Source organism: Pleurodeles waltl, chromosome 5 (genome assembly GCF_031143425.1).
Source record: "Pleurodeles waltl isolate 20211129_DDA chromosome 5, aPleWal1.hap1.20221129, whole genome shotgun sequence".
In the NCBI taxonomy this organism is placed as follows: Eukaryota; Metazoa; Chordata; class Amphibia; order Caudata; family Salamandridae; genus Pleurodeles; species Pleurodeles waltl.
In genome coordinates this window covers 1,344,405,757-1,344,549,935 of record NC_090444.1, presented here as the reverse complement: position 1 = coordinate 1,344,549,935, position 144,179 = coordinate 1,344,405,757, and the positions used below count along the sequence as shown (strand labels likewise).

The following is a 144,179-nucleotide window of genomic DNA, read 5'->3' as shown; positions in this document are numbered from 1 at the left end:
ACTGACATATTCTGTTTTTGAAAGCAATGAAATTTCAGAATCACAGTCCGTAGGTAATTGAATAGTGTCTCTGGTATAGCGAGGGTGTAGAGCAGTATCCATAGGAAACATGAGGAAGCCTAAGCGTGACCAGGCACAAGGCCCTCCGGTTAGATTGGCTGGAATATAAGTAAAAGAAAGATTACCACAAGAAAAGAGCCAACCTTTAGGCCACTTAACATTTTGAATGTGGCTGGCAGCAGGCACCACATTCTGGCAGAACATTGAATTATTTACATTCAAACAGGTCAGGTCATTCTGTGAGTGGCACAATGTTCGTTGTGCAGCAGTTAAGTTTTTGTCTCTTTTCTCCAATTTGAGCTGAGCACATTTACCTATTTTCATAGGATCACAGGTCAATGAATAGCACACATCCCCATTTGAGATGTTAAACGTGAGTATAGATGTCATGTTCCTCCACAACCGCCTGCCCACCTCTGGGCAATGACGGCAGTACTCATACAGTGACAGATTGGGAGCGAACGTCACTCACATCCACCATTCCATCCTGGTTTGTATTGTTAAAGATGTGCAATAATATAGCAGCAGGAGTGGGCACTGCCACTAGACAAGTGGTAATCAGATCTTGAACGCTTTTCATGTTACTCATACAGAAATGAGATATATTCAGCACTTCCTGCGCCAGATGAATCCAAACATTGTTCGGTTGATGTAGTAACGTCGGCATCTGCGGCTGACGGTTGAATTTTTGGGCTATGAGCCCCTCCCGCTCCCCGGTGGAGTCTCCCGAACGGGCTCCATACACCACACTCATGGCACAGGCACTCCACAGGATGATCTGAAAAGAACAAAGGACAAAACATGTATTATCATTCTCGCAAATAGCATTTGTCAGCGGGAACATGTTCCCATTTGTCTTGGCCAGGTCGCATAACTACCAGGACATTGTCTGGTCCAGTGGCGATGACATCAGCGGGTTGAGGAGGGTTATTTGGGGATTCAATCCACACTTTGGACCCTGGGTTCTTGTCAGTAGATCCGAACCCTCCTTTGCCTCTTACAGTGAGAAGAGCTGGGGCGCTCCCCTTCTTAACAACACCTCCATAAACCGGCATGATGACAATTTGGGCAACGCAATCACCAGGTTGCACCACTAGGTCTGCGTCACCACTGTTCAAGAGAATGACTTTTAACTTGCCTTGGTAGTCTGCATCTATCACGCCTCCTAAAACTTGGATGCCTCTCAGGGCAAGCCCAGATCGAGGGGCGATCAGACCGTAATGCTCAGGGGGAATCTGAATTCCCACCCCAGTTTCAATCAGAGTGATGTCTCTAGGCTTCAATCGATGCATGTGTAAAGCATGCAAGTCAAGTCCTGCAGATTCTGGTGTAGCTCGATATGGGGCCAAAGCTCCTGGAGCTGTTTCCCAATACACAATGGTATTGCTTGCTGTAAACAGATTAATCTGTAAAGCAGGCGTGAGCATTCTCATGAGAGGTGTCTCGGCATTTGTAAGGGGTCGGTTGTTCAAAATTTGCAAAGCATCGTACAAATTATCCCTCCACCCCTTCAGCGTCCCATCAGACAGTTTACGCAATTGCTCTTTCAACAACCCATTCATTCTCTCAATCAGTCCCGCTGCTTTTGGGTAGTGAGGTATGTGAAAAATCCACTCAATATTGTGTTGTGCACAATAGTCCTGCACTAGTCTGCCCTTGAAGTGGCTGGCGTTATCACTTTGAATATGGAGCGGCACTCCATAGTACAGAATCAATAGATCTAATGTTTTCAGGGTGCTCTGCTGAGTTGCGCGCTTGCAGGGAAAGGCTATGAGATAACCAGAGTAAGTGTCTACCACGGTGCAGGCATACGGACACCCTCTGCTCACTGGCATTGGTCCAATGTAATCAATCTGCCATATCTGTCCTGGCAATTTACCTCTGCCTAGCTGGCCTTTCACCACCTGTGGGACCGGTCTGCGCTGTACATGCTGACAAATGGGACATTCAATGATTGCTGTTTTAATTAAATCTAGGGGAAGATGCATCCCTCTAATCTCGGCCCACCTGTGAGTAGCCTTTACTCCAAGATGTCCGCATTTCTGGTGTGCCCATTTAGCCATTCCCACCAAATCAGAATTCTGCGCCTCCACTTCAGCCTCTTGAATCTTGGCTCGATCGTCTGCAAGACAATTGAACCATCGGTCTTATGAATCAGTTGGACAATGAGCGTCCACATGATAGACAGTCACGGTGCTTTGAGGTAACATTTCCCAGATCTCCTGCCATAACTCCTTCCCCCATACCCCTTTGTTATGGATTTTGTACTGATGTGCATGCCACGTGGGAAGCCAAGTAGCTAACCCATTGGCGGTAGACCAGGAATCTGTATAAATGTGACATTTTCCGGGTAGCTCTTGTTTTAAAGCCTGATACACGGCATAAAGCTCTGCAAACTGGCTACTTATTCCCTGTCCTGTAGTTGTCAAAAGCTTCTTTGTAACAGGTAATCTAAATGTGGGGGTGAATTAAGAGTGATAAGGCGCTCCTGCCTCCATAGATAAAGCTACAAATCGTATTATTGTGCACAGTGCCAAATACTGGGGTTGCACCCTCCAATCTCCCCTAAAAAAGGTAAACCAATGTTACCTATAATCTACTAAACGGTATTCGCACACATGCAATAATTCAAAGAAATTATACACAGGTCAGTGAATATTCATAATGATTAATTACATGAAACTATACACACTCCGAAAAAATTAGTACCTCAACATTTGGCATAATCAAAAGAAGTTCCATCAAAACCGATGCTATAAATGTAAAGTTCATAAAAATTAATTTCCGTCCAATTGTCCTGATTTGCACAATGAATTGTTATTGCTTCCCAGTTGCACAATTTGAATTCCAAATGTTCATAAATATCCAAAATTAATGTAATCCTTTCAAAGAATATTCATAAATGAATGTCCATCCCATCGTCCCGTTGTCAACACGTGTTTCATCCCGGGAGTGCCCATGGATTTCATCAGGACCTCCTACAACAATATTTACATATATACTCTTGTAGTATATCTTGTAATTATAAAATGCTTACATATGTGTCAAAATAGGTGCGCTGTGAGAACCCAACATATTACAAAATAGATTTTATCAGACCCCATAATATGTGTCCTTAGTGATTGTAACAAACCTAGGTAAGCATACTATTATCTGTGACTCAAATCACTCCTGTGAACAAGCATGTTTCTAAGTGATATTCAAGGGTGAACATTTCCCTCCTACTACTCAAGCAGTGCCAAAGAACATTCATGTGAACTCAGTCCATGCTGCAATCCTACCTTTCAAAATAGCTCCACTTGTCAGACACCACCTGTGGGACCGGTCTGTGCTGTACATGCTGACAAATGGGACATTCAATGATTGCTGTTTTAATTAAATCTAGGGGAAGATGCATCCCTCTAATCTCGGCCCACCTGTGAGTAGCCTTTTCTCCAAGATGTCCGCATTTCTGGTGTGCCCATTTAGCCATTCCCACCAAATCAGAATTCTGCGCCTCCACTTCAGCCTCTTGAATCTTGGCTCGATCGTCTGCAAGACAATTGAACCATCGGTCTAATGAATCAGTTGGACAGTGAGCGTCCACATGATAGACAGTCACGGTGCTTTGAGGTAACATTTCCCAGATCTCCTGCCATAACTCCTTCCCCCATACCTCTTTGTTATGGATTTTGTACTGATGTGCATGCCACGTGGGAAGCCAAGTAGCTAACCCATTGGCGGTAGACCAGGAATCTGTATAAATGTGACATTTTCCGGGTAGCTCTTGTTTTATAGCCTGATACACGGCATAAAGCTCTGCAAACTGGCTACTTCTTCCTTGTCCTGTAGTTGGCAAAAGCTTCTTTGTAACAGGATTATAGGACACTGCCTTCCAGTGCCTTTTCGCTCCAACATATTTTGCTGAGCCATCTGTGAACCACACATGTTTTTTGTCATCTGCAGACAAGTCTGCGAACGGCTGGCCCCACCCTACTGGGGATTCACTCACTGAAGGTACATCGTGCAATATTTCGGAATTCTCCACTGGAGCCTGCGCTACCTGCTCATGCAAAACGGCCGTTCCTTTTGGACCGCTCGTGCCCTGTCCTGGACATACCATTTCCATTTTATAATGCTGGCTTCCTGCGCATGTCCAATTCTATGAGTCCTAGGGGAACTCATCACCCACTGCATGATGGGAATTTCAGGCCTTAAAATCACATTGTGTCCCAGTGTAATTTGCTCAGTATCAACCAGGGCCCAATAGCAGGCCAGCAGCTGCTTCTCAAAGGGAGTATACCGCTCTCCTGCCTCGGGTAACTTCTTTGTCCAAAATCCCAGGGGCACCCTCTTTCTTCCTTGTTTTTGCCATAAACTCCAAATAGCATGCTGCCCCTGGACTGTCACATTCAACTCGATGTCTCCCTCCCGAATCGGCCACAAATCCAAAGCATGCTGAATGGCGTCTTTCGCAAATTCAAACGTGCGCTGCTCCTGCTCTCCCCATTCAAACGCATTCTTCTTTCATGTAACTCTGTACAATGGGGCCAAAATCTGAGACAAATGGGGTATATGCTGTCTCCAATACCCGAATAGTCCAATAGAACTCTGGGCTTCCTTCCGATTTCGCGGCACTGCAAATTCCTTAATCTTTTGTTTAACTTTTGGCAACACTTCTCTGTGTCCCTGATTCCACTGAATGCCCAAAAATTTCACGCTCTGAGACGGTCCCTGCACTTTCTCGGGGTTAATCTCCCACCCTTTATTCTGCAAATGTTCCACCACCCTGTCTAGCTGAATCTGCACCTGTTCTTGTGTCTCTCCCTGCATCATCACGTCATCTATGTAGTGTGAAATTTGCACTCCGGGAACCACTGGTACTTCATCCAAATGGTCTGCCACCAGCCGGTGACAGATAGTGGGGCTGTGTAAATACCCCATGGGCAATCTACAGAAGGTGTACTGGCGCCCCGCCCACTGGAATGCCAGCTGAGGCTGGCTCTCAGTAGCTATTGGTATCGTAAAGAACGCATTGGCAATGTCAATGGTGGCATGCCAAGTCCCACTGTGTTTCTGTATGTTCTCAATCAAGGTAATGGTGTCTGGGACCGCTGCAGTCAGAGGAGGTGTATATTTATTCAATTGGCGATAATCAATGCAAATCCTCCAACTGTTATCACTTTTACGAACAGGCCAGAGGGCATTATTCCACGCAGTGGTGATGGGAATTATTACCCCGGCCTCCAGTAAGTCATGTATAGTCTGGCTAATCTCCTCATGTCCTCCCGGTATTCTGTACTGTTTCATTTGAATCACCTTAGTAGCTTGGGGAAGTGTTACTGGAGGAATCTTCAACAGCCCCACCCTTGCGGCGGCTATTGATATAAATCTTTTGGAACCATCTTCCAAATGTAGGGTCATCCCTTTCAAAATGTCAATTCCAATAATGTACTCGGGAATGGGCACAATCAAGACAGTGTATTCTCTCTTTGGAAGTGTCCCTATTTTCATGGGAACCACTATCTGCACTGCCAGGGTTTCTTTTCCGCCTAATCCCTTAATGGTGAAGTACTGTCCCCTGAATTTTCTTGGGTTTCCATGAATCAAAGAGGCCTCCGCTCCGGTGTCAACAAGGGCTCGAACTTTTTGAACATTTCCACGTTTCCAATAAATTTCCACTTTGACATGAGGTCTGTTATCTTTGCGAGCCCATCCCTGCACCGGAGTTTGACCTGTTTCCTAATCTATTTTCACTCTGCGCACATCAGAGTCTGCCCAAGTCAGATCTGGATAAAGTCTGCGGTAATTCTCAGGGAACTCCTCCTCCCTGTCTCTACCTCGCAACCTCTCTGAGCTTACCAGCTCCCTCTCCCACTCTCTTCCTCGAGTTTTCTCAGAACCTGTCAGTTCCCGGTCTCTCTCCCTGCTCCGGGTTCCCTCTGAGCTTCGGTGCTCTTGCTCCCAATCTCCATCCTCTGGGGATCTCTCTCTACTGTGGGGCTCTCTCCCTCTCTCTCCCTTTTTACTCTCACGCTCCTCCCATCCTGCCTTTCTCTGATTCACCACTTTGTTATCCTTCTTGTTCCCTTTCCTGCTCCCCTCCTTTTTATCCAAACCGCGTTTGCGGTACATCTCCCACATTTCCTTGATGGTTATCCCATCAATGTCATCCCTGACCACCCCATCTTTCAACAAGGCTAGAAACATATCCCGCCTTGACACCCTGTTGTTATCAGTACGATTCTCAGACCGTGAATTCCTCTCTGGCTTAGCCCACTCTCCTAAATCACTTAATTCACGCACAGCTTCTACCACCTGAGACAATGGGTTACCAGTCTGATTGATTAACAAAGTCATGATGACATGCTTATATGCAGGAGGAGCGGCCCTAATCAACCGATTTCGCACAGACACATTTAAAATTCCATTCATCAAATTATGTGCATTACCCAGAAAGATAGCTGTTTTCATCCCTTCTTCCTTCAATCTCTGTACTGCATCTCTCAAAGTATACCAAGGTTTATCGTTAAGCGGCCAGTCTGACTCTATCGGATACTTCTGAGCACACCCTTGCGCCGCTAACTCCAACAAATTGGTCATGGGACCATTCCCTGGATAAGTTCTAAACTCATTTTGGATAACCGGGTCCGTACTTAACATACAAAGCCTCGGGGCGTCGCCGTGATCCAATTGGACCCCCTAACCCCCCCATATCATGCACTCGCACCATCCACGTAAGCAATGTTTCCCCAGACCTCTGTCGAAATCTGTCTATCACATCACTTAGTTCTTGCTGTGTATAATCCTCCAGGGCATCCAGCATCACCCCTCCAGGGTTAGCTGGGCTATGCTGTAACTTTCGCCGATATATGGGCTGCGCACGGACAACATTCCTGCGCGCTGTCTTTTCCTGACTAACATCTTGACATTTATCCCCCCCGGACTCATCTGAAAAATCAGACGTATCCCAGATGTTTCCATCCCAAAATTCAGGGTCAAAGGCTAATCCTGCCTGAGAGATAGCTAAATGTACCTTCTTTTGATTAACTTTCCCTCTTCGTTTCTTGTGTTTATATTGAGCAACGCTAACGGCCGTTCTCTCTGCAACCAGCTGGTACATTTCAAGCTTACCACTTAACAATTTATTTTGACAAGTTAACATGGTAGAGGAATTTCGGGCTTCTACTAACTCCTTCTCCAGCTGCTCGTGATCTTTTTGTAACTGTAAACATTTTTCATACAACTTTCGGTACGCAGAAAGCAAGATCCAGCCTCGCCTCCCCAACGCACAAATCTCCCTTCCCTTGTCAATTGACACTTTTTGTAAACATGTAAAAACATCTTCAGGTTCTGCATTTAACATACACGCATTCCAATTTTCACACAAACCAGCACAACGTGACCATTCCTGAGCTAAAAGTTTATACGGGGCAGTTTCCCACCCCGGTATTTCTATGTCCGGATTTGCTACATGAGAACTTGCTTTTGAGCTCGCTTTGATCTTATTAAGCATTTTCCTTCTTTTTTTTTTTTCGAATCCTGCAAACGACTACGCCAATTTGTGTTGCTTTACTCTTCAGAATATCAGAACTATGCACTTCAGGATAGTTTAAGGCACAATGTAAAGCAATCACTCTCAGACACCTTAGTGAGTAGAATAATCAAGTTTATTTAAGGGGCAAGTTCTCATATGGCAAAACTAACCACACTAATATATATATATCAGGAGAATAACATGAGAATAATGGTGAGAATATAAGCACTTTGTAATATCATGAAGAATAGCATGAAAATAACTGCAAGAATAAGTGCATATAACACACGCACACACAATATACTTCAATGCTTAATGGCATGAAAATAACTGCAAGAATAGGTGCATATAACACACGCACACACAATATACTTCAATGCTTATAAATTGAAAGGCTTCACCGAAAAGAGATTCTGCATCCCTCCGCCGCACACCAAGCCGGGGAACCCAAATCGACTGGCACAGGGAGTCTCCTTCGGGACAATCAGTCCTCCTGGCGTTGCGTCCAACCCAGAAGAGAGTTCCTAAACCAGTCCATCCAGGCTCCTGACCTTTATAGTATTTACTAACGCCCAGGAGTCTTTTCTAGAAAAAGACCCCCTCCTTTACAAATTGTGCAATCAGCGGTACCTTGTTCACCCTTCAAGACGTCTCCTCAGAACGGGCCAGGTTCCCAGGAGAGGGCTCCAAGGTGAAGCTTGCATTCCTCCTTGAGTACAGGCGCATCCCCCTGTTGTCCTAACTGATAGCTCGTGGAATGTAAATAGCGCCCTTCGTATCAGGCAGATGGAGCGAGGTTGAGCAGAAAAACACCCCACCCTGCAGCTTGCCGAAGCTTGTGGAAAAACACAGAACAGTGCCTTACGCACAGAACCAGACTCGACAAAATGGAGTCGTGAACCAAAATGGAAGCGAAGGCCAATGGAAGCAGAGGCCAATGGTCCACACCCTGCACCACTGTTTATCTTGCACGTAGTGCATGTAGCAATACAGATGGAGTCGATGCCCATGCGCAATGGAACCGAAGAGGAGGAATCACTCGATCCCGTGGCTCGAAAACACTTCTTCGGACACTCAGAGTCCAACACTAGATGGCAGAAGTATATGCACAGCATGTGTATCTGCAGCTACACATGCCATCGAACATTATTTTACATATATATGCAGCCCATTTTCCTTAAAGGATTTATTTTTTTATTCACATGAGATTGCGCAAGCACCACCCAACAGCTGTGCAGACGAAACCTAAACAGTAGCAGAGGAGGGTAATAAGACAGTGTCTGTTTGGCAAAACATCTAATTCACTTGTGTTCGAAAGGCCTAATGCCAAAGACAAATATGAGACTTTTTAGGACTGAGCCTGTGACAGCATGCGCTAGTGCATCTGTCTCGCTTGAGAGATGCTGTTGTTAATAAAGGCTTGGAGCCTGCCAGCTGTCCACCATTTGCTGGCATCCCTGACACTCTTCTTTACAACCTCATAATTTGTTACTGTAGGCCTGCCATCATTTCCATTCCTTTTTGTGGAGCAGAGACCAAGTATTGATTGATTCAACTTAATCAATGGCCGTCCTCTGCTCCGTGTGTGAATGAGGTATTATTTTCTTCTTTTTAAGTTTAAGTGCCATGCAAACAGAAGGTGTGTGACTAGCAAAAACATCCCTAGCAGATCAAACAAAATTGCAGTATTTTATTTTCTATAGTTAACTTTGCTATTTTGCCAAATCTCCTTTTCTCACTTTGCACTCATGTTTTCTTTTATTTTTGCTTGTGGATGCTGGGCTAAAAAAAGTGGATTATCTTGTTTGAAATATTGCAAAGAGACATTGTTTTTTATGTGTAATTTCTGAAATTATGCTTTAACACATAATTGTGCAGTACACCCCAACCCACCCCACTCCAATCCACCCCACCACACACTAATCCACCCATTCAATCCAATCCGCCTCAGAACATTCCAATTCACTCACCCCAGTCCAATCCACCACACTCCAATTCTCACAACCCACCTTCATTCCTTTCTTCCCCACTCAAATTCACCACACTCCAATCCAAAACAATCTGCTCCACTTCAATCTTCCACACTCCAATCTGCCAGACTCCAATCCAAAACAATCTGCCAGACTCCAATCCAAAACGAACTGCCCCACTCCAATCCAAAATGAACTGCCCCACTCCAATCCAAAATGAACTGCCCCACTCCAATCCAAAATGAACTGCCCCACTCCAATCCACTGCAACCTGCCCCACTCCAATCTGCCCCATTCCAATCCAAAACAATCTGTCCCACTCCAATCCAAAACAAGTCCGCCTCACTTCTGTCTCCTCCACTCCAATTCAAAACAGTCACGCCCCACTACAATCCAAAACAATTACCCCCCTCCACTCTTCCCCATTCCAGTCCAAAAGAGTCTGCCTTAATCCAATCTGCTTCACTTCAATCCAATCCACCTCAGCCGAATCCACCCACCCCATCCCAATCCACCTCACTCCAATCCACTCTACCCCACCTCAACCGAGCCCAATCCACCTCACCCCTAACCAATCCACCCCACTCCCTCCCCCACCACCACCACCACAATCCACCTCCAATCTACCCCACTCCAACCTGAAACAATCTACTCCAATCCAAAACATCCTGCCCCAATCCAATACAACACAATCTGCCCTAATCCAGGACAACACAATCTGCCCCAATCCAATACAACACAATCTGCCCCAATCCAATCCAATACAATCTGCTCCAATCCAATACAATATGCCCCAATCCAATCCAATCCAATCCAATCCAATATGCCTCAATCCAATACAATATGCCCCAATCCAACACAATATGCCCCAATCCAACCCACTACAATCCATCCCATTCAGATCTTCCCCGTTACAATCCAAATAATCTGCCTTACTCCAAATCCAATCCTCCTTAGCCGAATCCACCAACGCCATCCCAATTCCCTCCACTCCAATCCACCCTCACTCCACTCCACTCCAGTCCACCGCATACCAATCCAATCCACCCCATACCAATCCACTCTACCCCACCTCACCCCAGCCCAATCCACCCCAAACCAATCCACCCCACTCCCCTAATCCGCCTCCAATCTGCCCCACTCCAACCTGAAGCAATCCACTCCAATCCAAAACAATGTGCCACACTCCAATCCAAAACAATGTGCCACACTCCAATCCAAAACAATGTGCCACACTCCAATCCAAAACAATGTGCCACACTCCAATCCAAAACAATGTGCCACACTTAATCCATTTCGCGCCACTCCACTCCAATCCACCCCAGCTCAATGCAATCCACCCCACTCCATCTAACTCACTCCACTAAATCTAACCCACTCAATCTAACAAACTCTACCCCAACCGAATCCACCCATCTTCTCCAATCCACCCCAGTACCTCAATCCATTCCATCTTATTCCATCCCAATCTACAATGTTCCATTCCCTGACGCTCCACTGCACAACACACTCTCCCACTGAACTCTACTCCCCTCTACTCAACTCTATGACACTCTAAATTACTCAACTCAATAACACTCTACTCCAACAAATACAGTCTATAGCACTGGTATACAACATTGCACAAAAACACTGCCAAAGCCAATAGCTTTTGTATAGGCGAGACTTACTGGCTTTGCCAATGCTGGTTTCTTGTAACTTTGTGAGGCCCAATCTGCCGAGCTCTTTAACCCCTTCGCTGCCAGGCCTTTTTTTGCCTATTTGGGGCAGTTCGCGCTTAGGCCCTCATAACTTTTTGTCCACATAAGCTAACCAAGCCAAATTTGCGTCCTTTTTTTCCAACATCCTAGGGATTCTAAAGGTACCCAGACTTTGTGGGTTCTCCTGAAGGAGGCCAAGAAATTGGCCAAAATACAGTGAAAAATTCGTTTTTTTCAAAAAAATTGGAAAAAGGGGCTGCAGAAGAAGGCTTGTGGTTTTTCCCCTGAAAATGGCATCAACAAAGGGTCTGCGGTGCTAAACTCAGCAGCTTCCCAGCTTTCAGGAACAGGCAGACTTGAATCCGAAAACCCAATTTTTCAACACAATTTTGGCATTTTACTGGGGCATACCCCATTTGTGCAATTTTTTGTGCTTTCAGCCTCCTTCCAGTCAGTGACAGGAATGGTCATGAAACCAATGCTGGATCCCAGAAACCTAAACATTTCTGAAAAGTAGACAAAATTCTGAATTCATCAAGGGGTCATTTGTGTAGATCCTACAAGGGTTTCCTACAGAAAATAACAGCTGAAAAAGAAAAATATTGAAATTGAGGTGAAAAAAACATCAATTTTTCTCTACTTTTTACTCTGTAACTTTTCCCTGCAATGTCAGATTATCGAAAGCAATATACCGTTACGTCTGCTGGACTCCTCTGGTTGCGGGGATATATAGGGTTTGTAGGTTCATCAAGAACCCGAGGAACCCAGAGCCAATAAATGAGCTGCACCCTGCAGTGCGTTTTCATTCTATACCGGGTATACAGTAATTCATTTGCTGAAATATAAGGAGTAAAAAATAGCTATCAAGAAAACCTTTGCATTTCCAAAAAGGGCACAAGATAAGGTGTTGAGGAGCAGTGGTTATTTGCACATCTCTGAATTCCGGGGTGACCATAGTAGCACGTGAATTACATGGAATTTCTCAAATAGATGTCTTTTTTACACACACCCCTATATTTGGAAGGAATAAATGTAGAGAAAGACAAGGGGCAATAACACTTGTTTTGCTATTCTATGTTCCCCCAAGTCTCACGATAAAAATGATACCTCACTTGTGTGGCTAGGCCTAGCGGCCGCGACAGGATATGCCCCAAAACACAACGTGGACACATCACAGAAAACAGAGCTGTTTTTAGCAAAGTGACTACCTGTAGATTTTGGCCTCTAGCTCAGCCGCCACCTAGGGAAACCTACCAAACCTGTGCATTTCTGAAAACTAGAGACCTAGGGGAATCCAAGGAGGGGTGACTTGTGTGGCTCGGACCAGGTTCTGTTACCCAGAATCCTTTGCAAACCTCAAAATTTGGCTAAAAAAACACATGTTCCTCACATTTCTGTGGCAGAAAGTTCTGGAATCTGAGAGGAGTGACAAATTTCCTTCCACCCAGCATTCCCCCACGTCTCCCGATAAAAATTATACCTCACTTGTGTGGGTAGGCCTAGCGCCCGCGACAGGATATGCCCCAAAACACAACCTGGACACATCACAGAAAACAGAGCTGTTTTTAGCAAAGTGACTACCTGTAGATTTTGGCCTCTAGCTCAGCCGCCACCTAGGGAAACCTACCAAACCTGTGCATTTCTGAAAACTAGAGACCTAGGGGAATCCAAGGAGGGGTAACTTGTGTGGCTCGGACCAGGTTCGGTTACCCAGAATCCTTTGCAAACCTCAAAATTTGGCTAAAAAAACACATGTTCCTCACATTTCTGTGGCAGAAAGTTCTGGAATCTGAGAGGAGCCACAAATTTCCTTCCACCTAGCGTTCCCCCACGTCTCCCGATAAAAAGGATACCTCACTTGTGTGGGTAGGCCTAGCGCCCGCGACAGGATATGCCCCAAAACACAACGTGGACATATCACAGAAAACAGAGCTGTTTTTAGCAAAGTGACAACCTGTAGATTTTGGCCTCTAGCTCAGCCGCCACCTAGGGAAACCTACCAAACCTGTGCATTTCTGAAAACTAGAGACCAAGGGGGATCCAAGGAGGGGTGATTTGCGGGGCTCGGACCAGGTTCTGTTACCCAGAATCCTTTGCAAACCTCCAAATTTGGCTAAAAAAACACATGTTCCTCACATTTCTGTGGCAGAAAGTTCTGGAATCTGAGAGGAGCCACAAATTTCCTTCCACCCAGCGTTCCCCCACGTCTCCCGATAAAAATGATACCTCACTTGTGTGGGTAGGCCTAGCGCCCGCGACAGGATATGCCCCAAAACACAACATGGACATATCACAGAAAACAGAGCTGTTTTTAGCAAAGTGACTACCTGTAGATTTTGGCCTCTAGCTCAGCCGCCACCTAGGGAAACCTACCAAACCTGTGCATTTCTGAAAACTAGAGACCTAGGGGAATCCAAGGAGGGGTGACTTGTGTGGCTCGGACCAGGTTCTGTTACCCAGAATCCTTTGCAAACCTCAAAATTTGGCTAAAAAAACACATGTTCCTCACATTTCTGTGGCAGAAAGTTCTGGAATCTGAGAGGAGCCACAAATTTCCTTCCACCCAGCGTTCCCCCACGTCTCCCGATAAAAATGATACCTCACTTGTGTGGGTAGGCCTAGCGCCCGCGACAGGATATGCCCCAAAACACAACGTGGACATATCACAGAAAACAGAGCTGTTTTTAGCAAAGTGACTACCTGTAGATTTTGGCCTCTAGCTCAGCCGACACCTAGGGAAACCTACCAAACCTGTGCATTTCTGAAAACTAGAGACCTAGGGGAATCCAAGGAGGGGTGACTTGTGTGGCTCGGACCAGGTTCTGTTACCCAGAATCCTTTGCAAACCTCAAAATTTGGCTAAAAAAACACATGTTCCTCACATTTCTGTGGCAGAAAGTTCTGGAATCTGAGAGGAGACACAAATTTCCTTCCACCCAGCGTTCCCCCACGTCTCCCGATAAAAATGATACCTCACTTGTGTGGGTAGGCCTAGCGCCCGCGACAGGATATGCCCCAAAACACAACGTGGACATATCACCGAAAACAGAGCTGTTTTTAGCAAAGTGACTACCTGTAGATTTTGGCCTCTAGCTCAGCCGCCACCTAGGGAAACCTACCAAACCTGTGCATTTCTGAAAACTAGAGAACTAGGGGAATCCAAGGAGGGGTGACTTGTGTGGCTCGGACCAGGTTCTGTTACCCAGAATCCTTTGCAAACCTCAAAATTTGGCTAAAAAAACACATGTTCCTCACATTTCTGTGGCAGAAAGTTCTGGAATCTGAGAGGAGCCACAAATTTCCTTCCACCCAGCGTTCCCCCACGTCTCCCGATAAAAATGATACCTCACTTGTGTGGGTAGGCCTAGCGCCCGCGACAGGATATGCCCCAAAACACAACGTGGACACATCACAGAAAACAGAGCTGTTTTTAGCAAAGTGACTACCTGTAGATTTTGGCCTTTAGCTCAGCCGCTACCTAGGGAAACCTACCAAACCTGTGCATTTCTGAAAACTAGAGAACTAGGGGAATCCAAGGAGGGGTGACTTGTGTGGCTCGGACCAGGTTCTGTTACCCAGAATCCTTTGCAAACCTCAAAATTTGGCTAAAAAAACACATGTTCCTCACATTTCTGTGGCAGAAAGTTCTGGAATCTGAGAGGAGTCACAAATTTCCTTCCACCCAGCGTTCCCCCATGTCTCCCGATAAAAATGATACCTCACTTGTGTGGGTAGGCCTAGCGCCCGCGACAGGATATGCCCCAAAACACAACGTGGACATATCACAGAAAACAGAGCTGTTTTTAGCAAAGTGACTACCTGTAGATTTTGGCCTCTAGCTCAGCCGCCACCTAGGGAAACCTACCAAACCTGTGCATTACTGAAAACTAGAGACCTAGGGGAATCCAAGGAGGGGTGACTTGTGTGGCTCGGACCAGGTTCTGTTACCCAGAATCCTTTGCAAACCTCAAAATTTGGCTAAAAAAACACATGTTCCTCACATTTCTGTGGCAGAAAGTTCTGGAATCTGAGAGGAGCCACAAATTTCCTTCCACCCAGCGTTCCCCCATGTCTCCCGATAAAAATGATACCTCACTTGTGTGGGTAGGCCTAGCGCCCGCGACAGGATATGCCCCAAAACACAACGTGGACATATCACAGAAAACAGAGCTGTTTTTAGCAAAGTGACTACCTGTAGATTTTGGCCTCTAGCTCAGCCGCCACCTAGGGAAACCTACCAAACCTGTGCATTTCTGAAAACTAGAGACCTAGGGGAATCCAAGGAGGGGTGACTTGTGTGGCTCGGACCAGGTTCTGTTACCCAGAATCCTTTGCAAACCTCAAAATTTGGCTAAAAAAACACATGTTCCTCACATTTCTGTGGCAGAAAGTTCTGGAATCTGAGAGGAGCCCCAAATTTCCTTCCACCCAGCGTTCCCCCACGTCTCCCGATAAAAATTATACCTCACTTGTGTGGGTAGGCCTAGCGCCCGCGACAGGATATGCCCCAAAACACAACGTGGACATATCACAGAAAACAGAGCTGTTTTTAGCAAAGTGACTACCTGTAGATTTTGGCCTCTAGCTCCGCCGACACCTAGGGAAACCTACCAAACCTGTGCATTTCTGAAAACTAGAGACCTAGGGGAATCCAAGGAGGGGTGACATGCGGGGCTCGGACCAGGTTCTGTTACCCAGAATCCTTTGCAAACCTCAAAATTTGGCCAAAAAAACACTTTTTCCTCTCATTTCTGTGGCAGAAAGTTCTGGAATCTGAGAGGAGCCACAAATTTCCTTCCACCCAGCATTCCCCCAAGTCTCCCGATAAAAATGATACCTCACTTGTGTGGGTGGGCCAGGTGCCTGCAACAGAATAAGGCCCAAAACCTGAAGAGATAGAAGGGATAGGTATTTTTGCAATATATCATTTTGATGTGTGCACATACGTCCGTGATGTGCCAAACACTAAAATAGTGAAAAGAAACACTTAGGTTATGTGAAGAAGACCCCTCACCCACCAACCAAGTTGGTGGCATGCTTCATCATCGGGGTCCCACCCGAGGCACCTAGCGTGTCACAGGTGTGCTGCGACGCCCGATTACAGCGGAGCAGGTTTTGTAATTTTTTACAACACATACTGGTTGGATTTAGCACGAGGGTGAGTGATGGTTCAGTGGATCAAATTTTATTAACAAGAGATTTAACAAAAATGAAATGCACTGCTAATAACTGAAAGGCAAAAAAGTGAACCAATGACTCACAGCTCGTGAGCTGTAAAGCCGCGACAAGGCACCAACCGCTTTACAGTCCATTCACACACCTTTCATACATGACACGCACAAGACCATTCACACCGCCAGCCACGGGCCCAGCACATTACAACACTCACATCGACAGACCGCGCCACTCAAGGGCCCATCACTTACATACGCCACATGCCTGATACAAGAATCACACCAGCTGATGAGCGCCACCCCACGCACACCGCCAGCCAAGCGCCACCCCACGCACACCGCCAGCCAAGCGCCACCCCACGCACACCGCCAGCCAAGCGCCACCCCACGCACACCGCCAGCCAAGCGCCACCCCACGCACACCGCAATCACTTTTTTTTATTTATAAACAACAAATAAACTACTAATTATAAAATAGGCACAAAACTACAAACACAAAACCTCAAACTAAATACACGACAGATGCCAACCGTGAAACATATGAAAATATAAAACAGACAGCTTACGCTCACGGTATTTCCCAAAAGTTTTTCCTTGTGTGGTAACTTCTAAAACAGCTGGGCACACACAGCCCAGGCTTTGAAGGGCATTCGGGGCAGTACATCCGGCTCTCCCTCCAGATTGATCTCCGGGCACATACTCTACATTTCTTTGTGGGCATGTCTTTTTTGGGAGTGGGAGGAATGTGATCTGGAAAGTGCCGATCTTTCAATCTAGCCACATCCTCCACCACTTCTACTCTAGGAACTCTTGCCGGTTTCACCACAATAAGGCTTTCTATCACCGACTCCTGAAATTTAACAAAAGTCATCCTTGACTCAGGTGAACAATCCTTGTATACAATAAAGGCATTAAAAGTTGCCAAATGAAATAAATGTAGGGCCAACTTTTTATACCACACATACGACTTACGAAGAGCAGTGTAAGGTTCCAACCTCTGATCTACTCTATCAACACCACCCATGTGCCTATTGTAGTCCAAAATGCACGCAGGTTTGCGCACTTCCGCAACCTGACCCCAAACAGCCACAGGGGAAGTACTCTCATCATGGATGGTCGATAGCATGTACACATCCCTCCTGTCTGAAAATTTCATAGCTAACAGCTCATTATTCCGCAAGGCACTGCACTGTCCCCTCTCAAGTTTTTTACAGACAAGCTCCCTTGGATAGCCTTTGCGGTTAGAACGGATTGTGCCACAAGCAACAGTGTCCACCCTAAACAACTCCTTGAACAACTGCACTCCAGTGTAGAAATTATCTACGTACAAATGGTGACCTTTGTTAAACAGCCGTCTAGCAAGTTCCCACACAATTTTTTCGCTAACTCCAAAAGTGGCCGGACAACCAGGAGGGTCAATACTGGAATCCCTACCAGTGTAGACCCGGAAATTATAAACATATCCTGTACTGCTTTCTGACAGCAGATACAATTTAATCCCATACCGTGCCCTCTTACTAGGGATGTACTGCTTAAAAACTAAACGCCCCTTGAAAAGGACCAAAGACTCGTCCACACTTATCTCTTTGCCTGGAACATAGACCTCTGAAAACCGATCCACAAAATGATCAAGGACAGGCCTAATCTTAAAAAGGCGGTCACAATCAGGGTGATCTCGTGGCAAGGCTAAAGCATTGTCTACAAAATGCAGCATACGAAGAAGAAGCAAATACCTATTACATGTCATAGTTGCAGGAAATATAGCAGTTGCCATCAAAGGACTAATAGACCAATAAGAAGCCAGTGACGGCTTCCTGATCAACCCCATCAAAAAAGACAAACCTAAAAACCTTTTCATCTCTTCCAGATATGTGGGAACCCAATGAGTAGCTCTAGACTGAGGCTTAAGTCTGGCAGCGTTGTCCCGCAAATATTGCTCTGCATACACATTTGTCTGCTCCACAATCTCTTCCAAAAATACATCGTCCATAAACAAGTGAAAGAAATGGACAGGCAGAAAGTTTTCCGTATTAACTCTACACCCTGGGAGACTAGTAAATGCAGGTAACTGTGGCTGCTCCATGTTTGGGGCAATCCAGGTGTCAGGTCTTCTAATGGGAAACCCTTCAGCCCCAGGCTGCTGCACTCTTGGCACATCAATGTCCTCCTCTAACTCAGGCCCTTCATCTGCACTGAGAGTAGCTTCCTCATCAGAAGAATACTCTTGGACAGAAAACTCACTTCCAGAATCTCCTGCTTCCTCCTCTGCCTCAGATGCAGAGTCAGTGTCGTAATCATGGTCTGAAGACGACTCAAAGAGCATGCGAACAACCTGCTGAGCGGTCACTTTGCGGCTAGCCATGATCCTAACAACAAATGGATTGCCAACAACAACTAGCACTAAAATAAGTAATAAACAAAGTGTAGCTTTATCACAAAGAGTTATGTACTACAAAAAACTATACCACTCAGTTGCTTGAAATAGCTACTCACCAAGCAACTACTCTGCACAGACACAGCAATCACCAATGATATCCCACTAAAAAGAAAAAAGAAAAAAGCAAATTAGACATATGACAACACAAACATCACTGTGCTCAAATCTAAGGACAATGTCAAACACACAATACTGCATTTAGTACACCACCTACAAACATGTCATTCATGCATGTCAACAATACTCCTTTGGAGTAAATTGCTTTCACTTACCTAAAACATGCAGCTATGCAAACCACTGGACAACTACTGCCAAAACCGCTAAGATCCACAGCAAAGGAAGCAAAAGCGTTGAACTAGAAGAAAAAGAAGAAATAAATTGTTATAATCACAAATACAAATACTTTGCCTGTTGACAAACACCCCACCACCAAGAACTTAGAAGTTGTCCCTGGTACCTAAGTGGATCCTGCCCCCCCTCGGGGGTAGATGGGCGTAAAAAAAATTAGCCGAAATGGGCAACACCTCTGTGCCCCCTTTTAGGGGGCAACCCTTCCCAAAGGGGGCACCCCCAGCACAAAACAAAAAAATCCCTGCCGTATTGGTGGTTTCTGCCCTCCTTGGGGGCAGATGGGCCTACAAAATTACACACACACCACACAATCCCTGGCGCCTAGTGTGCTTCCACCCCCCCCGGGGCCAGATCGTCCAAAAAAATGACTGGACTGCCATCGGGGGGCCGAAACAGAAAAAAAAAAACTCCCCAGGGGAGAGACCCTTGCCCAAGGGGTTGCCCTCAAAATAAACAACAAAAACAAAATCCCTGGTGTCTAGTGGATTTTGCCCCCCCCCCCCCCCCCGGCGGCAGATCAGCCCAAAAATTGGCAATCTGCCCCCGGGGGGGGGGGGGCAAATACTAAAAAATGTGTCCCCCAGTGGGACGCCCCTGGCCCAAGGGGTCGCCCCCAAAATATACACAAAATATAAAATCCCTGGTGTCTAGTGGTTTTCGCCCCCCCCCCGGGGGCAGATCCGCCGAAAATTCGGCAGATCTGCCCCAGGGGGGGGCGAAATACAAAAAAAAAATGCCCCCGGGGTGGGGCGACCCTTGCCCAAGGGGGTCGTCCCCAAAATAAACATAAAATACTATATCCCTGGTGTCTAGTGGTTTTCGCCCCCCCCTGGGGGCAGATCCGCCGAAAAATCGGCAGATCTGCCCCCAGGGGGGGGGGCGAAATACAATTAAAAAATGCCCCCCGGGGGAGGGCGACCCTTGCCCAAAGGGTCGCCCCCAAAATAATAAATATAATACATTTTCCCTGGTGTCTAGTGGTTTTTGCCCCCCCCCCCCTGGGGGCAGATCCGCTGAAAAATCGGCAGATCTGCCCCCAGGGGGGGGCGAAATACAAAAAAAAAATGCCCCCGGGGGGGGGGGGCGACCCTTGCCCAAGGGGTCGCCCCCAAAATTATGGCAAAATAACACTATCCCTGGTGTCTAGTGGTTTTCGCCCCCCCCTGGGGGCAGATCCGCCGAAAAAACGGCGGATCTGCCCCCAGGGGGGGGCGAAATACTAAAAATAATTGCCCCCGGGGGGGGCGACCCTTGCCCAAGGGGTCGCCCCCAAAATATTGAAAAAAATAAATCCCTGGTGGCTAGTGGAGATTCCTGCTCCACGATCGCGGGCTCTGCCCGCGATCGTGGAGCAGGAATCTAATGAAAACAGGCACCGGGGGAAAGGAAAAACCCTTTCCTTTCCCCCCGTGTCTGTTTCCACCACCCCCGACCCCCAAAAACGAAGAGGACTCACCTTTTGGGTCCTCCTCGGTAGACGCGCTGGAAGCAAATGGCTTCCAGCGCGCCCGGCAACACTAGATGACGTCAGCGCGCTGTGCGCGCGCTGACGTCATCGGATTGCCGTGGGGGGGGGGCGGGGGTGGAAGGAGAAGGTCTTCCCCTTCCATCCCCGCCTGGGGGGGGAGGGGGGTGCACGGGGGACGCGCTAGCGCACCCCCAAGTTCCCCTGTGCCTAGGACGAGATGATCTCGTCAAAGGCACAGGGGAACTGTAGCCTTGGATGAGATCATCTCGTCCAAGGCACAGAAGAGGTTAACCTATAACTGAACTAGCCCAGGGAGATGGGAATTACAGAAAGGTAGTTTATGATGCTTATAGCTCCTTTGAAAGCCAGGAAGGAATCATTGCAATGGACACAGCAACGACCACCTCCCTCCTCCTCTTCAAGTACAGCCTTAGTGTGTCTGACATGCTCTTCTCATTGCCCGGCCTCACCATAACAGTGAATCCTATGCTTCTGAACAGCCCATTAACACTTCAATTTTATGGAAGTTTGTGATGGGGCAAGGGGCATCAATGCCCAAACCAACTTAACAGGTTGCATGGAAAAGTGTCTCTAGCACAAACTCTCAAGCTTCCATGGTTTATCCAAATAAAAATACAAAAAATATATATACATAAACAAAAGCTTAATTGAATGAACTTTTCCCAAACAATCTTCCACCTGATACAAGCTAAGCAAAGTTTCACAAAAGATTGCTATCCTAAAATGTGGGCCACTATCTTGGCTTGCCAGATTCTTTTCTGACCCTGGTGTAAACACATCCCTTACTCAGATTCCTACCAGATGAAATATGAGTGAGATAGACCTTTCCCTAAATCATATGATGGGCTAGTTGGACAGGTATTCTGTACACCCTAGGAAAAGCCTTCCTATCTGTATCTTTTCCAGTGCAGAAAACATCTTTATGCTATCAGCAGCGTTAAATATGGAGCTAGATTCCATAAAATACTGTTCAAACCAATGTATGCAAAATAGCGCACCTAGTTTACCTGGTTTCCAATAATATTTAAAAAGATCGAGTGCTGTGAGAATTTAGTTCTCGTTTTTATCTCAGTAGTATAACTATTTTCATCCTGAAGACTGGCAATTATGAACTTGATTTCACACAATCATTGTATAAATATAGGCAAGTTGCAATTTGTTTCATGTTTTCAGTTATCAAAGTAAATTCCAGCACTGGACTCTTCCACCGTTCAGTTACATGGTTGCAGTGCACTATAATTCACAGTCATACATTCTCCTAGGATTTTAGTGTACTTACTTTATACCTACTTCCTGTAGTACTGGCAGTGTTGCATTATTTTGTAGTCCTTCGCATTTGTACCATTTCTTTTGACCCCAGCATTTCCAGATTAAACAAATAAGTAATTCATTTGACTCAATAGTTAATCATTTATTTGACAGAAGTTATCTTTCATTGCTTCTCTAATGATTAGTTATTTACTTTGTTTATGATTATTGTAAGGCAATACAATGTAAATTGTAAGCGTCCTGGTTAATCCTAATCAGCCAGTTTCTCTTTCTGAGAAAGCTGCTGAACTAGCACACAAGTTGCAGTCTAATAAAGTACCTGACTGCATTTTCTTAGCCATGTATGTTTTATACCAATGCCTCAACAAGAAATGTTACAAGGTCCAACATTTTGTTCTGTTTTCAGAATGCAGAGAGCATTTATTTTCCTTTTGAATCACTAAACTCATACTTTTTTTTTTAATCTATAACCGACAACAGGCGAAACAAGCATTGGAAAAGCCAACAGGTCTCCCCTATAAATGAGCTATTGGCTTTTCAATGCGTTTTTGCCATTTTGCACACCAGTGTGGCTGTTGTTCAGTATGGCTAAACGTTAGTGGTGTGAAGTGTCCTAGAATGGAATGGGGGAGTAGTGTGTCAGGGTGGATTTGTTAGAGTGTTGTAGAGTGAAGCAGGGAGGAGTAGAGTGTCAGAGGGAAAGAGTTTAGTGGCAGAGAGAGTCGTAGAGTGGGGTGGAGCAGGGTAGACTGGGTTTGAGTGGATGGCAGTAGTGGTGTGGATTGGATAGGTGTGTAGTAGAGTGGGGTGGGGTAGAGAGGGTGGATTGGGGTAGAGTACAGTGGAGTTGGATGAACTGGAGTAGAGTGGGTTGAAATGGGGTGAGGTTGATTGGAGAGGAGAGGATTAGATTTGATTGAGGTGGGTGGATTTGAGTGATAGGACTGGAGTGGACTGGATTGTGGTGTGGTGGATTGGAGTGGACTGTATTGGAATACAGTGGATTAAAAGATTGGACTGGAGTTGGGTGGATTGGATTGCAGTGTGGTGGATTAGATTTACTGGATTGGAGTGTGATGGACGGGAGTGGGGTGGGGCAGATTGGAGCAAACTGGATTGGTGTGGGGTGGATTGGAGTACTTGGAGTGGGGTGGATTGAAATGGGGGTGGACTGAGTTGGTGTGTGGTGAGCTGGAGTGGGATAGATTGGATTTGGGTAGGGCAGATTGGAGTGGGGTGGATTGTGGTGAAGGTGGGTTGAGGTGGAGTGGAATGGATTCGGGTGGAGTGGATTAGATTGGAGTGTAGTAGAATTGGGTGGTTTGGATTGGAGTGGGCTGAAATGGGGTGAGGTGGATTGCGGTAGAAAGGATTAGATTGGGTTGAGATGGGTGGATTTGATTGGAGTGAGTAGAATAGGGTGGGTGGATTGGATTGGGGAGAGGTGGACTGGGATGGAGTGGATTTCACTGGAATGTGGTGGGTTAGACTGGGGTGGAGTGGAGTGGATTATAGTTGGGTGGGGTGGATTGGATTAGGATAGAGTGGGGTGGACTGGAGTGAAGTGTGGTGGGGTGGGTTGGGGTAGATTGAAATGGGTTGGGGTGCATTGAATTAGGGTGCGGTGGCCTGGAAGGGAATAGACTGGAGTAGGCTAAACAGGTTGGATTAGGGTGGGTTGGACTGGATTGTGGTGGATTGGGGTGAAGGTGCGGTGGGGTGGACTGTATTGAGGTGGAGTGCACTGGATTGACATGGGGTCAACTGGATTGAGTGGGGTGGCCTGGAGTGGGGTGGGTGGATGAATTGGACTGAGTTGGGTGGACAGAACTGGGATAATATAGGGTGGATTGGATTGGGGTGAGGTGGATTGAACTCAGGTGGAGTGGAGTGGGATGGGCTGTATTGCTATGAGGTGGATTGGATTTCAGTGCTGTAGGTTGAACTGGGGTGGAGTTGGGTGGATTGGGGTGGGTGGAGTGGACTGAAATGGGGTAGGATAGACTGGCATGGGTGGACTCGAGTGGGGTGAACTGGATAGGGATGAGGTGGACTGGGTTGGATTGGAATGGGGTGGGTTGAGTGGGGTGGACTCCATTGAGGTGGAGTGGACTGCACTGAGGTGGGGTGGTCTAAATTGGAGTCGGTGGACTTGATTAAACTGATTAGGGTGGAATGGAATGGGCTGAATTGGACTGAGTGGGGTGGTTTGGACTGAGTTGGTGGATTGGATTGGGGTGGAGTGGACTTGGATGGAGTGGATTGAAGTGAATTGGGGTGGTGTGGTTTGGATTGGCGTGAATTTAACTGGGCTGGATTGGGTAGGTGGGGTGAAATGGGTTGATGTGGGATAGATTGGAATGGGTTGGTGTGGGGCAGGGCAGATTGGATTGTGGGGTGGACTAGAGTGTGATGGATTGTATCTGGGTGGGGTGGAATCAGTTGCAGTATTGAAGTGGGGCTGATTGTTTTGGATTGGAACGTAGCAGATTGGAGTGGGGTAGATTGGAGTGGGGCAGATTATTTTGTATTGAAGTGGGGCATATTGTTTTGGATTAGAGTGGGGCAGATTATTTTGGATTTGAGCGGGGCAGTTTGTTTTGGTTTAGAGTAAGACAGACTGGAGTGAGGCAGATTGGAGTGAGGCAGACTGAAGTGAGGCAGATTGTTTTGGACTGAAGCGGGGCAACTTGTTTTGGATTGGAGTGGTGCCGATTATTTTGAACTGCAGTGCAGCAGATTGTTTGGGATCGGAGTAGAGAAGGTTGTTTTGGATTGGAATGGGGCAGATTGGAGTGTGAATGATTGAATAGGACAGATTGTTTTGAATTGGGGCAGATTAAACTGAGGTGGGTTGGGAGGATTGGTATGGGGTGGGTTAGAGTTGATTGTATTGGGATTGAGTGGTTTGGACTAGAGGGGGGTGGGGCGATTGGTTTGGTGTGGAATGAACTGGGTGGATTTGTGTGGGGTGCATCGGGGAGTACTGCACAATCATGTTAAAGCATCATTTCAGGAATTACACACAATAAAGAAACAATGTTGCTTATCATTATTAAGAACAAGATAATCATCAACTTTAGATATCAGCGCCCACAAGCAACAACAAAAGAAAACATGAGTGCAAAGTATGAAAAGACAACTTTGCAAAATTAATTAAAGTTAGCTATAGATAATAAAACTCAGCAATTTTGTTTGCCATGCTGGACACGTTTTTGCCAGTCACATGCCTTCTGCTTGCAGGGCACTAGAAGTTAAAAATAACAAAACAGTACCTACATCAGGAACACCAGATTGGCACTGATTAAGATGAATTAGTCAGTGCCTAGTCCCTGCTTCACAGAGAGGAATGGAAATGATGCTAGGCCTGCAGTGACAAATTATGAGGCTGTAAAGAAGAGTGCCACACAAGCCAATAAATGGTAAGTAACGGCCTGGCACCAAACACTTCATAGTAGACAAGACTCTCGTAAGCAAGATGCATGCGCTAGCATAAGCACTCACAGGCGTGCCCCTAAAAAGTAAGTAGTCTGAAGCAAATAAAAATAAATATTAGTGAAATAAAATCAAAACAAGGTCATGTATAACAACGCATGGGAGGTCTCCATTTATGCATAACAGTCACAGCAATCCTTAGATTTGCAGTTTGGGATTCTCGTTATTACTAAACATTAACCTGGTCCCCCTCTACACCTGTAGCATAAACCTGCTTTCCTTTGCTTTCATCTGTATGATCAATGACGCAAGAAGTACTGCAGGCCGAGAAGCAGGCAAGATTCTTTGGGAACACAATGTTTATCACTGTATCACTCAACCTTAATTTAAAGGAATTCAAATTTGCGACACTAAGGCCCAAATTATGAACTAGGCAGGATACCCCGCCGTCAATCATCCCGGTGATCAACGGAAGACTGCCAGTGGCGGCGGTCGGCATCCCGCTAAATAATGACGCCTGGAGCCTCAAAGCCATTGATGGTGGTGAGGGCCGCCAGGCGCCATGCTGGCGGTCGGTGGTGAGGGTGGATGCTGCTCCACCCTCACCGCCACGTCAGTTCAGCCATTTCCACGCCTATAATGATGAATTCATAGGCGTGGCGGTGCATGGAGAGATGGAAATGGCGGCGGAGCAGCAGCCAGGGAGCCCGTTCCTTCCCAGAGCAGCGCAACAGAAGAGGTAAGTGCTGTCCGAGATGGAAGGGGGGCGTGTGTGTGTGTGCGAGTGCATGGGGTTGTGCGTGAGTGTATGCGGGGGGGGGTCTGAGTGTATGTATTCGTGTTTGCATATAGGTGAATGTGTGCATGACGACGTGGGGGTTTGGGAGGGACCTCTATGAAGGGGTGGGGGATGGTGAGGGTTGAGCTGGGGGGCCTACATGGGGTTTTGGGGGTGGAGGGGTCAGTTTTCAGGGTACTGGTTCAGAGCTAGGGGTTTGTGTAGTGGCAAGGGGAGGGCCTGGCTTGTAACATTCAGGTGACAGGAAGGGTTATTCCTGTCACCTGTCTGCTTTCCGCAATCCCGGGTGGAAATGGGATAAAAATCCCAACGCCGATCCGGCCTACACCGCTGGGTCGAATGTGCCTACAGTCGGCCCAGTGGTCGAACCTGGCCTGGCGGTGGGTGGTAGTGAACTGTCTGCTTTGCAGCCAGTCAAAGGCATGGCTTCACACTTGTTCAAGTTCACCTTGTAGCCCGAAAGGCAAGAGAATTGAGAAATCAGTGTAGTCAGTGTGTCAAGGGAGAACTTTGGATTAGAGGGTGGCAAGATGTTGCCCACATATAATGATATTTTGGATATACCACCTGGGGTTGTTATACTGTGTTTGTCGTGAGAATTACAGATTTCAATTGACGAGGGCCCTACAGATATGCCCCTTGATTTAGTGAAGGGTGGAAAAGCATGAGCATTACATGTAGCCCTTGCTGTCGGCTCAATGTATTGCTTAGGTACCCAGGCTAGGAAAGTGGGCCCTCTGCCTGCGTGTTTTAATACCTGGAACATGTAGTTCCAATCCACCCTGTCAAATACCTTCTTGGGCAACCAACAGTTTCTCATCCGCATCATTACACACTTGCCAGAGGACATGAGAGCGGGCCCAAAGAGGGGACATGGAAGTGCGATGAGGGACAAACTGGACCTGATCTCAATGCATGAGAGAGGGAAAGACCCTCTTTAGAAGGATGGCCAGTAATTTAGCCAGGATTTTTGTATCATCATTAAGAAGAGACAGTGCAGGGGATCTTTGCTTGATTTAGAAAAGAGTGTAATTATCACACTATCGGGTACCGCTTGCAGGCTGGGTGAAGGATGCAGCTCTGAAAAAACCTGGCAGGGGAGCGATGCCAAAAGGTCCTTATGCATCTTATAGAACTCAGAGGGGTACCTGGTGGGGCCTGGAGACATGCACAGTATTCCCTCTACGACTTCCTTGATCTCTTCCTCAGTGATAGGGAGATCCAGTTGTGACCATTGCAGAGTATGGCATGTTTTGCCAAGACGTGTTCTATGTCAGTAGTAGGACTAATGCTTTCTGAGGTCACGAGGGCTGCATAATGTGAGTGGAAGGTCTTTAAGATGTGCAGCGGTGCATGTGGGATGAGCCATCTGTGTGAGGGATAGCCGGTATGGTACGGGATGCTTCCTACTGGTTGGCCTGTAAGGCTAGAGGGTGTACGGCCTTCTTCTCCTTCGCACAGTGGTGTTGTTTAGAGTATAAAAGTGCTTTCTCTGCTCTGGTGGTGTACAGAGAGTTGAAGTTGTGTTTTGCCCACAAGAGGACTTTCAGTGTTGGTAGAGTGGGTGTGGAGGACTATTGGGACGTGAGTGCATGGAAATCTTGCTGCAGTGTGCAATGCGCTTGGAGGGCCTCACATGTTTTGCAGACCTTGTCCTGCTTTAAGCCTATCCCTGATGGTCACCTTCCAGCTGCTCAGAGGACCCCCGAAGAGGACACCTTCTCATGGTTTTGGTCCAGATACACCTGAAGGTGATCATTGAGGCGCTGATTATCTGTTAGTTTATAGTGAGAGAGGTACAGCTTCCACTGCACTGGTGGATCTGATCAGTCCCAGGTGAAGCCATACATGTTTTGCATCATGGTCTGATTCTGCTGAGGGGATCATAGCTGCAATCAATAAATCAAACATTTATAGAGCTCAACAAATCACCGTGAGGGTCTATGCGCTGGAGCTGTATGCTGGTGCACTGAGGAAAGGTCATTAGAACATCCAGGTCTTTAGTTCTCTTCTGAATTGCTGGAGTGACGGTTTGGTCCTGAGGTGCCGGGGAGGTTGTTCCAAGCCTTGGCTGGCAGGTGCGAGAAGGAGAGTCCTCTACTGTTGGCTCAACGGATCTAAGGGATGTCTGCCAGGCAAAGGGAAGCTGATCTGTGGTGTTTCATTGGTTGATGGAAGGTCAGGTGTTTGTTGATGTATGTCGGTCCTTTGTTGTGTAGGGCTTTGTAAGCGTGGGTCAGCATCTTGAACTGGCATCTCTTCTGAATCAGGAACCAGTGTAGTTTTCTTGAGATGGGGTGTGATGTGGGCCCTTCTGGAGAGGTCAAATATGAGTCTTGCTGCTGAGTTCTGTATTGTCTGGAGTCTCTTCAGGAGGCATGGTGTGATTCCTACGTACAGCATGTTTCTGTAGTCCAGTTTGCTGGTGATGAGGGCCTTCATGATAGTCCTTCTGGGGTCTACTGAGACCCACCTGAAGATCAGAACCTTTCTGAGCCTGTCACTGATTGTCTTGCTTCCGAGGTTGAACATGCAGTGGGGCAAGGGTCCTTGGGTGCTCCCGAGTGTACGGAGTTCATGATGGAGATAATGTCTTGTGTGTGGAGGAGTTCCCAATGAGTGAGGAATTGTTTGGGGTTGGTGTTTGTGCATGTGAGCTGGTTGATGCTATCTGCGGAAGAGGGTTGTCCGAGATCTTGTTGTGGAAGAAGTCTGCAAGGCTGTTGCACAGTTCCTGGGAAGGAGAGATGTTCTCAGTGGATGCAGGATTGGTGAACTCCTTCACAATGGCGAAGAGTCCTTTGCTGTGGTTTGTTGCCGGCTTTGATGTGGCATTCTTCTTAGTTTCTTTCAGGGCATAGAGCCAGTATGTAGTCTCAAAGGAAACCCAGCGTGTCTTCGCCTTCTAGCTTCTCTGGAGCCCATGAAAAATGTCAGTCCTCTCGCTCCACAATCTTTTACTGACAGTACCAAGGACACTGTTCCCAATCTATTGCTTAAGATAGTTAATGGTCTATGCAATCCAAGTGATTCCACTCCAATGAGACAGGCATTGAAAGAGGCCAGGCCGGATGGTCGGCTACCTCTTTCATAGTGGTTCTAAGACTGGATAGTTCTTGTAAGGATAGCTTCCAGGGGTGCGTTATGTCTTTCTGTTTGTCTGCCATTGCTTCAGTGAAAGAAGTTGCCTGGCAGGCTTCAACATTGTAGTTTGTTGGACAGGAGGGGGCTGGCAAGGCGAAAGAACGTGAGGCCGGCAGTGCACACCCAGAACAGCCTCAGAGAGCAGGGTGTGGCAGGCAGGTGCACTTGCGAGCAAACTAGGACTAAGAAAGCCACTCCCAGACCACTGGGATTAGGACAGGCAATGGGCTCCCCTCGGTCTTTGGAGAAGGATGTCTGGAGATGGCATGTAGCTAGGCAGTTGTAGAAGTTGCAAATGACGGTTCCAAGCAGGACTAGAAGGGCAGAGGTGGTAGGGGAGATTCTCTGGGGTGGAGGGCACTGACAGTGTGCGGTGGAGTGCAGTTCTAGACAGGAGGCCGATAAGTGGTCACCATTCTGAAATTCCTGGTATCCGAGTCCGTAGCCCTGGTAGTGAACCGGGACATGTAACAGGTGTCAATAAAAGCTGGCCGCTAGCCTGCTATGGGTCAGTCCCTTGAGCTTGGCACCACAAATAATATCCAGCATTTTTGATGGTGGTCAGATACCTGGTACTTCAGGCTAGTGGCCGCTGGCATGATGCAAAGTAGAAGAGTGTCCATCGATGTCCGTGATGTCTTTTGCCCTGTTCCACCTGTCAAGTCCTAAGTCCCACCACAAAATGCATTGGTGCTAGCTTCTCCTGCACACGCAGTGCCCGACAGGCTGAGTTACCCTGTCCGCTCCATCCAACAATCACTAGTGAGGCAAGGGGGAGGGTGGTGGAGCTAGGCCCTCTATGTAAGAGGGCTCAAGCACAAACAGCTGCTTCCCCAGCAGCCAAGAGGGCTAGGTGTCTCACTGTGTCCCACTTGCTTCCCAGTCCCAGTTGCCTGGCCTGTGGAGTTAGACCCTGGGCATCGTAATCCAGAGGGGGGAATAAAGAGGGGGGATGAAAGAGGAAATAAAAGTGGAGTCCAATCATCAGGTCTAAGCCCTATGGTAAGTTAGGTGGTGGTGCAGGCCATCGTCTCTGCCAGGTTCAGGTTAGGCCGTCAAAGCCTTAACCACCCTCCATTTGCTGGGGCCAGCAAGCTGGAGAAGAGTGGCCCGCCAGGCAGACAGCCGAGCCAGCCTCCGGTGCCTTAGCGGTTTACAGGCAGCACTGATGCAGAGCCCGCTGCCTGAGAAGTTGTGTCTGCAGGCCGGCAGGAAGAAGCGCTTCAGCCAAGCCTTCATTTCATAGACCTCCCCTCCGGTAAACTTGTTTATATATCATTCACATTAGCTGCAAAATCCATCCTCTCTCTACTAAAAATTGAGGTTTTCAGGATACCCTTTAAGCCTTGCAGACAAAGAACAATGTCACAGTGGCTGATTGCTCTTGGGGGACTACAGCACTTAAGTAACAGTGGCTGGTGTTACTTGCTTGTTGTACCTTTAAATCTTCAGCCGCTCATTCCCCTTACTTGGCACAGAATGTAGGTCTGACAAGAAATGAGTAATGGTGGGTGGATAAACTCGTTTTTCTACAATTCACTACAAAATAATAGGTTGGGCATCCTTTTTGAATCACTCTCACACCAAAAGGTTTAATGGTATTAAGAATAAAATGTACAACGTGATCAGTATTATTCAGCAGAACATCAAGAGTGAAGGAATTAGCTCAAGAGGCAGAGGGAGCACCTTCAAAAAAGTTGGGGTTAGAACAGAGAGATGTCAACCACCAGTGCTTGCATTTCTTTTTAAATAGATTTTATAGGTTTTGAGACAGGAGCACGGCCCCTGCAAGGGAAAACATTATAAACATATATGCAAACATAAAATGCAAGTCCCTGCATGTAGAATCCACCCCCAACCTCTCCCCCTGGTAACTAAGTGTGACAATAATGAAATTAGCACGAATCACCCCAACCTATCATATACTCGTATTAACCAAAGAAGGTTCAAACTTAATTTCCAACGTTCATTACATAGGGAGCATACCCTCTACTCAGCCCAGGTCTGCCACACCGTGGCATGCTTCTGCAGGCAACACCATGGTCTGTATACTGCTATTTGCAAACCCATGCAATGAGCCATCTCCTTCCTCCACTCTGCCAAAGAAGAGGGAGTCGTGGCTTTCCATTCCCTCACTATTTCAAGCTGGCAAATATCATCCCCAGGAAGAGCAGCATTATTGTGTACCAGTTACCACCCAGAGTACAGTTATAATGCAGGACGGTGAGTTTGGCGTCCATTGGTATAGTCTGCCCAGGATTCCTTCCAGGCAAGAAGTCGCCAAGTGCCAGAACAAGTCCAAGACAGGACAGCCCCACCCGGTATTTAGGAATCTCCCCTCTGCTGTACTATATTGAGAAGGATAGGGGAAGCAATAACCCCCATTCTCCCTGAGCCTCAGTTCATTCCTCACCGTCATGTTCTTCCAGATCACCTTTGCATGCCCTCCCTCAGGAGAGTCCGCACAGGCTCAAGGTTACGCTCCTTTGCAACTCTAGCATCACGGGACACAAATACACCCAGCTATTTGAAAACCCTAGTGTCAATTTGCAGTTGAGCCACCTAATCTAAGCTCTGCCGGTAGACATTTACCGGGGACACTATAGATTTGGAGATATTGATGTGAAGCATGAAGTCTCTCTGAGAAATGCACACAATTTTTAAGAAACAGGGTCTGCCATGTTCGGGATCGGTTATGAGGAAAAGAACATCAGGGTCCTGCATGTTCGGGGTCAGTTATGAAGAAAAGAACATCACTGGTGTATAACACTATTCTCTGAGGCCCCATATCCACACTTGAACCCGCACACCCAGGCGCCCATTCCCACCCACACAGCCAATGGCTCCATAGCAAGAGCAAATAGCAAAAGGCAAAAAGGACATCACTGCCTAGTACCCTGCTGGATAGTGCTTGCATTTCTGAAATTGATGACAAAGTTAGGTTATGATAGCTGAACCTACTGGATAATCACTTCTGGATAAAGGAAGATGAAAAACAGAGCATCAGAGGGCGTATCACAGAGATACACTTAAAACAACTTGGTACTTAAAAGGAAGGCTATAAGGTGATGCATGACAAAAATGATTTTGTAGAGCCTGCAGTCTATGAAGTTGACACTAAGCAGTCTCAATTATAATAAGCTTGGATAGTCTAAGCATGATTGTAGGACAGCTCAACAATGGCTGTAATGGTTCACAAAGGGTAAATCCTACCTTACAGTAGGAATGTGCAACATATAGCTGGGCACACCACTAAAGAAATCCATAATGATAAGGTACCATAAGAGTCCATTGATGCCTAGATTACTCACAGTTTGAGCTGGATGTTCTAAGGTAGGCCCTAAAGAATTGCTTAACATATGAATGTCAGTTTTGTTCAATCAGTCTTTTCCGGTGTCTGCTCCTCTGCTCTCTACACTGCATGCAGAAGCCAGGAAAGATGCATCTGACAGCAATTCACTATCCGGGCATATGGGCAGTGATGACCAATGATTTACGTTGCAAATTTTTTTCTCTAGTGAGAAGGATGCTGCCTGGTAGTTAGGGGAGGGTTTCCTACTGGTAAATGACCTGATTTAGATAACATTGAATAATTTTTGGAGCATCAATTTTTCCCGCCCGTGATTATTAATTCCGATCAGTTTCTAGTATATTGATCAATTATGGTGCCAGTATGCACCCTTTCATAACACAATGCTAGGACTCAAAACTTTTGTTCTTATTTAACAGGGAGCCATATTATGATGTATGTTTTAATTTAAATTGTCAAATTTATGAAGATGAGGCCTGGTAATCATAGCTTCCCCAGCACAGGCCACAACAGTGACCTCTATATATGGCATTGAATGCAGTTTAAAATCTATGAATGTGGAGTGTGATGTAGAACTTTCTCAGAGGAGACAATTATGCTATACTGGTGAGAGCTAAAAAGTTATATAAAAGTGGACGGGATTGAATAAACTTCACCTGGGAAACAGTATTACATTTTTTTAAATTTATTTTTTAAAGTAAAATCCAGTTACAGGTGAATGTGAGGGGTCAGAATTGAATAGCCATATTAATAACTATTAAAGTGAGAGGTTCCACGCTGTGTTTAATTCTGTATCCGTTGACAAAAAGGTAAAAACCAACAGTCACATTAAACATACAAAACTGCTACCAACCATTGTCAATTCTTAGAAAAACATTACTTTGCAACATTCTTACATTACAATAGCAAACAGCACATTTAAAATAAGTACATGACTTACTGCCTACTAAATTGGCAAGGGAAGAATCCAAGTCGCCTCCCAGGACTTTGCTTGATCCGGATGCATTCATGGACATTGAAATCGGAGACCCTGAAGACTGGGCAGCAGGGACCATTGGCATGAGCAGATCACCTAGACCATCAAACCCTGGAACAAATATAATATTTGTCTCAGAACAATGCATTTAAAGGTGTATTTCATGAAAAAGAAAAACACTTGGGTACTTCTTTGTGTTACCAAATAAGTTAACTTTTTACCCCATATTTATACCATAGCCTCTTAAAGAACTGAATGTTTAAAACACTATGTAATGTTAAGCAATCTTCTTAACTTTATACTGCAGTGTAGCAGTACTCAAATCCTAGGTCCTTGTTAAACACAATTCTCATCAAAAACAGTTCAACATTCTACATCAAGTGGACTTAGTTTAGTTCTAATGAAAGTAACACAAAGTAACAACTTGTTGATCATGATTATCTACAAAAAATAATAATTTGTTAGGTTGACACATGTTGATTATTTCTCTTAAATTATCACCATGGTAATTCCACCCTTGACCAGAATCGCGCTGTACAAAAATGTGGCAGATGTTAAAAATGTGTGCATGTTATCTCTTTATTCTTCACCTAAAGAAGTACTATCAAATAAATTAAGCAATTCAGAATAGGCTCAGCAATAACTTTAAATGTAATGTGCAGAGTATTTCGAGTATTTGGTCATCTATGTTTGCAGTGTGCACCAGAGAACACTGGGAAAGGTGACTGCTCCCCATAAGTGCCATTTCTAAGAGCAACCAAATTACAGAAACCTCACATGATATCTAAAGAATCTCTAGGCATAAACAATAACTATTTCTGCAAGAAAAGGTTCTACTCAGAAATCATAGATTTAGGAAATGTTGGCAAAATGCAACAGCAGTCATATGGTTTCATGATCTGGAGGGCTGGCCCAATCTCGTGGTGAGTCCTATTTGACTTTCAAATCTCCTTCACTGCTCAAATAAGTGGAGTCATCAAGAGTACTGATGCAAAATGATGATACAAGCTGACTAATAGCTCAAAACTGCTATTAGCATAGAAATGATAAACAAAATTCTTTAGTGTCATGAAGCCTAGGCATTTTCTTGCTTTACATTAATTGGGTGATGTCCTGGCTAAAATAATGCAATAGTCCTACCATGAATACATGGTATACAAAAATAGACCAAAAAGCTACAGAGAATCCAAAATCCAGCTTCCACACTCTGCTCAACTGGAAGAGATTAGGAGAGGTGGAATGGAAAAATAAAATAGCAACTCTGGAGATCATACGAAAAAGTAGGGGGCAAGGCCTGGAACACCACCGGAAGCCTAGCCCCCATTAAATGACTAGCCACCTTCCTAGATTCAACGAGTCCAGAAAAACAAAAAGCCGGAATCCAAAATGAAGAACCATGGAAGACAACATGTCAAGATATAAGGATGAAACTTTGGAAACTGCTGATATGACTGCTGCCCAACTAATTACTATTCAAGGAAAGACTAAAACCAACTGCCCTTGTGCACTAGTGTTGCGCCGGGATGAACCAATAAGGATCAACCATCAAAAAGGGTCAGGAAAACAACCAATAGTCCATCAGGGACAATCTCCCTTCCTTCTGTGGAGATTGTACTTGACACACCATCATATATATATTCCCATTCCAATATCACTGGATTGAGATCACTGTAGCATCACGCACTAAGGCGAGTATCATCATACATGCTTGGGGTACATTCCTGTCACTGAACATTATATGCGATACCTAGTGTAATAAAGTGTCTGAAAACTGACATGGAGGCACTCTATAAAACACATGACCAAAGAAGGAGTGTGAGTAAGGAAGGTGACAGATGATCAGGAAACACCTGTTCCATCTTGGTAATCTTGCCCAGAAATTCAGCTAGCAATAGTATACACGTCCAAACTGGCGGCATTGAAAACTTGTGTGGATATACTCCACACATTACATTTACTTAATCACCTATGCACTCAATGTTGACAAAATAACGACAAAACAGTCAAAACCTTGGTTTAGGAATATGTATTGCAGAAAAGTTATAGACTAAATACAGGACTAAAAATTATACAAAACTGCAAGTTTTGGATAAAAAAAAAAAATCACATTGTTACGTTTCAGAAATCTACTGCCTAACTAAGAATATATAAAAGTTGGCTATAAGCTCGGAAAATCATTTATACAAGTCAATGGAAACACCACAAAAACCTTCAAGTTTCAACAATGCCTCAAGGAAAGACAGTCAACATGGTATGTTTTAGGTTATAAACCATTGAACAGAACAATGGTGGGACTTAGTCTAAATTAGGAGGAAATGTAACAGACAAATATTACTAAAATCAGTCAAGAAACCAGTTAATTGGAGCTAATTTCTGAAACAGCCAGTGGAATAAAGCCGTCCTGTTAAATGGAATGCAGGCACAAAATACATACTGGGGTTAAGGATTGTCAGAAGAACAGTTTCAACTTTTGTGACACATCTGAAAGAAATGACAGGTAAGAGCAAATTAAATGGTAAGGAAAAAACTAAATGAAAACTCAAAATACAGAACTAACTCTAAAGGACTACTGTGATGTCACGCTTCCTCTTATGTTATGGTAGCCTCGTCATTGGGCACTGATGTCCAGCTCTCACCATTATATACTGAATAAGGTACCCCCACAGTAAATTAAAAGGATGCTGTTAGTCTGTTGGACCTGGCCCTCTTTGCATGGTCACCCCCAAATGTTTTGCCTTCACCCCCATTTTGATGAATTTGTTTTTGCTAGCTTCAGGACTTTGCAAACTTTATCACAGCTAACCAGTCCTAAATGGCCTTGTGCTCCCTCCTTTATACATGGCAAAATTGGCTTACACCCAATTGGCACATTTAAGTTATTTATTAATCCTTAGTAAAGTGGTGCTACATGTACCTCAGGACCTGTAAATTAAATGCTTCTATTGGTCCTGCGGCCCTTCACGTAAGTAGCCTTTTCAAACATGTCAGATCTGCCACTGCTGACTGTATGCACTTTCAAACTGCCATTTCAACAAGGCAAATCAAAACTTCCGCCAGACCTAAACCTTCTCTCTTAATAGATATGTCACCTCTCGAGTAGGCCATAAAAGCCTATAGGCCAGGATGCAATATATTTACGAGGTTGGACATGTACTTTTAAGTGTTACATGTTCTGGTAGTGAAATACTTACAAATTAGTTTTTCACTACTACAAGGCATAACTCTCCCATAGTATAACACTGGCTTACCTTATTACTTGTAATACGTGATACCATTTGTTTGGGAGCAGGCAGAAATTTAATGTTTGGTGTCTAAAGAATTTATACTTGAATTGCTCTTTAATGATAAATCAGATTTTAAGCCCCAACTATGAGAGACACACAAAGAACATCACCCTTTTCTGATCCCAGGCCAAATATTAGATCCTCAGACCAACTCTTCAGATCATTTCTGGGTCTGTGGAAGACTTGAAGGACTGCTCTGCTACCTTCTGCTGGAAGGACTGCCCTGTCTCATGATGGACTGCTCTGCTACCTGAGGAAGGAGGGCTAGACCTGCTCCTTGAACACGGAACCACCAGAGTGACTCCAATGGATAGCTGACTGACCTGTTCTGAGCTATAGGGACATACCAAGCGCCAGAGACCTGGCCTGCATCTGCCAAATTCTTAGAGTCAACTGGACCGATCTGTACCCTGCTACAGTCCTCTGCTGGAGTGAGTCCAGAACCACAAGAGGCAATCCCCTCCCGGCTTCAGAGTGCACTCCTGCGGTTCAGACTTTGGGTTTCCTCAGAACCAACGAATGTGACGCAACTCAATAATGCATGGGGAAGGACCTCATACAGCAGCACCTCGCAGCTCCTGAATGGTGACTGCATCGGAACGGATGCAATGCATCTCAATTCAGGACCTCACATCACTGCCTTTGCAGCTCCTCATCTGAAGCAACACCGCTTGTTACAGGACCTTGCACTGCGGCCCCTGCAGCTGCTGATTAGAACCAATGCACCACAACACAGTCCAACGCAGGGCCCGCACTCCATTGCAGTTAGATTCAACTTCTGACTATTTCCCGGTACAGTTGGTGCCTTGTGCTTTTAAGTGCTATACTTACCTTAAAATTTTGAAATTGCCCCTCTCTGGCTCTACTGATTGGATTTTACTTGTTTTGGTGTCAAATAATTTATTAAATTGTACTCTTGTTTCGGTGATAAATAATGTATGAAATTGTACTCTTTTTCTAAATTTTTGTGGGTTTTTTCTTGTGTTGTGTTTGCACCTTATTGCTGTTTGAGTGCTGTATAAACGCTTCATACATTGCCTCTAATTTAAGCCTGACTGCTTTTGTGCCAAGCTAACAGTTAAGCACAGGTTAATTTAGTGACTGTTTGTGGTTTACTCTGACAAGGATTGTGGCTGTTTCTTGAGAAGGGCTGACACGCCCCTCAACCAACGACCCAATTTTTCACAAAGTCATTAAACGTTTCTGTGCCCATATAGAGGAAAACGACCCATAAGCAGAGTTGGCACTATGGAAATGTAATACTAGGTCACCCCTAGAGCTTTCCCATTAAAAGAACTGCTGATAACCCTTAGGAGCATGAACATGGCTTAACTGACAATTTAAGAGAGCATCATAACGTCACTTTGACGAGGGCCCAAAAATCATTTTTTTAGCCTCCTCTGTTTTTCAGCTTACCTACCTCTTTCTGCAATAATATTAATTCTCATTAAAGGCCTCAGTATGACCCTGGCAATCACCTGACTGCCAGGGTCACGGTCAGACGGCCGCAAAAGTGGTGGGCCGACCGTGGCATTATGACCGTGGTGGAGCTGCCACAGTCCAACCGCTGACACAGCCAGGCTTCGGGGGGGGGTTGTAGGGAGGAGGGGGTGTGTGTGACCGCCCATGCACTCTGCGTGGGCAGTGCAGGGGACCCTTTGCACACCTGTCACGCATTCTGCTGCCAAAATTACGGACAGTGGAATATCAGCTGCAATGTTACGGTCCTGCAGCGAACTCCTAGTAGGGCCGACGGGGTTCAGGCTGCCTGATGGTGGGAACAGTTTGGCCGGCGGCCCCTGCCACCCGCCAAACTCATAATTAGGCCCTAGGTATCCGATTTAGATCTCGGTGAATGGAATGGAATACACTATCACAAACATGACAGATACCCCGTCCACCATATTACAATTCTAATAGGATATAAAGAGATCGTAATACGGTAGACTGGATATCCGTCACGTTTCTGACATAGTATTACCCTCCGCCAAGACCTAAATCAGGCCCTAAGTGTCTTCTTAATGTCCAGTATTGCTCTCTCCCTGAATCTTCAGCTCCAATCTGATCATATGAAGTACTGTGTTCTTGAGTAGAATAAAGTAACTTGACTTCTTTAATTGTTCGGCTGTCTTTCTTACCCTGAAGTAAAGTACCACTTTCTCCTTTCTTCAGCCTTTTATACGGTCATATATCATGTCATTCCTCAGTACCCTTGTCACCAATTTATTTAACACATCCTTGCTCTCCTTTGGCTTCTTTCCCTCTATCCAACCTTAAAATATCTCTTGTAATTTACTGTACGCAACTCTACTGCCTCAGGCACATTATAACTTTGCCCGTTTTTGTAAAGCATCTCATCACTTGCTTTCTACCCTGTAATCTGCTCATTCTCAAGACTGTAAGTGGTGGAGAAAATGAATGCCAACGCCACTCGTGTCTTCTAAAACCTGCTGTCACCCTTTGTTCAACTGACTCTTTGCTTTCCTCAGTCAGCTTCTTACTCCATATATTCATGGAAAATTTTGCTGATCCTTTCCGCATGCTCAAATCTCTACTTATCTGTCTGTATGACTAAAATCTTATGATCAATCATTGGTTTCGAGCCATCTATACATTTCTTGCCAGTAAATGCTAGTATGTGTGAAACGCACTCCAGTGCCAATAGATGCCAAAGAAAATTAAACCATAGTGTAACAGAGGAGGCCTTATCCCTTATGAGCTGCTTGGCTGCTTCATTCATGGGGTACATCAAACTCCAGTCTGTGTGTCATACCTTTAAGTGTTGAAAGTTAAAGCCCTCATGGTTGTGGTATCCTAGAGTCCCTTTAATGTGAAACAAAGTACTTCCAGAAGGTCTGGAGAACAACACAGGACCACCATATGTGTAACGACAAAAATCCACAATACACAAGTCAAGTTACCACTGAAAATGCAGAAAGAGTCTTCATGTAATTTTAAACACACTCTAAAACTGTTAGCGTGAAAATGAACCTTGGGTGTGGCAAAAATTACCCTGCACAGGCAAGTGTGCCTCAAAAAAGGTCCTGGGTCGCGGGCGTTGTTTATTCTCTATGCAGGAGAGCGATGAGTTGATCCGATCAGCACTCTCGGTTCCGGGTAGGCCTTGCGCTGTTTTTACATGCCCAGCAGTACTTGTGTCGGAAATCCAGCCGCACGATGATCCAAAAACCACGCAGTGCGGGTTGCGATCTCACCAGCCACAGTCAGCGATGCTGTGCATCGTTTCTCCACCCCGGGCGTCAATCTTCGGGTCGCGTTGCATGCGAGCATTGATTTTCAGCCGCAAATCCAGTGGCAGGTCGATTTTTCAGCCACAGATCGGAGTCACGTCGATCTTTTCCATGCAAGGCGTTCTGTGCGTGGATTTCTTCCTCTTAGGCTGCCATCTTCTCCTTTCAGGATCCCAGGAACTGGATAGGGCACCACTTGGCAGCGTAGGAGTCTCTCCAGAGACTCCAGGTGCTGGCAGAACGAAGTTGTTGTGTCCCCGAGACTTCAAACAAGGACGCAAGCTCTAAATCAAGCCCTTGGAGATCTTCACAAGAAGTAAGGAAACACAAAGTCCAGTCTTTGTCCTCTAGCACAGGCAGAAGCAGCCACTGCAGGATAGCTCCACAATGCACAGTCACAGGCAGGGCAGCTCTTCTTCCTCAGCTCTTCAGCTCTTCTCCAGGCAGAGGTTCCTCTTGTTTCCAGAAGTGTTCTAAAGTCTGTGGTTTTGGGTGCCCTTCTTATATCCAATTTCTCCTTTGAAGAAGGCCTACTGCAAAGCAAAGTCTCTCTTGATTGTGAAATCCTGTCTTGCCCAGGCCAGGCCCCAGACACTCACCAGGGGGTTGGAGAATGCATTGTGTGAGGGCAGGCACAGCCCTTTCAGGTGTGAGTGACCACTCCTCCCCTCCCTTCTAGCACAGATGGCTCATCAGGAAATGCAGACTACACCCCAGCTTCCTTATTGTCACCGAATAGTGTGAGGCGCAACCAGTCCCAACTTTTAAACTGACCACAAGGAATCCACAAACAGCCAGAGTCACAGAAATGGTATAAGCAAGAAAATGCCCACCTTCTAAAAGTGGCATTTTCAAACACACAATCTTAAAATCAACTTTAGTAAAAGATGCATTTTGAAATTGTGAGCTCAGAGACCACAAACTCCACACTTACAACAGTGAAAAACTAATTTAGCAATATTTCACTGTTATGAGATATAAAACACATTACTATATATCCTACCTTAACCATACACTGCACCCTGCCCTTGGGGCTACCTAGGGCCTACTGTAGGGGTGCCTTACATGTAAGAAAAGGGAAGGTTTAGGCCTGGCAAGTGGGTACACTTGCCAAGTCAAATTTACAGCTTTAAACTGCACGCACAGAGACTGCAGGGGCAGGTCTGAGCCATGATTACAGGGCTACTCATGTGGGTGGCACAACCAGTGCTGCAGGTCCACTAGTAGCATTTGATTTATAGGCCCTGGGCACCTCTAGTGCACTTTACTAGGGACTTCCTAGTAAATCACATATGCCAATCATGGATAAGCCAATTACATACACATTCTGTAAAGGAACACTTGCACTTTAGCACTGGTTAGCAGTGGTAAAGTGCCCAGAGTAACAAAAACAGCAAAATCAGAGTCCAGCACACATCAACATCCTGGGAAACAGAGGCAAAAAGTTAAGGGAGACCACGCCAAGGATGAAAAGTCTAACAGTTATCTTGCAGGTAGACACTCTGCTGGGGAAGCTGCTGTATGTCTTATGGATATTGCACTAGATGTCTTCCCATTGCTTACCTTGAATAGTCATACCCAGGTAGGCTTCCCAATGTATTTGGAGTCAATAATTAGTGTGGAAGTTTGACTTCTGTATAGTGTAATAGGTTTTGAAGATGAAGAGTTTTGTATCCCTGAAAGAGCAGATTAGCTTTATAAATTGCTTGAAGGGGTCATGTAGTGCAGGGAAATTTGCAGGGTGTAGTGCCCAGTGTCTTTGGTGAGTAGTAGTGAAGTTATGAGTTTTATAAAATTTGAAATTCTTCTCTCCAGTGCTCAAATGTTTATCTGTCTTCTCTGAAATAGGTGACCCAGTATTCTGCAGTCTCACTGCTGCCATCCCAAACATGAGGTATGAGTAGTCACGGTGTTGAAGTCAGGGTTCCTCACAATGGGTGTGTTGTGTGAAGTAAAGGTATTGAAACTTTTTTTTTTTAATCGCCACCTGGTCCTATATCTAAAGGACTGTTCTGGTGAGTGTGGCTATGTATGCACTATGCACTCTTAGGGTGGTGACAAATGGGAAGCCAGGCCAGGTACCACAGAGGTGGCATGTCATTGTGTGGTCCATGTGGAACCAGTGTTTCTCCTTTTCCTGGACCACTCATTCCAGTAAGTATGGCAAGCATGCTACCCAGAAATATTCTATTAGTTGTAGGCTAGAATTTTCTGCCTTTGTCTCGCAGGAGCAGGAGGAGTTTATTGGAGATTCAGGGCATTTAGCTTCCCATATGAATGTACAGATTTTGTTCTGCAGGAGAGTGATGGCTCTGAGGGAATGGGAGTAGGGAGGGATTGAAAAAGGATCCTGGGGTGAATAATAATTTCTACTACATTAATTCACCATAGCCATTTTATTTATAGGGGTGCCATTTTCCAATGTTCTCAAGTATGTTTCTACAGTACTCCGGCCAGTTATCTTTAGGCCATACTTCAAGATGGCTAGTAATGTTTAGACTCAAGTATCTAAAAGACTGCAAATAGGACCAATGCTTGTAACTGTGTAAGATCCTGAGGGGGAATGGTCAGGCTGAGTACATTTGATTTCTCCTTACAAACAATACAACAGAGTCCAATTCAAAGGTTTCTAGTGCAGCAACAAAAATGAAAGATTCCATCAGAATAGTTAATGTGCAGATCAAGTTATCTGCAAATTGACTTTGTGGGTTTGATCGAGAGGGAGATCCTGATATTATAAGCGACTTTCAAATCTATGTGGGCAGGGGATCCCCCACCAGGCCACGAAAGAGGGAGGAAAGTGGTCATTCTTGTCCTGTACCTCTCGTCGGTGTGACTGGTTTTGTGATTTGTCAGTTGATCCTAACACACTCAGTAGGGAAGGAAGAAGCCACAACAATTATATCTATCATTTTTGGGCCTAGTTGTAACTTGTCTGGGACTGCTCTCAGGAAGGCCCAACTAAAACAGTCTAATGCTTTCCTTAATTAATGTCTCCAGGCAGCATCCCAGCACGGTTTTTGGGTTTGTGTGTCTTTTAAATCAGATGAGTTATATTTCTGATATTATCTGCCCCCTAGCATTGATGAATAAACCCCACTTGGTCGATCTCATTAAAGCTGGGCAAGAAGGGATAAAGGCATTGTGCAACTAGTTTGGGTTATAGTTTCACATCAGTATTTAAAGGTGCAACTGAGTGTTAAGAAGTATAATGGAACCTTTACAGGTTTGGGAATGATTATCTCAGCCTCACAAATTGAAGGAGTGAGACTTGCGTCAAGGAGGTAAATGGGGCTGCCCATTTGCCATGGTGAAAGGGTAACAAAATTCTATAGAAATCTTCTGGAAGGTTACCATGTGTCTTTTCCAGAGGCATGAAGCAGAGGACCCCGCACAGTTCAGTGGGATTAATGGGTGGCTCAAGCAGTTCCCTATCCTAAAGTATGATAGATTACCATGCACATGTTTGAAAATAAGTCTGGATATAAGAATGGACTTCGGAGCCTAAAGTATAAAGTGCTTAATAGAATGCATGGAAGGCAGTTTCTCTTTCACGTATCGCCCACATATAGAAGTTTGTTTCAAGTCAGGCAATAAGTATTTTAGCCCTCTGTGATTTATGACTGAGCACAAGGAGTGTGCCCACCTTGTCATAATTTTGCTATTTTAGCAAGAGCAGGTAGTGTTCAGCCCAATTAGTTTGATTACCTAGCTGTTCTTTAAAACAGACTAATTTCTTGGGTCGCGCTTTGAGGTACACATCGTTGCCCCAGTCAGCTGTGCAACCATCCAAGGATAAGGATACATGGTGAGCATGTGGTTGCATACTGGTATTTCTGTCTAGGAGTACACTGGGGAAGGTGATTAGGGACAAGAAAGATTATTGTGGCTAAGTGTACATTTCACTTCAGCCACTCTCCCCAGCTCATCATGAAGGCTACTCTTAAGGTCTGTACTGTCATTAGATATCTATTTGTCAGCGATAGATTGTTGTTCCATCAGGGTGGTGTCCAGCCGTGTACCTTCTTTTACATATTCTGCAGGTGTGAATATATCTGCTTTGGCCTCCTCGTCAGATCTACCTAAGATCTAAGGGGCCCTTGGCACCAGCATACTGTCTGCCATTCCTGGCGCAGTGCCCCCGTGGCCGTAAACTTGGGAAACTAGGGTCTTTTGTAGGCTCTCTGTTGTCGAATGGGAAGAGCTTTCGGCTTGATTTCCGTCTAGTTGCATTTGCATTAAATCCTCTGACACTTGTGATTAAGTGGATGGAATATTTGTCATGTTGTGAGGAAGTAACCTGTAAACTCTAAATCAGGCACTTAATCTAGTTTTCCAATTTTATCCACTTCCTTTTCTCCATTTTGTGTCGCCAAGTTGTGGTAACATACAAAATGTTATAACAAAGATCAGAGGAGAAATGATATGCATTCAGAGAAAAAGGCGGCAGTTGGAAGAGGAAACCTGAACCTATGCCAGACCATAGACAGAACTTAAATGTCCTGCACTATCTGCCACCAAGCAGAGAGGAACAAAAGATGGTCTCCCTTCCAACCAATGACGGCAATGTTTTCAGTTTTCAAACTCATAGGACGCCCAGACCAAAATGACCATGAGTATAGATCAGGAGCATTGGAAAGGATTTTAAGAGCAGCTGAGCCAGTCTTATACAGTGCAAGAATCTCATTTGAGACAGTGAAAAGCAACTAACAATCAACTGGAAATCCTTTACTCATCCCTGTCCTCCTGGGGTTAACAGAGATGACGCTCACCCTGCAAGCCTACAAACTTAAACCTCATCACTCAGGAGGTGTCAGATTTGTCCACAGTCAAAATGTAGCATTTGCATGCTCTTGCTCACTTACCTCTCAATAAGTCTCCAAGAAAACCCCATTTCACAATGCTTCAAAAACCCTGGTCTCTAATCTACACATGCAGGTTGCTTTCGTAAGAATTATAAACATCTGCTTGCTTCAGGGAGAGAAATTAGTTTATAGAAAGCATTTTTTCCATAAATTGATTGTCATCACTTTTACCTCTGTTACATATGCTTATTGACTATTGAGATGATGTATAAATAAACCGGGAGAAGGCCTCTCTTGTCACTTCCCTCTTTTCATTGGTCTTCATCTATTTGAGTGTCTTTAAATACAGTCAGAGCATTACAGTTTATATTTCCATCCGCTGAAACTCATGAGAGATGAATGACCAGATCTCAATATAGAAAGCTGTTGCTGTCACAGTAACCAGAAGCACTGAGCGGAAAACATGAGACCATATACAGAACACTAGCTGTACAATGGGCCTGGCGATGCATGATCATTTTGTGAGAGATTTTTTTTTTTTTTTAAAGCAGGCAATCTGAGCACTCAAGAAACTCAAACAGCCTGCACTCAGTATGTTCAATCCATTGTGGCTGTCTAAAAGTGAATGAGAATGTAAAGTTTCTTATCTGTAGGTGTAGTTTTGCTGCTTGAAGAATTTTCTGGGTTCATATGTTGTGCATTATTCTGCCAAATAATGGTTGGATTCAGAACTCTCCATTGATTTTTAATCCTTCTCTTGATTTTTTTGTTTGTTGGTAGGCACTGACGAAGACACCATTTGGTGTACCCTTGTGACGTCGTCCAACTTCCTCCAGATGTTCCCACTTTGGTCGCCATCTTCAAATCCTTTTTTTCCTTACTCCCATCTGCTTGGTGGAGGTGGGTGGGTCGCTTGTGAATCCAGAAAATTCTTCAAGCTGAAAAACTACACCTACGGGTAAGAAACTTTAGGTTTTGCAGAGTGAATGTTTTCTGGATTCACACCCTGTGCATTGATTTCAAAGAGGTTTTACTCTTGTGGTGGCTGGATATTGATTTGTAAACCGATGTTGTGGCACCTTTTGACCTACTTGTGCTTCCTTGTTCCTGTGTATTTCAATACAGTAATGTCTTCTGAACAAATATACTGATGCCCATGTTGCTGCCATGCAAATTTCCTGCAGCAGAGTACTTGCTAAAAAGGCAATGTTTGCCCCTTTTTACTGTGTAGTGTGCGCTCCTGGAACCTTTAGCAACCTTTCTCATGCATTTGTCTGGCACAACTTAATTTTTTGTTTAATCCTTCTTGCTACAGTGTTCTTAGTTACCGATATGCCCAGATAACCTTTACCAAATAACAAAAGTAGCCGTTGAGTCTTCCGCAAAGATTTTATTTTTTCAGTGTAGTACGATTGACCATCTCGCGTCCAATGTATGCAAAGTTCTTTCTGCAAGGGTCTTCAGGCTCTGAAAGAAACTTGGTATTTGTATAATTTGCTTGATATGAAATTGCGACCCTATCATTGGTAGGAATTGTGCGTCTCTACTCGTGCCAATTCTGTCCAAGTGAATTTGAAAATACAGTTCCCATATAGAGTGCTTGTAACTCAGTCACTCTGGGTAGTGATGTAATGGCTACTAAGAAGGCCACTTTTGGAGTTAGCATCTGCAAAGTAGCCTTAAGTAATGGCTCAAATGATTTTTTTCATGATTTGAGTTAATGCCACATTTAGGTTCCATGCGGGTGCTGGCATCCTCTTTGGGGTAGTGCCTCTTGTTGCTCCTTTTAGAAATCTCTTTAGACCTGGTGTGTGAAAAACGTCTTCCCATATATCCCCTTGTGTAAGCCACTACTGCCAGTAGATCAACCTTCAAGGATGCATATGTAAGATCTTCTTGTAGGAAATCTGTCAGCTACCTTAGAACTGTCTTTTCATGTGTGCTTTTCTTGTGTAACCCCTTTGTTACACACCACAGTGAATCTCTTCTATTTTTCTGTGGAATACTTTCTTGTTGTCTGTTTTCTTGCCTCCCTCAATACTGCCATTGTCTTTTTTGGTAACTTTAAATGACCAAATTCTAACTCTTCAGGAGCCATTACGTTAGGTTCAAGGATTCCGGTTCTGGGTGTAATAACCCTTCCTTCTTTCATGGACATGGATGCGGTGCGATCAGGATTAATGTCATGTGACTCCTCTTGCATTTGTTGACTACTGTGTGCAACAACGGGATTGGGAGAAAGTCGTATGTCAATGTCCCTGACCAGTTTATCCAAAGGGCATTCCCCAGTGACGGACGGTGCGGGTGACTGGAGGCAAAGTTCTGGCATTTTACTTTCTGTAGAGCTGCAAATAGAGCCACTGATGTTGTGCCCCACCTTTGAAAGATCCTTTCTATTACTGTTTGTTTGAGCTCCCATTCGTGGGAGCATGAGACTTGTTAGCTCACTCTGTCTGCCTCAACATTGTCCTTTCTCACTAAGTATATTGCCTGAATGTCCATGTTCCTCTGTATTGCCCATTTCCAGAGCAGTTAAGCCAACCTTGATAGGAGTGGGGATTCAGTCTCCTCCTGCTTGTCGATGTAAAACATTGCTGTTATATTGTCTTCCCCCAAAGCTGGTTCTGGAATGCTTTGAGGGTAAGGAAATCCATTTTCAGTTCTAGGTGGTTGATGTGTCGTACTGCATCCTGATCCCTCCATATCCCTCTTACTTTGAGGGACCCCATGTGTGCCCCCCATTCAATGTGAGAGGCATCTGTGGTTACTGTCACAGATGGATTTGGTTGTATAAAAGGCCTTCCTTGTGTAATGTTTTCTCTGTTCCATCACGGCATTTCCTCCTGCACCAGCTTTGTTAGTATTTATTTTTTCATATTGATGATGTTTGCCCTGATTTAATCGCATGCCATGTAGATGTCCCAAGAGTCGCCGATGATGTGGTTCTGTTAGCGGGGACCCCCAATACCCTGCGAACGCTGGTGACACATTTTGTCGAGTTCATGAGCAGTCTAGATCTTGCAACAAACCATGGCAATCACAGATTATGGCTTGTGGCCCAGGGTGTGCTTCCTCTTGAAGGCTTGTTGGTGAAGGGCAGCCCCGAGTAGTGTAAAAAACTTCAGCTACTTGGGTGTAATTTTCAACTCAAAGGGCTCTTGGCAGCCCCAGGTATCTAGCTCATGTCTAAAGGTAAGCAGATCAGCAGGAGCTATTCTTAATCTTCAAAGGACAAGAGGGGAAGAGGACTTTAGGATCCTTTCTTCAAATCTATAATCCACAATGCATTTCGGGTGCCACATATGGGGCAGGGATTTGGGGACATTACAACTGTGTTATCCTCCAGTTAGTGGAAAACCGATTTGCCAGAAGATGCTTCAGCTTCCACCGAGCCTCTAATTATATTATTAATTCTGAGCTAAGACAACATTATACAGAAGATAAGGTAAACCTGGCTCCACTTGTGCTCCTGATTAGAATCTCGGCCATCCTCCAAGCAGAGTCGTCATTACGGATTGCCTGAGCCTGGAGAGAGGTCTCCTTGGTTAAGCTATATTTTTAGAACATTTCAGTCATTAAGACTATCTGACCTATTCCTGAAACTTGAGGAAGTCAACAAAGTTGATAAGAACAGGGTAAGGTGCCTATTTGGGGAAGCTTACGAGGAGAGGAGGCTAAAATCTGAGCTGACAAAAGTACCATGCTGACATTTTATAGATCTTTCTCGACATGAAGCATGTTCTGTATCTTTCCCTGAATTTAACTGATTGGGAGCGGTCACTTTTGTTTCATCTCAGAGCTGGCACAGTCTGGAGGCTCCTGAGTAATGGGTGACAATCAGACTTCCTGGGAGCCTCTCCCTTAGCTTGTAGCGCCGTAGGGACCTATAGGCAATTATTCTTACATTACAAGCTTTTTTTCAAGTCATAAATGCCACCTTTTTCTCAAACCTGTGTTAAAATCATCAGGTTATCGCAGGTGTAGTGAGGCCTTGCACTTTTTGCAATTATTGATTACACCAGACATCTGTTTTAGTGTATGTTAATTCTTAAGGTCCGCAGTACAAACAAGAACTATGGAGGGTAACTACTATTGCTTGTTTTATTTTACCTGTTGATACCTATTTTGGCTCTGCAGCGTCTGACAAAATTATACAATGACGAGTAATGAAAATTCGGAATTGTATGGTGTTAATGATTCTGTCTTTTATAATTATGAAAGTTATGTATTTATTGCTTTTTAATTATTTATTTGGTATTGGCTTAGTCGTTTATGGCCTTAACTGCCCAAATTAAAGATTTTATTATTTGATTGATCCTCCTGTACTTTTTATGTGACAACCACTAGCTCTTGCCAACTCCCCGTTGCCTGTGACCACTGACTTTGAAGCCACTCCTGGATCTGTCTCATGTGAAGTCTCGCATATGGGATCAATGGAAAGCAAGATGCCATCTACCCTAGTAGTTTCCCCACCGTCCTCGCTGTCAGACCTTGCCCCCTGCGGTAATGGTAAATCTCTTCCAGAAGGGATTGAGTCCTCTTCGAGTTAGGGTATGCTTTCCCTTGAATTGAATTCAATCTTGCACCCAGAAAAACCTTTTCCTGTTCTAACTCTGGAGAAGACTTCGCTATGTTCAATGAGAAACCTAGTGTGTACAGTGTCTGCATTACCCAGTGAATATACTGCTTGCAGAGTTTGCTCTTACTAACCAGTCATCAAGCTACGGATATACATGTATTACCCTTCATCTGAGATGCACAGCTACAGCTGCAAGGCATTTTGTAAGCCCTTGGTGCAGATATTATTCCAAATGCCAGCACTGTATGTCCCGTTGACCACAAACCTTAGGTATTCCTTGTGTCTTGCATTCATAGGGATGTGCAGGTAAGCGTCCTTCAAGTCTGTGGTTGCCATGTAATCCCCTTCTTGAAGTTGTCTTATGACTTACTGTAAGGCTGTCATTTTGAATCTTTATAATCTTGTTTATGAATCTGAGGACTAGAATTGAGCATAAGGATCCATCTACCTTTGGAATTAGGAAATATGTAGTTTAATAGCCCTTGTTGATTTCCTGTTTTGTGATTAATTCTATTGCCCTCGTGTCCAACAACTCTTCGACCTCTTTGAGATGAGCTATCTCCTCTTTTGAGTGTATTTTCCTCTTTGGTCCCCTTCCTGGGGGGATTTTGCTTAGTTCTATGAAATTTTCAAATTGGATTGTTATTTAAAATCCATCTGCCTTAAGTTATTTTCCTCCACTCCAGGAGGAAGTCCTTACACATTCCACCGACTGGTGTGCTGTGTTTGAATTTGAATTTAATGTTTTTTTTTTCCTTGTCATTTTTGATAGTTTGGCCTTCTCTGAACAGTCACTTATTTGCAGGAGCTGCACCTCCTCTGGTTGTTTGTCTTCTCCCTCTGAATCTTCCTCGAAAGGAACCTCGCCCCTGTTGCGGATGCTGCCAACTTTGATCAGTTGAGGTGGTTTGTGTCCTGCTCTGGAAGCCTTGATGTGAGCTTCCTGTCTGGAAGCTTTCCCTTGAGGCTGGTCATCTTGTAGTAAATATTCTCTTTCATAATCATCCTCGAAACTGCAGTGCGCCCATGGACTTTGCTGTTTTGTTGTTGTTCTTTAGTTGGTTGAGACTTTCATCCACTGTGTTTCTGAGCAGTTCTTGCCCATTGAAGGGGGTGTTTATAATATTCCCCTGCACATGTGGTTTAAACCCCAATATTCTCAGCCATGAGTGACGTCTTATTGCGCTTCCCATCACCATCTGTCACCTTGATGGGTCTGCTGCATCTAACCCCGATTTTAAACTTATTTTTGTAATGTTTTATCGAGTTTCAGTAAAATGTGCTGCCCTTCTCCTATACTGGTCAGGGAGGTGTTTTAACAGCTCTACCATCACCTCCTAATGCTGATAAGCATGCCTACTGAGCTGTGCATTTGAGTTTGCAATGTGCCACTAGTTTTGCAGCACTACATTTGAATCTGAGTCCCACGAGTTCCATCCTTTTGTCCTCTTTTTCTGGAGGGGGACTGAGGTTGAGGGGATGTTGGCCCTCGTCCTGGCTGTAGCTGTGATTATGGAGCCTGCCGGAATGGTGCCTTTTATGTATGCCTGGTCCTTCGAGGAAAACATATGTCTTTTCAGCCCTTGGCATCACTGCTCTACATGTGACTGGCTCCTTAAAGGCTTTTCACCCCTGGTCGAAGATTCTTGGCTTCTTGTCCAAGTTTGAAGCAATGTTTCTAGTAGGAAGCATGATTGTGATTTATCCTCCTTGAGTTGTACATTAAACCTGTTTACTGCATTTTTGATGGCCAAATTGTACATTCCCATGTCATCTGGGAGGTGAGGGCTTTGATGGGTATGATTCTTCAGACGAGTCTGTCTCCAAGTCCTCTCATTGTTGTTCCATGTGTTAACTCCCCTCTGAGGCCTGACACCTTCCAGACTGCTCTTTATCCTCCTCATAGAAAAACTCTTGTTCTTCTGTCTAAGGATCTGGTGTGAGTGGAGGCTATATTTCTTCGACTTCCATCACAGATGAGTGTGTTTCAGCGTCAAAGCTTTTTGATGAATTCTAAATTCTTTACGACTATTGTCGAATTCCTTTCTCCGATGTAATAACGCGGACATTTCGGTCTCATGCCATCTCCCTTTCTTTTCATTGTTGATGGCACGTTTGGGATCTTTGTCTTTGACATCAAATCCTCTTTCAACGTGGACTCTGTCATAGCGCTTCGGTGACCTGCTCTCGACTGTTGTGCTTTCAATGTTGAAGCATCTTTTTCCCATCCATCCTTTGACGTTATAAGTTTTTTCGGAGTTCTGCTACCAGCAGAATTCCCCTTGAGGGCTCCGTGAGAATCCTTTCCTTGGGTGATGGTTGTGGGCAGTAAGATGTTTGACCCTGAAGGTCCCTTGTGTGTTCGAGTCCGATTTTTTTGACTCAGAAGTCTTGAGCAGAGTGCCCAATGTCTCTTACCCCCACATTTTGGTTCTTCTTAGATGCTTGTTCCTCCACGTCGATGATTTTCCGATAACCTTCTGATGTCGCGCCTTCAGCTCCCTGTGCGATTTTCTCATCATTGTCGCTCAACAGCCAAATGTCTCTGAGAGACGGTGTGGACTTCTGGCACTGTAATGCATGGTCAGTCATTCTCTGTCTCACTCTTACCTTCAAAGTCTTCAGTGCAAACACTGTGCAGGTGATGTAATCTTCACTCCTGTGTTCCCGTGGTAGGCAGAGATTACACACCATATTTTTGTCCTTTTGGGCGTACCTGTGGTGACACTTTTTGCAAAACTGGAACAGCGTTTTCTCCGTTACTCCGAACAGGGGACCCCCTGAATGAGCATTCTCACTGCTCTGTCGAATGAACAAAACTTATCTTCCTCTGGCTTTCCTTTTTTGTCCACTTCCTGCCGACAATTTTTCCCGATTCTACGAACTTCGCTTCAAAAAAACTTCTGACTCCTTCCTAACTATTTCCTCGTGTTGGAGACCTCTCTGCTAGCATCCAGACCCAACAGGGAAAAAACAAAAAAAAGAATCTGAATATGGCGACCAAGGGCGGTAACATCTGGAGGAAGTAGGACAACATTACAAGGGGACACCAAATGGTGGTTTCAGTGACGCCCACCAGCAAACAAAAAAATCAAAAGGACTAAATCAATGGAGAATTCCAAACACAATCACTAGATGGCAGAATAATGCACAGCATGTGAATCCATAAAAGATTCATGCTGCAAAACTGTAGGTTGTATTATTCCAAAGACATTTAGTACACATTCCATATGAGGTTACAAGCCATATACGTGATTTAATGTGCATCAACAGTGGGACACATTGTTTCCCATGAATGGCTGCTTTGTGAGGATGTTCTGAGCTCTAGGGCTGACAATGGCATGAAGCTACCACAGGAAGGGTATGGAAAAGTCAATAAACCAAGTCTTTGTGACCACACCAATTCTCTTTTCTTGAGGCAAGTTAACAAGGAGCTTGATAAGACAAATTATCAGGACATCCTTCCAAGGCAGGATATATAGATGCATGGTACTTACTTCTATGCCTTATAAGAGTGTAATCATCGATAAGCGCTAAAAGTTCTGCTGGTAGAGAGGAGATGGTTACTGAATGAAGACATCCTGTTGAGGTTAGAGTTTTCCAAGCCCTTTCCTGCTGTTTAAAATACTTGATTCCATCAGGAGGGCTGTAAAGAAGAAGTAGAACTGAATGCCAAAGATTCCACATCCTGAGTCTGGACACAGACGTAATTGTTGGGAAAGTTCTCATATGAGCACCGATTATCAGCAGACCTCTGATGAAATCCTCTGATGCCCTGGACTTTGGAACAATAATGGCAACAAAGTCATGCTCAAGTGTCCTGGGAGAATTAATACGTGCCACTACAAAAGTTATGAAGAAAAAAACCTCTCTCTGCAAATTGTGCTTTAAAACACTGGAGTTATTAAGCTCGAAAGATTACCATGCAAGTACTCAGATTTAATGCCTTTGCAGTGCTGAATCAAATTCAAAGGTGAGCTTATTCAAAAGGAGAAATGGGAAATTTTAGAGAAACATCACAAGAAAATCCAGGATCCAATGCTCAGTGACACTGTAAAACATAAACTGACAATGCAAGCTGAACATCCTAACTCTTGACGTTTCTCTTTTTTCTATGTAACATTGCAATGTGCCAATCATGCAAGCAATGACATTATTGGTGGTTAGGGTCCTACAGGAAGAGTCCTGGACGGAAACATAAAGCAGGGGATTTTAGATATTTTCTTTACAATGTAAATTTGTAGAAAATGAAGTGACAACATCTTGGAGAGATCTATTATAAGCATGAAGCGCAAAACGTATAAAGACATTACATATGAAGAAAGACTCAGTAGAGCGCGTTGGAAAGCAGACAGAGGCAGAAGACTGAACATAATAAAACAGAGTTCAGAATGGATGGGTGGACAAGAAGTTTAAGTGATGACAGTGCTTGAGGGCAAAGAAATACATTTCAAATATCTAAATAAAGTAATTAGAAAGTAAAGTGATAGGAAATAAACTTGCAATTGGAACTACAGAAGAAGAATAAAACAAGTGGAGTCTGGTTTGATAGTAATGAAAACAAGTCAAATTCTCTGGATAGTGATGACAATAACTTCACTGCAAACACACAGATTTGTTTTCGGTTGTAAATATTCTTTATGTGGAAATCTCTTCCTTACCTGATGGATCAAATGAGCTCCCACCAGTTGCAGGGGTTGCTCCAAAAGCTGCATCAAAGTTAGTCTGCAATACATTATTCTGAGCTGGAGTTATTGGAGCTGCAGAAGGAGCCATGAAAGAACCTCCAAACCCTGTAAAAGAGAAAGTATGTTTCATCTTCACATTAGACAAATTCATTGAACTACATTCACATAAATGTTACTATTATTCAGAGGCGTACATAATCAAGAACGTTAAGTCCTAGATTCCAATGTGATTTAAATGTGACTGAAATCAAAATTGTTACATTTAATTTATAGTTTCCTATTCTTATGCATTATGCACTACACGCTGTACCTTCAATCATTAGTTGAGGCTGTCTGTTCCACAATGTTTGATGAAATAATCTTGCCCACCAGTTCTCAGAAGGACTGATACATTTTCAAAAGGTGGTTCTGGAAACTTCTCAGCAGTTTTATAGATCTGTGATGTGATATAGTACAGATGTGTCCCAGCTAGGATCCTCTAATTCTAATGTGGCATTACTGGTACTACTCACAAGGAAACATCTAATTGTGCATCATTTTGATCACATCAAAAATCATTTTCTGCACTCCTACACGTTTTTCTATTTCATGAGAGTAGAGAGATGATTTATGTATAAAAAAGAGCACCTAGATTCTCCGCCTACCTAATGTAGCGAAAGGCGATTGATCAGAGGGGCATATTACCCTATAGGTGGTTAAAGAGGAAGCATATTGTCTTTTTTTTTTAACTGATTAGGGCTAGTAAAGGAAGGCAAATATTACATATCTCAGGAAAGAGAACACTACATCTCCTTTGTGGAGTAAGGGAGCTCCAGTCTGGAATTTCTTAATGGTATCCATTCGGTATTACAAGAAGCTGGTGTAGTCTTTTCTTGGAAATGAACACACCACAAAGTTGAAAAATAAAGGAACTGTATATTTATGAAGCATCAGGGAGGGCATCATTTAAATAAAAAAAAAAAAAAAAAAAAAAAAAAAGAAAATTGGACACAAAGGATTTTTAAAGGCAGCAGTGACATGATTATAGATTTAATTTTCATAGCAGAAGATACTGCCAAATTCAATGCAAAGAATTAATGGTAGTTGTGGCAGTAGATGTGTGCTTCAAACAAGACATTTACATAAACAAATGTATTCAATAATAAAAAGACAAATGCTAATTAGTGAAACAATTAACCAGTACAGTACTTGCAAGTACAAAAAAGTGTCCATGTTGTGTTTGTACTTGAATGTTTTATCGATCTAGGTTTGGAATTGTATTACGTAGTATAGAAATCTCATATGTATTACTCTTGTGAGCTTCTGCATTCCAGGAATGCCAGTTGCTCACTGGGGGCAATTGTGTAAAGTGTGGGCCTTGTATACTTCCATTTATTTATTTATTTATTTTATTTTTTTTTTAAGTCCGATGTCAAGCCTTACTTTCTACGAAGTAATTTACTACAAATTGGCAACAAGTCTTCAGCCCTTATATCCTCAAGGGACATTGTGTAGTGTTGTTTAGTTGTAAGTTTCAGTTGTTGCCTGTTATTTCTTAGTAACATGGTTTGCATCGTGCCGATTTGGAATATCATTATGTAAGCCAGTTCAATTGTGTATCTTAGAAATTGTGGGCCAGATGTAGCAAAGGTTTGCGACTCGCAAACGGGCAGAATCGCAATTTGCGACAGTGCAAAATCGGAAATGGGATGCAAAAAGCCCATTTCCGACTCGCAAAAAGCGATGGGACCCGTTTGCGAGTCGCATCCGTTGCGACCCCATTTTGCGACCCGCAAATAGCAAGTCGCAATTTGCGAGTCGCAAACCATATGCAATTGCAACTCGCAAATTGCGACTAGCCGCAAAAAGCCCAGTTTGCATGTCCCATTTACCACTAACTCAGAGCAGGTGGTAACCATTACCAAAGTATAAAAGGAGACCCAGAAGGCATCTGGGTTACTCAAGATGGCGGAGATATACCTGATAGCAGTGAGGAGAGTCTACGCAGCCCAGCAGAGGAGGAGGAGGGGCCACAGACAGGAGAAGATATATAGAACCAGGCAGACTCTTTTTCAGCAAACTGAAGAGGAGATCTATGACAAATACCGCCTTAGCAGCGCAGCCATACTAGAATTAATAGATTTACTCAAACCACAGCTAGAACACCAGACTCTGCGTGGCTGCGCCATCCCTACGCATGTGCAAGTACTATGCTCACTGCACCTCTTGGCCCTCAGGGAGCTATCAGGGGGTCATTGCTGTGGCAGGTGGGGTATCCCAAAGTGCAGTGTCAAGGTTCCTCAGGGCCTTCCTAGATGCCTTAGTCACGCACATGTCTCACTTCATATACTTACCAAGGCATGAGGCAGAAATGAACAGCACCAAGCTGGACTTTTACCGCATTGCCCACTTTCCCCATGTCATAGGGTGTGTAGATGGGACACACATTCAAATATGCCCCCCTGCAAATCTGGAACACATTTTCCGCAACAGAAAGTGTACCCACTCACTCAATATACAGGTTGTTTGTGACGCCCATTATGTCATTACCGACATTGTAGCTAAGTTTCCAGGCAGTACCCATGACTCATACATTTTTAGGCATAGTGGGATACATCAACGCCTGGAACGTGGGGAATTCGGAGACGGTTACCTCCTAGGTAGAGCCACAGACACTTGCAGACATACACACAGGTCACTGTGCACGACAATCTGGACTTCCTAACCGTGTACTTTTGTGCCCAACAGGTGACAGTGCATATGCTCTCAGGCCTTGGATCATGACTCCGTTTTTATCACCCAGCACTGAATCAGAGAGGCAATACAACAGTGCACATAAGAGGACGAGGAACCTGATAGAGCGCACCTTTGGATTCCTAAAGGCAAGATTCAGATGCCTCCACCGCAGTGGAGGTGCCCTCCAATACACCCCCATTACCGCATTCAAAACTGTGGTCGCATGCGCCATCCTCCACAACATAGCCATCCGACGTGGGCTACCTCTCACCCCTGCAGACCCAGGTCCTGATGATGAAGAGCAAGAACAACCACATCGCCATCATGGGGATCGGAGTATAGCTAATCAAGGCAGACTGAGACGGGACCACATTGCAACACAATATTTTGGACGGTACGTGTCAACTCCCACCATACTCACCTATTAACCAAACACTCCATTTGTTAAGTGGAACAAAAATAACTGTTTAATTAGTGTAATCAAGAAACTATTTAAGTAGAGATTGTCCATGGGCAGGAAAATGCCAACCAGTCATGTGGCACATTAACGCCATGTGCCACATTTAATGGTCCTGGGTGATCTCTACGATCTTCTGCCCCTCCTGCCAGCCTGGCTGGTCCCTGATGCTTCAGTGGTGCTCTGCCTACCACTCCTGAGCACCCTGCTGTCAGTGGCAGAGACACTGCTCACTGTTGAGCCCTCCTCACTGTCTTGAGGTGTTTCCCCTGTGGCCCTCGACATTTCCCATGTCTCCATCAGTTCGATGATGTGGGTGAGACGTCCCAGGCCCCTAGCCACATCCCCAGCGAAATGGCCCATCTCCACTTGCAGCCCAACTGTCCTCCTCGACAGGCCTGTGGTATTCATGTCGAGCCTGCCGATGGATGTGGCCATCCTGTCCAGTCTGTGCATTATCTGCCGATCTCTGCGCCGCCCACCCTCTGCCTGGGCCAGCAGTCCTCCTGCCAGTTCCCTCATGGCAAGGGCAAGGTCCCCAGTGTTCTGGCAGATCATGTCCATACGTGTGTTGAGGTGCTGCATACTGGCATGGTTGTTTCGCACAAAGCGGTGCAGCACACCACTAATTCTGCCCAAAATTCTGTTCTGCAGGCGCTGACCACGCAGCAGATGTGCCTCACTGGTGGTTGGAGGAAGTATCCCGGATGCAGACTGCAGCCCAGATGGTCTTGACCTGCGACGCCTGCGCAGCGGTGGCTGCCCTGTGCTTCCACCTGTCTCCTCCCTGCCTGTTGCTGGGGCAGCCTCTTGCGGAATTGTTGCAGCAGGTGTGGCTACTGCAGGGATGCTGCTGACCGTGCAGGTGGGGGTGCTGGCGGGTCCTGGGGTTTCCTCATGGGCCTGGGTGCTTGGGGTGTTGGCGGTGTCTTGCTGGAGACCTGTGGGACATGGGGAACAGACTGTCAGTGTCTACTATCTATTGCACACTTCCTAATAAACATTTGCCTATGAACTGCCTACTTGACTACATTTCCCATAATGCATCATTCTGGCATTTGCTACCCTGAAATGGAGCTATTTTGGTTGTGCATGCACCTGTGTACATGGTGGGTGGGGGTATGGCATTGATAGGGGTACAGGCATATCACATGGTACTCACCGGTTGATGTGCTGGGCTCTGAGGTGTCCAGGTCCCCAAATCCAGACACTGCCTCCTGCTCCAATGTTTCTTCCACCCTTTCTTCCAGGGGTGTGGGTGGTGGCACAGACGATGGTCCCCCTCCTGTGCCTCTCATCTCCCGGAGCCTTTCAGCCACCCTCTCCTTGGTCCGGGAGCGGAGGTCATACCACCTCTTCTTGATGTCCTCGATGGTCCTATGGCTCACCCCCAGGGAATTGATCTTGTCCTGAATGTCCTGCCAGAGTTGTTTTTTTGTGGCCCCAGGAACATTGTGGGATGCTCTCTCAAACAAGTCATCATAGTGCTGACAGCATTCCTCTGTCAGCACCTCCAGCTCCCTCTCAGAAAATTTGAGCTTCCTCTATCTTGGGGTTCCCTCCATGGCAGCTGCTGTTTGTGCTGTGTGAAAACCGGCAGTTATAAAAGGGTGTGGTCCTCCCTCCTCCCAGGTGTATTTGTAAACTTCCTGGCTGTGATGTCATCATCATGTGCCAGGAAGTGTTTCCAGAGTGTTCTGGTGTGGTTTCTGGAGTGTTCTGCTGCACCTGTAAGCAATTTTCAAGGTAATCGCAATTTGCGACACCTACTCGCTAATTGCGAGTTCGTTTTTTGCACACTCGCAAAAAGCGACCTCGCAATCTGCGGACTCGCACACTGCGTTGCGAGTCCGGCTGCGAGTCGCTATTTCGGATCGTTTTTTTTTCTTGCATTACATATTGCGACTCGCATTTTGCGAGTCGCATCAACTTGCAAAATGCGAGTCGCAATTTTTAATTTTGCTACATCTGGCCCTGTGTCTCTTGTTGCCTGGAGGAAAACGATGCAACTGCGGTCTTGTCTGGACATCAGAGACGCCGTGGCTCTTTATGGTTATTTCTCAAACAGAAATAAATCTTTACCTTTACTGAAACCCTTCGTGACGTGTCACCGCTCTTATGCTTGTTAACCCACACTACACACTGCTCAGCATGTGGAAGTGCTGCTGATCTGTGCATGACGATCCAGTCTTGAGCACTTATGTGATCGCCATCACGTTAAACATCTAGATTGCGGCACAGTTTAGTTGTAGCCATTAGGGACACTGCTCAGCATGTGGAAGTACTGCTGATCTGCGTGTGACGTCACCGTCTCGAGCACTGGCGTGATTGCCATCACATTAAACATCCAGACCTCATACGCGTTAAAATTTGTCATTGCACAATTTAACATGCCACCAATTGTTTTCATACAGCACTCCATTCAAATAATATGATCCCCAGAGTGCAGCTGCATGCGCTGTTTATATTGTGCAACACTAGAAGGTATACATGGAAAATGTCACTTACTCAGTGTACATCTGTTCGTGGCATGTAGTGCTACAGATTCACATGCTATGCATATCTATATCGACATCTAGTGTCAGAGTGTTACAAGTTATTTTTCTTCAAAGAAGTCTTTTCGGAGTCATAGGATCGAGTGACTCCTCTCTTCGGTTTCATTGGGTATGGGCATCAACTCCATTGTTAGATTGTTTTCCCACAGAGGGTGAAGAAAGGAGTGAGTGTGTAAGAGAAAAAAGATAACCATGCAAATGTAAATGTATATACATATGTACCAATGTTAGTAGCTTAAACGACTACAGGCTTCCGGGGAGGAGGGAGGGTGCATGTGAATCTGCAGCACTACATGCCACGAACAGATGTACACTGGGTAAGTGACATTTTCTGTTCAATGACGTGTAGCTGCAGATATACATGCTATGCATAGACTACAAAGCAGTTAGTTCTCCCCAAAAAGCGGTGGCTAGCCTGTATGAGTTGAAGTTGTTTGAAATAATGTTCTTAAGACAGCTTGTCCTACAGTGGCTTTTTGTTGTGAGAAAACATCAACACAGTAGTGTTTAGTAAATGTATGACGGGTTGACCATGTAGCTGCTTTACAAATAACAGCCATTGGTATGTTTCCTAAAAAAGAGCCATTGTTGCACCTTTCTTTCCTGTAGAACGTGCTTTAGGAGTGATTAAAAGTTGTCTTTTTGCTTTGATATAACAAGTTTGTATACATCTAACAATCCATTGGGGTTTGGATGCCTGATTTGAACTTTGTTTTGTGTTAACAAATCTGGTCTGTTTGGGAGTTTGGAGTGAGGTACTACAGACAGGTCTAGTAGTGTTGTGTACCAAGGCTGACATGCCCATGTTGGTGCTACGAGTATCATGTTGAGTGACGTTTGACGCAACTTGTTGACCAGAAATGGAAGGAGTGGGAGAGGGGGAATAGCGTAAGCAAATATCTCTGACCAACTGATCCATAGAGCATTGCCCCTAGACAGGGGATGTGGTTGCATGGATGCGAAGTTTTGCATTTTGTGTTTTCGCTTGTTGCGAATAGATCTATGTTTGGTGTTGCCCACTTTTGAAAGTACTTTTGAAGTACTTGGGGGTGAATCTCCCATTCGTGTGTTTTTTGGTGATTTCTGCTGAGGACATCTGCCAACTAATTGTCTATTCCTGGAATGTACTATACTATTAGGCTAGAAGGGACAGTTGAGATGAATGTGTCCCTCCCTGTTTGTTGAGATAATACACGGTTGTCATGTTGTCTGTCTTTATGAGAACATTCTTCTGTTTGAGAAGAGGTTGAAATGCTTTTAGGGCAAGGAATACAGCCAATAATTCTAAGTGGTTTATGTGTAGCTGTTTCTGTTTGACATTCCATTGCCCTTGAATGGTGTGATTGTTTAGGTGAGCTCCCCAACCAATCATTGATGCATCTGTTGTAATTATGGTTTGAGGCACAGGGTCTTGAAACTACCACCCCTTCATTAAACTGCTGCGATTCCACCATTGAAAGGGCATATGTGCTTGGCGCACCATCAACACTAGATCTTGAAGTTGACCGTGGTGCCAGTGACCATTGTTGTGCAAAGCACTGCTGTAAGGGCCTCAAGTTTAATCTTGCATGTGGAACTATTGCTATGCAAGATGCCATCATTCCTAAAATCTTCATGATAAATCTTACAGTGTATTGTTGATTTGGCTATATGAGTGGAATTAGATTTTGGAAACCTTGTATCCTTTGGGTATTTGGATACGCTAGAGCTAGTTGAGTATTTAGGATAGCACCTAGATACGTTGTACTTGTGCTGGTTGAAGGTGTGACTTTTGGTACTTTATAGAAAATCCTAGGGTGTGCAGAGTTTCTATCACATAACGTGTATGTTTTTGGCATTGTGTATGATTGTTTGATTTTATTAGCCAATCATCTAGATATGGAAAGACATGGATGTGTTGTCTTCTTAAGTATGCTGCTACTACCGCTAGACACTTTGTGAACTCCCTTGGAGCTGTTATGTCAAATGGTAACACTTTGAACTGGTAGTGTTTTACTGCTATGACAAACCTGAGATATTTTCTGTGAGCTGGGTGGATGGGTATGTGGAAATACGCATCTTTTACGTCTAGAGCTGTCGTAAAATCTTGTTTTTGTAGCAGTGGGATAACATCTTGCAGAGTTACCATGTGAAAATGCTCAGACAAGATGTAGAGATTGAGGGGCCTGAGGTCTAATATTGGTTTGAGGGTGCCATCGTTTTTGGGAATTAGGAAGTATAGTGAGTATACCCCTGTTCCATGTTGGGACTGTGGAACTACTTCTATTGCTTGTTTGAGTAGTAGAGATTGAACCTCTTGTTGTAGCAGAACTGTATGTTCTGGGGATAATTTGTGAAATCTTGGCGGAATATTTGGAGGGGTGTTTATCAATTCTAGGCAATAGCCATTGCAGATAACTGATAATACCCAACTGTCTGTGGTGATATTTTACCAATGAGAGTGGAACTGCTGTAGTCTTCCCCCCACAGGAGATGTATGGTGTGGAAGGGAATGAAGTAAGTCACTGCTTTGGTTGGGTAGCTGGCTGTTTAGAGGTTTGGAATTTACCTCTATTTCTAGAGTATTGACCTCTGTATGGTACTGGGTTTGAGATGGCTGCTTTGTTTGTGAGGTAGAAGACTCGGAAGATCGAAACTGAGGCCTACGAAATGACCCGCTGTATGGTGTGGTGTACAGAGCACCCATTGCTTTATCAGAGTCTTTTCATCAATTCTCGATTATAGTGTCCACTTCTGAGCCAAAGAGGTGCTTTTTATCAAAAGGCATGTTTAGCACAGCCTGTGGAATTTCTGGCTTAAAACCAGAGGAGCGTAGCCATGCATGTCTTCTGATTGTAATGGCTGTGTTAACGCTCCTTGCAGCTGTATCAGCAGCATCAAGGGCAGATCTTATTTGATTGTTACAATGGCTTGCCCTTCCTCTACCACTTGTTGTGCCCGCTTTTGGTGTTCTTTTGCGAGATGCTGTATAATATCCTGCACCTCATCCCAGTGAGCTCTATCATAGCGGGCTAGCAGTGCTTGAGAATTAACTATTCTCCATTGATTTGCTGCTTGGGAAGTAACTCTTTTCCCTGCAGCATCAAATCTTCTGCTCTCTATCTGGAGGGGGTACATCTCCTGAAGACTGGCTATTTGCCCTCTTTCATGCTGCACTAACCACCACTGAATCTGGAGGCACCTGATGAATAATATAGGGGGTTATTACAACTTTGGAGGTGGTGTTAATCCGTCCCAAAAGTAACGGTAAAGTGACGGATATACCACCAGCCGTATTACGAGTCCAATATATCCTATGGAACTCGTAATACGGCTGGTGGTATATCCGTCACTTTAGGGACGGATTAACACCTCCTCCAAAGTTGTAATAACCCCCATAATCTGGGTCAGAGGGTGCAGGCTTATATTTCTTTCTATTCTAGGTGTGATGATTCTTGATTTCACAGGCTCACTAAAAATTTGGTCTGCGTGTTTTACCATGCCCGGTAACACTGAAAGTCACTGGTACCTAGAATGTGTTGAAGATAATGTATTAAATAACGAATCTTCTCCCAATGGTTCAGAGTGCATTGTTACCCCATGATAAGCTGCAGCCCTGGCTATGACCTAGTTGTATACTGTTGTATCCCCAGGTGGATATGGTTTGGATGGGTAAGTATCCGAGTCATTATCTGGGATGGGATCAGGATCATAAAGGTCCCATGAATCTACTAGGTCTTCTTGCGAATAAAAAGTGTGTGATGGAGAAGGCATTGGTGGAGGGCTGGTGTAGGGAGAGACAGATAGCTGTGGAGAATGAGGAGGAGAAGAGTGAGGAGGTACTGGCTTCTTCTGCTTTCGCACTTTTGCTGGTGGCTATGCAGTGTCCAGTTCTTGGAATGCCAGCTTTCTTTTTGTTTTTAAAGGAGTTGCTGTAATAATAATAATAATCCTTCCTGTCTCTTTGCGACTGTGTATTCTAGATTGTCTCTCATCCATAATTTGTAGAATGGGCTCAATGTCCGACTCTTCCTCAGAGGTTTTATGGTTTTCTACTAATTTCTTGGAAAGTCCTTGCTCCTCTGTATATAATGGCTTTTTCGGTTCCGAAGTCTGTTGTTTTTTCGGTACCGAAAATGTGGAAGGTCTCGGCTCCAAAGCTGCCTTTTGAATTTTTGACTCCAAAACTTGGTGTTTCCTGCTGGAGTCCGAAATGGAGCCCTTTATAGTTTTACTACGCAGTAGGCCCGAATAGGCCTGAGTTGGGCGCGCCCGCCCCAAAGGGCGAACAAAGTGATTTTCTGACAGTACTACTGGTTCAATGCTAGATGGAGAACGTGATCGAAATACCACTGACGAAAAGGAAGGTTTTCTAAAGTTTTCCCGAATTGAAATCTCGGAGCGAGAGGAAACACATCCAAACCAGACGGCAGAAAGAAAGCAATCTAGCAATGGAGTCGATGTCCATGTGCAATGGAACCGAAGGGAGGAGTCACTCGATCCCGTGACTCCGAAAAGACTTCTTCGAAGATTGAGGATGAGGAATGAGCACAAGGTGAAAAGAAAAAAATGTTACTGCATTCACTAGGACCTTAGGGACTGACTGTATATAAAGTGATGGAGAAACAAACCTGTAGTGCAAGTGAAACTGATGTCTTTCAAAATGCTTTCAAAGATTTGGATAAATACTATTCTGCATCAGTATGCATAGCAATTGACAGACATAATTTCTTTACTATTAAGTACAAACAAGAACCTACAGAGGAACATGTCTCTACCTTGAAGAAACTAGCTCTCACCTGCAGTTTCGGATCACTGATTGATTAATTGGTGGGGGGATCAAATAATAATGCATGTACATAACAAAGATGTGCAGGAGAGGTTATGGATTTATGGTGAGGCACCACTCAGTGAAGTTACCACAAGGGGGTCAAGAAGGCAGAGCTCTCAACTAAATGTGCCAAAGCAGCTGAGACAAAACAGAAAGAAGAACAAAAAAAGGTTGTATGTAAAAATCAAACAAGAGAAGAGGAAAGAGGTCCGAGAAGTGGTGGATAGTAAAAAAAAAGTACCATCTAAAGGAGATGTTACAGGTGTGGTACTAAAGACCACCTAGCCTACATTAAGAAATGTCCAGCTCACAATCAAAAATGTGGTGAATGTGAATTAATTGGGCACTTTGCTAAAGTAGGTAGGAAGAACAAAATTGGAAGGAAAGTGAATTTAGTCCAAGATGGGACTGATTCTGACTCAGACTCATGTTCAGATAAATCTACTGACTAATATTCTGTTGGTAATGGTGGCTGTGTATTAGGCATAGTAGAAGGGAATGATAGTGTCAATATGCTCTCTAAACAATCCAGAAACAAACCAGTCTGCAATATCAAAATTGGTGGTGTCAAGATATTTATAGTTGCAGATTCCGGGTCACCACACAAGATTGTGGACAAGAAAATCTGAAATGAAAAATTTGCTGGGAGTTTGGGCAAAAATGTAAAGTCGTCAGATGTTGCTCCTGAAAGTTTCAAAGGAGAACCCATTCCTGTGGTAGTCTTTAGGAAGTTAATATTTGAATTTAAGGGGAGAAGAGCTGTTAGTAAATTCTATGTAGCAGAGTATGGTCCCTCTGTCCTAGGTTGGGTTGGGTTGATCAGAGGGCACTGGACATTATTTTGTATCCAAACGGTGAAGAGCAAGTTCCTGTAACTAATGGGAGTGACAATGTAAGAAGTGAATTTAAGATGCCTTCTGTTTAAGTATTGTACCACCTAAGGATTTGAAAAATAAAATTTTTCAATATGTCAAGATGGACATTTAGGGATTGTGAAAAGTAAAAGGAAAGTCAAAGGTAGTTACTAGTGGCAATGGATGGATGAGGTTATAGAATAGAGAGTATAAATTATGTTAAGAAGCTGACAAGTCACGAAGTCACCCTTAGATCTCATACTGTGGCGGCAAATAACATGGGTGGGTATTATGGGTCCAATATGTGAAGAAGACAGTAGTACTTGGTATGTGCTGGTAGCTGTAGATTACATTTTTGAATTGGCTAGAAGTGGAATTTGTACGCAATGCCAATGCAGAATCTGCGGTGAAGTTCTTAGATTAGATGTCCCAGAGTGAAGGACTTCCCAAACGAGTAGTGGCAGACAATGTGGTGCAATTGAGGAGTGAAACCATGAAAGATTTTCTTTTGCGCAATAGAATTGAACACAATTTAACATTCTGTTATCCTCCTAGTAGGAATGGAGAAGTTAAGAGGTTGGTTCAATAGGGTGATAAAAGGTTCATTCCAATTCCAAAAAATAGGCAGTCATTTTGGAGGGTGAGTATAAGGAGAAAGGTCTGGATATATTGCACTACACCAAAAGTTACTGGATTCAGTCCATTTACTATAATGAGAGGAAGAATTCCTTACATGAAAGAATCAAGGATAGTTAGTCCATTCCAGAATGTTGCATTGGTCACCTGTTAAGTTAGGCAAAATATTTTTTTGTGCTGTAATTTTTTTATTATTGAGAATAGTAATTAAGATACATTATAACACAGCATCAAGAGGCAGGTAAATAAGCCATAAGAACAAGGCTAACAGACAACAGTCCTTGCATAGTAGGGTCCAAAGAACCCAAGAATATCACCTGAGATGAAACTACAAAGACATAACATATGCTTAATCATCAACATAATTAAACGGTGTCAAGGAGAGAGAAAGAAGAGAATACCAGGAGAAAATAACAGGGATGGGGGCGACCAACGACAAGGAACGATCAATACCAAAGGGGGGTGGATAAGGGGGGGTAAGTGGGGGATGCAGGCCTTGCAGAAGTCTGCAGGCAAAAGAGGGGGTCAGCCAACATAATTGGGCAGCATTCAGAGGTGTGGCCGTCTCCCATGGTCCCTGGAGCTCTGTGTATCATCTCCTCCTTCATCAAGGATTGATGTGGGCAAAATGCAGTGCAACTACCGCAAATAGGATCCGTCCTATAGCAGAAGCTATTGGACATGGTGTATGTGGAGACAAGGGGAGCAGCGCCGTGGCAGTTGGCCAATTCGAAAAGCAAGAGTTATGGAGATATGTATGGGGGAAAGGTAAGATGTCCAGGTCTTGCAGCATTAATCAGGAGATGAATGGGAAGGAGAGAAGAGCAGGGGAAAGGGGAGGGAGGGAAGGAAGGAAGACAGGGGTGACAGAGAAACAGGAAGTTGGGGGAGACAGAAGGGAGGGAGGGGAATGAACTGGTGTCAAAAAAGAAAGAGAAAAGAGGGAGAACATAAAATTTAAAATATATATAGGTGGGAGGGGAGGGGTGGGGGTGAAGGAAGAGAGTGATACCAGACGGACGAGTGCAGTGGTCCCAGGGCAAGGGTAGCAAAGAGAGGGACAGTGAAGAGGGAGAAGGATAGGGGGGGAGGGAGAAGGATAGGGGGTGGAGGGAGAGGGAAGGGAGAAAGAGAAAATGAAAGGTGCATGGGGTTAGCTGGGGGGCGGCAGTGGCGACAATGGTACAGTCAAGACGCCAGTGAGGAAGAGAGCCCACACCTGAGCAAAAATGGCAGCCTGGTCCTGTAGGTTATAAATTACTCTCTCATGTGTAGCTATGTTAGTCATCGCCACAATCCATTCCTCGGGCGCGCGGGGGGGGGTAGTTGTGGATCTCCAGTGCCTTAGGATACATATTTCCGCAGTTGCCAGGGCTGTATACAGAAGCCTTTTTTGCAGTCGCAATAAGGCAGGGAGGGAGGCCGTATTGTGCAGCATGAGCAATGAAGGGGGTAAAGGAGTTGGAAGCAAAATGGATTCCGCCAGGACATGTTCAACCACTCTCCATAGAGGCTGTACCGACGGACAGCTACTGAGTACGTGTAGCAAATCACAGTGCTGTGCAGCGCCAACATGATGCATGCGGAAGAAGGCCAGTCCTATGTAGTTTTACAGGGGTCCAGTACCAATCGTGGAGTAGCTTGAAGAGGCAGAATTTTAGGCGAGCCTCACGCTTACCTCTGTCTAATGCTTCCACTGTGTCTACCCAGTCCCCCTCGTCAAAGGTCTGCTAGAGGGGGGTTTGCCATTGCTGACGCAGCTTATCCAGGACCGGTCGTGAGAATAGATGACTTATAAGGACTTCGTACAGGCCAGCCATAACACCCTTGTGCTTCTCCCTTGTCGCCAGGCAAGCTATTATAGGTGAGGGCTGAAGTCCCCGATAGACAATATTGGGGTTTTGACGCATGCAATGCTGGAGTTGCAAGTATTTCCACTCCTCTGCAGGATGGAGGTGGAATTCCTCCCTCAGGCTGGCAAAAGGTTTGAGCCTGCCGGTCTCCAGTACCTGGTCTAGACGATTAATACCAGCGTCCCTCCATTGCCGCTAGTTAAGAGCTGTTCCCCCTATGCATATGCTATCATTGTGCCACAAGAGAGCCTGGTCGTGGAGAAAGGGGTGGACCCCCCGAAGACGGTGGGTCCTCTGCCAAGCCTTCAGAATTGGATTCGGGTCACCAGAGGGAGGGGAGGTCGTGCGGTGAAGCCCGTTAAGGCCTCCCCAGTGGGAGAGCAACTCTCTCTCCACTGATATCCATGGCGGCGATTCAGCGGAGTCAGACAGTGCGGCAGCCAACAATGACAGGTGGAGGGCTAGAGCGTAATGTTCCACCGAGGGGAGTCCCATTCCGCCGTGTGACCTACGTGCTATTAAATCGGCCGATGCATAGACCCCCACACAAAAGACCTAATTGCAGCGTCCACCAGTCTCAATGTGGAGAGGGGTATCTGGAGGGGGAGAAGGCCCAGTATGTATGTGAAGCGCGGTACTGTGACCATCCGCACCACCTGCCCCACATGGAAAGGCCTAGTTGGGCCCATTTGTCAAACTCAAGTCTCATACGTGCAATGAGGGGGATCTAGGTTGTCCGCTGTCATTCGTTCCAGGCCGCGGTTAACGAGGACCCCCAGATATTTAAGGTGCTGCGGGGTCCAGCGGAATGGGAAGCCCAGAAGCGCTGATTTCGTCGTCCCGCGTGACAGGGGGAGGGCCACACGCTTGTCCCAGTTTACCGGATAGCCAGAGAGAGGAGCAAAGCCGTCCATAAGGGCAGGCAGTGAGCGGTCAAGGTCGGTTAGGGTGAGCAGGACATCGTCAGCGTACAAGTAAAGTTTAGAGGTGGTACCACCTTGCAGAGGAAGGCCCGCTATCCCGGGATGGCTCTGATGGCAGCCACCAGCGGTTCCAACGCCAGCAGGAACAAAAGGGGGGAAAGAGGGCACCCCTGCTGTGTTCCTCTACAGATAGGAAAAGGATACGAAAGGAAGCCCCCACAGTAGACCCGTGCCGTAGGATGATCGTATAGCAAGCGAACTTTGGAAATAAATTGGTCACCCAGTCCGTACTTTGCCAGTGTTGCAAAGAGGTATGGCCATTCTATAGGGTCAAACGCTTTTTCAGCATCAAGGGACAGTGCTAGGGAGGCCTCCGGGATGGCCAGAGCCCCCCAAAGGGCATGACATAAGGTACGGAGAAGATTCCTTGAGCTGCGGCCCCGCACGAAACCGACCTGCGACTGGTGTATGAGAGACGGTATGACCTTGCGCAGGCGATTCGCTAGGACACTGGCCAATATCTTCAGAAGGGATATGGGTCGAGATATGGGTCGGTAACTGCCGCAACGCAGAGGATCCTGACCCAGCTTTGGTATTGAAGCAATTATGGCGGCATTGGAGATCACACTCAGAGAGTTTGTCTGACACTCTTTGTCCAGCACCCCGTGTGGGACATCTAGCGTTCCTCCCCCTCCCACTTGTAAAATTCCGCTGGGAATCCATCTTCTCCAGACAACTTGTGATATGGGAGACCGGAGACAACCTGCAGGATTTCTTGACGGGTAATGTCTCCCCCCATCAATTCTCGGCCCTCATCGGAAAGAGAGGGCAAAGTAACATTGAGGACTGCCTCTCTCTGGGCAGGAGAGGACTACGATTCTGGGGCGTAAAGCCGGCAGTAAAAGGTTGCAAATTCACCCACTATCTCTTGCTGATGCGTGAGAATCTCCCCCGTTTGGGCTTTAATGGCCGGTATAGTTAGGGTCACCGCTCTCTGGCAAAGTTGTGCGGCCAGCAAGCGGCCAGCCTTCTCCCCCTTGTTCGTAATGCCACCGTTGCAGGCACTGCAGCGCATATTCAGCCTGAGAAGTAAAGAGTTTGTTCAAAGCCATACGGACTCTCTCCAGCTCCCTACGAGTCAGAAGGGAGTGGCGGACTGTATATTGTTGCATCAAGCGTTCAATGTCAATTTCTAAGGCATCTTGCCGCACCGCCCTGTCCTTATTCACCAGCACGACATCATGCATCATGTGGCCTGTATTGTTGCCTTAGCCGCAGCCCAGGTAACCCTCCTGAATGCCACTGGTCGAGGTTGTCCCAGACGTAGGTGGATGCGTGTGCCTGGAGTTGCGCCTTCCCTTGAGTAGTTCGGTAGCGGTGGACACCGAATCACCATGGCTTGCGGCCCGGGGACACCAGGCCCAAAAGTATCATTAAAAGAATCGGGTAGTGGTCAGACAAGCCCCCACCCAGTATGTGAGAGTCCCGTGTGTGTGCCACATATCTATGTCAGATAAGAAAATAGTCCAGGTGGGATTGGGTACTATGGACCGGGGAAAAGAAGGAATATTCCCTATCAGCACCACACAAACAATTATGTACATTTTAAGCTTTGACCAAGGGATTATCAGGTGTTCCAAAACCTTGAGGCCTGAATATCTAAAGAGCAGCTTCCCACTGTGGGGCAGGTGGGCTTCAATAACTACGTGGCCTAGTGCCGCATGTATTTTCTATTTCTAATACGTGTGCCTTTTTTTTCCCCTCATGAAAGTGCTGGCATAGGAGCATGCATGCTAATTCCCCTTCCCATATGTAGCATTTGTGGGATGCAGTCTGTGGTTCTTCCCCCAGCCCCTGATACAGGTACAGGGAAGAAGGCGGCACACTGCATTACTCCCTGGACTGGTGGTGATCTTAATTTCCATATCCTGAGAAGATGGGGTCCTCTGGAATTACTTATCTTCCATTGGGATCTTGGGGATGGGGTCCTCAAGCCCAATGTTGGATCAGAGGTGTTCCTGGGGGCATCCCTCCCATGGGGATTAATGAAATAACAGCTGTGCTGATCCCCCATTGCTCTGCCCCCCTGGGAGATTTTTAGGATATACTATGAAGCATCCTTTGCTCCCTGGACGGGCCCCCTGGGGTAACCAGCATCGGCCTCCATAAGGCTGACTTTGCTGTGAATGGGCTCACACTGCTCCTGGTGGCCAACCATAGCCATCAGGAGCATTTTAGGCAGGTCTCCTGGCCTATACATGGACTGTTTTTGTGGAGACAACAGCTTGGTTGCTTCCTGTACCTGACCTATTTTCTGTCTGGCTCATGGGGATCGCTCCTGCTTGTGGGGGGGTCTCGCCCGGCCCTTCCACAGGGAACAAGTAGAACACCGTCCTTGCCCCATTCCCCAGGCTCCATGGCTTTGGCTGCCTTCAAGACACCTGTGTGTCAGCAGAGTCAGTGGTAATCGTCACCCAGCATGTCCAATCACCCAACTTTTTAAGGGGCAAAAGGAGAATAGTGCCACTGGCCCTGATGATACCCATCCTAGTCCTGGGTGGGTCAACTGGAGTTAAAGTCTTTCAGTCCATCTTTGCCCTGGCAGAAGGTGGCTTCTTCCAGCTTGGTGTTCTTCCACCATTGTAGCTCCCAGGTCCATGTCCTTCTCATCTGTCCCTCCTTGTGCAGGGGAATTTAAATGAGGGTGGAAATTTCTAGAATCCAGGCAGCCCTGGCAAATCCTAGGGTGCCATGTCACTCCACACCTGTTCAAACCCTCCTGCACAGCATTCTGGGACATTCCAAAGTGACTACAAGTTGCCTGTGGAAAGAGCTTCAATGACAGCCTCAGCTCAACACTAGCTGACATAGTTGCCTGATCCCGTCCCACCCAAACTTCAAAGGTGAACACCCCCTGTGCTTGTCTGACCATTCTCCCTTGTTTCTGTGGGCTTGGGCTGTCCCAGCCCTGTTGCAAACTGACAAGCTAATCAACAGATGCAGCGTATTCCACCCTTTTCTCTCTCAGGAAGCGGGTCAAGCACAGTTAATGGCTATATTGTGTGGAAAGACTATAATCTACTGGACAGAAGAGTAATTAACAAGTAATCAAGTTGGCCAACTGGGGAGATAAGACTGGAATCGGAAAAGGACCTGAGCAGGGAAATATGGCAAATCCAAAAGTGCCATAAGGAGTGTTAATATGATAAAAGGGAGTATATACCTTTGTCAGGATACACATTTACCTCTAGACGGACCCTGTAGGCCTAAATGGGGGGAAACTGTACTTTAGTGCAGATTTTTCCTTGAATGTGTAATACAGTTTAAGCACCACAGGCTTCAGTGAGCACTATCGACCTACACTATGAATGCCTACTGTTGGAGGTGGCACATCCTGGTTGGCTGAGGTGAAGCCCTAGCTAGGCAGAACCTGTCACTCCCGTCAGGGGGTGAGTGATTACACACTTAATGTATAACCTGCTGTAGTGCTTTCCTCTTATCTAGTTTCTAAGCACTAACATAACACAACAGAAATGCACTTCTGAGGTCAAAGAAGACTTTTATTGTTGTTAATTCTTCCCCAACCACAATATTTTATGTATGACGAATTAGTAGCTTTCAAGTCCGCGTTAATCAAACAAAATATATCAGTTTGCAATATACACAGCAGGTTATATTTATAAGATATTGAATGCAAAGCAAAACAAATACTTCACCGTGTGGGAACTATCTACAGCTTCATCTTTCTAAGGTCTGCAAGCTGATGACCCCTGTCAGCCGCGAGAAAGAGAGATTCATCTACCCACACGGGATTGCTGGCAGCCTGCGCCAAGCTCCAGCATGAGGTCCGGCAGATTCGAATCTGACCCTCTGCAGCCTGTTACATTTGTTACAAAGGTGTGCCCCCTCCTCTCAGACCTGGGAAACTGAGCAAGCCTTTTGGAGACTGGCCAGGTCTCCAAGACTACTCCTGTTCCCAAGCTCAAGCGAAGAAAAAACAACACCCATGTACTCTCTCTTATCATGTCTAGTCTACTGTGAGAAAAACATCTTGGTTCTCTGGTGCAAAAACACAGCTTGGAAAAATACAGCTTGGATTCTCAACTGCAATGTCTAACTCCACGTTAAAGGCAATGGGCAGCTAACCTAAATATCAAATGCAATGTCATGTTAAAGGCAATAGGCAGCTAACCTAAATATCAAATGCAATGTGTAGTGTCATGTCAAAGCCAATAGGCATCTAAGCTGAATACAAAATGCAATGTCTTATATCATGTCAAAGCCCATAGGCAGCTGAGCTGAATACAACATGCAATGGCTAATGCCATGTCAAAGCCAATAGGCAGAATACAGAATGTAATGACTAATGCAATGTCAAAGCCCATAGGCGGCTCAACTGAATACAGAAAGTAATGGCTAATGCCATGTCAAAGCCAATAGGCAGAATACAGACTAATGCAATGTCAAAGCCCATAGGCGGCTAAACTGAATACAGAAAGTAATGGCTAATGCCATGTCAAAGCCCATAGGCGGCTCAACTGAACAAAACATATCATGTGCTACTGGTGAACATTGAGCAACTAATATGCGCAGTGGTGAAACACAAAGTCATTGGTCAAAACAAACTTTATCAAATGGCAGTACATTCCGCCCTTTGACCAATGAATTTTTGTTTCACATATCTCCTGTTTCAAACAAAAACAAAAAAAACATCAGCACATTTGAATGATCAAAACAATCCCTGTAAAGCAATAGAAGTGGATTAACACATTGATTTCATAACCTTTCACATCAGATACATCTACATAGAAAAGACTGGGCAATTTTTATACTCTGAATGAGTCTCTAATTCAACAGTGTTAGCAATTTGATGTGGCATGAGTTCTGCTCATGTAAAGGTGCACGGTCCACCTGAAAGGTTTGCTGGAAGATAAGCAAAAGTCAGAGTTCCATACGAGAGGGAAAAAAAAAAAAAAAAAAACACAGCTTAGTTCCATTGGAAGAATGCAATCAAACAAGTTGAACTTGAACTGAAGGCGCAGTTTGCGCAAAATGGATCCATGGTGCTGGCACTTTACTCAGCCAGGTTCAGGTTGGGGATTCGGTCCCTTCCCCGACCCCACACGCACACACCGGAAGGGGGACCACACAGCACACTCAGGGACAGTGGCGAAACGTGGTAGGATCTGCAAAAGAAACAAGTATGACTTTTCTTGCAAATAACATTTTTCATTTAAACTGCACCCTTCCTCTTTCTTTCCCTGTTTTATAATCAGCAGGACGTTTTTGAGGCCCTTTGTTATATTCTCTGCAGGTTCTGGAGGGTCACTTGGGGCTTCAGCCCACACATCAGCACTGAGGTTTTTATCTGCTGCGCCACAGCTTCCCTTTTCTTGCACTGTCAGAAGGGCTGGGGCAGACTCATTCTTTACCAAACCTCCATTCACTGCACTTTTGTCAATTTGGGCCATTCTGTCTCCAATTTGTATGAATGAATCAGATTCTTTTCTAGGTATCAGCATAATTTCGATTTTTCCTTGGTAATCTGCAGCAATCACTCTCCCTAAAACCTGATCAATTTGCCATTTCTGTTCTGGCAACTTTCCTCTCCCCAACTGCTCTGTGACTGCTTGCATGACAGATTGCTTTTGTGCGTGCTGCACAGTTTTTATCAAATCTAGGGGAATGTGCATCTCTCTCATCTCTGCCCACCTGTAAGTGGCTTTTTCTCTCAGCTGTTCACATTTCTGGGGCACCCACTTAGCCATCCCCACTAAGGCAGAATTCTGGGTGTACACTTCTCTCTCTGAATTTTTCTCATTAACATCTGCAAGGTAATTGAACCAGTTAGGTGCTAAAACATTAGCAATGAACCAAAAATCAGCATAAAAATGACACATCTCACGTAGCTCTTGCTTTAAAATCTGACACACATTATACAACGCTGTTCCTTCTACTGTGCCAGAAAACAACATTTCAGTCAATGAATCATTAGTAAAACAAACATGCTTTTTATCTTCAGTGGACACGAATTCAAATGGTGCACACAATTTCACCGGTAATTCTTTTACCTGTGGTACTCTAGCCCTGTCTTGCAAGTACCAGATCCATTGTATGATTCTAGCTAGGGGCACTATTTTCTTTCCTTGTTCATGATTTAAATGTACGTCAGTTTTTCCTTCTTGCACTGCGCAGAAACCTAAAGTCTGCATTATTTCATTTGCCAAATCACAAGCGCGCAGCTGCATATAATTTTTCACAGTGACCATATACAAAAGTGTTAGGATTTCTCTCAAATGAGGGCTATTCTTTTTCCAAAAATCAAACAAACTAATGAAACTCGGTGTCTCTTTCCCTAAAATCTTTCGTTTTACTTGTGCACTGGAGAAAGATTCTTCAAAAACAGCCCTTTTATAACTTTCAGTCGGGCTAATTTGCTCACGTAAATTCCTATTTTCATGTTCCAACTTCCTACATTTCTCCTGCATTTCTCTGTAAGCAGATAAAGGTATCCAGACCTTTCTGTCATCATTACTTCCAAAACACACGTTTTCTACATCAGGCATTCTAGCTACACATGCATTTTCTTCTGTAATTCCCCAAACAGAAAACAATTCACAGTTTTTCTTAGCACCATCAGGCAGTTTAACAACACATGACATGGTCTGCCGTGCTACTGTGATTCTCCAAACAACAAACAATTCACAGTTTTTCGTAGCACCATCAGGCAGTTTAACAACACATGACACGGTCTGCCGTGCTACTGTGATTCTCCAAACAACAAAAAAAACAATTTCTGTAACTCTCCAAACAACAAAAAAAACAATTACACTTTTAAAGTGTGCACTTAGAAATCTACTAACTCGTCAAACCCCTTCTTAATCACCTCTTAATGACCGACCCCACGACTCCAGGTACACAATTGTAGTGCTTTCCTCTTATCTAGTTTCTAAGCACTAACATAACACAACAGAAATGCACTTCTGAGGTCAAAGAAGACTTTTATTGTTGTTAATTCTTCCCCAACCACAATATTTTATGTATGACGAATTAGTAGCTTTCAAGTCCGCGTTAATCAAACAAAATATATCAGTTTGCAATATACACAGCAGGTTATATTTATAAGATATTGAATGCAAAGCAAAACAAATACTTCACCGTGTGGGAACTATCTACAGCTTCATCTTTCTAAGGTCTGCAAGCTGATGACCCCTGTCAGCCGCGAGAAAGAGAGATTCATCTACCCACACGGGATTGCTGGCAGCCTGCGCCAAGCTCCAGCACGAGGTCTGGCAGATTCGAATCTGACCCTCTGCAGCCTGTTACATTTGTTACAAAGGTGTGCCCCCTCCTCTCAGACCTGGGAAACTGAGCAAGCCTTTTGGAGACTGGCCAGGTCTCCAAGACTACTCCTGTTCCCAAGCTCAAGCGAAGAAAAAACAACACCCATGTACTCTCTCTTATCATGTCTAGTCTACTGTGAGAAAAACATCTTGGTTCTCTTGTGCAAAAACACAGCTTGGAAAAATACAGCTTGGATTCTCAACTGCAATGTCTAACTCCACGTTAAAGGCAATGGGCAGCTAACCTAAATATCAAATGCAATGTCATTTTAAAGGCAATAGGCAGCTAACCTAAATATCAAATGCAATGTCTATTGTCATGTCAAAGCCAATAGGCATCTAAGCTGAATACAAAATGCAATGTCTTATATCATGTCAAAGCCCATAGGCAGCTGAGCTGAATACAAAATGCAATGGCTAATGCCATGTCAAAGCCAATAGGCAGAATACAGAATGTAATGACTAATGCAATGTCAAAGCCCATAGGCGGCTCAACTGAATACAGAAAGTAATGGCTAATGCCATGTCAAAGCCAATAGGCAGAATACAGACTAATGCAATGTCAAAGCCCATAGGCGGCTAAACTGAATACAGAAAGTAATGGCTAATGCCATGTCAAAGCCCATAGGCGGCTCAACTGAACAAAACATATCATGTGCTACTGGTGAACATTGAGCAACTAATATGCGCAGTGGTGAAACACAAAGTCATTGGTCAAAACAAACTTTATCAAATGGCAGTACACCTGCCCTCATCCTTGGGTAGCTTGGCACAGAGCATTCAGGCTCAACACAGAGGAAATGTGTAAAGCAATGGCACAGTAGTTTAACAGAACAAGTACAATGAGTGTCACAAAAGAGACATCACACGAGGTGTATGCAAACAAAATTTGTATTCAACATACATTATTAACACAGCAGAATCATCATGTCAATATGGGCATAAATCACATAAAAAAATATAATTTGCCATACTAGGCCCAATTGTGTTAAACACAGTAACAAGTATGTACACATGAGAAAAATGACACTTTCCTCCGAACACCCTCATGCTATTCCAAACGTTGTCAGCACAACAGAGATTACCCCGATTGAATAACACACTGTTGCCGGGTGCACCTTGGTACACAAATTTAGCAGCTATATGTACATACAAAGACTTGCAGCATTTTAAGTTAGCTCTGCAGCCTGAGCCACACAAGTGAAGCTCAAAGGCGCCTGTAAGAGTCCTCTTGCAATAAATAACGTTTCAGGCAACACCACTGTGTTGTTTAAACAATCGCCCACATACACTCCCTGACGTTCACTAAGCACTACTATGCGGTGCCACAGATATCAGACGGCTCATTTGGACGCTCTTGCGTCTTGCACCCTAATGTGGTGCACTGATATCCGCCTGGTTAATGTCACTGTGTGCGCAGACACCAGAGTCCCCAAACTGCGCTCCACCTGCCAATCAGTTCCTGCTACCCCACCCTCACAAGTTGAAGATGAAACCAACCTTTTCCCCGGATACTAGGTCGCATGTGATCGAAATCATACTTTGTCAGGATCCCAGGGATAAGGTGGGGGAGGAAAGAGATAACGGCTGATCAGCAAAAGTTAACACTGGAGGTTTGGGCACCAATCGGGAGCTTCACTCCAAGACCTGCAAAGGTTTGAGGGAGGGCTGCTGGGGCCACACGCTAGTCACAGCGGCACCCTGCCAGGCACTTCAAAACCCCAATAGTTACCAATTCCACACCTCCTGGGAAGGAGGCACATGTCTGGGCGTAATGACTCAAGCTGCCCTGAATTCCGGTTGTACACAAAAAGTTAACAGGTCCGTGGGGGTGTGTGAGAGGATCGGAGGGGGTGGGGGTGTGTGTGGGAAGGAGGCACAATATCTGGTGTGCCATGACATGAGTCACACCAGACCATTCCAATGACCACACTAAACATGCTCAATGCCATGCCTTCCAGGAATAAGGCACAACGTCTTGGGCCTGGTGACTTGAGTCCCCCCCAGACAATTCGATCACACACAAAATAGGTTTCCAATGCAGTATCTCCCTGGAATGAGGCACTAGTCTAGTGTCCAATGACTTGTCACACCAGACAATTCCGGATGATCATGCAAAGAACTCTAATGCCGTACATCCCTGGAAAGAGGCACAATGCCTGGTGCGCAATAACTTGAGTTTCACCAGATAATCCTTTCACACTCTAAGACCTCCACTTCAGTACCTCTCTGGAATGAGGTGCAAACTCTGGTGTGGGATGACTTAAGGTGCACCAGACAATCTGGTCACACACAAAGATGCAAGTTAAGTGGTGCCACACGAGGTAGAATGTGGCACTGCTCCGGATGCATCACCACATTCGAGGGTCGCAACCTATGAGTGGGGCACTGCCCACAATAAGCATGCAGTCGGGTGTCACGTGAGAAAAATGTGATGCACTCGACAAAAGAGGGCCACGCGGGGTGAACCTGCTCACAAAAAACAAGACATATAGGTGGTCATTTTGATATTGGCGGTAAAAACCGCCTACCACTGCGGTGACGGCCATCAAAATACCCCCACTGTGGTTACCATCTGTCCACCATATTATGAGCACTGCCGGACTTCCTGTACAAGAAGGGCGGAAATCCGGCAGTGTTTATGGTGGCAGACGGTGGTAAGGTAGCGCTGCTACCACCAGCACCGCTACGCCAGTAGAACGACGCCAGATGTATTATGACAAGTAATACAGCCTGTCGGTGTTCTGCTGCTGGGGTGCTGCTGGCGGTAGCAGCGCCCCTTCCCGTTCCCTGCCGGAATACCTCCTCGACCAAGGTAAGTAGGGCTTCCGACTGGGGAGGTGGGGTGGAGGGAGGGGAGGTTGTTTGTGTGTGTCTGAGTGTGTGCATGAATGTGTTAGTGAGTGTGTGAACGCGTCTGTGTGTATTGTGTTTGTATGTATGAGTGAATGCGTGTAAGAATGGTGAAGTGAGTGCATGTCTGCATGTCAGTGTGATTGTGTGTAAGAATGTGTGTGAGCATGTCTGGAAGTATGCCTGCATGCCAGTGTGAGTGATTGGGTGTATGCGTGGTGCGTGTCTGTGGGTGTGTGGGTGTTTGGGGGGTGGGGGTGTCAGTGAGAGAATAGGAAGGGATTGGGGGGGTTTGGATTGGGGTGGGGGATGTATTTGAATGTCGGGGTGGGGGTTAGTGTGTGTATGGGGGTTGGGGGGGCTTTGGATGGAGGGGGTCGGGGCATCTGGTGTGTGTTGGGGGGGTGTGGAAGCCACCTGCTGGTGACAGGGAAACCATGGTGGTAGGCAGGCTCATAATGCTGCCGGCGGTACTGTGCCGGCCACCGGGCTGGAGATTGACATCTCTGGCTCAGCGGCTGATACCACCATGGTGGTTTTAGTGGTGAAGGGTTGGGTTGGCTGCAGCCAACCCGACATTCTCATAATGTGGCGGTATGTCCCGCAAGCCTGTTGGCGGTGCTACTGCCACCGCCAACATTGCAAGCCTGTGGGGGTCATTATGACCTCGGCAGTGAGTGTTAATGGACCCACAATGAAGAGCCCCACTCTAAGTGTGGCCCGTACCTTGAAAACTCTGTACCAGGCAATTCTGGACTTAAGGCGCAATACTTATTCTCCTTTCACACTGTTGGTATCAAGTGGAGTGCAGCAGACGATGTAGGCATGGAGGAGAGCACCGCTCTCCAGATGTCACCTGTAGATGGGGTAGGTCCCTCACAGGAGGTCTTTGATGTCCCTGAGACCTCCAGGCAGAACAGGGGGTAAACCAACAAGCCCCTGGAGAGCACACTTCAAAGAGCCACACAGCATCAGGTAATCTGCCCAGGCCAGCCAGGATGAAGGAAGGGTGCCCGCATCCCTTTCAAGGACACTAAATGCTTCTGTGCATAACACATTCATCTGGCAGTGGTCCCACGTCCCTGCTAGTGTGTCTTTGAGTTGCTTAAGTGTGGTACTCATAGTTATACTCAAGTGTGCCTTTGAAGTTGGGACATGTCTTCCCAAAATTTCGGACCTGTCTGCCATGGGCCGTGGAATGCGGATCTTTATCTTTAGTGATGCCATGCTCTGGCTCCGAGAGGCTAAGTGTCAGAACCTTTTCCTCCAATCTATGTAGCTAGGCCCTCAAATGGTAGAGGTCTGTCGTTCCAGTTGCCTACGTTTTATAGCTGTTACCAGAGAATGCACAGGTGTGCTTTTCCCCTGCTTACAGTGCAATAAAGCTAAATTACAACACACACAAAGAGATTTTAGAACATAGAAATGCCCACTTTCTAGAAGTGGCATTTCTATGGTGTCATTGATGAAACCACCTTTAAACCATGAGAAGCCGTTTATCATTGTGAATCCAATGATAGTTAACATCATGAGGCCGCTCCACTGCAATCCACTATTGCAGCAGGGATTAATTATAATCTTTCCCCTATGGACATAGCAGCTCTGAGAACACACATGGGTATTGTGTGCTTACTGGTTACATGTGCCCTAGTGCATGCACATGCCTGGAGTGGCAGATTGGACTCAAGTTAAGGATCACCAAAAAGGTGCAAGTGCTCCCATACAGGTCTGCTGTGACAGGTTCAATATATGTGAAAACACCAATGTGCTAGTGTGCACATATTGGGTAGCACCACTTCCTAGTGTATGTAGTATGAGTGTGTGCACATTCACATACTTTTTCAGTGGGTTAGTGCTCAGGGCCCAAAGGCCATTCAAAGAGAACCAGCAAAACCTCCTTAATTTTTTTTTTTTTAAAACAGTTTGGGGATCCACTGCCTCAGCTTGTCAGGTTTTACACCCACTCACATGATAAGGCCTATCCTAAGTCAGTATAAATCCCTGTACTGTCCCTTTTATAACAAACTACCTGTGCACAGCTACTGGGCTGACCAAAACAGTAGTCTGACACAAGCAGTGCGCCAATGCGTCACATACTCACTTGTAACCAGTTCAGGGTCTCTACCCTACACCAGCCTCATCTTAAAAGGCAGACACTGGTGCTTGGCACTCTGTCAATTTACCATAAATTTACCATGAGTGAGACTCTGGTAGTGAGGATCACTCAGAGTAAAAGTCAAAGACTCAGGTATTTACAAGCAAAAAGATCCAGGAAGATTACATGGGCGGAACCCACTTTACAACAGAGACCTAGGAGAGGAATGGTAGAAGACTGGAATCTATGGCAACTAACCATTTTATACACATGTTCAAAGGAGACATGAAGGTGCTCCACAAAAAGATAAAGTTATTCTGCTATCTGCAGTGGTCGCGCAAAAGCTAAGGGCCTGAGCATAAGATGCCTAAAGTGGAAGAGATGATCAGGGTTGGAAACTGGTTTACAAGTTGAGGGAGGTGGAACCGTAATCTCTGTCAGGGTGAAATACAATCAAACCTCCAATCAGCGTGTACTTAACCCTCTGGTAGGTTAGCACAAAAGCAATCAGGCTTAACTTAAAGACAAGGTGTAAGATATTTATGCAGCACTTCAAACAGTAATAAAGTGAAAACACAACACAAGAAAAATACTACACCAGATTACAAAATAGAACACAATTTACTAAATTATTTGACAACGACAGGACAATAATCCAACCCGTAGAATTAGAAATATACAATGTTAAAGATTTAAGGTAAAACAGTGCCTAAAAGTGCAAAGCGACAACTGTAGTGCTTGACTGGGGCCAAGTTAGGCAATTGTGATGGAGTGCAGGTGGGATACAGGGACCAAGTTAGGCCGGCTGTACAAAAGTACCTTGAATCCTGTTTTGTGGAGTGTTGCAAGATCCTTTGTCAAGCATGGGTTGCGCAGCAGCGGTTCAAAGGAGCTGTAGGGATGCGATGTGGAGTCCTGCATCACTGTCAAGGATGCTGTTGATGAGGGACTTAGGGTGTGAAGTTCTGCGTTGAAGATGCATCGCATACCCGCAGTTCCAGAGAAGTTACAAAGATGTGAAGTCTTGCATCGTTAACGAGGGGTTTGGAATGGGAAGGCCTGCGTTGATGCTTTGTCAGGCAGCTGCAGTTCCGAAGTGGCTGCAAGACCATGCATTGCGCTACATCAGTTCTGCTCACAGGACCACAAAGGACCTGTCAAAGCTCATTCAGGCTCACTTCTAAGCGTCCAGGACTGGGGTTGCACCACTGGAGGACAAGACTTGCAGCATGTAGAGTCCAGGCGCTGGGTTCAAGATGGATGGAGCCTTTTCTGTCCATGAGGCTCTGATAACACCTATGTTCCCTTGTCTCACTGTTTGGGAGCAGTACACAAAGACCAACAGCCAGCTACTCCTAGTCACGTGACCAGGAAAACAGGCTGCAGGCACCAAATGGTAGGTGTTAGACCGGACATCCTTGAGTTATTTCCCGTAACATTTTGCCCTCTGATGTCCTGTTTTTCTGACTTCATTTTCACTGGCGTTAGGATTCTGAGCACTTCACCACTGCTGAACAGTGCTAAAGTGCAGATGCTCTGTAATCTAAACATGGGGACACTGGCTTCTTCACAATTGGCATATTTAATTTACTTGTAAGTCCCTAGTAAAGCATATTTTATGTGTCCAGGGCCTGTAAATTAAATGCTACTAGTGGGCCTGTATCACTGATTGTGCCACCCACTATAGCAGCTTTTCAAACATATCTCAGGCCTGCCACTGCATGTCAGGAATCCCCAAGATGCCTCCTGGGTTGTGTGTCAGCATGCCCAGGGATTAGGGTAAAATGATATATCTGTTTTTGGTTAAACATTCATGTTTCTAAGTAAACATGATGTGCTGTGTTACACAATTGGTTTTATCAATGCTTGTTTTACCAATGTTTGTTTGCTAATGTGAGCAGGTGTAGACATATGCTTCTAATTGGTTGTGGTGTAGAAGTGCTTCTAATTGGGTGTGGTGACTCATCCACATGTGGAAACTCAACTGCTTTGCAGATTGGCTATAAATAGAAGAGTGAAGCATGCCTCCCTGCTTGGCTTTGTTTTGCTTCCTGATCTGAGCATCTGATTTGGAAGTCCAGCCCCTGATGTCATCCTCTTATTCAGGACTTTTGAGGCAATTCTTTTCTTCGTTCCTGTACCAGCTGACACCAGGCATTCCTCCAACACTCCGGAAAAGACTGCAGCTAAGAGACAAATGCATTTCTGAACATTCTACATTATTATTATAGTTACTTGGCTAAATGTGCTTCAGGAAATCTGCTTGAGCTCAAGTATTACAAAAAGTGACAGTGCAATTTTAAAAGAGCATTTACATGACTTTTCTTTCTCTAATAGCATAACTCTTGGATTTAAATTGTGTCATTCATGCCTGAGTTTCAGGTTTAAGGAATTTGCTTTTGAAGGGTTTTTCTCACACAGTGAAACCAAATCAAATTGTGCCACCCAAACTGTTTAAACCCAGAGTGAACATTTGTATTTCTTGGATTGTTTTTGTTTCTTTTAGTTTAACCCTATGCATGCAGGAAAGTTGTACGTGATATAATTAATGCACTTGTTTGTCTTTCTTGTGCATGATAAGTGCAACCACAGTTCTAATTGTAGTGTGCAACAGTGAATCTCTGTGAAGCCAGTCCTAGTGTCATAGTACTTATTGTTATGGTACTCAGTTTGGGTTTTTAGTAATGCAGTGTTAGTGATTGTGCTAACAGTTATTATTATCCAACAAAAGAGCTGGAGCATCCCGGTGTTCTTCTACCACTCCCGTGCCCATATCAGTAAGAGAGATTCAGTTTAAAGGAAGTTGAGTGCACTAACTCTACTATCACTCTGTCAACAATGACCTGCCCCCCGAAGTTACAGGGTGCCTGGCTGGACCTGCAAGACGTGGCAGTGTTTTGTCTTTCTCTTCCACTCCCCCTTTCTTTTTGGGACACCTGCCAGGGTTTCTGTGTCCACCAGGAAGTGCCGAGAGGTGTTCCAGCAGGTCGGGGTGCATACCATCGCCCCTGCAGACATCCTGCTTTTCAGGTGAGTGGCCCCGTCTCGACACTGCAGAGGCTGAGTGCGCAGTTTTAAACTGCCACTGCAAAATGACAGTGCACCCGCTTGCCAGACCCAAACCTTCCTTTTTATTACACATAAGTCACTCCTGGTTAGCCCCTAGGTCAGGGTGTAGTGTACGTAAAAAGTTGGACATGTACTTTTAAGTTTAACATGTCCAGGTAGCAAAAAATTTGCTATAATTTTTTATTTTATTTTTTTACTACTGCAAGGCTTATCCTTCCCAATGTTTAAAAATGGGGTTACCTTAAAGCAGTATATAACTGTAACTTTCAATTGGGAAAAGACAGATATGTGGAGTTTGGTGTCGATGGACTCCTAGTTTAAAATCACAACTTATGGTGAAGTTGAAGTTAAATTTTAAGTCTGAATATACCTCTTTTAAAAGATTGGCATGTTCTTACTTTAACCATTCTGTGCCTCTGCCTGTCTCTGAATACACGTCTGGGATAGATGACGGCTGGGCTTTGTGCATTTCCTCTAGAATGTCCCACACAAAAGGAACATGGGTGTAACATCTGCAGACTGATGGGTCTTCCTGAGTTAGATGGGGGGTGAGCTGACACCTGAATAGGGCAAAATAACCACCTGCAGAGTGCCTGAGCCAGGGAAGGAAGGGAAGGGACATTGTCATCTTCAAAGGCCTCTTTGAACATTCCACTACTTCAAAGGCACATTGGGGTATAAGTATTGGACCCTAAACCTCATCAAATCAGAATCCTACTGGAACCAAGAACATTCTGCTAGGAAGAAGGACTGCTGTGCTATCAGGGGGGACTGCCACGCTGCAGCTGCATTCCTGTGCTGTCCGACTGCTTGCTCTTGCTGTAGGAGGGACTGAGACTTTGCAATCTGGTTTGCTGTGTTGGCCTACTGCCTACGTTGGAGTGAGAAAGGACTGGCCCTGTTCTCTACATCCTTGCACCAAAGAATCTCCAAGGGTCTGTTGGCTTGCCCCCTTTTCAGGGAAGTCTCAAGGCCGTCAAAGACTTCCTCCGCACAACTGCTGTTAGCTACTTCTGAGTCCGACCCTCCTGGACTTGCCCACGATCAGCCTTGGGCATTTTTTGGTGTGCCTGCTGCCGTTTTGCAAAAGCCTGCATGTACACACACTGTGCGCCAACTGAAAACTCATTGTCTGCACTGCTGATCACAGACTGTTACAGGTGCCTGGTTTCCCCAAACCTGCACTGCAAAAGTAACCCAGCGTGGCCCGATGCGGCCAACATCCATCAGATGGGGGAGGACCATTCACTACGCGCCACTGATCCCCTCTCCACCCCCGAGGGTCCAGATGAAGGGAGACTGTTGTGCCTGCCCTCACTGTCTTGAGTCAGCTGCATCGGACTCCAGCGTGACTTGCCTTTGCATTGCAGATGCTAAGGAAAAGTACTGTGCACGCCGATCTGCGTTCACATAGGTGGCCCAAAACCCACCCAGGTCAACTAATTCACCATGTTCTTGCATTCTTGCCATAATACTTGTGAAGGATGGTATGCACGCGTTTACAGTGAGGAAATCCCTGTCTCCTTCACCAGGCATCACCATAAAGGATCGGATTGTCGCTAGTATGTTTTCACCACTACAATTGCATACCTTGTTAAAACGTTAACATTTTTGTTGTTTTGCATTTTACTAAGACAAATATTACACATCTTTCTAAACTGGTGTGGAGTCTTGTGATGTCTTTCACTGCGTTGCTGTAACCAGGTATTGTACAAATACATTATACATTGCCTCCTTGTAGGAAGGTAGCCTCTTTCTAGCCTTTCTACCCCCACTTTTGGCCTGTTTGTAAGTATATGTCGGGGTGTTTTTACTGTCTCACTGGGATCCTGCTAGCCAGGACCCCAGTGCTCATAGTTTGTGGCCTAAATGTGTTCCATGTGTGGTGCCTGTGTCACTGAGGCTCTGCTAACCAAAACCTCAGTGCTTATGCTCTCTCTGTCTTTAAAATTGTCACTGCAGGCTAGTGACCATTTTTCCAATTCTGATTGGCACACTGGAACACCCTTATAATTCCCTAGTATATGGTACCTAGGTACCCAGGGTATTGGGGTACCAGGAGATCCCTATGGGCTGCAGCATTTCTTTTGCCACCCATAGGGAGCTCAACCAATATTACACGTCCACGTTATTTCACAGCCATTTTACACTGCGCTTAAGTAACGTATAAGTCACCTATATGTCTAACTCTCACTTAGTGAAGGTTAGGTGCAAAGTTACTAAGTGTGAGGCAACCTGGCACTAGCCAAAGTGCCCCCACATTGTTCAGGGCAATTTCCCCGAACTTTGTGAGTGCGCGGACACCATTACATGCGTGCACTACATATAGGTCAATACCTATATGTAGCTTCACAATGGTAGCTCTGAATACAGCCATGTAACATGTCTAAGATCATGGAATTGTCCCCCCATTCCAAATCTGGTATTGGGGTGGAAATCCCATGCATCCCCGGGGCTCCAGCATGGACCCCGGGTACTGCCAAACTAGCTCTCTGGGGTTTTCACTGCAGCTACCGCTGCTGCAAACCCACAGACAGGCTTCTGCCCTCCTGGGGTCTGGGCAGCCCAGTCCCAGGAAGGCAGAACAAAGGATTTCCTCTGAGAGAGGGTATTACACCCTCTCCCTTTGGAAGTAGGTGTTAAGGGCTGGGGAGGAGTAGCCTCCCCCCATCCTCTGAAAATGCTTTGAAGGGCACAGATGGTGCCCTCCTTGCATAAGCCAGTCTACACCGGTTCAGGGATCCCCCAGCCCCTGTTCTGGCATGAAACTGGACATAGGAAAGGGGAGTGACCACTCCCCTGTCCATCACCACCCCAGGGTTGGTGCCCAGAGCTCCTCCAGTGTGTCTCAGACCTCTACCATCTTGAATGCAGAGGTGTGAGGGCACAATGGAGGCCTCTGAGTGGCCAGTGCCAGCAGGTGACATCAGAGACCCCTCCTGATAGGTGCTTACCTGGATTAGGTAGCCAATCCTCCTCTGAGGGCTATTTATGATCTCTCCTGTGGGTTTCTTGTCAGATAAAGAATGCAAGAGCTCACCAGAGTTCCTGCGCATCTCCCTCTTCGACTTCTGCCAAGGATCGACCGCTGACTGCTCCAGGACGCCTGCAAAACCACAACAAAGTAGCAAGACAACTACCAGCAACATTGTAGCACTTAATCCTGCTGGCTTTCTCAACTGTTTCCTGGTGGTGCATGCTCTGAGGGCTGTCTGCTTTCACCTTACACTGGGAGCCAAGAAGAAATTTCCTGTGGGTTGACAGAATCTTCCTCCTGCTAACGCAGGCACCAAACTTCTGCATCACCAATCCTCTGGGTCCCCTCTCATCTTGACGAGCGTGGTCCCTGGAACAGAGGAGCTGGATCCAAGTGACCCCAACAGTCCAGTGGTCCTTCTGTCCAAATTTGGTGGAGATAAGTCCTTGCCTTCCCACGCCAGACAGTAATCCTTTGTACTGCGTGGTCTGCAGCTGCTCGGGCTTCTGTGCACTTTTGCGAGGAATCCTTTGTGCACAGCACAGCCCAGGTCCCCAGCACTCCGTCCTGCATTGCTCAACTCACTGAGTTGACCATCGGCTTTGTGGGACCCTCTTTTGTAGTGTTGAGATGACCCCCGTGCTCAGATTTCTTGAACGCCTGTTCAAGTGCTTCTGCGGGTGCTGCCTGCTTCTGCGTGGGCTCTCTGTGCTGCTGAGCACCCCCTCTGTCTCCTTCTCCAAGGGGCGACCTCTCCTGGTCCTTCCTGGGCCCGGGCAGCACCCATTTTCCTCAACCGTGACTCTTGCAGCAAGCAAGGCTTGTTTGTGGTCTTTCTGCGTGGAAACAACTCAGCGTCCTCCAGCACGCCGTTGTTGCAGAATATTCAGCTTCTTCCACCCGGAGGCAAACCCTTTTGTACCTTCATCGGGGGGTTAGTGGGCTCCTGCCCCCCCGGACACTTTCGTGACTCTTGGACTTAATCCCCTTCCTTTACAGGTCCTCAGGTCCAGCAATCCGTCTTCAGTGCTTTGTAGTCAGTTGTTCTCTTTGCAGAATCTCCTATCACGACTTGTGTGTTTCTGGGAAGTAGGGTAACTTTACTCCTACTTTTCAGGGTCTTGAGGTGGGGTATCTTGGACACCCTTAGTGTTTTCTCACACTCCCAGCGACCCTCTACACACTACACTAGGCCTGGGGTCCCTTCGTGGTTCGCATTCCACTTTTAGAGTATATGGTTTGTGTTGCCCCAAGGCCTATTGCATCCTATTGTATTCTACAGTGTTTGTACTACTTCTCTAACTGTTTACTTACCTGATTTTGGTTTGTGTGTATATTTTCTGAATTTTACTTACCTCCTAAGGGAGTATATCCTCTGAAATATTTTTGGCACATTGTCACTAAAATAAAGTATCTTTATTTTTAGTATCTGAGTATTGTGATTCTTATGATATAGTACTATATGATATAAGTGGTTTAGTAGGAGCTTTTCATGTCTCCTAGTTCAGCCTAAGCTACTCTGCTATAGCTACCTCTATCAGCCTAAGCTGCTAGAACACTACTAATCTACTAATAAGGGATAACTGGACCTGGCACAAGGTGTAAGTACCAGCAGGTACCCACTATAAGCCAGGCCAGCCTCCTACACTCCTATGTTAAGTCTGACTGCTCAGTGCCAAGCTACCACAGGGTGAGCATAGGTTAAATTACAGTGCATAACTGACTTACCCTGACTAGAGTGGTGGTCCTTACATGGAGAGGGTGCATTCACTTGCCAACTAGAGACCCTATTGTTGGGACAAGACAATACCAACTTTCTAAGAGTGGAAGTTTCAGAATTGTGACTTACCAATAGAGTTTTAAATTACAATTCTTTGGACACCAAACTCAACATTCCTACTGGCTCTGAATTTAATGTTAAATGTAGTAAGCCAACCCAATGTATTCCTATGGGAGAGGTAGGCTTTGCAGTAGTGAAAACCAATTTAAGAGTTTTTCACTACCAGGGCATGTAAAACCTAAGCGTGCATACCCAACTTTTGAAATACACTGCACCCTGCCCTATGGGCTATTTGGGACCTACCGTAGGAGTGACATGCATTAAAAAAAAAAAACAGAAGGCTTAGACCTGGTAAAAGATGTATTTTGCCATGTCGAAATGCCAGTTTAAAACTGCACACATGGGCTACAATGACAGGCCTGAGACAGGTGTAAATGGCTACTTAAGTTGGTTGCACAATCCGTGCTGCATCTCACTAGTAGCATTTGATTTGCAGGCTCTGGGTACATGCAGCACACCTTTCCTAGGGACTTATAAGTAAAGTAAATGTGTCAATTGGGTGCAAGCCATTTCACCAGTTTTAAAGAAGATAGCACATGTACTTTATCATGGCTTAGCAGTGGTAAAGTGCACAGTCTTAAGGCCAACAAAAACAACATCAGCAAAAATGGAGCTGTAGGTCAAAAAGATTGGGGGAGACTGCCCTAAGGCTGAGACAGCTAATATTCAAGACCCTGGAAAGCACCACTAGTTTCAGACATCAATCTCAGATTGAAGAAGGCTTGTCATACTGAAAGAGTGTAGACAGATTTCTCAGAATCTGGGACCAATAAACTATGGAGGTGACAGGTGATGCATGTGATGGTTGTCTTCGGTTTTAAAGTCAGCCAAGTAAACTGCATGTCAGTAGTCAAGTGTTCTGACTTTTTATTCACTAGGGGATGTCAAACTACAGATCAGAAAGCGTAACAGGCGCCCTATACAATCAGTTTCCTATAGAATTGTGGTTGACATTTTGGAAAGTTGTAATATGCATTCCAGTATGAGAAGCAATGTACTGCCCACAAACACTGTGAAAATATGTTCTCACTCCAGAATACGTTTCAGTAAATCGTTGTAGCTATTTAGTAGTAGAGAGACAGCACCAATTGACTTTATCCTCTCTCCCGGAGTTAAAGCCTTAATTAGCCTTCAAACCAATGATGCTAGCATAGATACATCAGACTGTTCAGTTTATATTTTTACCGCTTATGAAGAAAACATGTAATTGGAATTTATGTTCACTTCTTGGCACATTGTCAAATTTCCCTCTAGTGGGTGAGTTACTGACATGATTCCTTGTGTAATGTAAGCAGAGTGATGATTTTGTTGGTCTTTCAAAATAAATATTTCACAGGAAAGATTGTAAGTTCAATTCATTTTAAAATCATCCAGGTCATCAAGGTTCATGGTTCATTTAGAAAAAGACAGGTAGGGTACCCCAGTGCTTCACAGCTGCAGAGAAGGCAAGTGCACACCAACACAAGCCAACAATATGCACATACATACATCCCTAGGTTTGCTATATTGTACTGAGTATTACATGTAGCACTATCTGTGATACAGATGAGGAGACTCACACAATCACCAAATGCAGATCCATCCCTGGAGATGTCTGCACCCCAACCAAATGAAAACAGAATAAGCCCAATAGATAACACCCAGTGTACTGAAAATCTGTACCACAATATCAGATCCAAATAAGCACTACCAACCTACATAAAAGTAGTATACCAGAAGGTCTAGGGATCATGGAAGGGGGTTTAATTCCATCAAATGACCAGAGCTTGATGTTAATTCTCCCTGCACAAGTTCACCCCTTGGAGAATTGAATCATCTTCATGGCAATAGCAGCTTGAATAGGAGGATGAGTTTTGTAGGTCTAGCAGCCAATCTGGGATACAACAATGATCAACAAGGCTATGTCCTATTTCTTCATAAATTATTATTGACAGAGGCATTTGACAAACATGGGTATAGTGCACAGCTTACGATTGTTATAAAAGTGAATGTGGAGGTGGCATCTGCGGTTACTCGCTTAGGTGAAAAAAACACCTACTTTGCCTCATCAGAACTTAATAACGAGAATAAGGACGTTTAAGTCTGCAAAATATTTTTAGCAAGGACATACTGATGTTGCATAAAAATTATTACTCACCACAAGATCTCTGGAGAGAACCTGTAAATTAACTGTGAAGATGTTTATTCCTCAGATACAGTAAGAAAACACCTGGGGCTCAAATTGGGATTCTGCAGCGTGACTAATGTTTTTGTTACTTTCATGTTAATGTTTATGTTGCCGCATAGGCTCTTATCATCTTAATGAGAATACTGGATTTTGAGTGGCAGAATCGCCTGCGGTGTGGGAGACTGAGGGCCGTATTTATACTCTGGTTGCGCCGAATTTGCGTCGTTTTTTTCGACGCAAATTCGACGCTAAACTAACGCCAACTAACGCCATATTTATACTATGGCGTTAGACGCTTCGGGCGCCAAAGTGCCCGGAGTGTGCGTCATTTTTTAGCGTGAACCCCTTCCTTGCGTTAATGATATGCAAGGGAGGCGTTCCCGTCTTAAAAAATGACTCCCAGGCCTTTACGTGGTATTTATACTCCCGGGCAAAAATGACGCCCGGGAGTGGGCGTGGCCAAAAACGGCGCATTTGCGCCGCTTTTTAACACCTGGGTCAGGCATGGCGTTAAGGGACAAGTGGGCTCAAAATGAGCCCAGAGTGCCCTCCCCTGCCCCCAGGGACCCCCCCTGCCACCCTTGGCCACCCCAGGAGGACACCCAAGGATGGAGGGACCCATCCCATGGACATTAAGGTAAGTTCAGGTAAGTTTTTATTTTTTATTTTTTGTGGCATAGGGGGGCCTGATTTGTGCCCCCCTACATGCCACTATGCCCAATGACCATGCCCAGGGGACAGAAGTCCCCTGGGCATGGCCATTGGGCAAGGGGGCATGACTCCTATCTTTACAATGATAGGAGTCATGTTGATGGGGGATGGGCGTCGAAAAAAAATGGCGCAAGTCGGGTTACGACGATTTTTTCGACGTAACCTGACTTGCCCCATTTTAAGACGCCCATACGCCATTTTCCCCCTACGCCGGCGCTGTCTGGTGTACGTGGCTTTTTTCCACGCAAACCAGGCAGCGCCGGTCTGCTTGCGCCGGCTAACGCCATTCCATAAATACGGCGCCCGCATGGCGCTTCAGAATGGCGTTAGACGGCGCAAAATTTTTTGACGCTAAACTGCGTTAGCGCAGTTTAGCGTCAAAAAGTATAAATATGGGCCTGAGTATGACCCACTACAGGTGACACCTGTCACTCCAATCAGGGTTCTGCTCCGGCAAACTAGCAGTGTCATCTCTACCCCAGGGCAGCAGAAAGCATGACATAACTGGTTTCTCAAGGAAGCCGTGGGTACTCAGGTCTCACCCGTTTCTCTCAGTTACATTAGTGTCACATACACAATGACAAACAGAGGCAGTATGTTTCAATAATGCTTTAATAAAGCGACTGCATCTTAGATAGCAAAATGTGGACTGCAATAACCAGGATGATACAGCATGACAAGATTAAAATTGTGACAAGGAGAGTAAAACATAAATAATGCTACCATATTGTCACAAGAGTCAACAGACTAATTCCTACCTAAGCTATGATAGAGCACAGCGTGTTAAGCTCTAATTCTGCCCTTCAGGTTCCCATGGAAAGACATCATTCCCCATACCTGAGCAAAGGCCTGAAGTCTGTAAAGACAGCTGTAGCAAAGCAATCGGCAATCAGCATACAGTCGTGGTTCTTTGGCTGGAATCTCCCTCTAACGTGTAAGGGACAAGGAAGTGTTTTTATAATAAAACAGCTGATGTTCTGTAGAAAATGTCCCTATGTAAGGATGTGAATTTTCTATGAATGTCACAGACTAAACTTATTCCACGTTCACCGCCAACCTATCTTGCTGCAGCCTTGGAAGAAGCACAGAGTGAGGAAGAATGTCTTGTTTGAGAACAGAATGCTGGCCTAGGCAAAAACAGTTAGATAGAGAGAAATAAAAAGACCGTAAAAGTTGCTATCATAACAATAATAAAGCAAAGCCGAATAAAATATATCTAGGTTAAAGTGCACAGCGACAGGCCTAGTATGTTAAAATAATGTGTGTGAAGCTATAACTAAAATGGCTACACAACACTGTAGACAATGCATCCCCAGTTCCTTAAAAATAGTTGGTTGTTGGAGCAAAGATTCTCACTCTTCATGCTTATGTTGAGATATGTTGGAGAAAAAGAGGCTCTTTGACCCGTCTTGGACCCAGAAAAAAGACTTAATACTGATAAGGTGGTGCTGAGAAGTGTGTAGAAAAACATGCTGTTGAAGCAAACAAGGCCAATGCCATGTTTATTCTCTACACAAAAAAAGATGAACAATCCAGATAGAGAGGGTGGAAAAGACTCATGCAGAGCTGTAAACTGGCGCCTACCCACTACAATATACTCCTAAATAATGTTGAGAATTGTGTTAGAGTGCCCAATGGGCAACAGTAATCAAGTAAACGTTTATTATATCCAAATGATACAGTACTGTTTTTCTAGAACAAATTATCACCAGCTTCCAGATGCCTTTCAATAGTATTGTGGCCATAGACAATAAGAAACCAATGATTTTCACACAAGGTATCATAGCGAGCAGGCAATATATTGAAAAAAAAAAAACAATTCACACTGTATAGGATTAATCTGCAAATGGTGGAGAGATATGACTATGTGGACCTCTGTTTAAGCGGTAAAGGCTCATGAGCATCACGTCACAAAAATTCAATCCCAACCTGGCAAAAACAGCGAAGTCGATCTCAGGGACCTTATCAAGTCTAGGGGAGGGAGCCACCAAGACCCATTCCCAGTGGGGGAAGAGGGTGGGGAAACCATGATTGTTCCTCATGAAAGCAAAGACATTTCTGCAATAAAAATGGCAAGACAAGTGTTTAGCCGTTTTTTATCTGACTAGGCAGGAGGGCGATGAATTACTTTATGTAATCCATTTATATCCAGTCTTCACTGACCAGTGGGTTATGAATATCACTACCAATGGCAGATGGTATTATGTAATTAGGACCACAACATGTATATAGAGTAAAAACACTTGCAAATGTCTTCCGTTCCTACAATTCTTGCAATTATATAACCAACATATGAAAATAAACTGGCATAAATCAAGATACATAAATCATAACCACTACACTGATCACATAAATAAAAAAGAATCATATTTTAGCTATATGTTACAATATTTACTGGCATACATGCACACGGCATATGATAATACATGACATGTAATAACAATTTTGCACAAACTTAAAGCAAGTCAGCATCTTAGTAACAAGAGGCAAGTACAATAGCAATGCACGACCTTGGTAAAGGCAAGGCATTTCTGAAAAAGCTAGAAAATATGTTTATTACCAGCAAGGAGGTCTGCAGAAGCTGATGAGCTAGATACTGCTTGCGCTGTGGATTGTGGTTCTGTGGTGCATCCTCCAAAGGCATCTGCAGAGTATTCCGAAATTTAGCATGAATGGTGATGAACACTGCAGTAAGTGCAAGGTTATTCCACAAATGGCAACACAGAGTACAATGGAATTATGACCTGGAGCCGCACATAAATCAAGTCTGGTGATGGCTGGCCATGTAGTATTATCATTTAGGGCCAAGAGTTATGACATGGAGACTTGCCCCGTCTGTGCACTGTGACAGCAACTCACTGCATCATGTTATTAATTACCTTCCACTGTGCCAAGGATTATACAGTCTGGACCCTCATTCGCTTGGCACCAAATGTATCACTTATTAAATTTACCTACACCTGAAGTCATGTTCTGGGCCTACTTCAAGTACCATTGCTGAAAATTCTCTCCAGTGGCTTCTTCTCATACCTAATACCTTAACTGAGTGACCTTCTATAGGGCATAGGCTTGCAACGGTTGGTGCTCTCATCCTTCTCATTCCTGATGACCTTTTAACCCCTGATGCAGTCAAAATGCTGCTGAATCTCATACAGCTAATTCCTTGGGTCACACAATCTTCGACTTGATTTTTTTGTTATTGACTAGTCTCATTATTTTAGGAGTCCTGAGTCAGCTGATTTTTACCTCTATATAATCTCTTCTTACTTTGTCACTTGCCCACCATGTGGCCACTTTTTGAGAACTAGCTTTTGTGATTGGGCATTTATATGTTTATGTGAATAAAATGTTTATGTTGTACTTCTCTCATAAATGTTTGAGATTAAGGGTGGAGGTATGTACAACTCAATGCATTCCTGGCTTAAATGGTGATCCAGTGATTAATCAAGTTACTGACACACAAGTCAATTATAAGCTATTATTCTTGTTACTGCTTTAGTTTCATAATATTCTTTGGTGAAGTATGAGATAGTCCTAGTTAAATGTGACTGATTTCCTCTCCTTAGCATCTGTGAAGACAATCTTATGAAAATCATGCTAGCCTAAATTTCAGTCCAGCTATGGATGCTCTTGTGCAGCCCATACACATTTGTGAGAACTTGCAATGACGTGACAGACTGTTCCTCTATGCACAATAATTAATGTAATGGCATCATAAAGGGGTCACCAATGCTGCCCCCAAATACTTTGTTAGCCCCCTGGCCTACTGTGAAGCACTGAAATTAGCAGTCGTTAACTGACATTTTGTGTAGTTCTCCAAATTTATAGTCAGGACCTGGCTTACTGAGCCTACGTTTGAATGATTACATATAGTGGTAACAACCTGTCCTATGATGTTAGCACCCCACTATATAAAGCCACCATTTCTGTATTTTATTTTCTGCCTAGAGTGTTCAAAACTGTCAATGTTATTCAATCAGGTGTTTAAGGTACAAAAAAAGAGTTTATCAAAGGATATATTCAAACACACCCCAATCATTAAATAATGTATACCTAGGCACATACCCCTCCTCACTGAACTAAGTTCTATTAACAGTTAAACAGATAGCAAAAATTAAAAAAAGGCCCGAGATTCATTTATAGTTGTGATACTTTACTTATTCAAATAAAAGGTAATCAACAGTCACCAAAATCAAATTCAGTATTCCAAAGAAAAACTATATATGAGCGACAATAATTAAGCTGTCCATGTTTATTCATCATTTTCCAACACAGAGGGGACTGAAGGTCCATCATAAGAGTCAAATGCGCTGTACCTTTCTATCCCGCTTCCTAAATTGTCATTAAGCCGGGTATCTATGGTTAACACATGCTAGGAATATAAGTGTAACAGTGCTGAATATCCGTATGATTTGCTTTCTGAAAACACAAGTTAAGTCTTTAGTTTGTTACAAAAACAATATAAGTGAATATTAGTCAGAATCAAAATACTGTCTAAGAAGTTAATTATTTTGTTTTTCACAGTTGACTGGAGGCTGAAAAAGTGTTGTCAGGATTGACCTTGATGGCAATGAGAATTTTAAGAACATCTTCAGGACAGGTATGAAAGAAGTTTGTTAATGTGCTCCTTTCGGTGGACTGGGAAGAATATAGGATCAACTATGAGTTGAGAATCAATTTCCGATCTCTCTAGCCAATGGTTTTGACTGGAAGCCATACCCTGTCCATTATTTTGCACACCATGCCACCTCAGTTTGGACCCAGTCATATGCGAATCAGTCTCGACCCTGCACCATTAGGACCAGGCCAGCCCAGACTGCCAGGTCCTCCCTGAATCTGAACACAAGCAATCCAAGACAGGTTTCACCTTATTAGGCTTTTCAGTCCACTGAGATGAACTAACACATTCTATCCATGCATATGGCCTGGGTCAAAACAGTGTGGCATGGAATACAAAGTAATGATGGGCTGGGATGCAGCTCAGAGTAATACCAGTAGCAGAGATTAATTCAAGTATTCCATACATCTTTTCTGTATACTTAAGTTTGAGAGAGGCAGCAGGGGCTGGGTTTGAAATGGGCCTGTAGCAAATCTGTATTTTATGTATGGGCTATTTGGATTTTACTGTCTTTTTCTAGACCTTATTTTTGCTGGTTTTATAACTCTGCAAACTTTTAGTCCTGCTAATCACCAGGAAAGTACCCGTGCTTCCCTTTTAAACATAGTTACATTGGATTATCCCTGATTGGCATGTTTAACTTGCCTGCTAGACCCTAGTCTATGGTATGGAAGTTATACTGTGTGCTATAAAGTTAAATGCCACCTGTAAACCGCAGCACCTGTTGTGCCATCCACGAATGGCCATATCAAATGGGGTTTTACTCCTATCCTGTGTAGTCTGGCTGCAGCAGCCAAAAACCTGCTGTCAAGCTTGTCAAAATAACCCTTTTGACAGGTGGGTACTCTGCTTTTAAATATTAATAAGTATCCCCTGAGAACACCTTGTCGCCCACAAGGTAGGGTGCCTAATATTTCAAAGTAGGGCTTGTGCAAAATTAAATCTGGCATGTTCCTCCAATGACTAGCCCCCAAAATGTATTTCCAATGGCAGGACTGTAAATGGATGCCAGAAAAAAATGCCAGTATAGGCTATAAACATGAATCTATAACCCTTGATTGGAAATAACTAAACTAGTTATTCAAAAATATTTTACTATCAATATATCAATGTTTATTAAAAAAAAAAGTAACTTTTAGAAAGTTACCCTTTTTCTGCCTGAAGTTCCCAGAGGCTAGTTTGCATTAGCCTCTAGCAGATTCCCAAAATGTACTTCCCCTTAAGGAAGTGTGAAAACTGCTCCCAGGCAAATGAATGGCTTGGGCCTGGTGACAGGCTGGCTGGGTGCTGGGCATTTGACCGCTATCAGCCCAGGAAGGACACCTGGGGTGGCCCCAGGAATTTCATTAACTTGAAAGAGAAAGAGGTGAGAACTGCCCATTCATAACCTAATGCAAGAAGAGACTTTAAGAAAGGAAAGCTCTTGTCCTCAAGGTCAACATTAGCCAGGCTGGATCTGAATCCAGTTGAAAGGAAGCTAGCCCTCTAACTGGCTTGGAGAGGACATATAGGACTGCTCAAATCCCTAGCCATACCTCTAGGTGGACACTAGAACTCTGCAGACGGGGGGAAGGGGTTGCCCATCTTGGATTTTATAAGTGAGAGAATCCTGTGGGATTGTTGGCAGTAGGGCAAACGGGAACTGCTGAGAAAGTGTTAACCTTTACCTCACTGTTAAGGTAGGAGCCAGGAATCCCTTCCACCGATTAGTCAGTGCCAACCATAAATGTGGTATCCTGTGGTACCCTCCTCAAAACACTTTCTGGTCAAGTGGAAGATCAGAAGAGGACTGGGCCTACTGCCTGTGAACTGACAACAGCCTGAAGGACTACACTTGCTCCCGCGTGTGCCCAGGACAAAGAAGTGGACTCCAAGAGTCAGTTAGCAGCAATTCTTTTCTGCAAGTTGTCTTTTTTTCTGAAGTGATCCCTTAACCAGTACCAACTGTACTTGAAAATTACATTGCTGATGTCCTCGCGCTAGTGAGTCCTGGCCCTCAAGTGCTGCCCTGGAGATCCAGAGAGCCATAGAAATAACCCTAATGATCTGGTCCAGGAACCATGAGAGTTGGGAAGATTTTTTACTTCCTCAGGAACTGTCTGGTGGACCTTGCAGAAGAAGTGTCCACTTTTGATGCAGCTACACCGGATACTGCTTCAGATTTATTCTGCTGGAGGGCTCTGAGCTACATAAAAAGGCTAAGTCAGAAGGTAAGTCTTTGACCCAGACAAACGCACTTGGAGTATTGGAGTCACACTCATCAATGATGCCATTTGAAATCTCATCAGTGATGTCATAATTAATGTAATTTAACCTGTCACAAATTATGTAATATGTGAGGTCATAAGCAGTGTTCACAATTGTCTTGGGACAACTTGAGGGGGATTGGTAGAGCAAGGATTCTAATGTTTCCATTCTCGGCTGCACTTGAAGTCATGAGGCTGTTAATAGTGTTATGTAGCCCACTCTTGCCTTCTTGAATCCTCTGTAAGGGCTACTCACCTGGCATGCTTCCAAAACAGAATCCAATTTGTTAGTAGGTTGTTAAATAACATGATAAAGGAACTTTAGTATGTGGCCAAATGCTGCCCAAGCAGTAATGGGTTACTTGCAGGCAATTTACCCAATTATTGAAACTGTTACAACTTGCTAGCAAGGTTTGCCTCCAAATAGAGCTCATTTTCATACAGTAGTTTCTTACAAAAAGAAGTTTCTTCTCATGCATATATTTTACAATTTACTTTCAAACATTGTAGTGTAAGTCTACATGACACCAATTTGGTGTTTAGGTTACTTTATAATACTAAAAGACAGCACTGGTGTTGTATGTGCAACCTGCTAATATCTGCTACCTTGTGGAGTAAATATGTTAAAAAGGACAGCCAAGCCTCACAATCTGAGATTTTACTGATATGGCTAAGTGTTGCTAATACTCAAACCCATCTTGGCATCCTGCACCCAAATATGAGGTGTCACATGTTTTATTTTCTTCTGCTGGCCTGTATTTGCCGGTTTCTCTGCTCCAGCAAGGGATGTCTAATTCAGATGAGCAGTGGACTGCCTTCAAATAGTGTCCTGATCATCTATAATTGAAAATGAATCCTTCTTCCTCCCCAGCCTTTCTTTCATATTCCCAGCCATGTATTGCTTAGACCGGTGCCTGGCTGTACCCAGAGGCAAGTGCTCCACCAGTACAGGTTTCCACAGCATTTCTTTCATCAGCTGGGCGAGGTGCTCCACCTCGCTGGACTACAAATGAGGCAGGCTGATCTTTGCCTGCACTTTGAATTGAACAGATCTCTTTATTTTAGCCAGCACACCCAGTTTCAGGACCACTGAATGTGTGAATTACTTTAAATTCAGTTTGTGGTGTTCATATAAACACACAGTACTGGTCCTAAATGAGTCACAAATAAATAATTTCAACCTTCTTCCTGGGTATCAAGACCAGGCACCAGTCTTGACACTTTCATAGGCTTTTCCTAATTTGTTCAAATTTTAATATATTTGAATACATATTTTTTTTGTTGAATCCCCATAACTTTAATTTCCATGTAATTATTTTATTGATAAATGTTGAAAATGGCCCTTTCTGCAGGGTTATCCCTAACGTTTTGCCCTCCTCCTCCTAGTTTTCAGACCACCTTTTTGTTGGCTTTGAGAGTCTTGGCACTTTACCACTGTTAATCAGTGCTAAAGTGTATGTGCTCTCTCCCCTAAAACATGGCATGGTTGGCTTACACCTGTTTGGCATATTTAATGTATCTGTTAGTCCCTTCTAAAGTGGTACAGCATATACCCAGGGCCTGTAAATTAGCCCTGGCTATTACAGGTACAGGCATAGATTACACAACCCACAGAAGTAGCCTTTCAAACCCATCTCAAGCCCTCCACTGCAGTGCCTGTGTGCGCAGTTTACTGTCACCTTAACTTAGTATTTCAAACTACTTGCCAAGGCCTTAACTCACCTTTTACTACACCCAAGTCACCCCAAAGGTAGGCCTTCGACAGCCCTAAGGGCAGGGTGCTGTGGATATAAAAGGTAGGACATGTGCTTTTATGTTTTATATGCCCTCTTAGTGACAAACGGCCTGTTTAGTTTTTCACTACTGTGAGGGCTGCTCCTTTCATAGGTTAGCATTGAGAATTCCCTTATTTAATTTTAAGTGGTAATTTATTATCTGAAAGGAGTGGTGTTGGCATGCGTGGCATGGTAGTAAAAAATCAGGTTTACTGGTATAGTTGGATTTTGTACTACTATTTTAGAAATGCCACTTTTAGAAAGAATTTAAAACTCTAGGTGCTTTGCAGCCTGACACCAATCCATGTCTACGGCAGAGTGACAGTTACTCTTTATCCATACTTTCCAGACAGCCACCACACAGGAAGTGCTGGATGCGACAGGAGAGGCATATCCATCCATCTGCATACTGACAGTCTTCTTGGGCTGGGAAAATGGGAAAATGAGAGGTTTTTCACACTTTACATATCAATAGGCTGCACCCAGCCATCACACCAAGGGTCGATTTACCCCCTACTGATGTCTGGAGCCAGGGCTTGGTTCAAAGAGGTCTGTGTACACTTGAAAGTGTTTCTTTTAAGTGACCCCTTACGTCAAAGACATTTTTGAGTATAAGTACAGTGGCCCTTACCCCATGTTTTTCAGAGCACTTTTGGAAGTGGGACTAAGCCTCTCTCAGGAGGACTGTTGCACTGCTCAAGGACTCATCTGAAATGCTCTTCTGCTGTTGCCCTGCTACTGGCTGGGTGGCCTAAAGGACTTGCTGGATTGCTTTTCTATTGTTGCCCTGTTGCCAGCTGCTCCCTGGCTCTGTTCTACAAGGACCCTACAGGAGGTACCAGGAGAGATAGCCATCAGGACTGTTAGACTGGTTGTGCTGGTCTACCTGCCTACTGCTGCCTGCCTTGTGTCCCCCCCCTACCAAATGTTCTCCCAGGTCCCAAGTGTTTGACGAGCCTTGGTTCTTGCCCCTGCAATTATATAGCATGGTAAGTGCTTTATATCAATACTATACTTATGCCACTAGTGCATGGTGAGCGCTCTACATTCTCCCTTCTCTAGCACATGGGGATGGCTGTTTGTGTGTCCTCTGGGGCCGTGACAGACTGCCCCCATGCATTTAAGCATAGTGTGTGGGACCAGCCTCCTTGCTCTCCAGTGCATGTGAAGCACTGTATAAGTTTCTGATCCCCAGCACATGTCAGTGCTTAACCAAAAGGAACATCAGGATTACAGCACACGTGCAACCTCAAGGAAATACCCCAACAGCACGAATGCAGCAGGTTGCCTCAGCAAAAACAAAGCTTACACTAATGGCTGTCATGCACCCTCTTCCCAAGGACTTCAGCCAAGCCGACCGAAGATTCCTCACACCCACGGGCCAGGTACACTACACTGCTGAAGTGCCACTGAGGATAGCCCTTTTGTAAGGAGGACACTTCCACTGCCTTTCTGAGCCTCTCCCTTCGACCAACGCGGGCCCCATGAGCGAGGCCACAGCTCCTGTGCTTCCCTCTGCTGCACTGCGGACAGCTTCCTTTCACCATTTCGTAACGCGGGGGACCAAGTGCGGCCTCCCCTCCCTCATTCACATTGTGTGTGCCCCCCCTCATTTTGGACCGACCTGGGGGGAACTGATTCCATCATAGCCTTACAGGAAGAAACCTTGATGAGGTCAGCGAGAGTGGTAAGACATTGCCGCTAGAAACATGCTTTATTTTTGAGAGTTGGAGATTACTATAATGCAGGTAATAGGTGTGCAGGGGACCCTCTGACGTATGTATAGAACCTCAAATACTATGTAAAGCTTAGTAGAAGCATCAGTATGCTGTACCCTACGTGTTATAATAGGGAGTGATCGTTGTGCTTTCCCTGCAAATTGGTCTTTATGTCTAGCAAGATATTACATTCCTGTGGAAGCTATCAATCCCAGGAATGTAAGGTGCCATTTCTGTACTTTTTCTGCTGCATCTATGGTGACAATTTATTCCTGCATCACGTGCAAAAATGCTCACTCATATAGACTGATTTTCTTGCCTTACATTAGCAGAATGCTGAATCCTATTGTAGTACTTACATGCAATGCCTTCTAATTATGATTCCTATTGTTTTGGTTTTGTTTCATGCATAATATAGTTTATATCTTTTATATAATCCTACGTAAAATCTCTTTTGTGGTTTGTTTATTGTGTTTCTGTGCTAGTGTGTTGCATAAACGCTTTAGACATTGCCTCTGGTGACAAGCCCGAGTGCTCTGTGCCAAGCTACTGGGGGTGAGCACAGGTTAGCTTTGGTGTGTAACTTACTTCCCCTGACTAGAGTGGTGGGTTCTACCTGACTTCGGTGCATACCCTAGTCAATCAAAAAAAACATTTCTAACAATAACCAAACTTTATTTCTATTGTTTGATACCTTCTCTAATGGATTTTGAGCCTAACACTCTTCTTATTGGTGAAATATGAAAAAGCATATCATATCTGCAATAAAGAAACAATTCAGTTCATTTAGCCAGGAGGATAGAAAACAGATTACTGCATATGTATTTAAATTATAATTTGTTTCATTTGAAACAGTCCCATGGAAGTTCTCATCTTATATAACGAGAAAAACCAAAGCATGATAGTAGAATATAGCGATGGCAAGGAGATGGGGAAGTGGGCACCATATGGTAACCTGATGGCTCAGGATGGTTTAGGCTTACCCTCAAGATAGTGAATTGTAATTATGTTCTTACATCTGCAGGCTAGTTGGTCTATACAAATATTTTGCTCCCAGGTGACCTCAGTCTGTAGACACATCCTTCCAACAGAACTTTCAGTAAGCTGGAATGTGTGCAGATCTTCCTGCATTCAAGTCAGCTTTTCCTGGCCGACCCAGTCCAACATGCAGGAAAGCGCTCCATCTCTGTTGAGGACTCAGAGGAAAGGCTACTTAGACTTGGGCCCAGTATGGAAGTATAGCAGCAACCCTGCAAAGATTCCACACCTGGTCCCGTTTTCACTTTTTTCTTACACTAATGTAAAGGCCTTCTCTTTTTCTTCTACTTTCCTACGATTTCTGGATCATCAAGAAAGATAATCGGTGAAGGTTCATATAAACAGATGTATAACTAATGCAACACAATTGTGTCCATTCAGGAGACTTCGACTTTGGAACAGATTATCTACAACACCCAATTCCTCTAGCTAATAAGGATCCTTTTCAGATGTTTGACATCATCACCTATCTACAAACTAAATGTTCCACCTGACTTTTTCTAGCTCTCACACCAGCCATTAGGGATGTTTCAAAATGCAAAGTGCTAATGTTTGTATCCATTCACTCATAATCCAATAAGTAATAAAAGATAACACATGGTGGCTGGTTATGTGGCAAACTGTACATAACATGGTGTACGTTGGCATTCTGCTTTTGTAGTTTACTGTAATACATTGAAAGTGTAATCAGGGTATGCAATGAATATATTTGCAATCATGGTTTTCAGAGTTCTTGGTCATTATGAAATTATTAGCTGGCTGAGATCAAAAGGTTCTTCCTACCCAGCGTTTGTCAGATGAATTTTGACTTTTGACCTTGTGGGCACTGTAGGAGCTTCATTTAACTGACTACTGACCCACTACTAAGACTTCACACCTTCAACTGCCAAGGGGGCATTAGTGGACATTGCAGTAGATGCTTCTGTTTTCGCACAAACCGCCCGCTCCCCTTTACTGCTTGTTCCCTCTTGATGAGCACTGAGGCAACGCCACAGTAATGTACAACACTTTACAAAATCCAAATATTAGGAAATAGTCTGTTTGGCCTATTTTTACTTGTGCGATTAACTAAGTACAGTAGTGTGAATTCACATGTTTTATGCATACTGATTAGACGAGATACAGTAATTGTATGCAGCAATGAAGGAATCATACCCACCACCAAATAAATCTATCACAGCAGAAGTCCACTTTTGCAGGAGAAGCTGTGGGTACAGGAGGGGGGGGCTGCAAATGCATCGACTAGAATAAACACAACTTGGGATGAAAATTAATGTGAATATAAATATTTTGCTTTGATGATATATTATTTATAAAAATGTGTATCACAATGCTGCAACCAACACACTAAAAGTAAAGGAAGCTAAAAACAAGTCAACATTTAATAATAGTGAGATCAGTGATATTGATTCCCCAGTTGCCTTTTCAATCAATGTAGTGCAGACGGAAGTCTGGATACATGGAATTATTTGTGATGCCGGGATTAGTTAATTGCAGTGGCAGATAAGCACATAAATGCAAAATAGACTAGGGAGACTTTATGCAGTGTGTAATGTGTCTCTTAAGCTTCAAACACTGAATCGTTTTTCTGGTATGAATTAAAGCTAAAAATAAGTTTACAAGAGTACAAAGGGTCTGTGTGTTTTCAATCTGGCGCTCATGCTTTTTAAATGTGGAGTTCTTCAATACTACAACCATCATAATATTTGAAAGATACTGACGTGACATGTAGAACCACCACTCACCGGACAGCAGATCAGCAGTGAGAGAACTCTCAGCCAAAGGAGAAACCCCATGGGAAGCAGATGAAAAAGCATCTTTCAAAAAACAAGGGCAAATCATTGGCAAATAATGTTTCATTTCTTGCGAGATAAAGCAGCAAACACAAGCCATGCAATTGAAACATTAAACTGAGAGGGTGTGATTTGTTACCTGAATCAAGTAGATCAATGTGAGGTGCAGTGTCAGACTTGGGAGCTGTAGGTACTTCTGATACAGAGTCAAATAAATCTACAACAAGATCAATAATGTGTTTATTTTCAGAAAGCCTCAGCAAATATTCTGAGGTTAGAAAATGTAAATGGTGGCTATTGTCACTTCAAGGATTTCACGACAGACATGCACATGCAATTAAAGAAGAATGTACAATAATTTGACAAGCCAGAATTAAAATCACCTAGATGGAAATTATGCAAAATAATTTACCACCAAATATATCTAGAGCAGGAGCAGTGGTGGTGGAAGTGGTGGTGGAGGCAGATGTGGTGGCGGTTGTGGTAGTAGTAGCAGTAGTGGCTGCAGCAGGAAGAGGAGGAGGAGGAGGAGGAGGAGGAGGAGGAGGAGGAGGAGAAGGAGTAGTTGCAAGAGCCGGAGAGGCTGTGCTAGTTGTAGGGGTAACTACAGGAACACTGGTCTCAGTTGGCTTCATAGCAAAAAGGTCCAGCTCAGAAGCAGTCTCTGCACTACCTTCAGATGGGGCAAAGGGGTCTTGTAGAAAGGGAAGTAAAGAATATACAGGATCAGTAAGCAGGACATCAGTGAGACCATTCACAACTATGGCCAATATATGTTGTACAAGTACACAATACAAATGTACTCCCAAAATCTAACATTCATCACACCTCCCTCGACAAGCCAGTCTCAAATTTTGAGACAATAAGAACTATGGGGGTGATTCTGACCCCGGCGGTTTGGCTGCGGTCAGTGCAGGAAAACCGGCGGTCTCCCGGCGGTTTTCCGCTGCCCGTCAGAATCCTCCAAGGCGGCGCAGCATGCTGCGCCGCCTTGGGGATTCTGACACCCCCTACCGCCATCCTGTTCCTGGCGGTTCGCCCGCCAGGAACAGGATGGCGGTAGGGGGTGTCGCGGGGCCCCTGCAGTGCCCATGCCCATGGCATGGGCACTGCAGGGGCCCCCGTAAGAGGGCCCCGCAAAGTATTTCAGTGTCTGCAAAGCAGACACTGAAATACGCGACGGGTGCAACTGCACCCGTCGCACCTTCCCACTATGCCGGCTCCATTCGGAGCCGGCGTCCTCGTGGGAAGGTCGATTTGCCCTGGGCTGGCGGGCGGCCTTTTGGCGGCCGCCCGCCAGCCCAGGGCAAATCTCAAAATACCCTCAGCGGTCTTTTGACCGCGGAGCGGTATTTTGGAGGGGGCCGCCCGCCAATGTTAGAATCACCCCCATAGTCTCTTTGCCAATTATGCACAAATATTTTCTCAGTAATTTATACACCTCACACCAATCTTGTAACTTCTCAATAACGAATTTTAAAGAGAGACTGACTGTGAAAGAAAAACAGGATTCAAGTCCTGCCATATTAGCCACCCTTATCATTTTTTAGCTATTCAACATCAAGTAAACAAAATGAGGGGCATACAAGTGGCAGACATTGTACAACTACTCACAACTGTGATTATCAATTAAAAGGTGTCTACCTAAGACTCTAACAAAGAGAAAAAAAACTTCCCAACATAAAACCCACCATTTCCTGAACATGCATCAAGAGCTGCTGCAACAGGGACGGGGGTAGCAGGTGCTGCTGCCCCTTCAGGTGCTGCAGGGGTTTCACCAGGAGAAGCTGCAAAGGCATCTAGAGTGCAGTTTTTAAAATAACAGAAATTGAAAGATGAAAAAAGAGCGAAAATATAGAAAAGGTATCAAAACAAGTTGATCTTCCTTATACAACATGAGTTACCTTTTGACGTGTTCATTGAAGAAAATAAATTCCACTTTTCATATTCATCATAGTATATTAGTTTTACATTGATTTAATTTGTGAAAAGGAACTACATCAATGTACAAAGGTAAGTGTTCTCATTGTATAAGGTCAGAGAAGCATGTTTATGTGGTACTACAAATAAACTGTATGGAACTAACAACATTTTACACACCAGGTGTCAATCAAATTCTAAAAGTTCAATATTAGTCAAACAAACTGTATGAACCGCAGTGATTTTGCACAATGCTGCCTTTCTTATATCATGTGCTAAGAATGATCAATGGTTCAAAGTAACTAATTTTATCTTACAAATTGATAGATAAAAAGCACACAATCTCACAGGACAGATGGAAACTAAGTTCAAATGTATCATTTTGACTAGTCTAAACTCCCTACTTAGAAACAATTTAGGTATTTGAGTTAACCTATTGCAGTGGTTGGTACACTTATTCAATTTTTATCAAATACCATAAAGCAGCCTAAAATCAAAAATTACTTCAGTGCACTTTTGTAGTGCATATCATCGAGTTCAACTTGCACTTTTTTTAATAATCCTAACATATTGGGATCAGTACTTGCAAGGTATTTTCCTTAATTCCCTAATAGCTGACCAGATCACCACCTTGCTACTAACTAAATACAAATCCAGAGCTGGGGTCAGGACAGAGGGAGCTACTTTAAATGTTTCCATGACACCTACTGCGTAATGGTTGATGATGAACCCTGCAAGCTGATATTGCATGATGTACCATAAACATTCAACGCTGTACATCATCATAAACTGTTAAGTCTGTTTGAATCCATAATGGGCTTCGGCAAACCACATCATTCATTGGTTCACCAATAAGCAGTAAAAATTGAGAACCATACTGCCTCTAATACAGTCTCCCCCAAGAGTATTTTAGCACCATTTGTTTTTAATTGCCAACTAAAACCAAACTGTACTTGATTCTTGAGACAGTACACAAGTATGGTGATGGCAGACAATTATATGTAAAGACATAATCCATCAATTACATAATTAACTCCAGATTCTGTCTCCGGAGTATTCTGCAGCTGATTTCAAATACTTCCCTGTCCCGCTAAATACCCCTCCTCTTCATAAAAATCATCCTGCTCACTACTAAGCATGAGACAAATTTGATATAGCACTCTTGAACAACTTTAAAATTTGATGAGTTCCATACAAAAATAAAGTATGATTTAATTGCCACTAACTTACATGCAACTGTGATGTCATACAGACATAGGGCTGCAGGTGTGATGTTATACGTAAATAATAAAGAGCAAAAAGTGCAAGTCTATTGATTCAGCTTAGGACAGTCGCCCTGAAAAAATGAAATTGACCTTCAGCACCAGATTAAAACACACAAACTTCCCCAAGGTAAAGGCACTGCAATTCCTCTATGGTAAATTTCCACTGAGGTTCTGCAGAAGAGTAAATGACAAGGGCACTGGTCTTATTTGGAAAAATGTTTACAAAATTCAAAGCAATATTTGAATAATAGATCACCTGAGGGACAGCTGTTCACACCATTAACAGCCTGCACTTCAGGGATCCACACATTTGAAGGCAATAGACTATGTAGTGATGTTAAAAGTGTACAAATCTTTCCAGGAGGGGACCAGCCATGTAGTGTGAAGTAATTGCCAGCTCAGGTCAAAGACGCGGTTTGTAAACAAGTGCTGTATCTTACATCTTCTTGAGAATCAATACCACATCTCAGTGCAATAAACATGTTTTTAACTAAAACCAACTGGATGGGGCAAAACTATAAACAAATAATACCCATGCTCATTTGTGTTCAAAGCAATTGTGCTTAAAAAAATAAAATTGTCTGTTCGTAAAAGGCGTTTATGAGTAAAGGTTCATTGACATTTACTGCAGCTATGGACATTTTGACAAAAAGTGGCTAAAGCTGACAGACCAGTTAGCTCCATGTCTCTGGAACACAACTTTCTCATTACTGAACTATTCCTGTTATCATGTGTTTTATTCCAATCGGTTTAAACCTCAAGTAAAACAATTCTACAATAACATCAATGCACTCAAGTATTAACTGAAGCACAAAATCACAAACAATATGTATTTGCTGCAGCTACATCTATGTATATTTTAAGGTTTTACTGCTTGGGCAGTGGATACCTCTTTAGATAATATCTACCCAGTCCCACATAACCATTTACAGACAGGAGATGAACTGTGTGTCTGAACCACGTTTTGGCTGCTACGCTAACAACACTCCTAAATCAGTAAACCATGCTTAACCCAGCAAAGATGCCAAAACAACAATGTAGGAGTGAGTCTGTCGGCCACACTAGCTGGAGGCTTGTATCAATCAATATCAACAGATCATTGGTGGCAAGTCTCTAGAAAAGATTACTGAGTCAGCTGCAAAATCAGTGTAGCCAACACAAAGTTTAGAAAGGTAAGTTCAAATGGGAAATTGGAGTATCCCGAAATGAAGTTGGAGGATCCAGAATTATATCAACAGCCCAAATCCAGGAATAATAAACTAAAGACAAGTGCAGTATATATTAATTTCCATTTGTACAACAGATAGAATGCTGTAAATAGCATACATTTCCAAAAGGAGGGAACACGACATATGCATAAGGAAGACATTCTGGACTATATCCAATGTAAAAACAGAAAATGCATAAGTAGGTAGGAGAGCAGAATGTAGGCATTTCCACAGTAAACTCCTTTGGAATCGCCTTATTCCAGGAACAAGATAAAAGCTTGAATATCATTCACTGATGATCTACTGCCAGGAAACTTTAATTTAAGAGATCGGAGACAAATTCCACAAAGAATTGCTTGTTTCATAAGTATCGGCCTACACCAGTCAAAGTAATATCTGCAAATCAAATCTAACTTGGATCACATTTTAAATATTAGGAAACAATGAGACAAATTACACAGAAGTGTTTGTCGCTGAATTTTAGCAATGGATTTCAAAGTGATTGTTTAAAAATAACACAACGGGGAACAAACCCTTTAGCTATCTAAACTTATTTTTATTTTGGTTTAAAAGGATTATACAACAAACCAAAAAGCAAACATAAGAGCATGTGGGGAGAGCAGGTGTTGACACTTAAAGGGTCTGTTGGTCCTGGTCCTTTCCGTGGGGTCACCACCAAACGTTTTGACTTCACGCCTTCTGTTTTCTCAACCCATTTTTTTGTCTTTTAGGGCTCTCTGCTTTTTATCACTGGTAACCAGTGCTGAAGTGCCTGTGTGCTCTCTTTAAACATGGTAAAATTGGCTTACATCCAATTGGCACATTTAATGTACATACATGCCACTCAAAGTGGGAGTGTAGGTACCCAGGCCCTATAAATTAAATACTACTAGTGGACCTACAAACTTACTGTGCCACCTACTTAAGTAGCCCTTTGAAACATGTCTCAGGCCGGTGTGCAGTTTCAAACTGCCATTTCAACTTGGCCAAATCAACGTTTTGCCAACATAAAAGACAATTTTGAATACACAAATGTCACCGACTAGGGTCGGCCCTAAATAGCCCATAGGGTAGGGTGCATTGTATTTAAAAAGTTGGACATGTATTTTCAAGTTTTACATGTCGTGTTAGTGAAAAACTCACAAATTCGTTTTTTCACTACTGTGAGGCCTACCTCTCCCATACGATCACACTGGGTTGCCTTATTACATTTAATAGCTTTTGCTTGGGGCAGGTAGGAATGCCATGTTTACTATCTGGAGAATTGGGATTTAAATCCCTCTTTAAGGATAAAGTAGGATTTTAAGTCATGATTCTGAAAATTCAACTTTTCAAAAAGCTAGCATTTTCTTGTCCTAACCATTTGTTGCCTGCAGCCTGCTTCCTGGGTTGCATACCTAGGTGTAATTGGCAGTAAACCTTTGCACATTCCTCCCAGACAGTAGAGACAATAGAGGGCTTTGGCGTTGCCAGGATAGGCCATCCATGGCAGGGTGGGGAGCAAAGCTATGCACAGACCAACTTGCACTTTAAATACACTGCCTCAGCTATCACACAAAAAAATTCTCACTAGCTTATTTTAACTGCTGACAGACTAGGACCAGGAAATTCTGCATTTGTTGTACTCACAAAATCAATCATGCAGCACACACACTCAATGAATAACTTGAGACTAGACTTTATAAAAATGCTTCAGACTTTTATATAATGTTTAAGACCAAAATGGTTAAGATAAGTTTAGTACTTTTTGAGTTACGATTTTTCAAAGTTTAATAAAGTTCTTTTTTTTTTTTTGGCATAATTACGCACCATAGGAATCAATAGGCAGTCATTTTAAAAAATGCATTCAAACATTGTACAGCTGAGTTACCAGTCACTTCTTTTGCAGGATGGTCGATGCAGTCGGTGGGCATCTAGTCCCAGTTGGAGGGCCTCGGGCGCATCCCGGTTCCGGCGGGAGCAGAGCTGGAAAGTCTCTTGGCATAGGCGAAGGGCCACTTGGAGGGGCCACCTGGAAAATTAGATGATTTGCAAACTTAAAGGTGGTGCCCTGGGGTCCCCTTTGGCTTTCAAGGTCGCAAGGGGTCGGGGACCCGTGGAGCACAGCTGGTTCCTCATTGCAGGACACAAGGCGGCCGGATGCAGGGCAAGTTGGAGATCCAGGAACTATGCGCAGTGGAGTCCTTTGGAGCTGGAGGTGAGTTTCTGAGGGCTACTTACAGGACAACGGGGTCACTCAGGCAGAATGTCTGGGGTGTTCTGGAATTCCCTCAACTGGGGCGTCCTCATGATCTTTTTTTTTTTTTTTTTAGCTCAGAGGGAGCTAGTCTTCTGGTTGTCCGACGTCAGCTGACCAGTACCCAGGGTATTGGCGTAACTCGGCCACTGGAGGACGCAGTGCCACTAAACTTGGCACACCTGTAGGTTGCGTCACGGAGGTCTGCGTGTCGCCTGGTCCGGTTGCAACTTCCGGTTGCAACTTCCGGTTGCAGAGACATCGGCCGGTCAGTGAAGTGAACCTTACTGGCTTTTTGGTTCTTGGTTGGTTGGTGAGCGGTGCCTCCACTCAGAAGGGAGATCTGGGATGATTCTTGAAGCCTGGTGGTCCCATGGGTTTCCTAGGGTCACTCCTGTGTCCAGGTCCTCTGCTGCATTGATTTTCTGGTTCTGGGTGCAGCAGGTAAGGTTTGGCACCTTTTCTTCTGCAGTAGGTCCACAGTTCTCTTGCTTTGGATCTTCTTTGGTGCTGATCTTCTTTATTCTTTTAAATCTGATTTCTTGGTCTAGGGATGCCCAATAAATACTGAATTTTGTGGCATATTAGGGGGAACCTGGCAATGTCCAATGGGATACTTATCTATGGGTGGCTCTACCTAATTTAGTGACCACTTCCTGAGGGAAGGGTCACTTCCCTAAACCTGATTGGCTATTTTCCTCCATTTCAAGATGGAGGAAACTTAATTTGAGGGTCCACTTCGCAGGCAACATCTTAGGGGTAGTGCATGCTAGGTGAGGCTGCCACTCCTAGCCTTTGTGTGGTTTTCCACCTTTGCTCCCTCCAAGAGTGGGGGTTTGCAAAGGTGGAGCCATTCTGCTACTAGCAGCAGGCCTAGGGATCACGTTTCAAGGGCGGTTGCCCTTTGAAGCTCACTGCCAGGGCTGTGCACATTCCTGTGAGAGGGGGTGTTAGCTCATCCAGCCAGGAAGGGCATTGACTTACAAACCAGAGAGACAGGGCTCTCCCCCAGGTTGTATAGTGGCTGTCGGGAAGTGGTAGGTTGGATGAAACCAGTCAGAAACCATGCCAAGATAGTTAGCATTTGCAGGGGGCACCTCTAAGGTGACCCCTGGGTACATTTTATCATAAATCCAATACTGGTACCAGTTTAGATTGATCATTCTGAGATGCTTGATACCAAACAACTCAGGGTTCAGAGTAGCCATTATGTAGCTGGGAAACTCATGTTGACCGGTGTTCAGCACATACGTTAAAATGGCTACACTGTTCACTCACTATGCCCCAGGTTTGGCATGGATATGTGGGGGTATATTGCTCATTAAGCTATGCACTCGCATATAATATGGAGCACCCTACCTTAGGGCTGTAAGGCCTGCTGGAGGAGTGTCTTACCCATAGTAAATGTAGTGTATGGGGGACAGGGCACACAGGTAGTGTGCAAGTCGAGTTTTGTGTGTTAGGTTTGCACAAGAACACTCAGCCTGCTATGGCAGGGCTGGGTGCATCTGGATGCATGGCCCTAGAGGGTGGCACAATCAGTGCTGCTGCCCTCAGGGGCTTACTCATGGTACCCCATGCCCTGGGCACTTACGTAACTTTCACTAGGGACTTGTAGTGGTAGCTAAAGGTGTATCCAATGACTTTTACATTGTTTTAGGGAAATAACACTGGCACTGGGAACCTGGTTAGCAGGATTCCAGTACACTCCAGTCCTAGTTGCATTTAGAAACATGGCACAAAGTGTGTGTGTGTGGGGGGGGGATACTACAACAAGGTGCCAGTTTCTCACAGACACAACAAGTTCCAGAGGTCTCCCTGCATCTTTCCAGTTGGCCTGATGCTGTGGACCTGCAACTGAATCTACCTGAGCTCTGCTTCCCTCTGCTGGAGTACATTCCTGACCCCCAAAGAAGTGCCTTCCAGGTCCTGGACCTTTGGTGCTGTATAAGTTGAGCTTCTCTGAGAAGAAAAGGAGAAATTCTTAAGTTTGGGCTCTTCAGAACAGCGAATAGGCCAATTCACACAAAGATTATGGCGCCTGCCAGTGCGATGCTCTGATGAGTCGGAATTTCCACATTACAGCAACCACCAGTGATGACCGGCAACATGAGATCTGCACTTTGAACTACAGCACTGACAGCACACAGTGACCACCAACACCAAGCTCAAACATTGACCATCCGCGATGCCCAACAGAATTGTCTTGCTACAGAGATGGCCTTATGCTACACTTGTCCAGCTCTTCATGCTGCAGTGATGACTATTCGCAACACTATCCCTGCTCCTTACAGCCTCCTCCGTGTATCTAATTCTTTGCTATGAATTGTGGAAGATAACCTTTTTGGCAGGACTAACCGGTTTCTTGTATCTGGCCCACACTTCATCATGGTCGGCCTGAACTTGTGACTTTCAACCGGTCTCACATAACAAGATAACTTGAAGTGGTGCTTTGAGGTGCTATACTTATCTTACATCTTTGAAAGTGCGCATCTCCAGTTCTACTGATTGGATTTTATTTCTTTCGATGTCAATTTATTCAATTTTACTCTATTTTTCTAAATTTGTGTGGGAGGTTTGCGTTGTGTTTTCACTTTGTTACTTTTTTTTTAACTCTTTTTTTTAGTTTTTTTTTTTTTAGTTACAAACTATAACCAACAATAACATACAATGCAGTGCAGGTTATAGCAAGACATAACATTATCATTATATCACAGTAGCAAAGGGTATTATTCAACAAAGTCCAAGCCATGAGTCAGTTACAACCACTGTACTAATATTGCCCTCCACCCTGCCATCCCAGCCCAAATCATCATGAGACTAGACATCACATAACTTGTAGAAAACAGAAACATGTTGAAACAATAGTTGGCAGTCACCAGCTCAGAAGGTTCAATCTGTATCCTCACCCCCTCATCCTCCGTACTACCTACAGAGCTTAAGTCCGTTCCAGTAAGGTTTTCCAAGCCGCTACATCAGTGAGTGCCCTCTCATCCCCCCCGGTGTCAGGGGCATATGCTGTTCCTCAGCTGCACCCCATTCCATTAAATCCCGTATCCAACTGGAGATCAATGGATTCTGGGTGCTCATCCAACCAATTGCTATCCTGCGCCTAGCCAACACCAGCGCTAACTGTGCCAGTTTATATGGAATGCTCCTGCCACGTTGTTTCTGCACCACTCCCAAGAAACAGGTCATCAGCATTTCCTCCAACCCCAGTCCCGTAACCTCCTCAACTTTCACTGCCACTTCCTGCCAGAAGTCATATACTGCCCTGCAAGTCCAGGCCAGATGTAGGAAGGAAGCACCAAATGTACCACAACTAGGGCATCCCGCTCTGTGGCTCGGGTCAATCTTGTTTAGTCGACTGGATGTGAGATACGTTCTGTGTACACAGTTAAAATGTAACACTTAAACCTAATATGACATGACACCATACGTACCAGAGACAAAGCCAAATCCAAATCAGCATCCGCTATGTGTTCCCCCAGGTCATACTCCCACGCCCCACACTTATCACACCTGGTTGATCCTCACAAGGGCTTTATAAAACCGGGTAATCAAGTGTGTTTGCACCCCCCAGTTAATCAAGCCGTTCAACACCGCAGAGGCCTTAGGGGCTACCGGAAAACCACTCCATATCTCATGTGCCACACTTTCCATTTCCATTTTTGTGTAATGCAAGAATTGGCCAGGGCCCAGGCCCAAAAAATCCTTAGCTTCAGTGAAAGAGATAAACTCTCCATTGGGGTAAAGATCCCCAGCCACCTCACATCCTCCCAGTCTCCAAGCCTCCACAAACATCAACTTTTCCATGTCCCGAAAGGGTGCCAAATCCCACATTTTCAGCTCTCTGTCAAAGGGGGCTCATTGGAGTACATGTTTAACTGCCTGCTCCCAGATTCCAGCAGTGGTCTTGACCAAGTAGGGAGCAGAGGGGTCAGATCTATCCCCGACATCAATATATGCACAAAGGTCCACCCATCCAACATTCCTGTAAACAACCTTTTCTCACAGAGATCAGTATCCGTCATCCACTTGGCAGCTTATTGCAAGTGTGCTGTGTAATAATAGTGTCTGATATTAGAAATCGCCAGCCCTCCCCCCTCAAGATTCCTCTGCAACACCGGTAGAGGCACCCTACTTCGCCACCCAACCCACATCAAAGAGATCAGCAGACTATCCAAGCGATGGAAGAGCCGGGCAGCCAACGGATATAGAGTTCTGGACCAGGTATAGACACCGCGGCAAGAACACTATCTTTGCCACAGCGGCCCTGCCTATTATGGAAAGAGGTAATCTGTTCCAGAATAATATTGAACTTTCCAGGTCGGCAACTACTCACTCGACATTATGCTTATAATGCGCAGCCATATAATGAGTAAAACATATGCCCAGATAACTGAAACTCAACTTCCCATCTGAGTCCTGCCCTAGGTAAATCAGCCTGCGGAACGCCATGGGGAACGGGATCGATTTTTTCCTATTTACTTTGAGACCAGAGACGACCCCAAAAACATCCAACATCTGCAGCAGCATAGGCACCGAGACAGGAGGTTCTCGAAGATAAACCAGTGCATCATCTGCATACAGAGAAACCACGTTTAGTCCGCTCCACTTGGATACCCCTCAGTCCTAGCTCCTCTGGAAGCCAGATCACTAGTGGCTCCACCCCGAGAGCAAAAAGGAGAGGCAAAAGTAGGCATCCCTGTCTCGTGCCCCTACCGATCTCCCAGGAGTCCGATAGCTCTCCCACCACCCGTACTTGTGCGGGGGGGTGTACAGTAACCGCACCCAAGCGCAGAAACCGGGGCCAAACCCCATGTCCTGCAAAACCTCTAAGAGATAGCCCCACTCAACTGTATCAAAGGCTTTCTCTAGATCCAAGGACACTAGCACCAATTCAGTTTCCTCACCTTCAGTCTTGTGCAGAACATGTGTCAAAAGGCGCAAGTTATAGGACGTGCTACGACCAGGAATAAACCCACACTAATCCTCGTGCACCAAACCCTGAATCACCCCCGCAGAGCCGAGGGGCCAAAATCTTACAAAGTATCTTAACATCGCTATATAACATGGTAAGCGGGCGATACGAGGAGGGGTCACCAGGATCCCCTCCCGGCTTGAGCATCAAGCACACAATGCCTTGACGCATAGTTTCTAGCAACATGCCACGCACTCGGGCTTCCTCAAACACCTCCAGGAGCTTCTCCCTCAGAGACAAGGAAAACGTTTGATACAACTCAACAGGAAAACCATCACCACCCGGGGACTTAGACTTGGTCATCGCAGCAAGTGCCTCACTCACCTCCTCCACAGTAATCGCAGTCTCCAGACCATCCCTACTCTCTAATTCCAAGCGCGGAAGCCACATCTGCTTCAGAAACCCTCCCATACCATCCTCTGGGGGTGCAGCATTAGCCCTCGACACCCCTTGCAAATGCTCAACCAAAACCTGTAAAATGTCAGTGCGCTTCTTGAGCATTCGCCGCTAGTATTCCTAATGTGCAAAATAGGAGGAGCCTCCACGTCCTGCTTCAGAATCCATGCCAAAAGTTTGCCAGATTTATCCCCCTCCCCGTGCAGTCACTGCCTGTATCCTATAAGTGAGACTCAACTCAGGGTATGCCAACAATTTATAACCTCCTTGTATAACCTAAGTTCCTCCCTTTCAGTCATTCTCGTGTCCGGGAACCGCTGCTGCAAGTCCCCTAATTTCTCCTCCAGATCTGTAAGTTCCTGCTCCATTTGTCTGCGTACGCCGCACCTATACACCCCCCCATACTACTGCCTTCATAGCCTCCCACTCCAGGCCCCTAGACAGTGTTGTGTTCCAATTCAAATCCATGTACCCTTTGATGGCCTCAGCCACCCTTTCCAGACACCCCACATCAGTGAGGAAGTCCGCAGGCAAACACCAACTACGCGCTAAACAGGCTGTAGCTGCCTCCCACTGTAATTGCATCAGCACTGGTACATGATCAGATAAGAACCTACCTATTTGTGTAACATCCAGCACCTGCGAGCTATTAAGACCGCCCAGCAGAAACCTATCCAATCGGGTATGTGTAGTATGTGTTCTGGAATGACAAGTGTATTCCCTGCTCTCGGGGTGCAGCTCCCTCCAAATGTCCCAAAACCCTAAATGAGTCATCACTTTCGCAAGAGATTTCACCATCAAAGGCTTAGTCCCCAGCTTTGGTGGGAGGAAATCCAGTTCCCCGTTCAATATACAGTTGTAGTCCCCCACGCAAACAATAGGCCTATCCACACTATCCCCCAAGATCTCTGGTATTTTGGTATAAAAGGAGTGATCATCAGTATTAGGCGCATAAGTGTTGAGGATAATGATAGGTGATCCATCCAACATACCTTCAACCAGACCATATCTACCCTCGACACCAACTTCACTGTCTATGTGGGTGAATGGAACCCCTAGAGCCACCTATATAGACACACCCCACGCATAAGAGGAGAAGGAGGATGAGAATATTTGATCCGCCATTTCTTAGACAGTTTTTGTGCTTCCTCCTCAGTCATGTGTGTTTCCTGAAGACAAGCAATATGAACCTTATGCCTTTTTAAGAAGGAGTGTACCCTTATAGCACTTGGTGCATCTCTTCAACCCCCTGACATTCCACGTCAACATATTAATCAGATGACCCATATTGGTACAGACCTTCCATCCCTCCCATTTGAGCGCCACCCCTCGTACCCAAACCCAGCATGGGAAGACGAGGAAGGTACACATTTCACATCGCTCCATTATACCTGCACTGTTGGAACAACTTCAAATATTGACAAACTGTGCCAACCCCCTCAAACCCCCAACCCCCACCCCCCACCCCGGATATACAGTAAAACAACCATAACAAACCATACTGTAAATCCATGCTACAGATGCTGCCAGGACAACAGCCTAAACACCAACTATCCAGGTCTAAAGTCCTACCACAGCTGTGGAGTGACCACCTCCAACCCTGGCATCGATCTGCAAATTGCCTGAATACCACCCCGACGTAGCTCACTATTGTCATAATCCCCTCCCCCCCCCCATGTCCAATATATTCCGACTCTTAGGTGAGGCCCCCTCAGGACCTTATTCATATTCTAGTCCCATCTCTCCTCCAGAGAGGCACTCTCACGTTAAGACAGAAGCCCAGCAACCAAGGGCGCAACAGCCATCCTGGATCATTAAGGACATAGTCAGACCTGTGTTGAGACCCTCAGCTCCCCTCTCCAGCTCCACATTCAAACCCCCAGCCAAACCAGCAGACACCACTGCCTTTGTCCCATCCTGTTGTATCTCAAATCTACAAGTAGAGTCTGCAGCCGACCCGCAAGCCCCAGTGTCCTCCAGCTGACCATCATCACGTGAGCTCCATTACGGACCTTCCGCTCCAGAGGCCCAAGGAGAGACCCCTCCAGTCCTTTCCGGTATTCCCAGGGTCACCTTATCCCACATTTCCAGCCATCTCCATACCTCCTCCGGGCGTTCGAAGAAATGAGACCTCCCACCTGAAAGCACCTTTAACTGCGCGGGATACAGGAGCATATATCTGAGGTTCATGGCACAAAACTTTGCCTTGACCTCCATGAATCCCTTTTGAGAACCTGCACCTTGTTCGTATAATCAGGATAGATGGATATTTTGCAGTTCTCATATATTGCCCTGTCGGAGTCCCGGGCAACCTGCAACACGCAGTCTTGGTCTTTATAGTTCAGAAGACGGGCAATGAGCTCTTGGCGGCGCGCCTGGCCAGGGAGGTGCAACAAGTGCCCTATGAGCATGTTCCACTACAAATACCCTGGAGAGCCCGGTCAGCTGCAGTACATCTCTGATCCACTTCCCCACAAAGGTTTCTGCTGGGGACCCCTCCTCATGCTCCGGGAAAACCAGCAGTCTGACATTATTCCGCCAGCACCCCGCCTCTGGGTACTCCAGCTTCCCAACCCCAGAATTGGCTTGTGCCATTTGTTTCCAAAGGACTCCCACCTCCGCTTGCAGCTCCGCGATAGAGCCCTTTGCCACTTTGACCTTATCAGACACCTGCCTAAGGTCCACCCAGAGTAGGTTAACTTCCACTGTCACGGTTTCAATCTTACCCTCCAGAGCCACCCTAGAGCCCCGGATGGCCACAAGAAGCTCCGCATGTGAAGACTCCTTAAGATTCGCCAGTACGCTAAAGCCATCTCCGCTCCCCTCCCATCTGGCCAAATGTTGCGGCAAGGGCACCGGGGTCGTATATTGCTCCATGGTGTTACCCTGTGATGCATCTGTCCACCTATGCCGCACCATCTCACTCCGTACCCGGATCTGAGATATGACCCAGTCTCAGCTGCTGCAGGGAAACAGCAAGAGTGTCTGGAGCACAAGGTACTGCAAGGATAGGATCCACTGCTCCTCCCTCTGTAGGGCACCACTGTACACTGCTATTCCACAGTGTGTTCAAGGCAGTGGTAGTAGATACCCCCCAATAAGAGAGGACCCCTCTCGATGAGTTCAGAGCTAAGAGCCAAAGGGTTAAGAAAGTCAGAAAATCTGGGAACAAGGGCTGACGCGTGCACACCTGCTCCAGTGTGCGCTGACCAACAGCTTCAGCCCAGCCGATCCCACCGACCCCCTCTCAGGACACCTCCGGCCCGTTTCAAGGCCCCGGAGAACTCCACTGTAAAGCAGGGGCCACACGGCCAGCAGCCCTACCGAATCAGCAGTGCGGCCCACGCCAACTGATCACTGTCACCACACTAGCCCATGGGGCCCAGCAGCCACCTCACCTCACCTGCAGCCCAGGAGTGGCCCACAGACACGGCCTCGGCACACGTCAGGCCTCAGTAGCCCAGAGCCCAGCCGATCCTACCAGCGCCCTCTCAGGAAGCCGCCGTCCACTTCATGGCCCGAATACCTCCTTTACAGAAAGGGGGCGGCGCGACCAGCAGGCCCACCAAGTCAGCAGCACAGCCAAGTCACCAGCTCACTGCCTCCACGCGAGCCCTCGGGCCCAGCAGCCACCTTGTGCACAGCTCAGGAGAGACCCACAGACACGGCCTCAGCACCTGCCTCTGCGACCTCCCAAAAAAGGGGGACTGTGATGCACCGGACATCTCAGTGCACCGTCCCAAATGCAGGGGGAAGGCACCATTTGCCTCAGGCACCCCAGGATAATTGCAGGATTCCACCGGAAAGCGGTAGCTCACTAGGAGTGCGTCCCACCGGCCATGTTGCTTGTCCACAACCCCCCCTACTTTGTTACAGTTTGAAGTGCTGCATAAATACTAATTGCCTCTGAGTTAAGCCTGACTGCTTTTGTGCCAAGGTTCCAGAGGGTTAAGCACAGGTTAATTTAGTGACTTTTGTGGTTCACCCGACAAGAATTGTGGCCGTTGTTTAAGAAGACAATTCACCCCCCTCAAGAACAATACCATTTCTCACAGGATCTATTGATTTTGAAAGCTGGCACCATTAAAAGAATATACATTCTCTAGAAAGTAGAGTGTTTGAGACTGCAAGAAAATATTTTCCATTTTTTTGTTAATGGAACAAATTGCTCAATTTAAAATGCTGCAGAGCAGTGAGATCTATGTGATGTTACGTGATGAAATTACAGCATTCCTTTACAGTTAGTCGTTACACATTTTCCAATTTGTCCTCTTCCAGAAATATGCTGAGAACCTGAGTAAATTTGCCTTTTTCAGTTTTCAAATTAGTTGAGACTACTACACTCTTGTGAGAAATTGGGTTGTTGGTGATTGGGGTGTGAGCCCTGGTCAAGCAGCAACCACAATCCTTGTCAGGGTGAGGCACAAGCCAATCCTAAATTAGCTTGTGCTCAACCCTCTATTAGCTTGGCACCGAGCAGTCAAGCTTAACTTACAGGCAATGTGGATGCAACATGTAGTCAGGGTGATTCGCTGGTTCTGAGGAGCTGCAAGCTTGAGATGCAGATCTTTGTGACAAGTCCAATCCACACAGCAGCAGCAATGCATCCGTTCTGCTTAGGTTTTCACCATGCAACAGAGGAGATGTGTCAGTTCTGCTGGATCCACAGGCTGGCAGAGAAACTTAAGCCCGCTTCCGAGGGGCCAGGACTGTGGTGGGGTGGCACCACTTGTCAGGGTAGACTCACAAATGGCAAAGTCCAGGTCCAAGGTTGTTGGAACCTGTTGTGTATCTGAGCCTTTAGATCAGGAGACCAGCCAACTAGCCCTTGGAGTCACTCTGCGTAGAAGAGAAGCAGGTCCAGTCCTTCTCACCCAGGCAAGACAGCAGCAGATAAGCATGTCAGCACAGCTGTACAGCACTTCTCCAGAGCAGCAGTCCAGCAGAGTGGCAGTTATTTCAGCAGCACAGCAGTTTCTTCCTTTCAGAGTATCCAAGTCCAAAGGTATACTGAAGTGGTGGTGTCTGAGGTCCTGTATATACATACCCATGTGTGCCTCTGAAGCGGCGAGAAGCTTCTAGAGGTAGACCTTTGAAGTACACAGATACCCTGCCTTCCCCCTGACCTGGCCCTTTGTGTGGAGACAAAACACAGTCTTTCAAGTGCAAGTGAGGCTGGTCAAGCTCCTCCCTCCCATCCTCCCAGTGATGACCCATCCAGGTACACCTATGGTTCCCATTGTGTGTGGATGTCTAGGAGGAATATACAAAGTCCAACTTTCACCCATGCTCAGTCATGTAACCCTGCAAGCTGCAACCACCAAATGGCTTAGACAGGAAAAGAAGCATTTTCAAAATTGCAATTTAAAATCTGACTTCACCATACATTAGGGTTTTCGTTACAATTCCTGAGACACCAGACATGAACTGCTTACCTAGCCCCATTTGGGAATTGCACGTATAAAAAATAATAAGGTAACTCCAATGTTATCCTATTGGAGAGGTAGGCCTTGCAGTAGTGAGAAACACATTTCAAATTGTTCAATACCAAGACATGTAACACTTAAAAGTACATGTCCTACTTTTTAAATATATAACACTCTGCCTTCTGGGCTGTCCAGCGCCTTCCCTAAGGGTTACATATGTATTAAAAAGGAAGGTTTGGGACTGGCAAAAGGCTTACTTGCCAGGTTGAATTGGCATTTTAAAAACGTGCAAACACACAGGCTGCAATTGAAGGCCTGAGACAGGTTGTAAGTGCTACTTGGCCCACTACCAGCATTTAATTTACAAGTCCTGGCCACAGGTAGTGTCAGTTTACTAGGGTCTTACAAGTACACAAGATATGACAATTGGGTATAACCCAATTCTACCATGTTTTAGGGAGAAAGCACAAGCACTTTAACACTTGTTAGCAGTAGTAAAGAGTGCAGAGTTCTAAAAGCCAACAAAAACAGATTCAGAAACTAGGAGGGTGAACACAAACGTTTGGGGATGGCCCTGCAGAAAGGGCCATCTTCGACAATCCTTGAAAATATATGCCTTCCAAATTCAAACAAAATACTCATTTTAATAAAAGGAATTCACCAACAGAAAAATTGGATGCTTTTTAAAAGGAATACTGCAATAGCCACTGAAGTCCCGAGCTAAGAATCATACTTCTTTTGTTCAGTAACATAAAATGTATGCTTTGACCTTCTAAAAGCATTTTACAAGACAGACTTTCAAAAGGTTTACGCAGAAAAGCTAAAACATCATAAGTATTTGCCTTTCCACAGTTCAACGTAATACTGCATTGCCATAAAGATATTCCTGTTTCAAACATTTCATAAACGGGATGGATATATCTATTTTGTGGAGTTTTCTGTAAATTTCTATTGGTGCATTCTCATGCAAAGTCGGACAGTCCACTCTAATTCAATAACTTCATGTACACTACTCAAAACCTTATTAAGGGTGTTCAAGTACTCAAAGAGGCCAAACGTCTGTGACTATGGTGGCAGGAATAAAAACAGAATGCAGCTGGAATGCCTTTGCCTGGAAACTTGCTACATTTCTGAACACAGTGGCACAGAATTGTGTGCAGAAGATATGTCCCCTGTTCTTAAGCTCCTGAACTTTGCTACAACGTTTGTACAATTTTGCCATCTTAGCACTATATCCTGTGGAAATAGTTGTAGTGTTCAAAACAGAAGCTGTAGTTTTGAAATCCAGTAAAACCTTTACATAAGGACTTGGGAACTTCAAATACTCCTTGTCCACTGTGGTGATATCGAGGGGGATTTTTTTCTGGTGGACTAAACAAGGACCATGAAACACAAAAGCACTGTTAGTGAAGCTATGCAGATTTTTCAATGCCATGTCCTGCAAAAAATAGAAAATCACAGAAGTGTAGCTGGGGTTAGGGCCCTCCTCACAAAAATAACCGTGAAAGCTGGGTCTGACCACGCAAGAAAACAAGCGTGACAGTTGTTCCACCACTAGAAAACAAGCATTTGCAATGCACTAGGGTCTCGCATTTGTCGGAGTTACAGCTGTTCACAGTTGTAAACTCCTAACTGGATTTTTCTTGCATTAAAAGAAAAAAACAGCACGATCGCACAGCTACAGTTGACACATAATACCTATTGGCAAAAGTGCAATTATGAACATAACCTGCAAAAGTGCAATTAACGATGTAACAAGGTCGATAGTATGCGAAGCGCCCGACTTCTGCCTAGTGAGATCGCGCTGCGAACATAGAGAAAAAGTAGTCCACAAACTCAGCGAGCCTCGCATGTTTTCTGTACTATGTCGCTGCGCTCGAGGAGGGCTAACCACCGGAAAAGGCATGACATATGTGTGCCTTCCACTAATCAAAAGAAGCGGATTCTAACAGGCAAGCCAACTTGCCAGTGAAAGACACTGACGTGACGTCGACGGGGCTCCGAGCCCTTTTCTAATACCTAAAGCATCTCGCTAGCGATACACATGCACGAGCGCATGCGACGCTGGCTCGACCCTAAAAAGCAGGGAAAAGGGAGAAGGCCAGCGTGGTAGCCCGGCAATGAAGCGAAACACAGCTTTGTTTTTTCAAAGGCCTACCTTCACCCTAACAATGCACACACCGCCTGCTGCTCTTCCTAAAATAACACGAAGTCACATGGTTTGGCAACAGCGGATCAAAAAGGGGTGTGCTGGTGCAGTGGGGACAGAAATCAAAAATCAAAGAATGGCCAGAGATCGAGAAAACACTGAGGGGCTCTCATCAGCATACTGTGTCCGTTAGTGAGATTGGTCTAGTTAAATATTCTAGAACCATTAAAGTTGCAAAAAAAAAAAAAAACGACAACATTGACTCAAGGTAAAGCCTCAATAAAATGGAGGAATCCACGTTTTGCTCTTATCCATTGGCAAGACAGAGGCAACTATGTTTTCCTGATGTAAGTTTATAACAAATGGCATCATGCCAATAAGTGTGTCAATAATCTGGTGACCAAAAGCCTAGAAGCAACAATGTAATGCCTGACAATGAGTGAGTAAAGGAGACGAGGTGTTTGGGGTAAGGACATCATCTCTCCTAAAAAAAAAAATAAAGGAAAAATAAATAAAATAAAATATCTGTTAGAATTGTTTCTCTTTTAGCAATCAATAGACCATGAAATGAATCTACGTTCCTGAATAGAAGAAGCACCCAAGTATTTTGTGCATGAAACATTTGAAGAACTAAAGCGTAGATCAGTGCACTCGGGTAGGGCCAGGTCCTCAGGCACTCAGCGATTCGAAGAGCCATTGGGTGATAAAGCCATTAACAGAGTTTTATGCACCGTCTGATAATCCTAGTACACACTCCTAGCTGGACTTCGGCAAAAATGGAAACAGTGCCTAGAGTTGTTAAGCAGGAATTTTCTTATTGTAGGTTCCTTAGAGGAATATGCCACAATAGGGGCCTGGTCAGCCTTTATAATACTCTGTCTATTCTTCTGCCTAGTCCTCAGCATTACATCTAAGATGTTCCTGTTGTGATAGCCAACTATGGTATCAAGACACGAGGAAAGGTGGGTGAGCCATTAAACACAGAGCAAGATCAAGGGTAAGACACGGATTTGTCCCAAAGTGCAAAAGTACAAACTGAGCCATTAAAGTTCTATCATGAGAATGCACAGCAGATGGCATGTTCATGTATGGAAAGAGGCTATGCATTTATACAGTTTTTTTAAAATGTGTGTTTTAATTTAATATATTAGATCAAATAACTGCATACAATTACACTTACAAAATGTGTTAAGTGCTAAATAAACTTAGAAAAATGCATTGTCTTAATGATACTGCCGTGAGTGAACCAAGAGACACTGATATTTTTGTTGGACGCTACGAAAATGATAAATAACAGTTGATGGACCAGCATTAACTTTCATTAAATCTCTATGATCTTTTTTTTCTGGGGCACTGCACATTGAACTGAATCGCCTTTAGAAACTCCAAAAGCTAGCATTTAAAGGAAATCAGACACGGTGAAAGAAATGCTTAGCCTGGGATCACCGAGTTTTTCTCCTATTGGGGAAGCAGGACTCGTGCTCAGGTTTACCAGGTACACTGAACACAATGTAGCCACAATAACCATTTATTCCTGTCTCTAGTTTTACAGGTAAGGACAACGATTTATACAGCAAATCTATTTCCAGACCAACCTGCATCTTGTGCACCCCATATGATAAATCCAGATGAGGCTATGTGATAAAACTTTCGAGAAAACTTGGCAGGCAAAACGGATGTGAATCAACAGCAAATGGTCAAGAGCGCCTAAGAGAATCCCTATGCAGAACTTCAGCATGGAACAAACAATCAAAACACATTGACTCCCATGTAACAGCCTCAAAAGAGGCAATAAAACGATGGGCAGGAGAAAGAGGTTATCGTTACGCTTGGTTACGGGATTCAGGATTAATGCGGCAGTTCCGTGACATGCAGCAAGGTGGCACTCTACACACATTTCTCACTAGATTGCAATTTCAATAGAAAGAGAAAACATATCTTTCGGATTTGTTTCATAACCAAAGTGGGTGCAGCTGTCCTTCATCTAGTATGACGCTACGTCTTTATGTTTCAGCACAAGCGGTGCCCTGGCTCGGCTGCAGGGAGTCATGCACATGAAACATACCGACGAGAGGGGGCCACGGCAGTCATTTGGCTTGAGCCATGTCACGGCTTTTCTAGCCTCTCCCAGTGGTACCCAAGGGCAAACAGTACTCACAGCACCGTGTTCAGACTCTGCCCTCACGCTGGTACCTTCTAACGGATTAGGTTGGAAGCATCTGAGTAGGTACCTCATAGTGAACATGAGAAAATAGAATCCACGAACCGTCTTCTTAACACAGACAGGTATTCAACGTTTTGGCAAATTCAGGACAGCAACGTCTAAGAAAAGGCAGATGAAGGACTAGTGCATAACAGCACGATTATGGGGCTCATTTTCAATACCGTCTGTTACCTTTAACTGCTGCATCTTATTTTATAGCATGGAAGTATATATATATATATATATATAATTTTTTTTTTTAAAGATTCGCCCACTAGGTGGCGGAAGTACACAAAGTATGGGAAACCGCAGATTCGGACTATAGCTTAGTTATTCAAAAAGACTGAGTTATCAGGCAGTGGAACTGCTAATGGCCATAAAATCAATCAGGAATTTGTAAAGCGCACAACTCACCATGAGGGTCTCAAGGCGCTGAGGTGGGGGAGGGGGAGGATGCTGCTACTACTCGAACAGCCAGGTCTTGAGAAGTTTCCTGAAGGTAAGGAGGTCTTTGGTCTGACGCAGGTGGGTGGGAAGAGTGTTCCACGTCTTGGCGGCAAGGTGCAAGAATGATCTGTCGGCAGTTGTAGTTCTTTGGACCCGTGGGACGGTTGCCAGGGCAGCAGAGATGCTGGGTCGGGGTGTAGAAAGGAGAGCCGTCTGTTGAGGTATTCCGGTCCTGTTTTTTGCAGTGCTTTCTGAGCGTGGGTGAGGAGTTTGGAGGTGATTCTCTTGTTGACTGGGAGCCAGTGCAGGTCTCTCAGATGGCCTGTGATGTGGCTCTGGCGGGGGATGTCCAGGATGAGGCATGCAGAGGTGTTCTGGATGGTTTGCATCCTCTTCTGGAGTTTGGCCATGGTTCCTGCGTAGAGGACATTGCCATAGTCCAGTTTGCTGCTTACGAGGGCTTGGGTGACTGTTCTTCTGGTTTCGGTGGGGATCCATTTGTAGATCTTTCGAAGCATGCGGAGGGTGTTGAAGCAGGAAAAACTCCATTGCAGCACCATCACATATAATAAAAGTATCCCTACCTCCTGGAAACAAAGGGCCCGGTTTGCGTTGCGTCTTCACCACGCTGCGCTGCGTGACAATTTCATAAATATGCCCCCACAGTTTATGAAATAGCAAGAAAAACCGGTGAACCATATTTATGGCAAAGGCGCAGTGCAGGGTAGCAAGACACCTTGCTGTGCTGCACTGCACTGCATCACTTAGAAAGGGCAGGAATGCGATGTATTTAAGGCATACGGTGCATTTCTGTCCTTTTCGAAGGCACTGGCGCACAATGGACTGCTTGGTGCCACCGGAGGCACCTTTTCAACCATGGTGCAAGGGTGCCTATGTTGCATGCAGGATTGTTTTTGTGAAGGAAGGGGCCCCTTCCTGCACAAAAACAATCCTTAGAGGCATATTCCTCTATGTGTGCTACAGCACACATAGAAAGAGGAAGTAATGAGGAGAAAAATATATTTCTCCTCGTTGCACCTCTCCTGGGGAAGCGTATCTTTGTGGCTCATTTCTAGGTTCACCAGATTTGGTAAATCTGGGAATGCCTAAAAAACTATATGACTTACATTTTGACACCCATGGGACGCCTCCCTTGCATAGAGTAATGCAACACAGCAATTTGCGCTGCATTGCTGTTGCAAAGTCATTTTTGCCCTGTTCATACCCATGTTTTGTTGCTGACTGATGGTAAATGACTGACTGTGCCCTGGGCTCTGTTATCCAGACCCAGGCAAGTGCTATGTTAAAAAACACTCATGTAATACACTATGTATTAGGGTACCCTTCCAATTGGCCTGACAGACCCTGTAAGCCTCTAGTATATTATAGGGCAGGGGGATACAATCTGCCTATTAGCCCCTGCTATATAATAGGGCATGGAAATTAGATGCCCACAGAAGGTCTACACTTGCATGTGTGCACTGCTGTTTTCTTTCTGTCCTTCTAAATGCAGGCCTGAGTTGCAGCCTGTCTTTAAAAGTTAACTTAATACAATTTGCATGACAGCCCCTATGAGTCGCTAGTAATTAGCATGGCAAGGGGGCGCCAACTACATACAAGACCCTAGTTTATAAGAGGGCATGGGAGTAGGGGCCCAGCAGAATTGCTGCCCTTTGCATGTGGGCACAGCTGGAGGTTTTCTGTTTTTACATGCAGCCTCACTCTGTAGACTGCATTTAAATGGAAATTATGTCCTAATTTGACTTTGGTTTTATAGGCACTTTAAAGGTAATGATCTTCTATATTTTCACATTAGGTACCCACATGGTCTCCTCTAGTTGTAGGGGACATATAAAAGGTTTTATAAACCCTGGTGAGGGAAAACTGATCATTTCATGTTCCCCCCCATTGTAGACACTGGCCTTAAAAGGCTATCATAGCAATATTATATTTTATTTTCACTATAGTAAGGAAAAGCATAGAAAAGTCATTCAAGGACTTAAGATTTTTTTGATAATCCCAGCAATTTCACATTGGTGAATTTATTACAATTTCTACAGAAAATAAGTTATAAGGCTTTTCTTTCGGTTAACCAAAATTTGTCCTTCTGAAGGTCCCCTTTGATTGGTCAGTGCTAACAGGATTAGCAGAGCTGCTTGGTTAAGTGATAAGTGGCTGTCCAGGGGAGAGTATCTGGTGAAGGGCAGCTCTGGGGCTACATAGGAATGCTGGAACAGGGGGAAGGGTAGTAAAATACACAGCCTCAATGGACAGCAGGGCAGGAGGGAATACCAGATTGCCTAACCCCCACCTTCTGGACCTCTGAGCCAGATACCAGGTTTAAAGAAGGAATTTGCAGATGTTAGGAGAGCTATGGAAATGAGACACATTGAGAGATGGTTCAGTCAACTCTTACTGCTCTGCTGAAATTTCAGCTATCATGGTTTTTAGAAGAACGGTGCTTTTTGTGACAGGAATATGCCACACTTTGGAGGAAGTGGTCAATCATCTGGGTGTCACTCTGCATTCTATTGGTCAGGATGCCCCTTTCCTGATACCTAGGAGCTGGGAATAAATATGTGAGAGGTGCATAGCCTCTCAGACCTACTGCCTGAAACTACAAAAGGAAGAAGGACTGCCCTGTTGGAATGTGGAACTGTACCCTTGGCCTGCACTTCTGAGTGAACTATGCCTACTGCACAATCTGGTAGTGCATCCCTGGGGATGGTGCCCTGCTTCAAGAGAAACTGAGGAGTGGACTCCCTGCAGCTACCGCTTAACAGAGCTTCACCTGTATCATCCCCAGCAAGAGTCCCGAGCCTGGAGTGCATCCAGTGGACTTTTACAGATTTGGCCAGGTGCATTGTGGAATCATGGTACAAGATTCCAGATCCTTGGATTTGTGTTTTGGACCCTTTGTACCTTCAAGAAGGGCTTCAGGAAACAACTCCTGAAGTTTGCAGAAGTTTGAAGATTGTTGGTAAAGTTGGCACTTTGTGTTTCTGGGAGGTGCTTTTTCTTTAAAAAATAATAACTCTGGTTCCAAGGACCATCCTGGAGATTCCAGACCATTGGATTTGTATTTGGGCCCTTTGTACCTGCAAGGAAGACTTGAGGAAACACTTCCTGAAGTCTCTAGACATTTGGTAAAGTTGGCGCTTAGTGTTCTTAAGCACCAGAAAGTGTTTATTCTTTAAAAAAAGAAATCATCTCTCTGATTCCCTACATTAGATTTTTGTCATTTTGATGTCTATTTACTCATAAAAATATGACCTATTTTTTTATTAAGCGGTGTAGGATTTTTATTGTGTGTTGTGTACCACATATTTGCTGTATTGGTGTTTTTGAATGCTTTACACTCTTTTCTCATAAGTTAGGCCTGCCTGCTCAGTTACAGCTACCAAGGTTTTTTTACTGGGACCTTTAATAAACCTATATTTGATTAGTGGCCTTATTACAAGTGGTAGGTTCATACTTACCACTACTAATAATCCACTTTCCAACAGTTGCATTACTCCAGATTTTTAAAGCCATTCACAGTCACTCAAAGTGGCATTGTGTGGCTTAAAATCCTACATAGAGGTTTGCATTACGCATGTATCACGATGCATGGTGCAATCATGAAGCAAAGATCTCATAAATATGTCTTGGTGTGTGCATCCACTCTCAGAAGATGTGCATTCTGTGAAACTTATTTTAACTTACTGATTGTTTGCTAGAAAACAGTTGGTTAATTAAATTATCTTTAAACAAAGTAGTTTGCTGGCTTCAAAATGTGTAAGGTAAAAAAGTATAATTCATCGAAGGATCATCCAAGGACTAAAGAGTCAACCCAAAAAGTCTTGTGAGCATACGGAAAATAAAGTTAGATGAAGAAAGAACAATTATTCATTTCAGCTGCCATTTTACAACTAGCCCATGCCTGTTTTTCAAAAATGGTTAAAGGTCAACACTTTTGTTTTTATCTCTAAAGCACAGAACGTAAATCGCAGACACCTAAGCGCACAGTTCCTATGCATCACAATACATTCTTTAAAAAAAATTAACTTAAAAGGAACAAGCATAAACCTTCAAAATACGCAGAACGTAAAACATATTTCAGTATACTTTGGCAAACAAAGGTTTACCCATATTACTAAATCATCTCCAACTACAAAAGTATCGTAGACAGCAATGAAAGAAAACAATTAAATCCGTAAGTTTCCCAGATGATAGGAGTAAAAGTAACTTTACAGAAAAAGCAACCAAACTAACCTCCGAAAAGATCAACTTCAGTAGTGACAGCAGCTAGAGTAGCAGAAGTGCCAGAGGGCGCAGATGTCTCACTGGAGGTGGCACTTGAGACTGGCTCTGGTGCAAACGGATCAAAGAGCTGGGCCTCAGAAAGAACAGTAGCAGAAGGTGCAGAAAGGGTGTCTGTGTGCAACCAGAGATGAAGACCAGAGGGTATTGAGAGAGGGTCGAGTGAAAACACTAGGCGTGAACTATACACTTAAGATGCAACGCAAATGGACAAACAACAAAATCACTACACATACAAAAAAACGAACAGTGACAACTTAAAACATCACTCACCTTCCCCCAAAAGATCTGCGGTAGTGTGCATTAGGTAAGCAATGTAAATAAACAAAAGTTAAATAACCTTCTATTCTTCGTATTAGATTTTATTTACACAAGTAGGAAAGTTGTACAATAAACAATTTGAAAAATCAGCTTTAATCAGGTGTTCACAATTTTATATCAACTGTAGTCCCGCGAAAGACTAATTTTTGGACAGTGTGCAGTGTATCACCACCAGGTTGGACATCAAACAACAGAAGTTTCTTTGATTTCAATAATGAAGAAAATTATATATTTACACGTTCTTATATATATAAAAAAAAAAATCTAGCATTGTGGGCAAATTATTTTTTAGGCCTTTGTATTCCAGGTTCCTGGGAGGGGGGTGATTTTAAACTCCAAACACTTAATAGCAACTGAAGGAGTGAGCCTCTGCAATTTAAAAAGGTTATCCGTTGAGACGGGGCAATTCAAGCCTCACTTCCAAATCTGAACTGCACTGGGGTATATCCTGAGCAGAGTACAGCAAATACTGCTTCTAGATGTGGATGGTAACACAAGATAGTGTCGGTCTTATTAATGAGCAGTCACGCAACATTCCAACTGGAGGCATGTTTTGTGATTGACTAGAAATTGCAGGTCTGCAACTATCTGAAAAACAGTGTTTTAAATAAAGCAATTATGGGGGGGCGTGGCCGGAGGTCACGCAAGATGGCCGCTGCTCTTTAGAGCTCTGTGAGGCTTTAGCACTTCCAGGAAGGAAGGAGCTGTTTTCACATCAAAATGATTCATTTCTTTAGCATTTTTGAGCACTGGAGCTCTGCCGCTGCATAAATATGCCTTCATCTTACAGAGACATCGAGTTTTGAAGTCATTTCAGAGACTTCATGTGAGTGCCTGAGGTAATTATTTATCTGCATCATTTGCGTTTCACTCCATAAGCCTCTGCACAAACCTAAACTTTCACAGAGATGTTTCTATTTGACTTTTAACTGCTTGCCTGGATGTCATTCTACAAATCTAATTTCCTCTGCAATGGAATATTTATTACCTTCTGACAGCCAGCAGAACTTTTGACCTCTCTCTTCAAACACATTTAGGGAGGTTTTCAACTTTCAGTATTCACTGGCAGCTCTTGTTGTCAAGGAGCTCTTTCAAATTTGCTCTTCATAACATGGTAAATGTTTTCCTTTGATGGAGGGGATTTTTCCTTTTCAGAAGGTTCCCTTAAAACTATTCACCAATTGTTTGACTATGTGCAGTAAAGTGCTTTGGTCTTGTGGTATTCTGTCATGCCTGTTATGAGAGAATAATTTAGGATTTTCTATTTAAATATTTTTTATTATATTTTGCTCTGTTGTTGGAAACTTCTTGCAGCAGCTTCTCATCGTAATATAATTTCTTCATCACCTCACATTGCTGGCTTCCTATTACCAAATTGCTGCTGCCTTTTATGGGGAGACCACATAATTCTCAGAGCAGCCAGTCATCCTCTTACTCCAGGTCTAATAATCCTCTTCGAGTGGTGTGCACACATATAACTAAATCTTCTCTACCATCAGCTTTAATAATGGATAGTGCTACAGACTTTTTAAAGGATGCTGGCGCAATTGCGAAAAAAGCATCTAACACCTCCTCCGTCAAGCTCCCAAAAAAGACCTTGATTCTCCCTCCAAATCACCTACACATCTTACTCTAGATGATGTCATGGAGGAATTGCGTGCATTAAAGCCCTCTATGATGGACACTAATGCCTCTTTGCAACTTATTGAGGAGCAATGGTCCCAACACAAACACTTCTCTCCTGCTACAGCTGCACGTCGCAAACAGTTTTTGGACTTACGTCCACAACTCAAATCCTTGAATATTAGATATGGTCTTCACCCATGTCTCTTCAAAATTACATTCAAGGACAAATCTTACTCATTTGAGGAACCTTCAGCACTACAAACTTTTATTAACCAACACAAAACAGAAGCAATGGAACTAGGAGCATCTGCAATTACTTGAAGATATAATTTAATTTGTCTTTAATGTCCTTTCTTTTTTTTTTCTGGACAGTTTAATAGTAATGGTTATGTTTATTTCCATGGTTTTCCTTCTCTGCATCTTCTTATTTTTTTTTTTTAGATAGTGTTCTTTGTGCAATCCTCATGTTCCTTTCCCAACCGTATCCCTTTCTCACCATCCAAATTGTTCTACACGTTCCACTGGTAAGGTTTGATTTTTATTATTCTTCATGTCACACTTCTTTACTTTAGTTATTACGTTTTTTGGTCTCCTGAATGCTACATTTCGTTTGTATGGTTTTTTTTTCTTCCATGAAACTCGCCTTCGTATGTTTTAATATCACTTTTTGTGTGCTGAAGCCACTCTTGCCTGTCTTTTCAGGTTCTAAGCTGTCCCTCTACCTTTCGGGGTATTCACTTTCTATCTTGTCTTCATTAGCTTTCGTGGACTTTGTCCCTGTATTGCCACATCGATGTATATACAACTTCTGGAGGACATCTTCCTCCTTTTCTTTTTCTTTACTATCTTGTTTCTTTACCATTTCTTTGCTTTTGCAAAATTGATATGCCTAGTTTTTTCCTTGTTACAGCAATTGTTTATTAATACTTCTTAAACACCCCATTAAAAGTCAGCGTGTCTTATCTCAATTGGCTCGTTTGAAATGCCACATTGCTTTGTTGCAAGAGACTCACCTCAACGACTCTGAGGCAATTAAGCTTAAAAAACAATGGGTGGGGGACATTCTCTACTCCCCTTCTACCACAAACAAAAATGGGGTAATTATACTCTGTCATAAATCTCTCAAACCTACCATAATTTCACAGCATCAAGAGACAGAAGGTTGCTGGGTACTTGTTACATTTACAATTGACAATATTTCTCCTACTATCCTAAATATATACGGCCCCACACATCCAGATCCACATTTTTGGAAGAATCTTTCACATATTGTCTCTGAACATTCCTCAAACAATTTACTAATAGGTGGTGACTGCAACCAAATTCTCGATAAATTTTGGGACAGACGTTCCACGTCACGTTTCATTCCACATGCCTCCCACAAAGCTTTTTAAAACGTTATTTTACAGCATTTTCTCTCTGATTCCTGGAGAATATGCAATCCCGACCTCTTGGAATACTCTTTATTCTCCTACCCACCATTCCCATTCTAGGCTTCTTTATATCTTTCTGAGTAAAGGTTTATTGCAACATATGGTCAACTCTGAAATCAGTGCTATTTTGATCTCAGATCACGCACCTGTGATTACTGACCTTGATCTTTTTCTTAATGGTTCTAAAACATCTTCATGGAGGTTTAATAACTCTCTACTTTCAGATGCTACTTTTATCGCTTCTTACAGTAAGTTTATAGAAGAATACTTCCACATCAACGATAGTGATCAACTATCTTTTCATTCTGTGTGGGATACATTCAAAGCAGCCTCTAGCGGTTTCATCATAAGTTACGCTCACTCAAAAAAAAAAAGTCTGCTCAACAATAATCGACTTCCATCCTTGAAAATATAAAGTCCCTAGAACATGAATACTATACTCACAAAACTAGTAAATCACATCTTGAAGCACTAGTCTCAGCTAAAATGGAGTTTAACCACTATACCACTGAGCAAGCATGCAGCACCCTCCTGAAAATAAATGCCAGATATTATGGTGGTAACAATAAAGTTGGTTCTCTTCTAGCTCGATATTTGAAACAAAGAAAAGAAAAAACAACTATTAAATCTATCACAGATAACAATGGTGATAAACACTTTAGAGATAAAGATATAGCATTGTGTTTCACTTCTTACTATAAGGACTTGTACACTCCAGAACACATGCCAACAGTTGAATCTCTTAACCAATATTTCTCTAATCTCAAACCAAGAGACCCATTGCAGATTGACATCTCATCTTTTGACCAACCTCTACAATTTACCGAACTATATACAGCTTTACAATCTCTCCCCAAGGATAAGGCTCCAGGTCCAGATGGCTTCACAGTAGAATTCTTTATTCACTTTGCTAAGTCTCTCCTCCCCAAACTCTTTCAATTACTTAATCACTTTATAATGTCAGGTTCTGCATCTGGCTCATTTACGGAGGCCATGATTTGTCTTATTCCCAAAAAAGATCGGGATGCGACTGACTGTTAAAATTATAGACCCATATCTTTAATACTGATTGTAAACTCTATGCCAAAGTTTTAGCTCTCCGTTTACTCCCATATATACCTGACCTTATTGATTATCATCAATCTGGTTTGATCCCTAATAGAAATGTAGCAGGTAATTCCCATACGTTTTAAAAATATTATTAAAGAGGCATCTAAACTTAAGATTCCTCTGGCAGCTTTATCATTGGATGCGGAAAAGGCCTTCGATAGGGTCTACTGGGGTTTCATGTTGAAGGCATTGGAATGGCATGGACTAGGTACTAAATTCCGACATTTTATATTCCTTACCATGTTCCTGGGTTATAACAAATGGTATCCAATCTCTTTTTTTCCCTCTTAAAAGGGGTACTCGTCAGGGATGCCCATTAACTCCTTTACTATTTATTTTGGCTCTCGAACCTTTTCTATACCAATTAAAAACGAATGAACAATTTACCGGGTTTCAGATTAATAATGCACACATCAAATTTATGGCATATGCTGACGATATTCTTTTGTTCATGTCTCACCCTGACACTTTTCTTTCGGCATTCCTGCATGAGCTCAACTTATATTCTGATGTATCTGGCTATAAACTTAATATAGACAAAACAGTGGTCTTACCACGTAATGCTCATTGCACTGGCTCTGTATTCCTTGATGCAGGATTATCTTGGAATTCTTCCAAGATTAAATGCCTGGGGTATGGTACTGCACTACTCTCAAGGATACATTAAAGACTAATTTAGAAATCTTATCTGCAAAGCTTGTAGATCTCACACAGAAATGGTCTCCGTTATATCTCAAGAGGTGGGGCCGCTTGGACACCATTAAGATTATGCTTCTCCCTATCATTAACTTCTTCCTTATGATGCTTCCTATTAAGACACCTAAACTATTTATTAGTTCAATTGATAAAATTCTATCCAAGTTCCTGTGGAACGGTAAACAATCCCAAATCTCTCTCTCGAAATTAAAACTTCCTAAAGTTCAAGGTGGAGTTAATTTTCCTGACTTTTTAACTTATCACAAATCTTTTGGGATTAAGCAAATACATCCCTAGTAATCTACACTCAATGATGCCCCTCAAGAGCTATGGTTCTCTTTGGAAGAAACATTTATTTCTCCCTTTTCCTATAAACCCATTGTAGGAAGTTGGCTCTGTATGTGCTATTTCAAAGTAAGGAATAGCATGCACAGAGTCCAAGGGTTCCCCTTTGAGGTAAAATAGTGGTAAAAAGAGATAATACTAATGCTCTATTTTGTGGAAGTGTGGTCGAGCAGTAGGCTTATCCAAGGAGTAGTGTTAAGCATTTGTTGTACATACACATAGACAATAAATGAGGTACACACACTCAGAGACAAATCCAGCCAATTTGTTTTGTTCTAGAAAAATATATTTTCTTAGTTTATTTTAAGAACCACAGGTTCACATTTTACATGTAATATCTCATTTGAAAGGTATTGCAGGTAAGTGCTCCAGGAACTTTGAATCATTTCATTAGCATGTATACTTTTCACATAAAACACAATAAGCTGTTTTAAAAGTGGACACTGCAATTTTCACAGTTCCTGGGGGAGGTAAGTTATTGTTAATTTTCACAGGTAAGTAAGTCACTTACAGGTTTTAGTTTTTGGTCCAAGGTAGCCCACCGTTGGGGGTTCAGAGCAACCCCAAAGTTATCACACCAGCAGCTCAGGGCCGGTCAGGTGCAAAGGTCAAAGAGGTGCCCAAAACACATAGGCTATAATGGAGAGAAGGGGGTGCCCCGGTTCCAGTCTGCCAGCAGGTAAGTACCCGCGTCTTCGGAGGGCAGACCAGGGGGGTTTTGTAGGGCACCGGGGGGGACACAAGTCCACACAGAAAGTACACCCTCAGCAGCGCGGGGGCGGCCGGGTGCAGTGTGCAAACAAGCGTCGGGTTTCCTTTAGTTTTCAATGGGAGACCAAGGGGTCTCTTCAGCGATGCAGGCAGGCAAGGGGGGGGCTCCTCGGGGTAGCCACCACCTGGGCAAGGGAGAGGGCCTCCTGGGGTTCACTCCTGCACAGAAGTTCCGTTTCTTTAGGGGCTGGGGGCTGCGGGTGGAGGGGCTTTTCCAGCCGTCGGGAAAGGGAGTTCAGACAGTCGCGGTCAGGGAGAGCCTGGGGATTCCCTCTGCAGGCGTCGCTGTGGGGGCTCAGGGGGGACAACTTTGGTTACTCACAGTCGTAGAGTCGCCGGAGGGTCCTCCCTGAGTTGGTTGTTCTTCACCAGTCGAGTCGGGGTCGCCGGGTGCAGTGTTGCAAGTCTCACGCTTCTTGCGGGGAGTTGCAGGGGTCTTTAAATCTGCTCCTTGTAACAAAGTTGCAGTTCTCTTGGAGCAGTGCCGCTGTCCTCGGGAGTTTCTAGTCTTTCTTGAAGCTGGGCAGTCCTCAGAGGATTCAGAGGTCGCTGGTCCCTTGGAAAGCGTCGCTGGAGCAGGTTTCTTTGGAAGGCAGGAGACAGGCCGGTAAGTCTGGAGCCAAAGCAGTTGGTGTCTTCTGTTCTTCCTCTGCAGGGGTTTTTCAGCTCAGCAGTCCTTCTTCTTCAGGTAAGTTGCAGGAATCTGTTTTTCTAGGTTCAGGGGAGCCCTTAAATACTAAATTTAAGGGCGTGTTTAGGTCTGGGGGGTTAGTAGCCAATGGCTACTAGCCCTGAGGGTGAGTACACCCTCTTTGTGCCTCCTCCCAAGGGGAGGGGGTCACATTCCTAATCCTATTGGGGGAATCCTCCACCTGCAAGATGGAGGATTTCTAAAAGTTAGAGTCACCTCAGCTCAGGACACCTTAGGGGCTGTCCTGACTGGCCAGTGACTCCTCCTTGTTGTTTTCTTTGTTTCCTCCAGCCTTGCCGCCAAAAGTGGGGGCCGTGGCCGGAGGGGGCGGGCAACTCCACTAAGCTGGAGTGTCCTGCGGTGCTGTGACAAAGGGGTGAGCCTTTGAGGCTCACCGCCAGGTGTCACAGCTCCTGCCTGGGGGAGGTGTTAGCATCTCCACCCAGTGCAGGCTTTGTTACTGGCCTCAGAGTGACAAAGGCACTCTCCCCATGGGGCCAGCAACATGTCTCTAGTGTGGCAGGCTGCTGGAACCAGTCAGCCTACACAGATAGTCGGCTAGGTTTCAGGGGGCACCTCTAAGGTGCCCTCTGTGGTGTATTTTACAATAAAATGTACACTGGCATCAGTGTGCATTTATTGTGCTGAGAAGTTTGATACCAAACTTCCCAGTTTTCAGTGTAGCCATTATGGTGCTGTGGAGTTCGTGTAAAACAGACTCCCAGACCATATACTCTTATGGCAACCCTGCACTTACAATGTCTAAGGTTTTGCTTAGACACTGTAGGGGCACAGTGCTCATGCACTGGTGCCCTCACCTATGGTATAGTGCACCCTGCCTTAGGGCTGTAAGGCCTGCTAGAGGGGTGTCTTACCTATACTGCATAGGCAGTGAGAGGCTGGCATGGCACCCTGAGGGGAGTGCCATGTCGACTTACTCATTTTGTTCTCACTAGCACACACAAGCTGGTAAGCAGGGTGTCTGTGCTGAGTGAGGGGTCTCTAGGGTGGCATAAGACATGCTGCAGCCCTTAGAGACCTTCCCTGGCATGAGGGCCCTTGGTACCAGAGGTACCAGTTACAAGGGACTTTTCTGGATGCCAGGGTGTGCCAATTGTGGAATCAAAAGTACAGGTTAGGGAAAGAACACTGGTGCTGGGGCCTGGTTAGCAGGCCACAGCACACTTTCAATTCAAAACATAGCATCAGCAAAGGCAAAAAGTCAGGGGGTAACCATGCCAAGGAGGCATTTCCTTACACAACCCCCCCCCCCCAAACGAAAGAGGATGAGACTAACCTTTCCCAAGAGAGTCTTCATTTTCTAAGTGGAAGAACCTGGAAAGGCCATCTGCATTGGCATGGGCAGTCCCAGGTCTGTGTTCCACTATAAAGTCCATTCCCTGTAGGGAGATGGACCACCTCAACAGTTTTGGATTTTCACCTTTCATTTGCATCAGCCATCTGAGAGGTCTGTGGTCAGTTTGAACTAGGAAGTGAGTACCAAAGAGGTATGGTCTCAACTTCTTCAGGGACCAAACCACAGCAAAGGCCTCCCTCTCAATGGCACTCCAACGCTGCTCCCTGGGGAGTAACCTCCTGCTAATGAAAGCAACAGGCTGGTCAAGGTCATCATCATTTGTTTGGGACAAAACTGCCCCTATCCCATGTTCAGAGGCATCTGTTTGCACAATGAATTGCTTGGAGTAATCTGGAGCTTTTAGAACTGGTGCTGTGCACATTGCTTGCTTCAGGGTGTCAAAGGCCTGTTGGCATTCTACAGTCCAGTTTACTTTCTTTGGGCATTTTCTTGGAGGTGAATTCTGTGAGGGCTGTCACAATGGATCCATATCCCTTCACAAACCTCCTATAGTACCCAGTCAAGCCAAGGAATGCCCTGACTTGAGTCTGGGTTTTTGGAGCTGCCCAGTCCAGAATAGTCTGGATCTGAGGCTGGATTGGCTGAACTTGGCCTCCACCTACAAGGTGTCCCAAGTAAACCACAGTTCCCTATCCTATCTGGCATTTGGATGCCTTGATAGAGAGGCCTGCAGATTGCAGAGCCTTCAAAACCTTCTTCAGGTGGACCAGGTGATCCTGCCAGGTGGAGCTGAAGACAGCAATATCATCAAGATAAGCTGCACTAAAGGATTCCAACCCAGCAAGGACTTGATTCACCAACCTTGGGAAGGTGGCAGGGGCATTCTTTAAACCAAAGGGCATAACAGTGAACTGATAATGCCCATCAGGTGTGGAGAATGCTGTCTTTTCTTTTGCTCCAGGGGCCATTTTGATTTGCCAGTACCCTGCTGTTAAGTCAAAGGTACTTAAGAATTTGGCAGCCCCTAATTTGTCTATTAGCTCATCAGCTCTAGGAATGGGATGAGCATCTGTCTTGGTGACAGAGTTGAGACCTCTGTAGTCCACACAAAACCTCATCTCTCTCTTTCCTTCTTTGGTGTGAGGTTTGGGGACTAAGACCACTGGGCAAGCCCAGGGGCTGTCAGAGTACTCAATTACTCCCAATTCCAGCATCTTGTGGACTTCCACCTTGATGCTTTCCTTAACTTGGTCAGACTGTCTAAATATTTTGTTTTTGACAGGCATTCTGTCTCCTGTGTCCACATCATGGGTACACAGGTGTGTCTGACCAGGGGTTAGGGAAAAGAGTTCAGCAAACTGCTGCAGGACCTTCCTACAGTCAGACTCCTGTTGGCTAGAGAGGGTGTCTGAGTAGATCACTCCATCCACTGAGCCATCTTTAGGGTCTGATGAGAGGAGATCAGGGAGAGGTTCACTCTCAGCTTCCTGGGCCTCATCTGACACCATCAACAGATTTACATCAGCCCTGTCATGGAAGAGCTTAAGGCGGTTCACATGGATCACCCTCTTGGGGCTCCTGCTTGTGCCCAGGTCCACCAGGTAGGTGACCTGACTCTTCCTTTCTAGTACTGGGTAAGGACCACTCCATTTGTCCTGGAGTGCCCTGGGAGCCACAGGCTCCAGAACCCAGACTTTCTGCCCTGGTTGAAATTCAACCAGTGCAGCCTTTTGGTCATACCACAACTTCTGGAGTTGTTGGCTGGCCTCAAGGTTTTTACTTGCCTTTTCCATGTACTCTGCCATCCTTGAGCGAAGGCCAAGTACATAGTCCACTATGTCTTGTTTAGGCTCATGAAGAGGTCTCTCCCAGCCTTCTTTAACAAGAGCAAGTGGTCCCCTTACAGGGTGGCCAAACAGAAGTTCAAAGGGTGAGAATCCTACTCCCTTCTGAGGCACCTCTCTGTAAGCGAAAAGCAGACATGGCAGGAGGACATCCCATCTCCTTTTGAGTTTTTCTGGGAGCCCCATGATCATGCCCTTTAATGTCTTTAATGGTGTAGTGAATTTATAAGTCACCCCACACTCATTCCACATGTGTTTTAGGTATGCTGACATGAAGTTGGTACCTCTGTCAGACACCACCTCCTTAGGGAAACCCACTCTGGTAAAGATACCAATGAGGGCCTTGGCTACTGCAGGGGCAGTAGTCGACCTAAGGGGAATAGCTTCAGGATACCTAGTAGCATGATCCACTACTACTAGGATGTACATATTTCCTGAGGCTGTGGGAGGTTCTAGTGGACCAACTATGTCCACACCCACTCTTTCAAAGGGGACCCCCACCACTGGAAGTGGAATGAGGGGGGCCTTTGGATGCCCACCTGTCTTACCACTGGCTTGACAGGTGGGGCAGGAGAGGCAAAACTCCTTAACCTTCTGGGACATATTGGGCCAGTAGAAGTGGTTGACTAACCTCTCCCACGTCTTGGTTTGTCCCAAATGCCCAGCAAGGGGAATATCATGGGCTAAGGTCAGGATAAACTCTCTGAAACTCTGAGGCACTACCACTCTCCTAGTGGCACCAGGTTTGGGATCTCTTGCCTCAGTGTACAGGAGTCCATCTTCCCAATAGACCCTGTGTGTTCCATTTTTCTTGCCTTTGGACTCTTCAGCAGCTTGCTGCCTAAGGCCTTCAAGAGAGGGACAGGTTTCTTGTCCCTTACACAACTCTTCCCTTGAGGGTCCCCCTGGGCCTAAGAGCTCAACCTGATAAGGTTCCAGTTCCATAGGCTCAGTTCCCTCAGAGGGCAGAACTTCTTCCTGAGAAGAGAGGTTCTCTTTTTGGTGTTGTGTTGCAGCTGGTTTCCCAGCTGACTTTCCTTTCCTCTTGGTAGGCTGGGCCATTTTTCCAGACTCCAGCTCTACTTTTTCACCCTGTGCCTTGCACTGTGCCCTTGTCTTGACACACACCAGTTCAGGGATACCCAGCATGGCTGCATGGGTTTTCAGTTCTACCTCAGCCCATGCTGAGGACTCCAGGTCATTTCCAAGCAAACAGTCTACTGGGATATTTGAGGAGACCACCACCTGTTTCAGGCCATTGACCCCTCCCCACTCTAAAGTTACCATTGCCATGGGATGTACTTTAGTCTGATTGTCAGCGTTGGTGACTGGATAAGTTTGTCCAGCCAGGTATTGGCCAGGGGAAACCAGTTTCTCTGTCACCATGGTGACACTGGCACCTGTATCCCTCAGGCCCTCTACACTTGTCCCATTAATTAAGAGCTGCTGCCTGCATTTTTGCATGTTAGGGGGCCAGGCAGCCAGTGTGGCTAAATCCACCCCACCCTCAGCAACTAATGTAGCTTCAGCGTGACACCTGATTTGCTCTGGGCACACTGTTGATCCCACTTGGAGACTGGCCATTCCAGTTTTAGCTGGAGTGGAGTTAGAAGTGGTATCTTTCTTGGGACAGGCCTTGTCTCCAGTTTGGTGTCCAGACTGACTACAGTTACGACACCAGGCCTTTTTGGGATCAAAGTTTTTACCCTTGTACCCAGAATTGTTTTGTGAAGAGGCTCTGGGCCCACCCTCCTGTGCAGGTTTTTGGGGGCCTGTAGAAGACTCTTTACTATTTTTGTTTTTGGCTGTCTCACCACCTTTCCCCTGGGGAGGTTTTGTGACCCCTTTCTTTTGGTCACCCCCTGTGGAAGTTTTGGACACCCTAGTCTTGACCCAATGGTCCGCCTTCTTTCCCAATTCTTGGGGAGAAATTGGTCCTAGGTCTACCAGATGCTGATGCAGTTTATCATTGAAACAATTACTTAACAGGTGTTCTTTCACAAATAAATTGTACAGCCCATCATAATTACTTACACCACTGCCTTGAATCCAACCATCTAGTGTTTTTACTGAGTAGTCTACAAAGTCAACCCAGGTCTGGCTCGAGGATTTTTGAGCCCCCCTGAATCTAATCCTATACTCCTCAGTGGAGAATCCAAAGCCCTCAATCAGGGTACCCTTCATGAGGTCAAAAGATTCTGCATC

At 44.8% G+C, this 144,179-nt stretch overlaps 1 long non-coding RNA gene across 1 annotated transcript; it reads right to left on the bottom strand.

Annotated features, from left to right (window-relative positions):
• Positions 1–33,598: 33,598 nt before the first annotated feature.
• Positions 33,599–94,719, bottom strand: LOC138297389 (uncharacterized). Its single transcript, XR_011204072.1, has 3 exons — positions 94,656–94,719; positions 54,211–54,342; positions 33,599–33,741 (listed from the first exon to the last, which is right to left on the bottom strand). It is a non-coding gene; the product is annotated as an uncharacterized lncRNA (long non-coding RNA).
• Positions 94,720–144,179: the final 49,460 nt, after the last annotated feature.